This window comes from Larus michahellis, chromosome 15, assembly GCF_964199755.1.
Source record: "Larus michahellis chromosome 15, bLarMic1.1, whole genome shotgun sequence".
Taxonomy (NCBI): Eukaryota; Metazoa; Chordata; class Aves; order Charadriiformes; family Laridae; genus Larus; species Larus michahellis.
Genome location: NC_133910.1, coordinates 12241407 through 12380890, shown reverse-complemented (window position 1 = coordinate 12380890; position 139484 = coordinate 12241407). Strand labels below are relative to the sequence as shown.

Here is a 139484-nt window from a genome sequence, read left to right as displayed (position 1 = left end):
AAAGGAAAGCACGCACCCGCTTCCACGCCGGGATGTGAGCAAGCGGGAGCACAGGGATAGGTGTTATCCGGGAGCCCCGACAGGCACAGCCCTGCTCGGCCGCCCTCCCCGCTGTGCTGGGGGATCCGGAGCCCGGCACAGCCCTCCCCGCTCTGCCCTTTGGGAGGGGGCGAGTGGCAGGGCCGGGGGGTGCCAGCCGGGCCAGGGATGGATCAGGATCCACCCGGAGCTGTGGGTACCGGGGCAGGATCGCTGGAAATGCCACTGCCAGCAAAAGCGGCCGAGAGCCCACGTAGCGCAAGGCACCCATGCCGTTCGATGGCACACGCTGCAGGGGACGGGGGGGCTGGGTGGGCACGGAGTGGACACATGCCCCAGCACGAGCCCTTGCCCCTCTGCCAAACGGGGGTCTCCTGTTCCTCTGGCTCTCCAGGTTGTCATTCCTGATGCAACTCCCGATGTGGGGAGGCTGGACTGAGGGCTGGCCAGGGCTCTGCTCGGTGGCCCTCGGGCACAATGGCTGAGGGAGCTCTGAGCTCCCAGGTCAATACGAGGGAGCGTCCAGCCTCGGCTCGCAGGGAGCACGGGGAGGGACATGGGTGTCCTAAAAGCTTTGGTCCCTCTCGGCCAAGGCTGCCCAGAGAGGGAAAGCTGTCCCGTTTTGGGAAGGCCGCCGGGAATGCCTCTGCTTCTCCTGGCTAAGGGTGTTCAGGGCTGAGCGAGGTTCATGGTTTGCTGAATATGGGGGGGGGTTCCTTGAAGATGAAGGAAAACCAGGGCTGTGAAGCTGTGGCATGGTTTTAAACATGTTTTGCATTAGCTGGCACAACCCACGGCACCAGTATAGCATGACCCACTCCCCGTTGGGGTCTGACACCTTCCTCGGAAGCCGAAACAAGGCAGGAGGGTGCTGGACCCCACTCCCCGTGGTTGAGATGGAGTGTACGGGGAACATCGCCTCTTCCCCCATGAAGGCAAGTGCCTGGGCTCCCGGGGTGCAGGCTGCCGCCTCGCAGCCCCAGCGCCGCTCCTCAAGCTCCGACTTGCCTGCCATCAATACTGTTTGAACAAGCACATTCGCAGACGTAGCTCTAGGCCAAGTCGTGGGGCAGCCGGGAAGGAGCAGCCGCAGCCTGGCTCCAGACCCTTCTGCGGGAGGTCTGGATGGCGGGCGCGTGGGTGCCGATGGCATCGCCTGCCAGCCCCGGCGCTGCCCGAGGGCTTTCCTCCGCACCTGCGGCCACTTTGAACCCCAGCCACGGCCGAAAGGTGCCAGCAGTGTGGGCAGAAAGCGTGGGAGCGCTGGGGCTCCGCAGCGTTACTCCCATTTTTACGACCCCTCCTCATTCCTCGCTTTTGGGGGAGGTTGCGCATCCCGGCAGAGATGCACGTCCTCACCATTGGTGCATCCCGGGGTCCTCCAAGGGAAACACAGCTGCAATGCCAGGACGGTTCTTCTACCACCTTCCTCCCTCCTGCTTTCTATCTGGCTTCCCAGGCTGCAAGAAATCTGGGGAGGGTGCAGAGGGCGATGGCCCCGGGCAGGGGGGAGCAGCCCCTCCGGAGGCACCCACGCACGGCACCCAGCTTTCCTGCTGGGAAACCACCGCGACTGCGAGGGAGAGCGCAGGAGCCCCCGGGAGAGTGTGAAACGCGCTCCTCTGGAAAGAAAAAAAAAGGTAAAAAAAAAAAAAAAAAGGCAGACAGAAAAAAAGAAAAAAGGAAAAGGCTTCTGAAGCTTAGAGCTGGATATTTATACACTTGACATAAAGGATATTTCTGCATTGAAGTAATAAGCGTGACTCAGTAAACCAATGGGGAAAGGGTGTTCCCTTTGCAGCAAAACCTCAAAAGATCAAAGAATTCTTGAGCGGTTTAACATTTCGAATGTTAAGTGAATCGGGTTCCCTTCCCTCTCCCCTTCACCCCTGCCTTCAAGTTTTGAAAAATAAGTGGTTTGATTTTAGCTCGGAAAGGAGCGTTTCGGCAGAGCCGGGGGGAAGCGTGGCGCTGGCCGGTCGGGAGCGCGAAGGTCACGGGCACGTGTGTGCTCGGGTGTGCGGGACACGGCCACTCGCTCGCCGGACAACAGCCCTTCCTGGGATGGGGACATGCTGTGGCCTTGGGGCTTCCCGGACAGCCGAGCTCATGCTGGTTTATGGAAACTGGCTTTTCCATCACTGTCACCTTCCAGACCCACTCCTTCTCCAACCTCTGTCCTACCTGCCTGAGCACCTGCCAGCGTCACGCTGAAGAGAGGGACCGTCCCATTTTGGAACTGCAGCTTGCAGATGCCATGGTCCTGCAAATGATATTTTTTGTGTGCTCTGGCAGACCCTGCAGCCGTGCGTGGCCGCAGGACCAGGGTCCGGGCAGCCCTGGCTGCAGAGCCAGGCCACCGTGTCCCGGGAGGGGTGTCCGGGCACACCGAGCTGTGACACCCAGCTCCAACGCTCTGCACAGCAGGACGGGCTGGCTCCGGGCTTTAGGCGGAGCTGAGCATCACCATATTTCAGCAAGAAGCAAATCCGGATATTTTTGTGCGTACGCCCAGCAGTGGGGAGGTATCAGGGGCTGGTCCCTGTGCCCAGCCCGCGCCCAGCAGCAGGCACCGGGGCTGGCGTGGGGTGGGAACGCAGCATCGGGTATTCGCTGGGGAGGGATCGAGCCTTGTCGGCAGCCCTCAGACACATGTGTATTTCTGGGATCGATAGGCTGGAGTAATATATTGCACCGAGATAACAAATCACTTAGCTTATTGGGTCTTAATTAAGCCTCTTTTATCTCCATGACAGCCACACACCTGGGCTATGGCCCTGGCAAACCGTGGCCGTGGCCGAGCCGTGGGGACGCCGCGCCGGAGCCGGGGGATTGATGAGCTTCTGCTGGGTGGAATTACCTCATTGTGTTTGCAGCGCTCGGGGCCATCGATCTCCCGGCTCCCCTGTCCCTCCGTCCCAGCGCCCGCCGCTGCCCTCTCCCCCCTGCACCTCGTGGGCAGGGGCAGGGGACGGGGCAGGGGACCCCCCCGGTTGGGTTAGCCCAGGTGTGGGTAGACGAGCTGGGGGAAAACTGCCCCATTTGGCCTCCTGGGTAATAGATACAGTTGTTATAGTCCCTGACAGCGCGAAATGAAGACCTACATCACCATAATGTATTGTCAGGCTGCAAGCACGCTGCGGCCCTCGAGATGAATGAATGCAATATCTCTGCATACGAGGGGGAAGGAAGGGAAGGGGGTTTTGCCGCTGCCGACGGCCTCTAGGCTAGAAGGGAGAGCCGCCGCTTTGTGCGGCTGGAGAAGAAAAGGCATTTTTTATTCGTGATGCGGAGGTTGAGGGTGTCCGATCCCCGCGGAGCCTGTGACAGATACACTCCGTGAAGGGGAGCGCTTAACAAACGGCTGAAACGCTCCAGTGATGAGTTCATCCAGCAATGAAGTAATCCTGCCCCTGCGTCCCTGCCAGCTGAGGCAGCAGGGCAATTTACTGCTCTGGGGCTAGACGGACCAACGCTGATGTCGGCTCATGTAAACCAGGAACGGAGGGGAACCATCTGAGCCAAGGAGTCCCATTCGACTGGAAACGTGCGTACGCGACAAGAGGAATCCAGAGCACGTATTGAACTCAGTTCTTTGAAAGTAGGACAGTTTTTACTCGGAAGTGTGGCTGCTGGTGTACTGACTCGGAGTGAAATAATGAGAGCTGGGATTTGCAAGCGACTTAGAGCGGAGCAGCCAAGTCCTGCAGGACCCCTCTGTTCCTGCAGCACTCGCCCCTCTTCAGGTCGATGCTTAAATCCTTTTCCATCTCGGGCCGCTGCCAGGACTCGTCCAGCCTGGCAGGCACAGCGCAGCAAGAGCCAGCCCTTCGTCTCTCCTTCACACCCCGGCACCTGGGGCAGGCGCTTCCGACACCAGAAATGATGGGAAACTGGATAGATATTCCCAAGTTCAAGTCCCAGCGTGGCCACAGGCTCATTTTGTGACCACAGGTAAAAATCGCTTATGATTTCTCCCTTTGCCAGCGTATGAAATGGCAACGGCCGTATACATTTTCCATTCTTGCAAGGCGCTGAGCGGGGAGCGCGCTGCAGCGGGGCTGATGTTGCGTGTTTGCAAATAGTCATTTAAAACAAGAAAATAAAGTTCTGCGCCAGAAGACAAACAGCCCACAATTCATCTTAGTGTTAAACAAAGTCCAAAGTACTCATGTTACACAAAATCCAACCGAAGGGCAACACCCTTCTACTGTTCCTGAGTTTTCATGACTATTTACAGGTTTTTTGGATAAACATGAGAAAGGTGATATAGGAACGGCCAAATCCTGTAAGCTGGCGGTAAAACCTTCCTCTGCAGCTGGGGCGCATGGTGTTGTTATTAAAGCCATTCAGCAACGGGGGTCCTGCATGATGGACCCATTCGCGGTTGCTTCTGACCTTTTCATCTGGCAGGACAGGATTTCCCTCCACTCCGTGGCAGTTTGATTTTTGGGATGTGCTTGGCCTTTGGGCTTCCCCTTCCCCAAAACCTTCAGCCAGATCCCTGGGCTATAAGAGTTGCTCTGGGGGGCGGTGGGGTGGCAGCGTGTGATGGGAAGGGGCTGTGGAGGGGCAAAGCCCAGCCTGACCAGCTCAAAGGTCCCTTCCAACCCCAACCATTCCATGATTAGCCATTGATGCCCAAAGCAATGCCCTTTTGACCTGAACAGCATGGCAAGGTGTCTGCTACCTCCTCACGTAAATACTTTCTAGCCTCGTATTGTTAATAGCCACCTTTTGTTGTGGCATTGGGCACCAGGCACGTGGCCACCCCATGACTTTTGGCGTGTCCCTCTCTTCGCTACCAAACTCCCTGCTCTCCCCGAGCGCCGGCAGCGGCCGGAGGGACACAGCTCTGCTTTTTCTCCCGGCCTTTATTGTTGCTCTGAGATTTTTTTCCCCTGAAAGGTTAGGCCAGCCCTCGCGCTGGCGTTCGGAGCCCGTCTCCATCGCTGATATATGATGCCCTTGTAATCTCCAGTGACATAAATTTTGCTCCTGTTTGTCTCCCCATGTCATATCCTTCTTGTGCCGTGTCTGTTATTGTGTCTAGCATCGCGGTTGCGTTTCAGCATTTTCCGTTGTTTGTCTTCTTCACCTGAGGATGTCCATTATGGGATGTAACAGCTTTAATAGCTTATAAATGGGAGACTGGAGTTTTTACGCTTCGGGGAGCACCGCTCACGGCAGCCACCATTCAAGAGTGGCATTTGCCAGTGCTTAGTACCTAAGCTGGCTTCTTCCCTCCCAACTTCCCTGAAAGCCCAGGGACAAATAGCTCATGTGAAGCTGTCAGCCCTTACTGGAGGTCGGGTTTGTCCCTGCTGGGATTTGGAGCTGGTGTGAGTGGGCTGGAAGATGGGACGGAGCCTGGCGCGGCTGGGAGAGGATGGTGGCTCCTCTCTGCTCCCAGCGCCCGTGTTGGGATTGTCCCTGTCCCCGTCACTGATCAGCAGCCTTGAACCAGAGCTCGAGAGGTCCAGCGTCACCTCCCCAAACCCTGCCCTGCGCAGCGGGGTGCCTGGGGGCAGCGAGAGCCGAGGCTTGGCCTCTGGAAGCAATTGTTCGACTTTCCCTCATCAGCACCTCTTCCAGAGCAGAGCGCTCTGCGACCAGGATCTAATTAAGCGGCCTAATCTGAAGGAGGTACTACATCTCCATGGAAAACTGCTTCAGTTTGGCTTCTCTGAATAATAAACAAAGCACTTGGGCAGATGATAGGGCATTTAAGTGTTTACTCTTCAGAGCATTAAGTGCTAAATTTGTTTTTAGCTCCCTTATGAAAAGCCCTTGCAGAGTAAAAGCACACAAGGGTCTCAGTCATCCCTCGCAGCTTTCCTCCAAGCCTGCCGCGTCCAGCGGAGAGCCCGGCTCTGCAGCTGCCCCAGGGGGACGGCCAGAACCACCGATCATTAGTATCACAAGGAAACCACTGAGGTTCAATCTGCTGGCGAGGGGCAGGGGATAAACCAGAGCCAAGCCCCAGATCCACCCATTGGAGTTGCCGTTCCCGGAGCCAGCCCGGGCAGGGGGCTGTCTGCAGTTAGTCCAAACTAAGACGGGCATCCACTTCTTATTTTTCAACCAGTCCGTCAATCACTTAGTGTAATAAACTCCCTAAATGGAAAAGAGAGAGACAAAAAGCGAGCCAGAGCACAGAGCTCATTTCTCCTGCCTCCTCCTCCTCCTCCTCCTCGCTCTTTCGGCAACTTGGGCTTGGGATGCAGGACCCCAGCAGGATTCCTCCCGGGGGGTGCGGGAAGGGAGAAGTGGGAAGGGAGAAGTGGAAATGGAGAAAAAAAGGGTGCGGGGATGTCTGCTTTGCAATCGCGGGCGTCTAGAGGTTGTCCCACCCGGCGCGGGGCTGTGGTGGGGAGTACGGCTCACATCGGGCCACTGCCGGCTGCTTGGCCCAAGGACCACGGAAGGGAGGGCTTCGGGGCTGAACTCGCTGCTGGCGCTATAGAAATGGAGCACAAAAACAACAAAACAACTTTCCATTTCTAAAGCTTGAAGGAGTTTGCACCCCACCATGCCAGGACAAAGGGAGAATTAGCAGCCAGCAAAGAGAAAAACAACACAAAGCCACATCACAGCATCAAGAAGCCAAAAAGCCTTTTTTTCCCCCCCCCTTCTTAATGCGCGGGTACAGCTTAAACGCCTCTTGTTCTCGCTGCGGAGCCCGATGCGGTTCAGCTCTGCAGCACTTTGCATTCATCTGCGTGTGCCTGAGCTGAGCTCCCCTTGCTGCTGCTTCAGCTGTGATTTTTTAAACCAGTTTTGACACATCGGAACCGATGCAGGATGACTCAGAAGTTTTCAGACGGAGCTTTCTCCTTGCAGAAGGGGAAGGAGGGGGCGCACACATATTTAGCAGCAGCAGCCTCCTTTAAATCGACCTTTTTTCAGGAAGAATAGTAGGGTTTAGGCAAATTTGGGATGTGTCTGAACACGCTTCCCGTCCACATCACGGATTCAATTACAACACAACACAACACTTTGCAGATTTCTGTTAAATTTTAACTCGTTTCTCAGGGCTTGCGTGAACTTTGCCTGACATTTGGAAGCAGGCAACTTGTGTCATCAGGTTACGCTCACACTTATCTCTGCAAACATATCCTTGTACCCAGACCAGCACCAGCCCGGCCGCCTTTGCCGCGGATGGCATTAATTCAACCTGAAACGTGCTTTCCTCCGGCGTTAGGCTCCCGCCTGCTCGCGGAGCCATGTGGGTGGCCCTGTCCCCAGCCCGGCAAGCTCAGCAGCGTCAGTCGTGGTGGCCGTGGGCATGTGCGTGGGGTGGCCTGCATCCCAGCGTGGAGGGAACGGGGGCAGCAGATGGATGAGGGACAAGGCGCGTGGCCTTGCTGTGAGTTTTTGGTGAAGGGTGATGCTGGTGCCATGAGAAGGGAAAGACTTTGAGATGATCCTGTTTCCTCCCCAACCTCTAAATTGCAGGGATGCATCTGCAGCGAAGACAAGCGGGTGATGCCGGTGGCCCCAAACCACATCTCCCGGGGAATCCCACAGGTCCATGGCAGCAGGGGTGGAGAAGGGCCCCTCTCCGGTCCCCAAAGCCTGGCAGGGACAGTGTGGTCAGAGCTTTTGTCAGAGTTAGGTTGATGGTTGGACTAGATGATCTGAAAGGTCCCTTCCAACCCGGGCAATTCTATGATCCTATGACTCTTGCAGGACCATCCATCCATCCTAGTCATGCTCTGCTCTCCTCCATCGCATCGAGCCACGAAAACACAGTGCTGAACATCATCTTTAAGAAGCAGGTCCTCAAGATGGCTAAAAAATCAGGTCTGATCAAAGCCCAGCTTCTCTCCCGGTGCCAGGGGTCGGTGGGGGGAAGGGGGAAATATTAAAATCCCAAGATCAGTCAGTCGCTGGTTCTTACTTCAGCTGCAAAAAGTGACTGGCTCTGCTGATCAAAGGCCTCGCCACTGTTGTTTTAAAGGTGACATTAACATTTAAGGAGCTTTTGAAAGCCCTGGCTTGCAATAAAAAGCCAGACACCCGGTCACAGAGCAGCTCAAACGCAAGTTTAATGATAATGAAACAGCCTTTTGTTCTTAAACTCAAAGAAGAACCACGAACCTATTTATAGCGTTTATAATAAAGACTGCGAAGTCTTTTACACACAATCCAGCAAACCGATACCTGCAAGCCGTGGTGTTACCCAATGATCCCCAGAGGGTGCAGAGCAGGCTTTTGGGCATGCTCCTCTCCTCGGCTCGCAGGCATAACAGCCACGTCTCCTTCCGATGATGCCAGGCTTCGACCAGCACTGCGAGCACTGCACGGGTGCCTCCACCTGGTTGTGAGCCTGTGCCAAGCCATGCCGCTGGCCCGGGGCTTGTGACTGTGTCCCCAGCAGGGGTGGCATGGCATGGCTTGGCAAGGTACAGCTGGCACAGCAGGGCTTGGCATGGCATGGCTCAGCATGATATGGCATGGCATGGTTCAGAATGGCATGGCATGGCATGGCTCAACATGGCATGGCATGGCTCAGCATGGCATGGCATGGCATGGCTCAGCATGGTATGGCATGGCGTGGCTCAGAATGGCACGGCATGGCTCAGAATGGCGTGGCATGGCTCAGCATGGTATGGCATGGCGTGGCTCAGAATGGCGTGGCATGGCTCAACGTGGCATGGCATGGTTCAGAATGGCATGGCATGGCATGGCTCAGAATGGCGTGGCATGGCTCAACATGGCATGGCATGGCTCAGCATGGCATGGCATGGCATGGCTCAGAATGGTGTGGCATGGCTCAACATGGCATGGCATGGCTCAGCATGGCATGGCATGGCATGGCTCAGAATGGCGTGGCATGGCTCAACATGGCATGGCTCAGCATGGTATGGCATGGCATGGCTCAGCATGGCATGGCATGGGTCAGCATGGTATGGTGTGCTTCAGCATTACATGTCATGGCATGACTCAACATGGCATAGAATCATAGAATGTGTTGGGTTGGAAGGGACCTCTAAAGGCCACCTAGTCCAACCCCCTGCAGTGAGCAGGGACATCTGTAACTAGATCAGGTTGCTCAGAGCCTCATCCAGCCTGGCCTTGAATGTCTCCAGGGATGGGGCCTCAACATGGAGTGGTTCAACATGGCATGCTTTGGCACAGCATGGCACAGCCCTGCCGCTCATCCCATTCGGGACATGCACCAGTTGGAGCCTCCTGCACCAGGACAGCCGTATGTTAGTGCCTGGCTCACGTACGCCATCAGCACAGCAGGCACCAAACCTCTGTTTTACGGCAGCTGGAATCACCGCTTTTCGTCCTTCCTCCCTTGCTGCAGCCCCGTGTCTCTCCCTGCACCCACCAAAACTCACTCTGGACTTATCCCCGCTGCAAACACGGACCTGGGTGGTCAGGGTCCGCTCTGGGAGCCGGATCTCCAGCTCTCCGGATGCATTTTAGCAGCGTGGTGCAGCGAGGCGCGCAGGCAGTGCTGGGGGGCTCGCTGCGCACAACGATCAGCCTTCTCGCGGCACTTCGTTTATAAATAGCCTGGAAATGAGAGCTGGGTAGATAGGAGCCACGGCCGGGTAAGAAAATCCCCCTCTCCCCACACCGGTTCTGGCTGTATTGTGTCTCTCGCTGTAAAGCTCTTTGCTTTATGGCTCCCAGCCCTGCGCCGTCTGCTGTATTTTACCTTGCAGCTCCGGTAAAGGCAATTGCACGCGCATTCCTTATCACACGCAATTGGAAATATCAAGCAAATTCCCTTATTCTGCAAAGTCCCGGAGATCCTCTGCTCTACGTGTTTTTATGACAGTGTGTAACACCAAAGATCTTTTTTCGCTCCTCCCTGCCCTCCTGGATGTGGTGAATAGCACTGGCTACGGATCGCATGCATTCCCCGAGCACGGAAAGAGCCAGGGAGCGGAGCAGGAGGAGAAAAGGGAGGTTTCTTCATTTGGTTTCTCAAGGGCTTGGGCCTGGCAGGTCAGAAGCCCCAGCAGAAGAACACGCAGAGGATAAATATCCTGCAAGGTTGCTCCAAATCCCTCCTGCCCATGGCATTATCCAAGCGGGAATTCCCTCTCCTGCCTCTTGCAGCGGCGACCCAGGATTATTATTTCTGTTTTGCAGAGGGATGCGCAGGCGTCCCGCTCCCAGACCCTTCTCTGCTCCTCTGCCTCCCGCGCGCAGCCGAGAGCCGGGATGCTCTCGGAGCTGGGATGCTCTTGGAGTCAGGATGCTCTCGGAGCTGGGATGCTCTCGGAGCCAGGATACTCTTGGAGCTGGGATGCTCTTGGAGTCGGGATGCTCTTGGAGCTGGGGTGCTCTTGGAGCCGGGATGCTCTTGGAGCCGGGATGCTCTCAGCACAGCGGTCATTGTCTCACAGCCGGAGCGGGGAGCACAGATCTCCCCTTTGATTTCTGAGGGCATGGATATCCAAATAAATGAGCAATGGGAATGTGCGGGGGTGGGGGAGGCAGGCGATGGGAGAGCTGGCAGGCTGGAAGTGACCCAGACCCAGGGAACAGATGCAACTCATAACGTTAATGAGGGTTTTTTTTTTCTTTTCCCTCCCCAAAGGCACTGCACTCTTGAGAACGGGGGGCTTTCTATCCCATGGCAACACCAAGCAGGGAAAAAATGGGCCTGGCTTTTATTTCATTTTTTTGTCCTTTACAGGAATCGCAGGCAAACAAAAGCCCTGAACAGATTTATCATTTTTCTTTCTCCCCCACCCCCTCCTTTTCTTTCCTTTTATATTTTTTTAAAATAGGGTTAGAGCAAGATGGATGGTTCCCCAGGCCCAGGGAATGAGCAGATCGAGGCAACCCTGTCGTCTCTGGCATCCCATTAAGCCAAGCTCTGGGAGGAGGCCGCCGTAAGACTTATTAAATTTGCCCCAGCCCAGCCCCCGAACACGCAGGGCTGCCCTGGCTCGGCCACCTGAGTCCCACCTCGCCGTCCTTCCCGGTGCCACCACCGCTACCTCTGCCACATCCCCTGCCCCGGGGCCCCGATCCGGCCCCACTCTTGCCCCCCACATGAGCCCGGGATGTGCCTCCATCCGTTCTTGTCACCCGAGGCCGATCCGTCACCGGCGGGATGACAAGCTGTTGTATGGCTCTGTCAGCCCATTGCTGGCGTGGGCTGGGCCCCCTGCGGCAAAGCCAAGGGTCCCCCCCAGGGAGGGGGCTGGGGACAGCAGGGGGGGACACGGCCAGCCCCCGACCTGCCCCTGACCTGGGGGCTCCTGTGGCTGGAGAAATGGCAGCGAGGGAGAGGGAACAGAAAGGGAAAAAGGGTGAAAAACGGGGAAAAAAAAGGGATAAACAAATGATTTGAGCCCCATCGCATCCGCTGCTGGGGGGGCGGTTGGGGGCAGGCTCAGCAGAGGGCGGGCAGGGAGGATGCTGCCCCATCCCCGCCACCCGCCAGCACCGCGTTAGCACGGTTATTTCCACTTTAATACTTAACAAGGATTTAAAACCCTTCTGTAGTCAGAGTTTGTTCTCAGCGATAAATTTTGAATAGCTTATAAATTATGGACACAGCGCGGTGTCTCTGTCTGGGAGGAAGGGCCGGACCCGGCTTTGCCGTTACGGTGGTGTAAAGCTGGCGTGGCATCGCTGGCAGCGAATCTGGCCGGTCGGCGTTCCCGGGAGCCGGATCCATCCCGCCGTGCCTGGATATAACATTACCGTGACGATAGTATCATATCGCATAGCAAAGCACAGTCACGTCTGCTTCACACCTCCCGATAATAATCACCCGGGATGCAAAAATCACAGGGCAGAGTTACGGATGAGGAGAGAAATGCACATGATCTCTCTCTCCACATATGTGTGTATGTGTATATATAGAGACAGAGATATATGGATATATATAGCCACAAGCACATGCACTTGTATGCACAGGGAATATGCTCACGCTCAGGAGGAGAGGGGTCGGATTGCCCGTCTCCAGTGACAGTCATCCCCCCATGTCCCGGCTCCCGACAAAACGCATCCCTGCCATAACACCCTGGCATCGCGCAGGGGATTGCAAATTCTGGCTGAAATCCCTGCAAAAGGGGAGCTCCGGCTCCCACAGAAAAATCCTTGTTCCGCTCTTGGCTCCGGGGCCGGGAGGGGGGATCCACGCCGAGAAAAAACCCGGCTGGAAGAGATGATTTCATCCGCCCGGTGAGAGAAATAGCGAGCGTTTCTGAAAGCCACAGGGGTGTATGCAATGAGCCTTCCCTACTTTTTCCCTGGCACACCGTAGCAAGTCGGTAATTAGGTTAGAGCATCGCTCCAGCTTTATTTCAGTGCGCCGACGTCCAATAAACACGTATGAAGTTCGTATGTGTGCCTGAAGTATATAAAGGCTGTAGGAAAACGGCCAGTATTCACTACACTAATTCATAAAGCAGGTCATGCTGGTCTGGCCCTTTACCTCACTTGTTATTTCTATTTATTAGTAATATTGATGTTTCAACCAGGGATCAGGACCCTATCGAGCCAGCTTTAATATCAGAAAAGATTTAGCAGGAGAGAGGTCTGTAATGAAGCAACAATCCCAACGCCGAGCTCTTATGTACTGCAGCTCACAAACACTGTTATTATTTGTAATAATGTTTTATTTTGTATTTCGCTTCCGCGGCAAACCCAGCATCTCCGATTACCCTGGCTTGGCCACGTAAAACGCACCGCTGCTTGCCCATCGGCGGGTTATTAAAAAGCCTCGTCAGGACTGAAGACTAAACAGGTCTAAATGAACTTTAGGCTGACTTCTGGCATCCCGGGATGCATCAAGAAGAGTGTGGCCAGCAGATGGAGGGACGTCATCCTCCCCCTCTGCTCTGCCCTGGGGAGGCCGCATCTGGAGCGCTGTGTCCAGTTCATAGAATCATAGGGTCGGAAGGGCCCTCTGGAGATCACCTCGTCCAACCCCCGGCCAGAGCAGGGTCACCCAGAGCAGGCGGCACAGGAACGCGTCCAGGCGGGGTTGGGATGTCTCCAGAGACGGAGACTCCCCCACCTCTCTGGGCAGCCTGTGCCAGGGCTCTGCCACCCTCAGGGTAAAGAAGTTCCTCCCCATGTTGAGATGGAACTTCCCATGGTCAAGTTTGTGCCTGTTACCTCTTGACCCCCCTCAGCCGTCTTTTTTCCAGACTGAAGAGACCCAAATCCCTCATTCTGGGCTCCCCGGTTCCAGAAGGAGAAGGAACTGCTGGAGAGGGGACAGCAAAGGGCTACCAAGATGATGAGGGGACTGGGACATCTCTCTGATGAAGAAAGGCTGAGGGATTTGGGTCTTTTTAGTCTGGAGAAGAGAAGATTGAGGGGGGGTCTTATCAACACCTATAAATACTTAAAGGGTGGGTGTCAGGCTCTTGTCAGTGGTGCCCAGCGACAGGACAAGGGGTAACGGGCACAAACTTGACCATGGGAAGATCCATGGGTGGGACTAGATGGTCTCCAGAGGGCCCTTCCAACCCCGACATTCTGTGATTCTGGGATTCTGTGACTTTGTGGAGCCGCAGCGTTAGCGGGCCAGGTACCCAGCTGGTGTAATTAGGTGCTACGAGTTCTGCCAATTGCCCCTGGTGGGAGGTCTGGCAGGACAGGGACAGGGACAAGGACAGGGACAGGGACAGCCCATCATGCGTGTGGGGCTTGCTCTGCATGTGGGTGGGCTTCCACACCTTTTCCCACTTTTTTTCTCCCCAGGTTTTGATGCTTTTCTGCTTTCTGCTGAAGCCGCGGCACTCGATGGAGGAACTTGAGCAGCGCTGGATCAAATCGAGCGATAGGGTCAGACCCGCGCAGAATTTGGGAGCGCAAGGCGGGCAGCAGCCCGGTGCTGCAGGACTGTGCTGGTCCCTGCGCGTTCAGCGGCGTTGGAGGACGGATCCCTGCCTGGAGCAGGGCACGTGTGGCACCCCAGGGCCCGCACCCCGGGACCCGCACCCCGCTGGGTCTCGCTTTCCAGGCAGCGTAGGTATTTAGGCTGCATTAGGGAATGACCACACACTGTGAATGCCAAAACTAATTTTTTTAAATCAAAACCACTTGGGAGCTATACAAAGCCTAGAACCACATCTAAACCAGCTTCAAATTCATTGCCTGCTGAGACGCTGAGCGCGAGCCAGTCCTCAACCTTGAGTGATCCGTTTCAAGCCAAGATATACTTAACCAGGGTTCGTCTGGCAAAAAAGCCTGGAACTATTGATCCTTGAGAAAAAGCGGTCAAGGGAAATAAAACTGTCCTGGTTATTGTCTTACCACGTTCCCTACCACAACTGCAAAACTTTAGCAGCAGAAGGAAGGACAGGCCAGTCGCTGCTGCCTCGAGCGGGTCTCCCTCGGTTGTTGTTGATTTGGGTGCCCTAATTAGAGGAACTCCTGTCCCGCCAGGCAGGCGGATGGGTGGCATTACCTCTGGGGTTTAATTTTTGTAATTTCTTTAGGCTGATAATAATTCGTAGGGCATGGTGGACCAGAAACTGCATTTCTGTGACGCGCGCAACAGCGGGATCAAAAACTGCTTCGAGCAGCATCAAACCTCGGTGTTCCCAAAGAGCCAAGGGAAGACGTCACCTGCCTGAGCTTGGATCGGTCACATTTGCGGAGCAGAGCTGTGCCGGGGGGACACACAAACCCCCGCGGGTTCCCTGGGAACTGGGGTCAGCACAGGGGGCTGGGGGAGGAAACTAAGAGATTCCAAGGCACTTTGGGAAAAGAGTCTCTTGCAATCCCATCCTTGCTTGCTAAGCAAGACCTCAGGGGTCGGATCCCGCTCTCAGTGACGCTGCTGTAAAAGCCAAGTAAATCTGGGGGAATCAGCCAAGGTCACTTCAGGCTGGGAAGTGACGTCTGATTTCCCATCGCGTACATGGCAGCAGGATCTGCCCCCCCCCCCCTTCCTAAAGCTTCTCTTCATCCCCCCTTCTGCCATCTCTTTCGAAATGTTTATGTTGGATTGTCTCACGATTTACACTGGAAATCCGGGCAATGCGTCTCTCTTGTGGAAACGTGCAGTGTCAGCAGCTGCTGATCCGAAACCCCGGCCGCATCCTGGAAACCCCGGTGCCGAGAGAGGGAGGCACGAGCGCGGCGAAGGGGCCAGGCATCCCTCCTCCAAAGCAAAATTTGGCACCTTCAGGGAGCGTTACAGGACCGGGGCTGTGCAGGCAGGATGAGAGCGAGCCATGGCAGCGGGGCTCGTGCCGCTGGACCCGCTGGCAGCATCCCTGGCCATTGCATGGGCCGCGCAGCCGCCACCTCCCGTGTCTGCACCTTCTGTGTGCGCGACGGAGCCAAACGGGAATTTTCTGGTGGACTTTGTTTTCTGCAGGGAAATTCCAGTGAACTGAAATCGAAGATTTAGCAGAGAAACCCTCCTGCGCTCCTGAGGAGGAGGAGGAGAAGGGGAATCGCGCAGGGCCAGGGCTTGGGGCAGCGGGACAGAGCCAAGTTCAATTCCTTGCACCGAGCCAGGCAGGACAGGACCTCTTGTCTTGGGAACCATCCCAGTCTGAGTGTGACTCTGGGGTTTCCCACCTTTTCATGACAAATTCTGGTTTTTTACCAACACAGAAGAGGGGAAAAAAAAATCAGCAGTGCCCCCAGCCTCTCCCTTCGGCTGAGGTGAAGGGCGGCTGGCGTCCCCGAGCTGAGCCGAGCAGGGCTCATCGCCACCATCAAGGGGTGAATTCCTTACGCCTTGTGGCACTGATGGTGATTTTCCTGCGATAATGCAGGGGAGACGTTCCAAAGGCAGCTCCCCTGCTTGTTTGTGGGAATACATGAGTGTACCTTGAGACACTCGGCAGGGGTGGAAGCGGGGATGGACCAGAGCAGCCCCCAGAACGTCCCTCACCAGGATGGGGAGTACATCAGTATCTGGGACACCACGGGCAGGAGCCCCGGGGCGTCTCCGCACCACATCTCTGCAGCCATTTCCACGTCAGATCCCCTCGGCCGAGCCTGGCGGGGGGATGGAGCCTTTGTCCCCCGGCCGTGTGCTATTTACTGCTCGCTCTGCATCCTCACCACAGGGCACAGAGGCTGCGAGGCCATATGAGACCGTGGCGATGAACATCTAGCCTGACCTACTTACAGCCCGGGCCCTGGGACTTTCTGGAATTCATCCTCTTGGAAACACGACGTATAATTTTAGGGCAGTAGAAATCCGCGCTGGATGGGGATGTTGTCCCAGCCTCCGCTGGGTCCCTGACGCCAGAATTGCTTTGACTGCCTGGGAGCGCGCTTGCCACCGCATATCAATGCACAGGCTCCATTAACAGCTCAAATTGCCGCTGATATGCTTCTCATTATATTTCGAGCCTTACGCATCGTTATTTCATTTGCAAGACGGTATTTGTTTTCCCTTCCCTTAATTCACGTCCAAAAAAAAATATATCTCATTAGAACGCTGTTGCTCGTTGCAATTGGGAGCGAATCGCAGCTTAATCCAACCTGCCAGGGAAGCCAATCGCCCCATAAAAACCTCCTGGAAGTCTCCATGCAGGGGCAGGCGGAGGGGGGAGAATAAAAAGACATGGAATTAGGAGGTGCCGAGGCTCGTTTGAGAGGAGAAAAAGGGACCGTGGATGCTGACAGGATGGTAATGCAAATCTCCTCTTGAGCATCCAAAGAATCAACTAAATGGATTAACGTGAGGACAGAGAAGAAATTACTGTAGTTGTTTCCCTAATTTGATTCAATTTATTTTTATACGGCGTCTTTGTACAGAGCATCTCACAGCTGCTTCACCCAGAAGAGGAATAATAGAGAAACACCACTCTGGCAGAAGCGCTCGCCAGCACAGGCATCTCAGCGGGAGGACGGGATATGAGTGCTGGCCTTGAGGATTTGATTTTCCAAATCATCAGGAAATCACATGCCATTTTTTTTCTTTTTTTTTTGTTTTTCCAATTTCAATATTACTGATTTCCCTAGGTTTTCCTCAAACCATCTCCGTAATATACTGAGGCTGATTCTAATCTCACACTGCTTTTATAGCACTGTAACTCTGATCTCACACTGGTTTTACACTGGTGCAGTTCCACTTATTTCAACCGAGTAAATTCCTGATTTATGTTCTGTAAACGACAGCAGAAATAGGCCCATGGTGCTCCCTGGAGCAACGCCTGGCTCACATCACGCCGGGGTGAGGAAGAGGAAGATCAGGTCCCTTGCAATGTAAATGATGGAGAAAACTGCCATTAAATTACATTTAGACCCTTACTTTCAAATACACTTTGCTTTTTTTTTTTTTTTTATAAAAGGTACTGTATTGTCAAAGTTTCAAGTGCATGGGAGGAGATCAGCCAGGAGGAGAGGCCAGGAGATGTGGCTCTGGTATTAATGGCAGGTCGCAGCCCCCATTTCCCTCTAGTTTTTTGGGAAAAAGTCCATCTGCATCCCCTCCTCGCTCCGGTTTCTTTCGCCCATTTCTGCACAAACCGCTTCTCTCTTCCTGGGGCCCGGTTCTGCCTGATGCTTCGGGTAAAATAGAAATGTGTGCGTCCTGTTTGCTTTAAAATATTAAAATGTAATCCTGGGGAATGAAATCCCTGAAGACAGCGGTGTGACAGGGCAGCCTGCAGCACGGCCTTTCCCCCTCGTTAGTGCGCAGAGCCCTTATTGGAGCCGGAGATGAGAGCACAAGTGGGCTCCTCCGCAAAGACCCGCTAACGTAACTCTAATTAATTTACTTTTTAAGGCTACACACAAGGGAGCTGATCAATGCTTTGCCCTGCGGTCTGGCTTGTTTAGAGCATATATCATTTCCTTGATTTATTCTCTGTGATGTAAAAGAATGCGAGCAGCATCTCAATACCTGCCTCTGAGACTGCTGCCTTCCCCTCCACAGGGGCAGGCGCAGCATCCCGAATTAACTCCTCAGTGCTTTGTGCAACACCTGGTCCCCGTTAGGCCACTGCCATTAAAAGCAGCTCCCCTGGCTGCAGAGCAGTGATGCTGGATTGACACCAGTCACCACTGCTGGGGCTGATCCAGGCTCCTGGACCCCCTGCAGATGCCACCAGGTGAGACCAGGAATGCCACGTCCCAGGGATCCTGCCCAGCTGGGCTCTCCACCCAGGCAAGTCTCACCCTCACTTGGCTGCGCTAACAGAGGAAAAGCAGGGGGTGTTGGAATTAATGGCTGTGATTTGTCGTGGACTGGAGGGGTTTTTCCCTCCCATTTGCTCTTGGAAAAAGTTTGGACAGACACAGGGGGAGGTGAAGGCAGGCTGGCAGCCAGGAGGGAAGGGGACCTTTGCTTCTTTGGAAGTGGTCTTTGCTCAGATGTGGGTCTGGTTTTGCAGACGAGGGTCCCTCACCTCCCGCCAGCCCCTGTGCTGTGCCCTAAGGAGCCTTTTGCTGCAGTGCAAAGCCACCAGCCTTTTGTGGAGGTGTGTGATGGCCAAACAGCAAACAACTCGGGGTCAGTGGTGTCCCCCACAGCTCTCGCAGCTTTTCTGTGTTCTAGCCCAGGTGGGCCCTTGCTGGTGTACCTGGCGGGTCAAAGATGCATTTACCTCCAGTCATCCTCCCCCTGCTGTGAACTGGTGCAGGGAAGGCAGTGATGCTCCGCTCCTCCAGCAGACCCCCAGCTGGGACAGGCTTTGGGCACAGAAGCCCAGTAGAGGGAAGAGGATCCAGGTGCCCCAACTCCCACCTCTGGGAGCCAGATCCCCGCTTGGGAAGCCTAGCAAGCGTAAATCAGTGTAGCTGTATTGTTTTTATAGGGCTGTGCTGATTTATACCTGCTGAGGACTCTTTGCCATTGCAGAGGAGGAACCATCTTGCCTGGTCTGCTGGATAAACACCTCACCTCCATGCCCAGCATGGCACCAGCTTCTCCTTTGAGCCCCTCTCCTGCTGCTCCTTGCCCTCCTGCTCCGTACAGACGGAGGAAGCAGTGGCACACACAGCTCCCGAGCAGCCTCGCTGGCAGCCCCAGGGCTCTGCGGGGACCCCTCGCCCTCCCCAGCCAGCTCCGGGAGGATGAGATGCCACAACCTGACATCAGCAGGATAAAATATGGCCCTGGCAGTAATCCGATAGAACCTGATGGTAATTTGGGGTGGGGGAGGAGGCATTGAAAAAAGGAGGCATTGAAAGTACACTTCCTTTCAGTGCGTTGCTGGGAAGACCATTAGGAAAACCACTAGATTATTTTTCACATTCTTCAGTGCAAAACTACTGCATTTTATGACCACTATCAATAACAGCTATCATATTACTAATGCTACAGTTGCCACATATATAATATTTAAATCACATTTGCGGCTGACAGAGACCTATGGATATTCTCGATCCCAACAGGCTATTACAGTTCGTATCATGTCTGTCATATAAATATTATGAATCATTTCCCACTATCTTTATGGGGGCTACATTGACATCGTCAAAAAAGCTCTGGGTGCTGCCGGATACTGCATATTTATATACACCTTATGTATATGTATGTGAATGGAGGGAGATTTATACAACAATCATTGGTAATAAATGCCTATGATAAAGCATATTATCTTCACACTTCATTTGCAAAATGTTTTGTATGCGGGGACTCGGAGAAAGGCGAGCAGAGGAGGCTCCGTGAAGTGACTGGGTCGCATCCTCGGGCTCTGGTGGAAATCGGGGGGCTTCTCTGCCGCGGGGCTGACCAGCAGCAGTTGAGGCACAAAGCCCTCCCAGCAGGGTGGGACGAGCTTCGGCCGCTGGCCGGGCGCTGCGGGGGTCAGTGGGCTGCTGGCTCGCACCAGGTGAGGGTTTGGCTGGTGTCCCGCTCGCCGGATGGGTGACGCTCCCTGCGCTTCCCCCAAAGAGCTGTAAATCTCATAGTTCATGCGCCGCATTTCATCTTCCATCCGTTAATGCTTTCCTTGCTGGCTTCCTTGGCAGTCAAGCCCTGGTCTGGGTGATGAGATGAAATAAAGAGATCTCCGGGTGTTATACAAGGCAGAACTAGACTTTCCATTCACAGAGACTTCTTGCAAAGCTGTTAATTAAACCCCTGTCCCTGCGAACCAGGTGAGACATGTTAAACCCAATCCACCAGCAAAGCACAAGAGAGGAAGAAACCTCCCCTCGGATTATTCAGGATCCAGACACGAGCCCAGGTGCCCTGAGACCTCTTCCCCCAAACCTGTTTTAACTGCTTTTACGCTTTATTGAGGTTTGCTCCATATGCAGAGACAGACAAGAGCAAATGTAACTTTATGGCTTGGAAGTTCGGAGGTCTCTAATAAGCATTTAATGTCCAGTTCTGGCGCAGTGGAAAGCACTGCGCAGTACTTCTGACTGTGCAATGCCTTATTTTATCTGAGCAGCCCCCAAAAGAGGGGAGAATGCAGTGTCTCTGCCTATCCTTGGCGTGGGAACGTGGCTCTCCAGCTCCGGCACATCAAATAAATCATGTGCATTTCACTTCATAAACAAACATCATCAGCCTGTTAAATGCTGCTGGGAAAGAAACAAAGCAATTTGAATCTCCAGCACTTAGAGAAATGTCTTGTCCTTTAGAGCTTTTGCTGGTTCGCGTGTGGAATGCCTCTCCGAGGAGCGGGGACCCACCCTCTGCAGCCGTTTGGGTTTGCAAGAACGGTTTGGATGTGTCTGACAGATGCTGAGAGGTCCTGGCAAGACTCTGCTGACTTGTGTGCTTGGGGACTACCTCCACCTCCAGACCCCAGGGCCTCTGACCCGCCCCCCAAAATCCTGCCGTGTCTCTTACCTGTCAGGGAACCTGGCTGACACTGGGCAGAAAAGCAACACGTGAGCTCCTCTCGCCCCTGAGGACAAGAGGTAGGTCGTGTCCCAAAGACCTACAGTCCAGATACCCCAGGCAGAAAGTTCCACAGTGCGTGGACATTTCAGCAGCCTCTAAGTCTCCTGGGGGAGGTGGGTAACACAGATCCTGGCCCTACGGCATCCAAAGGGTTCAAGGTCCTGGAACCTGCAGCGACTTTGCGGGTAGCGGGTCGCTGGAGTTGAGGACAAGCCTGGCGAAGTCCCACAAAGTCTGCGTGAGCAGAAGGTGTCTTCCTCCGTCTGTATTTGGCTTTCAGCTCGCATGCAGCCGGACTGTCCAAGTCACACGTGGCCTTCTTGAGGAGGGACTCTGTGGCCATGAGCCCCAGGCCGGTGGCTACAACCACCCTTGCCCCTACCTCAGGGTAGCTCTGGCCACCCGTGGCAGCCCTTGCCCCTGGCTGTGCTGGGCGAGATGGAGCCCAGACATGGCCCGTGAGCTTCTCCTGTTCTTTCTCACTTAGACTTTGTATTTATTCTTTCTTTAATCTGTAATAAAATGCAGTCAGGGAGGGAAATAGATGGGGTTTTTTTTCTAACTGTGCAGGAGGGCATGAAACAGTAGGAGAAGCACAGCAGGTTTTGCTTTTGTCCCATCAGATAATTCTGGGTTATGGACGAGATAAGCTGGAATCACTTAGGAAAAACAAAAGCTCTGATTTCCAAATCCCCTTAGTGGGCCCAGGTGCTCGGTTCTGGATGCAGTCTCAGGTCTCAGCCCCCCGAAATAACTCAGTGCCCACCTCCTGCTGCTGCCCACGCGCACCTACATCCCTTTGCCCCAAATGTGGAGGCAACAGAGGGAGTGTGGGGATGGAGGGAGAAGCCTTTGCCTACCTGACTTTGATCTGTGAATGAACATAGTATCTCCCTCTCTGTCAAATTTGGCCAGAATTGAGTGATGGGATTTGAAGCTGTTGAAATGAGGCCAGGCAGACCCAAAATCACCTCATCGCATGCGCCTGCCTTCCGTAGGATCCCGGGCTAAAGGGTATTTGCATTACCCAAGGGCAGGGAGAACAAGAGCCGCTCACAGACTCACAAGACGGCTCTCCCAGACAGCGTAGGACCTTCAAGCGTCCCTGCAGCAAGCAGATGTACAAGCCAATGACCTGCAAAAATTATCTTAACGTCCCCCCATCACCCCCCATGATGATTTAAGTCCTTAGCTAGGAAGTGCAAAGCTGAAGTTGAGCACAGCATTAGGCAGCCTGGTAGGGCTTATTAAATTAATAGTGCATTAAAGAATTGAGGGGAGGCGGGTAAGGAGGGGGGGGAGGGAAAGGGAAAGAGAAGGTTTGTAACATCACAGAAATATCCTTGCTACCTTCTGGCATCTTCAAGAGACTGGAAATGTGGGACTGCATCCAGCTGTCTTCTCTGGGGCAAAATTCCTCTGGCTTCTGTGGGAGGTTTTACCCAAATAAGGACTGCAGGATCAGACCTGTTATTGTCACTGCAATTAACATTTAGATCCACATCTAACACGAACTGTTACAGGCTGGTTAGGGAGAAATTTAATTTGCTCTAAACAGCTTGATGGGAGAGGAGCGTGAAATGCCCTAGTTATGGTAATTTCATGTGTTAGAGTCTACAAAGGTGGATTTTCAGCCGTGGGTCTAATAACCCTGATATCTGCTGCAGGCATCCACCTAAGCGTGCTTTGGGATCCTGAGGTTTGGGGCCAGATCCTGTGCTCGGTGGTGGGGTAAAGCCATCGACACCGCGTGCAGGCTGCCTGATCACCGTGGACATGCCCAACGCCGTGAAGACCCACGCTCATCTTGGGCCGTTCCAGCACCCGTGACCCAAATGGCGTTTGTGTGGTCCAGGCCGGCAAGAGCCCGGATCCGTCCCAGCGAGGCACGGAGGAGCGTTGCCCCCAGATGGGTTTTCCCTTATCAGACACAAAGATGAGCTTTAGTTTATCAGGAAACTGATTTCCACCTTTTTGCTGTCGGGGTTTGTATGCAGGTATCCGTGAGATCCGTGATTTTTGCCCCGCCGACCCACTCTTAGAGGCTTTGGACCTGCTTTTTCTAACAACCTCCAACTTTTTTTATATCCCTATATATTTCCTTTTTTCCCTTTTCTCCCAGGAGTTAATGCAACTCAGCCATAAAAACTGACTTAGAGATGAAACTTGGCATTTAAGGTCCCAGCCCGGGAGCAAATGAAGTTACCAGTTATAAACACACACCAAAATCTGTTTGGACATGCTGAAATTACAGGAGCAGAGGATAAAAAGGATCCAAGATGTTTTATTTTGTTTTAACTTCTGCAGCTCTCCGCGTGTCAGTTTGCAGCCGCTTGCCTGACGCAAGATGGGTCCTCTTGGTGGGTTTTTTGTTATAATTAAAGCTGATGAATGTCAATGCATTGCGGGGGGGTCCCGAGCTGGTCCGCACCAGGCTCCTGCGGGGTTGCCAGCTGTGTACCCCCCATCTAACCGCTCGCGTGTGGGTCTGCCCAGAAGGAAAGGCAGGGTCTATCCCTGGCACAGAAGAGCAGGCAAGAGTTTTAAGTAAGAGAAATCAGGTCTCAGGGCCTTTCCGGGGCCTCTCCCGCGTGGCTTGACTTACTACAGTGACAGGTATGAGACAGACCGATAAGTGCACGCAGGTGATAGACAGGGATATGGCACTGAAAGATAGATAAGAGGCTTTGTTTTTATAGGAGGAGGTGCTAGATTGCTAATATTTATGACATGAGAGGCTTTGCCAATTAAAGAATAAATCATGGCAGATAAGAGGCTCGGAAGCGCTCCACGGCTGGATCCGCCACACAGCGAGATGATGGTTGGCGGCAGCAGCGCGCCCATGTGTGTGTCGTAAAGCGGGATGGTGGTGGGTGCCCTGGCTCTCCCACCTACCCCCCGATTTCCCCCACCCCCGCTTGCTTCAGGAGAGCCGGGCTCCGCGTTGGCAGTTCCCCATGCCAGCAGAAACCCCCAGCACTTGTCCCCGGTGTCATCTCAGGCTTCCCGCGTGACCCCGTCGCTCCCCACTGCACGCGAGCAGCTGGAGCCGTGGCCTGAACCTGTTTGTTATGCACGTTACGGCCATCAGGAGCGAGGGTCGATATGATGTTTAATATGCTTCATGCATAGTAGCGTCGCTTTGGTCCATCAAGTCACTAATACAGGTTCTTACAAGGCTGAGTGTCATTTATTAAGTCGGGGCGGGGGGGGAAGGGGAAGCCTCCAGCGGTGCTGGGGGGTCGGTACCCGCAGCGCCGAGGCGGTGGGACCTCGCAGACGAACGGCACAGGCACAGAGAGTTATTTGTGGCGCCTCGTTTTATGGGGAAACGAAATAAATCGCGCTTTGAAGGCCGGCCGCCGGGTGACGCACCGCGGGGACGGCGCTGGGGGTCTCTCCCCGAGCCCTGGGGTCAGCTGAGATCGCGCAGCATCCCTCCCAGAGCCACCCCCCCGCCGCCACCGCAGCGCTCCGCACCCCGCGGTGGTTTTCTTTCTTTTTTTTTTTTTTTTTTAGTAACCCTTTTTCCCCATCGCTTTAAAAAAAAAAAAACAAAAAAAAACAAACCCACACCACACACCCCGGCACCCGTCGGGGCGGGCGGCGGCGGGGCGGGCGCGGGGCGGGCGCTGGGCGGGGGGCGGGCGGTCGCTGCGGGGCGGGCGCGGCGCTCGCTCCCCCCTGCGCGGGCCCCGCCGCGGAGCCCAGCGCGCCCCGCGCAGCCCCGCCGCCGGCGGAGTTACGGAGCCGGGAGTTTGCCACAACTCCGCGGCCTCCTCTGCGGGGCCGCCGGTGCGGGGCCGCAGCCTTCCCCGCCTCCTCCCTCTCCTCCTCCTCCTCTTCTTCCTCCGCCCCTTGGGCTTTTTTTTTTTTCCTCCTTTTTTTTTTTTTTTTTTTCCTCCCCCCTCCCTCTCCCCCTTTCGCTTTGATTTCGCTCTCCTCCTCCCCTCTGCGCGCCCTGTGCCTGTGTGTTTTTTCGCCGCCGATCTCCACCAAGCCCCTTGGCATGAGTTAAGCACCAGCTATGGACACCAAACACTTCCTGCCACTGGGTGAGTTTTGTTCCGAAAAAGATTCTCCATTCCTGCGGCGGGGCGAGGGGGGGGGTGGTGGTGGTGGTGGGTATGTGTGTGCGTGCGCGTTAAATAAAATAAAATAAGCGCCCGACCTACCCCCTCCTCCGCTTCTCTACCCGGTCTGGGGGGGGGATGCGCTGCGCCCCTTCCCCGGAGCGGGGGGGGGACACACAACTTGGTGTCAGCGCCGGGCGGGCCTGCCCCGTGGCCCCCGCTCCGGCCGCCTGATTGTAGTTAATTATTTTTCGGTTTGTTGTGTGTTGTTTTTTATTTTTTTTTCTTTGGGGGTTTTTTTTTTTTGGGTTTTTTTTTTTTTTTTTTTTAGTGTGTTTTCTTTCCGCGAGGCGCCGGGTGGCGGCGGGCCCCGGGCGGGCGGCGCAAGCGGTATTTTCAAACGGGGCAGCGGGCACCGGGGCTCGGCCGGGAGAGCCCCCTCCCCGCCCGGGGCTGGTTCTGCAGGAGGGCTCGGCAGCTCGCAGCCTTTGCTCCCCCCCTCCCCCCTTGCTTTTCTTTCTCGGTTTCTTTTTTTATTATTATTATTATTATTTTTTCCCCTTTCCTCCCTTTTCTCCCTCCCCACCAGCATCTGGGGCGCGCAGGCGGGCGGGGGGAGGTGGTCGCCCGCGGGGACCCCCGTCCTGCACCCACACTGGCCCCTCTGCTCGCATCTTCCCTCGCTGGCAGCTCCCAGAAGCCGGCACGCTTGGGACCCTCCTGCTTTTTTTTTTTTTTTGCTTGTTTCTTTTTCCTTTCCCCTCTTTTTAGTTACGTTTTAAAACCTATTTCCAGCTGGAGTTTGCCATGGTTTCGGTGACTGAGTCAAGTCCTGGCTTGTAAGGGCGAATGCCTCCTTACGTCTGGGTTTCAGGAGAAGTGATATTGCAGAGCTCAGTGTTTAGGGTGGGGGGAAGAAAAGTTTTAGCGAAGTAGCCCGGCGCCAAGTCCCGGCGAGGGGGAAGAAGGACGAATCCTGCCCTCTCCGCCACTGCTCAGCATGGCGGCCCGTGGGCTCGCAGCCTCCGGCCGAGCAAGCCCACGGCCAGTGAGAACATCCACTCCGGCTTCCCTGGGCTTTAAATCTGCGCTCAGCCTCTGCTGGTGTGTTTTGTTTCTTTTTTGTTCTTTTTTTTTTTTTCCTTTTTTTTTTGTTTTGTTTGTTTTTGTTTAAGAATTGCAATTTTAGTTGTTCCTTTCTAAGAGCGGAATAAATATAAACGCCATCACAAGGTCCCTGGCCAGCCCTGCCCCTTGGGAGGGTTTCCAGGACTGCTGTGGTTCGGGTCTGGGGGGAGACCTGGCAGGGAGAGCCTGGCCCCCGCGGGCTGGCAGGTCTTCAGCTGGCATCTGCTTTGCCCCCAAAATCACGGTTTTACGGTGCCCCTGGTTGATTCGCTGTGAGGTGGGAAACACCGCTGGGTTGACTTGCCCGGAGTTGCTGCTCGGGCTAAAAGCATCTCGCCTGCGGTGTCCCCCGGGAGCGGGTCCTCCTGCCGAAGTCAAACCCGCTCCTTTGGGGTGGGTGAAACGCAGAATGCACCCACCGAAGCAGAAAGTGCCTGTCTCTTGCACACAAAAGTGGCTTAATCTCAGGGGTGGCTGCTGTGAGATTTACGTTTCCTTTGATGGTCTGACGGAAAACAGTCCAAACCTCTGTTGATACGGGCAGGATCAGGCCCCTACGTATATACTTGCGTTTTCTTTCAGACCTGAGCTCCCCTGTTACACCGTAGATGCTAAATAATACGTGGTGTTATTAGTCATGTTGACTTTGATGGGGGAGGAGAGGGAGAGCGTGTGTCACCTTGCTGCTGGCTCGGGGAAGGATTTTCACACTGGCGCAAGTGAAAAACAACTGATTTATCTGCTCATTTATAAACGTATGTGCGTGTGTATGGCGGGGAGAGGGTGGGTCTTTGCAGGAGCATCCAGAGGGAAAACAAGGCGGGCACCCCGGCACAGTGATGCTGGGGGGGGGGCGGGTTATAACGTCGCATGGGAGAAAATTCAGCTGCCCGCGGGAGCTGTTTTTGGTGCGTGATCTGGGTTTGTGTCTGCTGCAGAAGTGACTCCTAAACTTTATCCACCGCCTTTGGTCACCGGTTATTGGAGAAATCAGCTTTGGTCGTAAGGGCGGTGGGTTCTGCAGGGGTTCTGCAGGGTTCGGAGGGGGAGATGCTGGTCCCGCTCTGAGCACGGGAGGCAGGTTGAGCCCGAAAGTGTGTGAGCAGTTTGTGAGAGCGAGGGGAGCCCCGAGGAGAGCGAGCAGAGACCTTCCCAGCGAGACCAGAGCGGAGCTGGTGGGGCCAGGGGGCCTCGATGCTCTTTGGAAGTGGAATGGTCCAAAACCCGCCAGGTCCCGACTTTGCAGAGTGCCAGGGTGTTTTGCCAACCCCATCTCATGTCGTGGTTGGGAGCTGGCCTTTGCAAGCCGAGGGGAAAAAAATAGCCAAGCTTGTGGAGTTTGTTTCCTTGCACACGAGTATGGGCCTGAGCCGGAGAACAGGAGCAACCGGGGGTCGAAATCAGGCTCCGTCACTGTGTGGCCCCGCCAGAATCTCATCTCAGTTTGGCCTCAAAAGGATAACCCGGTGGAGGTTCCTGGCCAAGTCCTGCCCGTGGTGAGACTCAGATAACTCCGCTGATGTCATGGGTGGAAGCGTGGCCAGCGCTGGGCACTTTTAATAGTAGTATCTCATTTTTCCTGCTGGTCTCGGGAGCTGCTGGCAGATGCCAGGCAGAGGCTTCCCACGAGGACGGCACGTCCCTGGGCATCTCCCGGGCTGGATGCCGTTGCCCTGTGGCTCCGTTTGCTGTCCCGCTCCCTGGACAACCTGCAGCGTGATCCCAGGGTTTGTGGGCAGCGGGGACACTGCACGGCACGGGTACCGCCACAGCCCGGGGTCACCTCGGGTCCAGCAGATGCTGCTTTAGAAGCCGTCTGGGGCTACAGATCTCCCTTTACTAGGTTTTGAATGATCGGGGATGTCTTGCTTTTGTTCCTCCTGGGGGGCTGTGCTGTGCCGAGTCTCCAGGAGGAGGAAAATCAAGAAAAAGGACGTCATGCAAGAGCTTGTGAGGCTGGGGGGACCCACATCTCCGGCCTGGTGGGGTGCATGTGCCGAGGTCAGGCTTTGCCCGGGGCCAGGCTGGGGTCTGACGTGCAAACCAAGGAGCTTGGATCTTTGGGTAGCTGCTTGCTCCCAAGGCTCTGACCATTGAAATCCTTTTATTGCGTCGTTTTCTTCTTTGCCCGTTCCCCTCGGAAGGTGGTAGCTCCTGGGGAGCTAAAGAGAGATGTTGAGCTCGGGGATCCTTTCCTTGAGGCACAGCCTCATGGCCGGGGGGGGGGAAGAAACAGTTAATGGATGTCCGAGGCTGGTGCTTCCCTCCCGGAGGTCAGTTCACCGGGTTGCAACCTCTGCGAGTCCGTCTTCCCACCCGCGCGGCCGTGCCAGGGGTGGCTGCAGCTGCTCAGGATGCGGGGTGAGAACTGGCCGTGCAGGGGAACGCCTCCGAGAAAAACAGCAAAACAACCCCCCCACCCCGTGACCGGCTTTTGGGGGGGGGACAGCCCGGGGCGTGGGGGCTGCTTGGGGTGGAAGAGAGCATGGGAGTGTGAGCATCTTCATCCTGCGTCAAAACCCGAGGCAGACTGGTGGGAGCCCCCATCTGGGTTGACATCTCATCACGTTCCTCAATTCTCCTTCTTTTAGCTTCAGAAATTTACAGCTGGTAGGGAAATCCGTAGGGAGGAAAAACTTCGGAAGGCGCCGAAAGTGTCACGGCTTGTCCCAGCATCCCTGCGAGGAAGGAGGAATCCTCTGCCCCACTTCTGGGAGATGCTGGCCGGCTCCGTGGGGCTGCCGGTGCCGCACCAGAGAGGAGCCTTGTAGGAGCAAGAAATAAAGTATAAATAAAGTATAAAATAAAGTATAGTCGTGTCCTGGTCCCTCTTGCCGAAGCGTAGTGTAGGGCTCAGCCTCTCCCAGTTGACATATGCAAAACAAGCTGGGAAGGAATTTTTGCCTTTTTCAGAATCTGGGCTGTGACAGTTAAATAAATCCTCTGAGGGTCCCTGAGTTTACTCCGCGTCGTCCTGCTGTGTTGGAGAGAGCGTTTGTGTTTCTCGTATTTAGGGCATTTTATTTATTTAAAAGAGAGCGGGGGAGAAAGCCACAGAATTTTAGTTATTCATCGCAAATATTATTATTGGCACTTTGCTCCTGTTGGAAAAAAAATAAAAATCAAGGGGGGAATCAAAACATTTCGCTGGAAAATACACCCTGGCTTCGTCCCACCCACATCTTGAAGGCAAAAATAAATATTTATTAAGAAACGGGTTAAAAACCTTTTTGTTGGAGTATTGTTTTCTGGGAGCAGGGGTGCATTGCCATATGCCAGAGCCCTGCCACCCGGCTGAATCTTTGATTTTTTTTTTTTTTGATTTTTTTTTTCCCCCCCCAGGATGGTTAAGAAAACAAACAAACAGCGGAGCTGCGGGCTTGGGCTTTGGGATGCTCTTTGGTCCTGCCCCTTGCACAAGGTGCTGGTTCCTACAAGCGTCGCGGCGCCTTTCGGGGGGGACCGTGTGTGAGCAGGGTATTCCCCCGAGGCTCTCGCCTGCCTGAAATCACGGAATCGTTCTTGCTATAAATATCCCGCGACCCCGCTGCGGGAGGCGGTGGCCCTTGGTGAGGGGCTGAACCGTATGGGTGATGGTGATGGAGCGGGGATGTCGAGGGGGTCCTTGTCCCCCAGCCAGGGTCCTCTCTGCTGAGTGGGGCTGCCAGTGGTAACCAAAGCTGGGGACACCTCAAATCACTGCTGGGTATTGCAGGGACCTTCCCTGGGATCTTGGTAACCTAATTGGGCTCTAATTAATCCTCCTCTTTGGCTCCGATCCCCGCCGTGTCTCCCAGCGTCACCTCCCTGCGTCGGCGAAGGAGCTGGGTCTCTCCTCCCTCCGGCCCGTGATGGGAAGGGATGCTCAGAGAGCGATGGGGAGGGATGCTGGGCAGAAGGATGGGAAGGGATGCTCGGAGAGCGATGGGGAGGGATGCTGGGCAGAAGGATGAGGAGGGATGCTCGGAGAGCGATGGGGAGGGATGCTGGGCAGAGGGATGGGGAGGGATGCTCAGAGAGCGATGGGGAGGGATGCTCGGAGAGCGATGGGGAGGGATGCTGGGCAGAAGGATGAGGAGGGATGCTTGGAGAGCAGTGCGAAGGGGCGCAGGGCAGAAGGATGAGGAGGGATGCTGGGCAGAGCAGTGCGAAGGGATGCTCGGAGAGCAGTGCGAAGGGATGCTGGGCAGAGCCAGCATGCCGCTGGTGCAGGATCCAACCTGGCAGTTCCATAATTGCTTCCAAAAAGGCCCAGGTGGGCTCTCAAAGTCAGTCTAGCTACAAAGCAATAGGGGAGGCAGCCTGGGTGGTTTTATTTTAATTGATTTTGTCAGGAGTTGCTGTATTTTATTACATTTAAAGACTAGACTCTGGAATAACTTTGAACGTTTGACACACACACAAAAAGCAGCTTTCTGACATTTTCCTCTTTGCTTGTCTTTTATTTCATTTCTCCCCTCTCCTCCTCCTCCTCCTCAAAGGAAAGCGTGTGCCTGGAGGGAGGGCAGAGGAGGAGGGAGGAGTGGTTGTGTCTCTCCAAAGGCTGCTCCAACATCAAGGCAGCGCAAAGCAGACGAAATAATATTGCAAATAAGGATTTAAAAAACCCTACAGAAGGATCCCCACACATGCCAGCCAGCTCAAACTGCGAGAAGATTTTTCAGACAGAAGCAATTTAGCCTGGGAAAAATGCTCTATTGTTGAAATGGAAACTGGCTGTGAGAACTTGCCTTTTCTGACGACGTTTTGCTTAGAAAAAGCAAAGCAAAGTCAGGGAAACAACCTGAGTTTTTTTATTTAGAGAAGACAGAGAATTTCAAAATGGAGGGTGTTTTCTGAGATAAACCGGGAACAATTCCCTCGGAAGAAAGGGAAGGAAGGGTTCAAATTAAGCCCAAATGCAGCTCCCCTCCTTTGAAATTTTGTTTAACATGGAGTTAAAAAATAATCCTGTTCAAACAGACCACTCGCAAGCATAAAATGCTGGTTGTTGGTGTGTTTGTTTTTTTTCTCTTTTATTGTGATCTACAATAAAAGTTTCAAGGTTGCACCTTGGGGCTGTAATCCTGATGGCAGCCCTGTTTGTGCCAGCTCCTGCCCATCAGGAAGGGACGGATTCCGGCCTTGAAAACTCCTGATCTTGCCCGGATGAGACGGATCCAGGGTGGGGAAACTGAGGCAGGCGGGTGCGTCTGAGCGGCGGCGAAGCTGGGAACGGGGCCCGGAGCGAGGGCGTGGGGATGGTTGTGAAACCTCGGCTGGGATGGCGGCTTCCAGCCCCGCTGAGCAGATCCGGCTGGGATCGGAGCTCCCCAGGGCTCCCGGGGGGCTTTGGAGGGTCCCAGCTCCGGGTAGCCAAAACACCCCAAACCAACCCCAAGCTGCTTTTTGGCCTGGGAGCAAAGAAAAACTCCCAGATGGGGGTTTGCGTGCAAGCCAGGTGCTCCCAAACCAGACAGCGAGGAAGAAACACCCTAAATGTTGGTTTTATTAAGCATCAGGAGCAGCGCTCGCATCCCCGTTCTGCCCTAGGGGAGGGGGTGCCTCTCGCCGTGGGCATTGCTCCTTTGGAACCCTGGGGAATTTGGGTTTTTTTTAGGTCAATCTCTCGGTTTCGGTGCACGGAGGTTGGTGTGGCGTGTTTGGGGTTGGGTCTTGTCTCAGCCGTCACCCTTTGCCCGCATTGTCTCGGCTGCGAGATCACTGCCGAGCGGAGAGATAAAAGGTGCGATACTGGTATTTGCGACCAATAAAATGGTAATGGCATTCCCATCTGGTTGTTACTTTGCATGGTCTCCTCTTTTGTGGAGTTTTGGCTTTCTTCGGCTTTTATAGACTTTAAAAAAATAAAAAAATCAGGGGTGGGGGAGCTGAGGGAGCCCGGAGCCCCCCCGAGGTTTACAGCCCCGCAGCTCACGGAGCAAACCCTTTGTGCCGGGGCTGCCGGGAGCGGATTAGGGAGGGATGCCCCGTCTAGTTTCAGCTGGCTCTGCAGCGCTGGGCGCGAAGGCCAGAAACATTTGATTGTTGTTTTTCCATTTTTGGCCGAGGAGTAAGTGCTGGAAAGTTGGGGGTTTTTTTGGGTCTGTTGTGTTTTTTTTGTTTTTTTTTCCCCCCCACTGTGAACTCTGTGGGCTGCTGCGAGACAATTTTGTTGTGGGCAGCGCGTCTCCTACGTGCCCATTACGGAGCGGCGGTGAGGCAACGGCAGGGGTGAAGCAAGAGTGGAAGGAGAAGCGCGGGAGAGGGGGATGCGCTTCCAGCCGAGATCCGCCCGGAGATGCGGAGGTGACGAGGCGGGGAGACGGGCTTGGCACGTGGGATGCCACGGAGGAGGCTCGGTGCCAGCGGCTGGGATGGTGAGCGATGGCAGAGGCACGCAGGGGCGTAGAGAGGAGCGGGGTCAGGGAGAGGCAGGAGCAGACCCGGCGGCGTTGCATCGAGCCAGGGAAGCTCTTTTGGCTGCCCCCGGCAGGACGAGGGATGGGCGAGAGCATCTTGCCAGCGCCGTGGCTTCCCTTGGGAGCAACGGCTTCTCCCTGAGGACCCACGTGCTGGTTGTGGCTCTTGCAAAAGGGGGGAAAAAAGAAAGAGAAACCCTCTTTTCCCACCGGCCATCCTTGCCAGACCGTGCTGAACCACCCATCTCTTTTTGCTGCCCCGTTTTTGTCAGATGAGTGAGTTTATCAGGCCGGGGAAGCTGTGGGCTCTGCCCCGTGCGGAGGAGCTGTGGCCACTAACGCCAGCGAGCAGGGCCCGACCGGTGGCAGATAACGGCGTATCGGCGGCAGGTTGTGCCGGAGATGCTCATCCGCGCCGTGGCGGGGGGATGCGTGGCCCCGTCTTGCCTTGCATCGGTGCTGGGGCTGCTTCTGGACCCCCCCGACACCCTACTGCTGCCCTGCCCCACACCCCTGCGGCCTCTAGGCGTTCAGGGGTGTGGGGTGAAAGCTGGGGGTCCCTGCGAGGGCACCCGAACCCTCCAAAGGACCGGGGAACTTCAGCAAGTTGGAAACCGCCGTCTGGGAGCTCGGCACCTGCGGGGCCAGCCCTCCCTTTTGACCTGCGCTTGTTCCCAGTGTGGCTTTCAATTGATCATAAAAATCCAGCGTGATTCACGGCGCTTCTGCCCTCCAGCCCGCCGGGCGGCGGCTCCCCGCCTTCGCTTAGCGTGAGAGAGCAAATTGCCCTCCAGTCCATCCTCCTCATTCCTAATGGGGAGCCGCTGCTTTATGGGTCTGGTTTCCACCCCCCCCTCCTTCCCCGTGCACTCCTTAAATTATAATATGTTAGAGATGGTGGCGTAGCATTTTAATTTAATTTTCTCTCTCTCTCTTTTTTTTTTATTTTTTTTTTTTTAATTTTATTTCATTTATTAAGAAAACCGGTTTCGATGCAAGGTCCCCAACGTCGGGGTGGCGAGGGAGGGAGGTGCAGCTCCATCCCGGCGCAGACCCCGTGTGCGTGCGTGTGCGTGTGGCTCACAGACAGTGAAATTGCACCCTAGAGTTATAAAGCAATTGTCTAGCTCAGCAGCAGAATGAGCATGAAATGGTGCAGAAAGCAACTAAATAAAATTGGGTAAGGCAGATGCATGAAAATAATGACATCTCTATACCGGCGTCAGGCGCGCTTGCTCTCTCTCGCACCACGCAGATAAACTTTTATAACAGACTTTGCATTTATTTTCCCAGGAAACTCTTTGGAAATGGAGATATTAGTGTGCAGTGAGCCCCCGCATCCCCTCTCCCATGTTTCTGGGGCCATCGTGCCGTGTCTTGCTGCTGCTATCCTCCCTCGTCACTCGCCCTGTCCCTCTTTTCCTTTTTTTTTTGTTTTCAGAGCAGGATTTTTATGCTCAGCCAAACACCAAAACGATAACCTTTGCAACTTCATTTCCCCTCGGCTGCGGCAGCCATGCCGGGCTGGGGGACTGCTGGAGGCGGGTGGCTCTCCGGGGTGACCTGCCACGTCCCGTCCAAATCGGACCAAGAGATGCTTTGCTCTCACTTTGGAGTTTTCTCTTTTTTTGCCCTCCCTGGATGGTGGCAGCTGTAAGGGTGGATCCATGTGGGCTTTAGGACGTGAGAGCAGGGGTGGAAAACCAGGCTTGGTGCACTGGCTGTGTCCCTGCATCCCTCCTCCCAGGGGGTGGCCGATGGCACCAGGGCCACCCGCTTCCACCCTCCCTATTTATCCAGATGCACAGGTTGAAAATGCCCCAAATTGGGGCCTGAAGAATTGACTTTAGCTGCGATTCCTCCCCGGACACCCGCCGCGGTGCTTCCCTTGGGCTCCGTGCCACTGTCCCTGCCCCGGAGCCTTTGGCCTCAGCTGAGGCACGTTCCCGTGTCCGCTCCCGGGAAGCCGGTTTCCCGACATGGTTTGATGTTTTGCTCCTTTTGCACCAGGTTCTCCGTGAGACTGGGAATAAGCTGCTAATCCTCCCACCCAACAGGTGACATTAAGGCTGTCCCCATCACCCTCATGCCCTCCTGCCTCCAAAGGGGTCACTGGCCACCGCTCCACATGCCCATGGTGCTGGGGATGCCCTTTCTCCATGGGGTGCTGCCCGCTGCATCCCAGCCGGAGTGGCTCATCCCGGGAATGGGGAGCGGGTGGCAGTAGTCGGGCTCCCCCAGCCCTGTGCCTCCTCAGCTGCCCTGTTCAGAGGCCTCAGGGCTGAGCTGGTCGTGGATCCTTTCCCTCTCTGCAAGGAAAATCCAAGGAAAATGCAAAGGAGTCCATCCTTTGCGCTGCCGGGCTTGCTGTGCCCGAGCCTGGGGCTTCACCACCCAGCGCCTTTGCAGCAAAACCTCCATCTCGGATTTTCCTTTGCTGGGATGTCTCCCTGGGGTCCCAGATTAGCCGCTCCAGTGCTTTGCCGCCTGCCTCCCCATCACGCGTGGACCAGCGCGGATCCCACGGGTGGCTGGGAGCCGTGTTTTGGCTGCACAGCCCCAAAGCGCAGCGCGGCCCTGAGCCCAGCGGTGGGACGTGTGCGCGTCCCCCTCCTCGCTGCATGCAAAAACCCGGCGCCCCCGGAGAGAGGCAGAGGAGGAGGAGGCTTCGTCGCAGAGATTTCTCCGGCTCCGGGCAGACGGATGCCGAGGTCCTGCCAGCATTTTTGCTGGTGCGGAGCCACAGCCTGGGAGTGGAGAGCAGGGAAGTGCAGGCATGCAAAAATCAGTGTGAAGGCATAAATCAGGCCGAGAGTGAAAGGTTAAAGAAATCCAGAGGAAGCGGAGTGATGTACGTGATAGAAAGAGGTTTCCTGTACCTACGCAGGCCACCCAGGCTCCCTTCCTGCCAGCGTAAACCTGCGAGAGCAGAAACTTTCTGCACCCCTAAGCAAATTGTGGTCTGCTGGATGGGCACCTTGTGAGCAAGTTAATACTTTGTGCTTTACAGGATGCTCTCCCCAAGCCTCTGGGGTGGTATTTCTAGGATGCCCGGGCAGCACCGCAGCCATTGGACCCCGCGGCGGGGAGCGGGAGCGTTGCTTGGGAAGGGCAGGGCGCTATGGTCCATGTTGGAAGCTGTGCTGCCGTGGTGCAGCCTTAAATTCCCCATACCTCTTCCCTGCCATCCTCCCCGGGCTGGTTTTCTGCAGGGGAGCTGTGCCGGCCGGCTGCCCCCGCGTCAGGGATCGGACACCAGAGGTGGCTCTGGGAAGAGTTAAGGCCCCTGGGACAATTACCTGCAGGCCCCCCATGATCCCTGCCAGAGATAGCCTGGCCCCAGGCCAGCTGATACCTATTGTTTGCGAAGGTCGGAGACTTTATCTAAACAGTAGCTCAGAGCCGGGGCTTGCTGGGAGCGGGAATCCCAGATGCGCTGGGGGGGCTCTCTGACCTGGGGTGGGGTGCTGGGGGGGCGCTGATGCTGTGCGGGGACTTGCTCCTGAGATGCGTAGCACTGCGAATTACACCCCGCCGGCTGCTTTATAAGGTTGGGAGACACAGATTTGGTTCATTAAGGGGTTTTGCCTGTGGCTCGAGTTGTATTTTGGTAGCGGTTCTACCGTACCCGGCACCCCCCGCGCTGTGCCTTGGAGCTTGGTGCAGCTCTGCCTCGGGGTTTCACCCTTCTCTGGGGGGGAAAAAGCCAGCAGTTCCCTTATGGTAAGTCTCTCCCTCTTCGTGCCTCACCTGTGGGGCAGGTTTAGGCTGTGGAAATCGGAGGCCATCGGTCACGGCGGGGTTTGTTTAGCTCGGGCACTCGGTTTTCTCAGCTTTGTTGTTTTTCCTCCTGGGTTGCGATTGCCGAGGGGTGTTCGGCACCGCTCCCCGCGGGCACCCAGGTGCTCTGCTCGGCCGGGTGTCATGCCATGGCAGCCACGGGCGGGCGCGGAAAACCACGTCTGGCTTCTCCAGCGAGGTTTCACAGCCTCTAGGTGTGTGCAGGCAATGTTGCGGGGCAGGGATTTCTTGCAGCAAGCCCTGGGTGGCAGATAACAGCCGGTGCCCATCTAAAGCCCTCCCCTATGCAAGTGGGGAGGTTCCACCTCTCCCTCTGCCTTCCCAAAACCCAGCGGCAGCGCGAGGGATGCCGGGCTGATCCAGGTATCCTCCCAGATCTCTTTCTTGGAGCGGTGGCATTTGTACCCGGGCGCTGCCCTGGCTGCCGTAAGGTGTAGCCCACCCTGGGACCGCAGCCTGGTGATGCTCAGCAGCACCCTGGGGGCCACAGCCGGTGTTGGGGGAGCCCAAAATCTCTTATCGGAGATTCACAAGCAAGCAAGCCCCAGGATACGGCCTGGGAAGCAGTGGCACGGAGGGCAAAGCTCATCCTGGCTCATCCCCGAGAGCGGCGGGATGCTCCCAGTCCTGCCCGAAACGTGGGGACCCCACTGGGAGGGAGGATGTAGAAGTGCCTGCGCTGGGTCGGGGTGCGGGTTGGGGTCCTCGCTGCCCGTGCCGCGTGGGAAGGGGGGGAGCACGGGGCCGGCGGTGCGTGCCGGGCGCGGGGAGGTGCCCGTGGGGCAGGAGCAGCCGGTCCTGCCAGTTCTCCCCGGCGCAGGGCCGGGCGCTGGGAAGTCCCCCGAGCCGACGTCGAGGCCGGGCTGAGGGCTGATCCCGGGTCCCTCTCTGCCACCGGTTCCCCGGGTGGCCTTGTGCAAGTCACTCCCATCTGGGCATCCCTTGACTCCCAGCGGGGTGACGGGGTAACGCTCTTCCTTGGCTGGTCCTGGTTGTAAAATCTTGGGAAGCAGAGACTCTGCGCTGGGGAAAGCACCCAGCGAGCTTGGCCCTGGCTGGGAATAAAAGCTTGCGTTGCATGGGAAGGGAAGGCGAAGCCAGTGTGCTCCCTAATTGAACGCATCTTTACAAATTAATAAGGTAGAAGTGACTCTACTGAGAAAAAAAAAAATAAATCCAACCCAGTGCGTTGGCCTGCCCCTCTAATTGTCAGTGTGGAAATCATGGGCACATGAGGACTTGCAAGCGAATGATTAAATCCGCAGCCTTATTTCAAAAGCAGAGGAAATGAGCCTCCCAGTGCTGCCCAGCACCATGCCAGGGCTGGGGGTCGTGGGCAGCCCATGGGCAGAGGAGCCTTTGCCGGGGGGATTTGGCTGGCGCGGACTCCGCGAGCACCGGCGGGACCAGCAGCTCGGCATCGATTTCATCGAACGGGTTCAAGATCGCGTCAGCTTAACTAAGGACCGAGACTGACCCGCGGTGATTTGCTGGCTTTATTATTTAAAGACGATGTTGTGGCTGGGCTGGGCGCGAGGGAGCTTGTCGTTCCCATCTCTGCGTGGTGGGGTGGCTTGGTACAGCACTGACGCCTTTTCCAAATTTTCACCGTATGTTTTGCTGTAAATAGGTAAAATCCTGAACGTACCTTGTTTAGGAGAAAGACTTTACATCCCAGCTCTTGGCCCTGTCAGTAGCTGCAGAAGAAGAATGTTCTAAGGATCTATTCATCATTGCAATTATTTTATTAAGAGTACACCGTGTGCTTGGGGGCTGGAAGAGTTGGAGCTTTGGGATGTTTTCAGCATTATAAATACTGGTTGGTTACATCACCCAGCTTTTAAAAAATGGTATGTGTAGTCCTGGTGAAAGAGGGTTTGCAGACAACCTTGGAGAGGAGAGCTGGGTGGCTATTCCCAGCAGGGAGAGCAGCATGGCTCCTGCTCCTGCGTCTCCCTCGGGGCCAACGGGGAGAGAAATATCTGGGCTCTGCTTGGGGGGAATTTGTGCCTGGGTGCCCGTTATGGGCTGGATATGGGTGAAACGGGCTCCGGGTGGGCAGCTGAAATGTTATCCCGGGAGGTGGGTTGTCTCCTCTGGCAGAAACGTGGAGCCTGTAGCACATCACTGCTCCCGGCTCTGCAAACGCTCCGGATAACCTCATGCTGCCAAACCCCAAAATGCTGCTCCGAGGCCTGTTCTGCAGTTTTCTGTCCCGTCTGGGGACAGGTGGGGGTTGCCCGCCTTGGTGTCACCCTGTGCTGCTGCGGCGGTGGCGGAGCAGCCGGTGGCGGGTCCCGCGGCGGGCTGGCACCTCCGTGTGCCTTATCGCGGCCGCGCGCCGGGGCTAAAGTCCACCATGGGAAAATGCCCGGTGGACTTTTAACTGGAGTCCTCCGGTGAGCCCAGCTTAGAAACTTTTAACTGTTTCATGGCGATTTCTGCTGGAAAACAAAGAGAAGAACGGGGGAGAGGGCGGGGGGTCAGGTCCCTCATCTCCCTGGGGTGGCGATGGGGACCGTGCCGGCTGGTTGCTGGGGTCGTCACTGCCCGTGTCCACCCCGCCGCTGGCTCTGCTGTCATACCCAGCCGTGCCGTGTAGTATGGGCCCCCCAAAATCTAGCGGTGGGCATGTAGAGGCTGCACCAGGGTCACCGGACTGTCCTCCCTGGGACACATCCCAGCGTGCCTCCCTGCCCTCCTCCCTGCGCTCGCCCTCCCGCTGCGCCGCCTGAAAAGATGAACCCTGTTTGCCGGGGAGGAGGTGGGCATCGCATCCATATCAATGGGCAGCTGCATCTGAATGTTGAAAAGAGACTTTGCTGCTTTTTTTTGCTGGCCCATATCTGGTTTTACCTCCTATTTCAGGCACCTGGGTGCCTGGAGGGGTTTATTTCAGCATCTTCGTCCTTATTCCTCTTGCCCTTTCCCTTGCCTTATTTTTTTTTTTTTTTTTTTAGTATTTCTTTTTCTGCAAGTTGTGAGTCTTGTTTGCTCTGGGTGGGTCTGCGGGCCACGAGCGGGTCCCTGTTGCCAGCCCAGGGCTTGAGCGGTGCCTGTGCCGGGGAAAAGCAGGGGCTTTCCCTGTGACTCTGTCAAAACTGAACCGCCACCCTCCCTGCGTCACGGGGCCATCGATCCGTCCGCCGCGGGGACAGGGACAGGGCGCGCTCCCCCGAAGGTGGTGTGTGTGTGTGTGTGTGTGGAAATTCCTGTAAGAAGGGGCAAAAATGCGGGATTTGTGGCCGTTGGGATGGGCTCAGCGTGGGACGGCATCGCTGGCCGTCCCCGCAGGCAGAGCTTTGCAGGGCAGCGGGAGAGCTGCCCGCGTGCCACGAGCTGTGCCCTCGGTGGAAGTCATTCCCGGGTGAGAAATCCCCGCTGTGGAAGCCTTTATTACCGGGCAGAGCTAGGTTTGTTTTGTTTATCATCCATTTACTTGGCTTTGGAGGGATGCCCAGATTTCTCCAATTTTGTGTGTGTGTGTATGTGTGATTTATTAGGATTCAGGGCTTTTTTTTTTTTTTTTTTTTTTTTCTTCTCTTTCTGGTTTAATTTCACTTCCTCAAACTGACAGGCCGTTTGAACAAACTTCTTTTGGATGATTTCCTCTATAGTTTTAAAGGGACACCTAAAAATAAAGGGAAAATGTTGCAGCATGGTTGGCAATTAAAAAAACCACCCGGTCTGTCGCTCTGACAAACCTCAGCCCTGATTTTGATAACGGAGAGAGCTCCGAGGGTGGAAGAAAACCAACATGATTTCACTTTTGGGTACTTAGAGCCTTTTGACAGCGTTTCAGGGATCACTGGCTTTACTTGTTTCGCTGTAGAGCTGATGGTGCCGCGATCCCGCGCGCATTTAGGCATGTTCTTCGCTTTCCGCATGCGAGCGGTCCATTAAAATAGCTGTGCGTGTCTAAAGCTTTGCCAGCTCCAAGCTTTGGTTTCCTCTCTTTGGCTTGATCTGTTCCGCAGCAGTCAGGAAGGGAGGGGGGGGGAAAGTAATATATCCATTTAAGAAACACTGGAAAATGTAATTGCAGCCTCCGGAGACTGGGGAGCAGGTAGGCGAGGGCAGAGCACCTGTAGCTGCCTGGAGCTGGGTTTGCTGCTTTTGTTCTGCCGGGTTGGTTTTTTTTTTTTTTTTTTTTTTTTTTTAACAAGCTGGGATGTCGCAAGGGCACCGGGGCTTTCGAAATAACGCCAGACGGGTTCTGGCCTGGGCGTTCTCCGGGGCTCGGCGCCGGGCGCGTTGCCGGCGATGGAGCCCGTGGCGCCGGGCGGCGGTGGGGAGCCCCCGCGGTGTCGGGGCGATGCTGGGGTGCAGGCAGGGACCTGGGGAGCCGCTCTCTCCGCGGCCTGTCGGCAGGGAGATTGAGATGAGGGAAAACTTCCTTTTCCCCCTGTCCAAGCTATAAAAGCATGAAAGAGAGAGAGAGAAAGATTTCCCCCAGGGATCGGCAGTGATAAAAAGCCTCTCTCTTGAAAAGCAATGAGAGAAAAGAAGTGTGTCTAATCCTGCTGGAGAAGAAAGGGAGAACATCCCTCTGCTGCGAGCCGTGCGGGGACTGCAGGGACCCCGGCGTGGACGCAGCGACCCGGACGGATCCTGCCTGGTGCTGGCGGGTGACGAGGAAGGGCCAGATCCTCTGTGCAGGACCAGAGATGCTTTTTCTTGCATGGGACGCTGAGGGGTGGGCTTGGAGGAGCTCCCGGGAGCCAGCTGGGGGGTCCCTGCAGGGCTGGGGGGGGGCTGGCTGTGCTGGGATGCAGGGTGCTGGCGGCACTGTGGGGCTCGGGGGGGCTGGGGAGGTGGTGCTGGCTCTGTTGCCATCCCCACGTTGCTCAATCCTTGCCCCCCGGCGGGGGAGAGACAAGCACAGATTTTCTTTCCCCTTTTGCCCTTGGCCGCGGGGCTGGGGGAGGCTGGAAAGGGGAGATGCAGCCCCGAGCGAGGAGGGATGCTTGTCGCCAGGGCGAGTAGCCAAGGGGCTACCGCAGCCCTTGGTCACTTTTTCCCGGTGGTGCAGGGGTGTGCAGCTGGCTTGGCCGCGTCCGCAGCTGTCTTTCCTCTCCTGGTACAACCATGTCACCATTTCCTCGGTGACAACCTGCAGCGTCCGAGCACAAGAGCTGCTCCATCCCCCCGTCGGCGGTGGGGCGGCGGCAGCTCGGCCGCTGGTCCCAGGCTGGCAAAGTCCGAGCTGAGGCCGCCCGGTTGTCTTTATTACTGTTGTGGTTGATGATTTATTTCGTGCAGCATCCGCCCTGTCTCATGACTTGATTAAAAAAATAAAGCAAACAGCAGCGCAGCGTGGCTGCTGCGAGCCGGGGGTGGGGTGTCCCTTCCCCGAGCCCCCATGGGGTTCCCAGCCCATGCCTGAGCTGTGCGGGCCGGGGACGGGCAGCAGGGCTGTTCTGGCGGGGGGTTAGCAGAAACACGTGCTGGGGATGGTCGGGCATTGGGGTGAGAGACCTCCGCACGCCGGGTCGCGCGCACCCCAGCGAGGCAAGGGGCAACTTTCTTGCTCCTGGGGACCCCCCGCCCCCCCCCATCAGTGGGGTTGGGCATCGTCTCGTAGGCTGTAGAGATTCCTCTGCTTGTGAACAGTCATCCGTGTCTCCTTGAACCGAACAATGATAATCCACAGCCAAGGAAAGTCCTCATTATACTGGGATTAATGAGTTTATGTTTAAAAAAAAAAAAACCAACAAACACAAAACATCAAAAAAAACCCCAAACCGCCACCCCGCAAAGGGATACCCTTCAGGACGAAACGGGTGACGGGGTGCTGGCCCCGCTGCTGCTTCGGTGCCCGGGGAGGAAAAATAAAGCCGACATCAGGGTGTATTTGCCAGCTGCGCAGCCTGGTAGGCGGCGGGGTGGGCTGCATCCCGGGGATGCGTGCCAGGCTCTCCCAGCAGCCTCGCCTCGGGATGTGCTCAGGATTTTGGAGACACCGTCAGCGTTTTGCTGTGGGGGACGCGTTCTGCGCTGGCCGGCGGGCGAGCACGCAGCATCCTCGTGTGTGCCGGGTGCCTCTGAGGCATTCCACGGTGCCTGTCGTGTTGCGGTGTCACCTACCGCCCGTCTGCTCCTCTTGGTAACAGCGGGAAACTGGGGCTGAGATTTTTAAAAGATCATCCCGGGATGTTAGAGCTGACGGCTTCGGTGCCGGGAGTTTCTGCCCTGGCCCTCGGGGAGGGCTTTGGCAGAGCCCACCGCCCTCCGCTTGGATACGGAGGGAGCGAGTGACTCACGAACCCCTCGGAGGGAAAGAGGAGCAGGAAACTAGCTCACGGCTCTTGTGAAAGAGAGAAGCCGGCTTGATACCTATAATTAAAGCGGGTGTCAAGGAATGAAGTGCAAATTCCTCCGTGGGCATCTCACCGGGAGGGAGAGCAGCACCTGCCAGCTGACCCCAAAGCGGCAGCTCCTCCCCGCTGCGGAGGGGCTGAGTCTGCGAGGACCAGGCATGACCCCCCGATCCCATCCCTCCTGACTGCAACAAGGTGATGTGGATGGCGAGGCCACCCGTGTCCTGTCCCTGTCCCATCCCCATCCCCTTCATGCTCCAGCTAGCGTGAAGGGACCGGCTGTGGGAACGGTGCCCAGCGGGAATGGTGGATCTGCCCTGGGCAAAAATCTCCTGGGGAGCACCTGGGGGTTGTTGGGGTCTTGGGGGGAGCCTGGGCGCAGAGCTGGGGAGAGGCGGCGGGGCGGGGAGGGGTTTGGGGTGCCGGCTTTGGGAATTGCAGGCGAGCAAGGGCAGGACGTGGAAGCAGCATCCGTGATGGTGTGGTGGCTTTAGGGTGAGACCCGGCTCCTCAGAGGGGCTGGAGGAGACACTTGGAGACGTGTCCCACTGGGGTGCCCGCAGCACTGTCTCTGTGTCACCTCCAGGGCTGGTGTTGCCCCCCAGCACCCCTCCGAGGGAAACTGAGGCACGGGGGTAATGGCATGTGTGTGTTCTACATGAGTGCTGAGCACATGCCTGGTGGCTCCTGGCTCTTGCACGGTCCCTTCTTCTCCAGCCGCTCCTACCTGCGAGCCCCGGGCAGGCAGCCAGCGGGGCGGGGGGGTGTCCCTTGGCTGTCCCCCGCCTCAGTCCCTGCCGCTGCGAGCGCCTTTCCCAGCAAGTGTCAAATCTGCTGAGCAGACGGAAAAAAAAAAAGAAAGAAAAAAAAACAAAAACCAAAAAACAAACCACCCAACCCAATAATGCGAGGAAGAAATGCTGGTGTGTCCTGGGTGGATTAGTCGAGACTCCTCGCTGGATTCCTCCGAAGGGAGGTGCTCGCGCTGGAAGCCGGCCACCAGCCGGGCCTGCCGCATTTTTCCTGGATTCTCTTACCATTTGGGGACTGAACTTTTGTCTGAAAAAAAAAAAAGTAAAAAAAAATAAATGTATTTTTAACTTGGTTGTGTCTAAAGCTCGTCTCGGCTTTGGGCTGTGCCCGGCTTTCTCCTGGCCCAGCGTGCGCTGAGGTGGATGCGCTGGGAGGTGAGGGCCAGATCCTGCATCCTGGGACCGGGAGGAGGAAGCGAGAGAAGGAAACATCGTTCTGATGCAAAAAAAAAAAAAAAAAGCTAGTTCCAGAGGTTTCCTCCCGCTTGGCCCCATTGCCTGACATACATAGCCAGAGTATGGAGCAACAGCACTGGTATGTCGGGACCAAAGCAGCAGCGATGGAGACATCGGCGAGAAAATCTGGTGTTAAGAGAGAGGAAATAGAGGAAAGGGGATAAATATCGGAGAAAGGCTTGTAGCCCCCATCACGCAGGACTGACGGACCCAGATAAACGATTGCCTTGGAAACAGCCATTGAAGTGTGTGATGTTTCTGTCTCCAGGTGCTCGTTTCCCTCCCAGCTGCGGAGCCGTCGCCGGGCACCGGCACCGCTGGGCTCCGTGTGCCCCTGGGCTGGCTACCGGCGCGCTGCCTGGGGAGCCGGAGCCCGGCTCGGCCTGGCCGAGTGATCCCGCGGGATGACACTGAGCCCACAGCTCCGCAGGGCAGGGATGAGGCCGGCGAGGTGCTGCTGCGGCTCCTTTGTTTATTGTAGGGTTGCCAGACGCGGTGCAGCTCTGCGGGGCTGCGAGCGCGCTTCCCCTGCTTGGGGACGGAGCTTGCCCAAGCCAGCGGGACAATCCGGGCTATGTTTTCATAATTAAAACAAATAAAACAAACCCATACGCGGCGTTATTTACAATACGCGCTCGGGAAGAGTCGAGCTGAATATTGTTTCCTCGCCGAGTTTTTCCCCTTTGTCGCTCACACGCGGGTTTGTTGTTGTTGGCTGCTCCCGAGGCCGCGGTCTCGTGTGCCGGGTTGCTGGTGGCCCACAGCGGGATGCCCGGGAAGCCGGCGTGGGGTGGCCGGTGCTGGGCTCTGACCGCTGGGCTAGCGTGGGTTTTGCTTGGTAGCCTGTGCGGGTTTGTTCCTGGAAAGCTGGTGGAGGAGGGCAGCTGTGCAGGGCAGTGGCCGCGGGGTGCTTTTGCGAAGTGAAGAGATGCTGCTGCTTGTGGGACTGGCCGTGGGTGAAATAAAAGGCTGGGGTTTCCTACAGAGGGCCCCCAGGTGATTTTCCAGCAGAGACCAGCATCACTCGCAGTTCGTTGCCCGCGGCATCCGTCCCCGAAGGGACCGCACCGCGGTCCAGCAGCATCACTCCCGCGCGGGGTCTGGGACCTGCAAGTGCCGCAGCATCTGGCAGGATGGGCAGGCGTTGTGGTTTCTTTGGGGGGCAGCTCTGGCCCCCGGCTCCCACCCAGGGCTTTGAGCAAACATTGCCCTGAGGAAGGAGAGGGGAGACGCGGGGGATGCGGCTGCAGCAGTTGGGTGCTGCGTCGACTGGGCAGAGTCACTGCGGTCCTAGGTGATGCTGGATGCTCTCCCCGGACGGGACATCACTTATTTGGGAGGGGATATGACCGTGGGTGTATGCACACAAGGAGAGGGCATGGATGTCTGCGCTCACCCTGTTGGCAGGTTTTCACCCTGCTGCTTTCTGGCCGGCACCAGCCCGGCTGGGGATGCTGCGGGGAGGGATGCGTGCGGGGTGCGGTGTCACGCAGGGGGAAGGTGCGCTCCTCCCCTCGCGCCGAGCTGTGTGCAGACGCGTTCCTATGGGAAGCATATGGCAGGGAATCCAGTGCCAGATGGGTGTTTGCTTCCGTTTCCCTGGCCCCCGGTGACCCGTGCAGCTCCTGCACTGTCAGCCGGGCAGCGCTCAGTGGTGTGGCCGGACCCCCATGGGGACAGCCCCGAAGCCTCCCCTGGGAGCACGGCATGGGGGCGACGGGCAGGGGGCCGGTGGCACGGCTTGCCAGCCTTGTGCAGCTGTGCAGAAACACCTTGCAGAGCACCGGCAGCGCCGCTCGGGCACCAGTGCAGCGAGCTGTGCAAGGGCTCTGCGCGCACCCAGCCGGCTGAGCGCACCCACCCCCGCCTAGCGGGGCATGGCTTAAAGCTGGGCTTAGGAGGTCAAAATCTAGCCAATGAGTTAATGGCAATTAATTAACTCCAGGGCACTTTACAAATATTAAACCAATTGTTTTGCTGCGAGCGAGGTCCATACAATTACCCCACCGTGCAGACTGAGGCGCTGAGCTGTGGCGCAGCCGTGCACCCGCAGTGGGGGTGCCTTAGCATCAGGGCTGCGACTGAAGCCGGGGGCTGGTTCTGCTCCTGTTGACGTGGTGAACAGTCACCCGGGGTTTCGGGCAAGGCGAGGTCAGATCCCATCGAAGGCTCCTATCCGCTCTTCTGGGGACGCAAACTGCACCCCGCGGGCTTTGGAGCCTGAGCATCTCTTTGCCTGCTCCGTCCCCGTGTGCGTTGTAGGGGGAGGCAGCCGTAGCCGTGATGCTCTCTGTAACCACCGCCTGCGCGATCTCCTGTCTGGTGGCTTTTTGCTGTGGTCCCCAGAAGCAGCAGCAGCGTCTGAGCAGCGTCTGCGGTTGTGCAGAGGGTCCCTCCGAGGGCTCGGGCTCCTCGCCGGCTGCGGGGAGGTGGGCAGCAGGGTTTGTGCAGGAACAGCTATTTTTAAATCCCTCCGGGCAGAACGCTTTGTCCCTCATGCGCTTGCTGTTTGTTTGTTTGTTTATTTACTTAATTTGGTGGCCTGAGAAGTTTGTAGAAATGCTGCAAAAGGCAACTAATTTTGTCGGCTGTTTGGGGAGGGAAGGGATTAAATCTCAGAGGCCCATTGTGCGAGCGGAGCTAATTTTAGGCCTCTGATCTTAAAATAGAAGAAAGGAAAGAAAAAAAAGTAATAATTAGGCGTTTTCCCCGGGGCCAAGGGAAAACAGTTTGCCGGCATGGGCTGACCACCTGTGAGGTGGCCCCAAGGAAGAGACGCGGCTGCTGCTGGCCAAAGTCAACACGGGAGGTGGCCAGGGCTGCGCCGGGCTGGCCACGGCCACCGCCGGGGAAGGGCACAGTGGAGAGCGGTGTAGGGACAAGGCGAGGATTGGTCTAGTGGCTGCAGGGACAGGGGGGTGGCTGCGGTGCTTGGCTGCACTGGGTACGGGCTGGGGACCGATGGGGACCTGTGGCCATGCCGAGCGAGTGGCTCGTTGCCACGACCCACCCTGATGGCTTAGGGCTGGTCCAGCTCCTGCTGGGGACGGTTCCTGGCCAGCCAGGTGGGGCTCGTGTTCGCAGACCCTCGTGGCCGTGACAGCGTGCGCAGGGGTGACCCCGGCTCTGTCTCAGCATCCTTCCCCCTCGACGTTAAAAAAGGCAGAGGGGAAGTGTCCCCGCGATGGGCCGGCTCCACGGAGGCTGGATCCCATTTTGTGGCGGGGCTAGGCATCCTGTGAGCAAATATTCTGGCTATATTAAAATGCTTGGGATTTTCTAGCGAATTGAAGCTCTCCGAGCAGTGCCAAGAACAATTCAGCAGCCTCCAAAAACAGCTTTCCCTGAGGATTATTTGTTCCTCTTGCCAGAAGGATTGATGAGAACTGGTAGATTCAGGTGACTCAGCCCAGCGTGACCTGACGGTCTCGTCCCGGGTGGGCTGGCCGCTCGCTCCCGCTGCCGAGTGGGGACCAAGCCGTGCCGTGCCGTGCCGTGGGGTCCCTGCTCCCCGTGGCAGCTCCGGGATGGAGCTCGGCGGAGGCTGACAGCTTGCGGGGCATCTCGAAAACATCCCGCGAGCTCCTCACCCCTCCGTGGGCTCCTTTCTCCCTTCTCCCCGGGAAAACTCTTGCAAAGGTGTTGACGCGCTCGGGGGATGCTTGGCGTGCGGGCTCAGGAGGAGCAGCCTGCGGTCAGCTCGGTCCCCCCGCCGAGCACCCACCAAACCCTCCTGCTGCTGCCAGAGCCTCTCCTCACCTGCCTGGCTCGGAGGGGATGGAAACCTGCTCCTGAGGACAGAGCGGGAATAATTCTGGCTGTTACCTTAATAACAAACCCAGGGAACGCTGCGAGCTGCCTTTGAAACCGCCAGAAGTAGCAAAAATGCGAGGCATGTGTTTAGGCAGAGCTTCAGTCTCCGGGTGTTTTTGGAGGGGGGGGGCGGCGGGAAATATACACAAGGCTGTTTTCTTTTGGTTAAAACCTCTTTTGTGATCCCCTCCTTTTGGATAGCTCGCAAACTTTCAACAGCTCACGCCGTAGGTGGATGTTTGTGCTTGGAGATGTTTTTCCATGTGCTTCCCATAGCTCTGCTGGCAGGTTTTGGGATGGAAGAGAGAGGTAGGCTGCTTTAATATCGTATGATAATATGAAATTAGCTCCGCTTGACATAAACTGAGACACCCCGGCACTCTTAGGGCTGGGTAGGGCTTGCTGGGGGTTTCTGGCCTCCGTCCCCTCTGCGCAGGGCGGGCGCCGGAGCCCGTGTCTCTCTGTGCCTGCACGGCTATTTTCTCCCCTAATCCTTTGCCTGCAGAGGGTGAATTCCAACTCGCGGTGGGAATTTAGGTCAAAGGTGCTTTTAGTTCAGAGAAATATGATCAAATTAGGGCCTTTTGTGTTTGCTTGTGTGTTTTTGTTTTTTTTTTTTTCCCAAAGGGACTTGCGTAGGCAGGGCTGCAAGAAGAGCTTGGCAGATAGATGGTCAGATCCTGAGCATCCTTAAATCAGGACAGCGCTGCCTTTGCTGGCGGCAGGGCTGGGATTTCAGCTGGAAAGGTCAGAATTGGTCCAGAGTTGGTCCTCAGCTGGGGATGCGTTTTTGGCCCTGCCTGGACGGGAGAGGTGTGGGTGCAGCCAGCAGAGCCCCCAGCCCACGGCATCCCCTGCGAGTCCCCCCGGGGGGGGTTGGCTCAGGGACTTCCCTGGCCTGGGGGTTGGAGGGATTAAAATCTTATCCCTTGAGAAAAGAGACTGCATCCCGCTGGTTGGGAGCTGGGAGGTTTCCACCTCGGTCCTGGGGAACGGGGGCAGTTTGTTCCTGCTCTTCCATTGCCCCAGCTCTCCCGGGAAGCGCTGGCGGGGTGCTCCCCCTCCCAGTGTCACCCATGCTCCAGGTGGGATCCCATGGGAGCTTCCTCTGATCCTGCTTGTACTGTGGCTGCCCTTTGGGTCAGGACGGGCTTGGCGAGGCGCCGACCGTACAGAGGGTGCTGAGCCCTTTGCGGGATGGATGCGCCAGCCCAAAGGCACCGTCTCCCGCAGCGGGAGTCAGCGGCTGGGGAGCAGAGAGAGAGGGATGGATGCCCGATCGCCTTTACGCTGATTCAGTGAACCGGCCATTACCGTCATTCCCAGCCATCGTGGGCTTCTGGGCCCCTCTGCAGCGGCTCCGTCGCCGCACTTGAGGCAGCATCGCGCTGGCTGCGCTCTCGGCCGGCAGAAACAGCCGCCAGCGGAGAGGAGGCGCAGGGAAATCCGGCCTTCCGCTAGCGGCAGGCGTGAGGAGCGGCGGGGAGGACAGTAATTAGGTTTGTGGTTAAGCGCCTCATCCGCTGGGACCTCTTCGCTGAGAAGAGAACGCTGTACTTGTGCCAAAAATCAGCCGTCGCGATGCCGGGGCGTTAATCTGCTCCGGTCCGTCTCTGCGGGATGGGAGCATCCCGCAGCCGTGGTCCTCCCTGCAGCCCGGGGGGAGGATGCTCAGGATGTGTCCCTTTGAAAGCATTGGGGCTGAGCCGACAGAGCGGAGAGGAAAACATCTCCCTGCAGCTCAGACCTCTGGGATGGCTAATAATAATCTCCCCTGGGCTGCCGGGAGCGTTCATTCATGAATATGTGCAAAGTGCCTTCAGGTTTCGCAGGCAGGCACCGCGCGCGTGGGCTCGCTCCAGGGGACTCCAGCCACCGCCCGCTCGGTGGCCGTGGCCCGTGGGGACGGCACCCACTGAGTCACGGGGGGCTGAGCCTGGTGGGGCTGCGGTGGCCACGGAGAAGCTCTGCCTGGGCCGCGCTGGGCTCTGGCGGTGCTGGATCCCGTTGCCATCCTCCGTGAACTGCGCGCAGAGCTCGCCTGTGGGCGAGAGCGGGGGAAGAAGGGGCAGGTGGATGGCAGGTTCTCGCTGTAAATAGCCTAAAAAAGAAGCTTTTATGAAGAAATACATTAGTTGTCGTCTGCTGTCTTAGCCAAGCTGCTGCAGCCTCTCAAAAACTGTTTGTTTTCATCCCTGACATTAATGTGAGGTCTAAAATAAGAGCTGCAATTTCCAGACACTTTTGCTATTAGTGATAGGCAGGAGTTAACCATTCAAGCTTAAATTAATTGTGCTGTGGTGTGTTTTTTTGTTGTTTTTTTTTTTTTATTGATGCATAATGTATGATGAGAAAAAGTGAAAAAATAATTAAAGTCTGAAGAGCGCTGCATGGATTCATTCATTATGAAATCTGGGTCAGCAGCCGGAGAAGGAAAACAAGGAGGGGGGTGCTGCTGGAGTGGAAAAACAGGACTTCAGAAGTGCTGCAGGCATCGGAGGAATTCACGAAAGGCCCTTTTCAGGCAGCCTGGGAAATCCGAAGTTGCATGGCGGCTGCCCCCCGAGGAGGAGCGTGCCTCCCCGGGACGTGGCGGGGCGAGCGGGGCTCCGCACCTCGCTTGCGAGGGGATTCCCTCGCCCGTCTCCGCTCCTGGGTTCTCTTTCAGACGTGGGGTGGGGGCAGGAGCTGCCGTGCTGAGCTAGCAGATCTGTGCCGAGGTGACGGAGGGGAGAGACTGGAGAGGCGGAAAGGGCCGTGCTGGGTGTTCGCGAAGCTGGGCTTCAACAACAGTGTGTTTCCAAAAGGCTCTGCCTGCTGCCAGCATCCCTGTGCTGCCAGCCTCATTCATGAGCATCCCTGTGCCACGAGCATCCCTGTGCCACCAGCATCCCGATACCATGAGCATCCCTGTGCCGCCAGCATCCCTGTGCCACCAGCATCCCGATACCATGAGCATCCCTGTGCCGCCAGCATCCCTGTGCTGCCAGCATCCCGATACCATGAGCATCCCTGTGCCGCCAGCATCCCTGTGCCGCCAGCATCCCGATACCATGAGCATTCCCATGCTGCCAGCATCCCGATACCATGAGCATTCCCATGCTGCCAGCATCCCTGTGCCGCCAGCATCCCGATACCATGAGCATCCCTGTGCTGCCAGCATCCCTGTGCCACCAGCATCCCGATACCATGAGCATCCCTGTGCTGCCAGCATCCCTGTGCCACCAGCATCCCGATACCATGAGCATCCCTGTGCCGCCAGCATCCCTGTGCCACCAGCATCCCGATACCATGAGCATTCCCATGCTGCCAGCATCCCGATACCATGAGCATCCCTGTGAGACGAGCATCCCTGTGCCGCCAGCATTCTGATACCATGAGCATCCCTGTGCCACCAGCATCCCTGTGCCACGAGCATCCCCGTGCCACGGACTGGTGCACCTTGGAGCTTTGGGCTCCTGGTGCACTGAGCGCCTGGCAGGAGGGCTAGCGAACAGGGAGCCGGGCTTTGTGGACAGGCAGAAATGAGACCGTGGCCGTGGCCAGCTGGGTCTGTGGCTCACTGGACCATGGCAAGGGGCAGGCAGCTCGCAGGCACCCTGCCTGCGCTAACCAGCCGTGCACGCACCCAGAAACCCCTGTTTTTACGCAGCAGCATGCATGTTTCCAAGCAGTAGAGTTTGGAGCGTTGCAGCGATGGGTTTGCAGCATCGGATGCCGTGGAGGTGGTGGGGAGGCGCGGGCTCCGCTCGCCCGCCGGGGCTGCTGCCGGCCCTCCTGCGCGGCCACCGGCAAAGTCGCTCGGTTTTGGGTCCTTGTCCAGGACACAGCTAATTGACTTGCAAAGAGTGTGGTTGAAACTTGGAGTCTTCCCCGTTGGCAGGAAGCATGGAGGTTTCAAACCATGCTTTTGTCCTGATTTAGGAGAAAAATATAGTACTTTTGGAATTTAATCACAAAATGGAAATTCCTCTCCTTCCTCTTGCTCCGTCCACAGGAAATACGGTCCAAATTGATCAGACTTTGCACACAATCGGCATTCATCCTTGGGAAATACTTCCATCATAGGAGCATTCATCCTTGAGAAATAATTTTCAGACCCAGTCAGATTAAGTGCTCTTCAGAGCAAGGACTCTCCATCCCAGTCCGCAGCAGAATGGAGACGTGATCCCGGTGGGAGCTTTTGGGCTTCCCCTTCAAGCAAATATTAATTCTAGCAGCGACAGGAGAACTTCCCTCCTGTTTTACCCCACTAAACAGCCACATAAGCGTCGAGGCGTGCGCCACAAACCCAGATTCGTGCACGCTCCCGGGGAAGCCCTCCGGTCTCGCTCGCGTACACGCACATTTTTATCTTTCTCCGAAGATACATTTCCTGCTCTCTCACAGATCTACTTGCATCATGTGGAGACCATAAATAAATTGATGTTGAATTTAGATGCTTGTGTTGTAGCAGCGAGGATGATATAATCTTGCGCGCAGCAGACATGGCAGAATGGGATGGGTTTAAGGATGGATATAAATGTGTATTGATTGCCTGGCTGCTGTGGTGCATACGGATCTGCTTTTCCCCTCCCAATGAACTTCCCGGGGGCAGATCCAGCTTCCTGCGAGGGCTGTGGAGGTCGGACGAGTGGGAAATTTGTCCCTGCGGAGCAGAGCAGGGGGTTGGAGCTGGGGGGGCTGTGGGGGGCAGGTGTCCCTCCAGGCTCCGGATCAGTGGGGCTGCATTGGTGCGTCCAGGGATGCAGCGTGCCGGGGGCTGCCGCCGTTCCCCTTTGTGGTCCTCCTTCCCCGGGCAGTGGCATCGCTGGCTGTCACACTTTCTCTTGAGATATCTGGTTTCCCTCCCGCAAAGGCTGGCCTGATTTATTTCCAGGCGATGCAAAAGGGATGCTTTGGGGTGGGGAGTGCTGGGAAGAAACGGTTAAACCGGAGATGCCGGGATGTTTTCCCACACGGTGAATGGCAGGGGGGAACACAGAACACGTATTGAATCGGAGGGAAGTAATAACGCTTCTAATTTTCCTGTGTGATTTAATAAAAATGTAAATTGACTTCGGGTGGATGACTCACTATGGAGGGTGGTGTCGATCAAGATTAATTGGTGGCTGTGCAAAACCAGTTGGGCTTTGTTCCTTCCCCTCTAAGGCAACTGGAATGGCTCCGCGGTGATGGCGAGGCGGTAGCCCGGCCCCGGGGCTACCAGATCCCCCTGCCAGATAGCCACGAGCCCCTCGGCCTGTTTGGCCCCAGCGTTTTGGGGCAGGGCGCAGGGGGATGTCGGGTGGGCGATGCCTTGTGGCTTTACCCGGTGTCGGTGGATGTCTCCCGGCGGGACCCCAAGCCCCGAGAGTGGGGTGCTGGCGGGGTGCCAGGTCTCTGCCCAGGACTTGCTGCGGCAGGAGCTTGGGGCAGGATTTGGCCCCGTAGCAGGAGGATCTTCCATCCGCCCGCTCCTGCACAAAAGCGTGCCAGGACGCTGCACTCTGACCCGGGTTCAGCTCTGGACACTAATGGATTACAAATAACAATAATAAATTACAGGAGATGGGATAATCTACCTACTGTAATGTTGTATTACCATGACTGTTAGTTATATATTAATGTATAATTGTATTACGTTAGCTACATATGCATAAACCTCATGCTTCAGGGCCTCAGCCAGCCTTTAACTCTCTGTGGTTCACAAAGAAAACTTCAGCCGGGGCTGGTTATCCCACGCAGCACCGCTGGCATCGACGGTGCCCTCTGCCAAGGCATCTCCCCTGTGTTTGCCGCCTGGTGCTGCCGACGAGACGAGAGCATCGCTGCTGCCTCGCGCCCCAGCCCTCCCGCGGGTACCTGCATCCCCATCTCCCCGGAACGCCGGTGGAGAGATGCGGTCCTGAGAGCAGGAGCAGGGATGCGAGGGGCGCGGCGCATACGGGGTCTGTACATCTTGTAACGGCAGGTCAGGGAGAAGGGGGGAATTAAGCCCCCTGCAGCCCACTTTCATCCCTGGCCCTGTTTTGCTTCAGCTTCACACCTGAGCGGCGCGAGGGGGGGCTGCGGCGTGCGGTGCCGTGATTGCTCCCCAGCAGATACTTGGCGTGACCAAGACCCAGTTCTGTCGAAAGTAATGAAGTGCGAGCCCTTCCCTTCAGTTATTTTTAATGCTCTGAACCCTGCGAACGGTTCTGCTCAGGCTCGGGTAAATCCGAGCGAGCTGCCTTTTGTTTGCAGAGCCTCCCCCGGCGCCGCCGGATTGCTCCTCTCGGGGCAAATTACTCGTTCGGCTGGATGGACTCCGCTGTGTTTGGTTTTGGGCTCTCCCCAGTCTGATTGGCGTGGGTGCAGATGCTTTCCCCAGTGGTGTGACTGGGATTGAGGGTCTGGGGGTGCGGATCGGAGCCCCTGCTGGGGACGATGCGCGGGGCAGCCGAGGAGGATGGGCTGGGGGCTCTGTCCCTGCCCTGCCAGGGGACAGCCTGGCTTTTAACAGCTTGCTCTGCTTTTTCTGGGGACATCGATGTCCTCTTCACCGGTCTTGCCCTCTGCCGAGTGGCGCCTGTGGGCTTCCAGCCTGACGGGTGGGCAGTGCGGCATTCCCTCCCCATCCCGGCACAGCCTTCCTCGCCATCCTGCCTTTCATTCTTGATCCCTTTCTCCTCTCTTCTCCCGAGAGCGCGAGAAGCAGAGGCAGGAAACGCAGCCCGCTGCCAGATGGCTAGAAATGTAGCATCTGTAATACTTTATCAGAAGAAATTACAGCCGAATCTCTCTCCCTGATTAAACAGCCTGTCCAGATCCTCTGCGAGCCAGCTGGACAGTCTCACCCTCTCACGACAGGCGGGGAAGTGACCGGAGCTGGGGACACGGGGCGGAGGGATGCTTGGAAGGGGAAGGAATTGGATCGAACCCTCCTGCAGTGGGATGTGCATCCCTTGGGCGTGCTGTCGCCTCCCTGGGCACGTCCTGCCTGGTGCCAGCTCCTGTCCTTCCCTTTCCCATGGGTGTCCATGGGGTATGGAAGCCAGCGCCCCTCCCTCAGAGAAGGAGGAGCGGAGGAGCTGCCGTTTCCCCTTTCTTGTTGGTTTTCCAAATCTTTTCGCCTTTAAAAAACTCTACAGAGTGATGCCAAGCCGCCCTGCGGGCTGATGACATTTTGCTTTTGGAAGTTGTTGTTGTGCAAAGGTAGAGCGGGGCGGGGGGAAGGGGGCACGGTCGACACCCCCGGCTGGGTGCAGCATCACCCCCGCGGCCTCCCAGCTCTCCTCGACCCGTGGCCAGGGATGCTGCAAAAACTGCCTGCAAAAAGGAGACAGGCAGCGAGGTTTGGCAAGAAGGGAAACTGAGGCAGGGTGTCGGGCTGTCTCGAAGATCTGAAAGGTCATCTGAAAAAGCTAGCGAGAGGCAGATCCAGAGTTTAAGCCTCTGAGCAACCTGTCCTCTGGCTCACCCTGCCCTCGCGCTTGTGCTGAGCGCGGGGGCCAAAGCGCGGTGCTACCGGTTTCAATGGACTTGGCGTACGGACGACTTTTCTATGAGTTCACTCTGTCTGGCTGGCGAAACGCAGGCGTGGACTAATGCCACTAATTTCCACTAATGCTGGTGGAAAAATCTCTTGCTGGCATGAGCGGGGACCGGTTTCCCAGGCTGCTGCGTGCAGGGGGGCGAGCGGCTGTGTGGGGCCGGGGAGAGGGGGGACATGCTGCCTTCGAGAGGAATGCGCATCCAGGCGTACGAAACCGTTTGCTTCCCTGATTTGCTGTCCCAGTACTTGAAGTGGTGACCGGATTTTTTTTTCCTAAACAGAAACCAGGAGGAATCGGCGCTCTTAAATGCGTGGCATTAGCTGTAGGCTGTAGGAGGTTTGTGTATGAAGCACCTTAAATAGCGGGAGAGAGTTGTTGAGCGTCTGCGTGTGAGAGGGAAGGATTTGGCACCTGAACGTGGCCTGACACGGGATGCTTTTGGCCGGCACTGCATCCCCGTGCCGCATCCCCGTGTCGCGTCCCCGTGCCGCATCCCTGTGCCACATCCCTGTGCCACATCCCCATAGGGACCGAGCCAGCTCATGGTAATCCCCGGCCATGCTCAGCCCTGGTCATCCCTCTGCCCTTGGAAGGGGAGAAATGCCTGTCCTAAGAAAGGCACCAAAAAAGCATACTTTTCCCCTCAAACCCAGCGGGGTTTAGCCAAAGGGATGCAGGCGGAGCAGTGATTTGAGTGGGGCTTGGGGTCTCCCGGGGCTCGGTGCAGCCCCAGGGTCTCGGGAAGGGTTGTGGCCACGGGGTCCTGCGTGGAGGAGGATGGAGAAGCAGCTTCCCTGGGTGGTGAAGCCTTCCTCCCGCAGCATCCTCGCGGGGAGCTGGGCCGGAGGAGGGGAACCATACACCTGGAGAAACATTATCCCTTTCCTTGCCCGTAAATATTTCACGAGCAGATTAAAAATTTAAGCCAAAATGAGCCCTGCCGTCAGAAGAAACGGGCTCGGTTTCAAGTTCTGTTTAAGTATTTTTCTTTATAATGTAGCTGTGTCAATTAGAAAATGACATTGCTATTTAAAATGCTGTTCCGTAGCCCTCTTTAATTAAGGCAGCGATATAATACCAATCTGCTCTCATTAATGAATTTTTAACAATCAAAATGAGAGCTGAATGACGCACAGTTGGATTTGCAGCGCGGGTGTTTTCTCCCGGTGCCTCCGAACGGCGGAGTTAAAGGAGCAGCGGCTGGTGTGGGAGGAAGGCTGCTCTTCCTCGGGTGGCCTCGGCAGCGGGCCGAGCCGCTGGAGAAGCATCTCAGATGCCGCGTGGTGGGTGTTGAAGGGCTTCAGCCCTCCACTGGCATCGGAGGGCTGTCCTAGAGGGAGAAGGTCCTTCTAAAGCCGATGGGGGGCTTTGTGGGAGCGCCATGAAAAAGCAAAGACGCACGCTGAAGTCTTGCAGGAGCTTGGTCACAGTTTATTCCTCGTGTCCCCCCCCTGCCCAGCAGTAACGCGGCTGAAACGAGGGATGCCAACAGGGCTGGGAGCCCAGTGGCCACCTCAGGGGCTGCATCTCAACAGGCTGAGAGAGCTGGGGGGGTTCAGCCTGGAGAAGAGAAGGCTCCGGGGAGACCTTCCAGCCCCTTCCAGTCCCTCAAGGGGCTCCAGGAAAGCTGGGGAGGGACTCTGGAGCAGGGAGGGGAGCAATAGGATGAGGGGTGATGGCTTTAAACTGAAAGAGGGGAGATTTAGTAAGAAATTGTTTGCTGTGAGGGCGGTGAGCCCCTGGCCCAGGGTGCCCAGAGAAGCTGTGGCTGCCCCATCCCTGGAGGGGTTCAAGGCCAGGTTGGACGGGGCTTGGAGCAACCTGGGCTGGTGGGAGGTGTCCCTGCCCAGGGCAGGGGTGGCACTGGATGGGCTTTAGGTCCCTTACACCCCAAACCGTTCAATGATTCTATGATCCGTGGCGGTGAAGCGCGTCTTCGCTGCCCCGACTCGCCTGGCATCCTTGGAGCATCCGCTGGCCCACTTTCCCCCGGAGATCCAACAATGTCACTGTTTTGCTGCAGCAGCAAAGCGGCGATGCAGTGCCAGAGTGCGTGGCTTTCTGACCCAAAATAAATACCTAATTGCAGCCTTCTTTCCCGCAAAGCCTTTATTTTTTTTATTTTTTTTTGTGTGTGTGTGTGTGTGTTTTGACAAGGCAGGGCAGATTAAAAGATGCTCCCGCACCGTGGCTCGTGCTAATTGTCTCCCATTGTTTGAGCAGGAAGCCTTTTTCCGCGGCGGTTATTATCTGTGATTGCTGGAGGAGCTCTCTCTCCCCTCTGGTTCTTCCTTCAAGGAGGCAAAACAAAACCAGGAATTTCTTTGAATAATAAAAAAATTAGCCAGGCGTGAAAAGCTTAAGTGCAATCATTTCCGTGGCGTGTTTTGATTCAAGTTGATACGATTTTTTTGCTCTCTTATCCTTCCTCCCCCTTTCCTCTTTGGCGTCCACTCTTTGCTCTGTCGTTTCCCTGATGAATTTGGGATTTTCAGGGAAACATGCGCGTCGAGGGAGCAACATCCCTGCTGGACCTGCTGTCGGAGCAGGGTGGCCGCAGGCTGGAGAGCATCATCTGTCCCCTGCTCCAGCCTGGTGGCTGAGCGGATTCAGCCCTGGATGGGCTGCGGTGCAGGTGCCGTGGGGGAATTCTGCAATTCCCTTCCTTCTCCCGGTGTCGCCCTGCTTGCCGGGACCAGGGATGGTGGCAGTGCTGTCCCAGGGGTCTGGTGATGCTGGTGAGGAGGACATGGACCCGACTGCCCAGCCTCAGGCTCCCGGCTGAGCCACACGACGGGCAAAGTTTGCTTTATCTTAGTGGCAAAAGTTTTGCTTTAGAATAGTTTAATGTTGAGCTGAAATGACCAGACCGGAGGGCCTGGGCCCCCCCCCCGCACCACCCTCGCCTGCGAGAGAGCGGGGTGAGCGGGTTGAGGTTTCCTGGCTGGGTTTTTGTTGCCATAGGGAAGAGAATCGAAGCCTGGAAACCATCTTGTGGGTGAAGGGAGGAAGTGTTAATGTCTAGGAAAACAAGAGAGAAAATAGCAGCGGCAGCGGCACGCCGGCGTCCAAGCCCCGGCGCGAGGCGGTGCAAATCCTCCCGGCAGATGGGAAAGGCCAACGGGGTCGTGTTGGCCTTTCCTGGCATATGTGTGCCCCGGGCTACTGGCCAGTGGCCACGGCCCCAGGGAGCGGGGCAACCATCCCCAGAGCTCCGGCTCCATTCCCTTCTTGCAGGGCTGGGAGGGAGAAGAATATATTCATAGCGAAAAACAAGAAAAAAAGAAAAAAGGAACTATATTCTCTGATGATTTCAAGAGGAGGAGAGAGAAGCAAAGGCGGCTTTGAGCTTTTGCCCAGGAATAGCCAGAGATCTGCTGGGAGGCTTACGTCCCACTGTCGATAATTTTGGAGCTGAATCATCTGCATTTTTGCTGCTCCTGAGACAGCGTCAGGAATAAGCATCCCCAGGGTGTCAGAGGCACATTTTTGTGTGTTGACAATGGACCCGATTAAGAAAAACATCCCAAATGACATCTAACGCCGACATGCTTGAAGTCTGGACTCTTGTTGCTCATCTCTCATTCAGACACCTCTCAGGGATGTGCGTGGCCGTGCTTGTTTTTGCAGAGAGACGGAGGGATGAGTTAGAGGAGCCTGTTCCCCCTCGCTCACCTCCGTGCAAACACGCTGTGGTCTCCGTGCCTGGCCGGGGCAGGCGGTGGCACTGACAGGCTCTGGTGTGGGGACATGTCCATGAGCCGGGCAGAGCTGCAGGGTGGTTTCCCCCCTTTTTTAGGGTCCCCCCTTTTTCGGGGTCCCGTGAGCTCGTGCTGCTGGGTACCGCAGGGGAATCGGCTGCTCCTGGGGCCGCGTGTGCCTGGAGCCCAGGGGTTGACCTGTCCTCTTGGCTGGAGCATCGCCCTGTATCACCCCAAATGGCGGGACATTTGGTGTCCACGCTCCACCTTTCACCTCCCACCACGGGGTCTTGTGGGATGCAGCAGCGTGGGGGGATGATGTGCGTCAGCATCGGTTGGAGCCAGCCCTGTGCACGCTCTGGACCGTGGGATGATTAAAACTGATATGCAAATTGCCGAGGGAGGGGAGATGGAGCAGTGGGGTGGTGCCGTCTCGGGGGGTCTGCTTCACTAGGGTGGCCCCGATGATGCTGGGGCTGTCGGGGGGCCGGGGAGGGCTCAAGTGGGTGCTGACCCAGGTTCAGCTCAGCGCGTGGAGCAGCTGGAGCGTGCGGCCGGCTGCATCGCCAGCCCCTCCGGCCACCGGCAGCCCTGCTCAGGTGTCCGGCCGGTTTGACCCCAAGCCAGCGCAGGGAGGGGTCAGGCGGCGGTCGCCCGAACCGTGGCCTCGCAGGGACGGTACCCCCGTGACCCCCTGCAGCCCCCGCCGCGGTGAGGGGCAGGTGTCCCCAGCCGGGGCTTTCCCCGCGGCGGCCGTTTGGAAGCAGCCATCAGAGCCGGTTAATGTAAGCTTGTGCACAAGCCAGCCCCGATACTCGGGGTGCCGGGGTCCGACCTGCCCGGCGGCACCCATCGCTGAGCACCTGCCTGCAGACGGGGCAGCACGGCGACGGCTTAACCCGTGCTTCGCCGGGCGGTGATGCCGGGCACCGCGGCTGCTGGATGCGTGCTTCGGGGACGGCGAAGCCCTGCGAGCGCTTCGTGACTCATTGCTTGCATAAAAGACGCAGGCGGAGGAGAGGGGGCACGGCCGCGCCGCTCCTCGGGGAGCTGAGCTGGGTCAAGGCTGGCTGGCGCTGCAAAAAGCAGAGCCCTGGCTGCTCCCCAAGAGGCGGGGGGGAACAGACTGCTCCGAGGAGAGAAATGCCTTTTGTCACCCAGCCCAGTATCAGACATTCGCTGTAGGGCCTCCTCTGTCGCATCGGGCGCTTCCGAAGCGTCTCCGCAGTCTCTTATCGCTCCTGACCGGCTGCGTGCGGCTGTGGGACCGGGAGCCTCTGAGCGTGCTGCTCCGGGATGCGGGGAAGGGAGTGAAAATTAAATCAGGGGGAACCGTGAGAGCAAAACTTAGTTCTTAAGGGAACCCTGGAGGGATGCTCCCGGGGCCCTCCTGCCTCGCAGGGGCTCTGCAGCAGGGAAGCAGGACTGGTGTCCCCAAGGTGCCACTGCCACCACCAGCCCTCCTGAGCGGGCGGCAAACCCGCTGCTTTGTCACCTGTTTGTAAGGTGGGCTGCCAGCCCATTTCCCGCGTCGCAGGACGCTCCAGCTCATCGCTGGGATCGTTGCGGGGCTCGCAGCGGGGCGTGGGAACTTGCAGTGTCGGGGATTTCGGGTGGCTGCGGCGGTGCTGGGGGGACCGAGGCAGCGCTCCCCGACTGAGCCGGCAGAAACACCCGCCCCATCTGTGTGCCCCACACCGATGTGTTGTCTCCTTCGGTCCCCTGTGATGGGAAGACAACAAATTTCCGATCTGGAAAGTCCCTTCTTTCCCTCTCACGCTTACTTACTGTCACTGCAGCTCTCGCCCTGCAAGCGGCAGTGGCACTTGGGGATCTTGGAAGGGTGTCCTTCCAAGATCCATGGGTGTTCCTTCCACCCCTTGCTGGGTGGAGGAACAAGGAGGAGCCGTGTCCTGCTGGTCTCCATCCTCCCACCCTGCCCCGGGGCAGGTGGGGCTGTCCCTTGGTGCAGCCGCCCCGGCTGCCATCGTCCTGCACCGACACTCCAGCTCCCCCTCCGTCCTCTTGCACCTGCTCCCCTCCCGGCCAACAAGTATAATTAACGTACTAATTAGGGTGTCTGCACCACGTCCTTGGGAAGGCGGCTTGGCTCCTCGGCGCTAATGGAGCCGCTGTCACAACAAACGCGGCGGCACACGTGCTGCCCGTGCAACCGAGCCCGGATGGTCACTGCGGGCCTTCAGCCAGGCAGGACCAGTGTCCCCAGCACACTCCTGTGTGCCCCGTCGTGTGGGGGTTGCTCCTGGCAGCATCCCCTGTCCTTGTCCCCTGCATCCGCAGGGGGACGGAGCAGGGCCGGTGCTGTGTCCCTGCATGGTCCCGACTGCAGCCCACCCAGCAGGGCACGCACCACGCTCCTGCCTTCACCCCGTGGCCGTGGGTAGAGCTGTGTTAAGGGGTAGATTTTAATATATTTTATATTATTTAATAGATTTTAATAGTAAATTTTCTGGTAAGTGGTGCTCGGGAAGGTCAGGCACGGTTTGTGAAGTCTGGCTGGAGTCGGTGAATAGTTTGGTCTCCCAAAAGAGGACTGCAGTATCCTTAATACTTCTCCCTTTTCTGATCAACCTTCCCCTTCAAAATACCATTTTCCTTGTAAAAATAGACCCGCGCTGGCCAAACAGCCCCCAGATGAGAGACGCCGCTTGCTTTGAGCTGGGAAGAAGCGCTGCAGCTGGACAACAAAAACATTTTTCCTGCTTCTTTGGGCGGTTGAAAAACCTGGAGGTTTGGGGCTTCGCTTTAACCCCTTCGTTTCCATGTGCTCGCTTTTCCTGGCTGGGAAGCGAGGACGGAGCTCCGGGAAGCACCGGGCAGGGTTGCCGTTGCCATACACGATGCCGTTTGCCTGCACGGCTCTTTCTCTGCCTGAGCAGCGCCTTCCTGCGTTGTCACGAAACAGAAGACAGGATAATTAAATTGCCCTTTTCCCAGCGAAATGTGGCCGTCTCCAGGGCCGCGGCGGGCCGGGCTGTGGCCCGTTGCCAGTCGCACATGCCTCGCTGCTGATGGAAGGTGTGAAAAGCGCCGGGGAGGAGACCGGGGTGGCGATTAGGGGGTGGTTTATGTGAACATTTGTCATCCCTCGGAAGGAGAGGCACCAGCAGGCTGCGGGTGCCGATGGTGGCGGTGCCACGGAGGGGTCTCGCGTGCCCCCGTCGGTAATTCCCATCCTTTAAGCTGCTCGAGAGCAGCAGGGGCTGCTGGCGGGCTCTGGGTGCGGATAATTGAGATATTCTTGTCGTTAAGCCTCTCAAGTGTTGCAGGTCTTAAAAAAGGCCCCGGCTGTCGGGTCCGTCCGCTGCCGGCTCGGAGCGGGCTGGGGCCGTCGGGGCATTGTCGGGGCTGTCGTGACGTTATTGGGGCTGGGGGCAGTGGGGCTGGCCGAGCCGCGGCTTCCCCCCGGCAGCGAGAGGAGGCTGAGGAAGAGCTGCCCATGGGTGTGTGGCGCGGCCGGGCGCAGCTTCGGCGGCTGGAAAACAGGGAAACACTGCCGACATCGCGGGGGATCCAGCCCACGGGGGCTGTCACCGCGTCCCGTGGGTGCCTGGCTCTCCCGCCAGCCCTGCTCCCCTTCTGGGGCGGCGCGGCGCTCCCTCCCTGGTGCAGGATAGGGCTAATTAATGAACCAAGCTCATGGCAACCTCATGTAATGGCAGAATGTATTGATGCTCTTTGTCACCCGTCCTCATCTGCTTTCTCCTTTCCTCCTCCAACCTCTGCCACCCCAGGCCCTCAGATCCGTCAGTGTTATTGCATTGCCTTCAGCTATAACCCTGCTAGTTGACTTCCAAGAGCTGGCTCTCCCCGGCCGTTGTCACCCCTTCGCTCCCCTCCCCTGAAATATTAACGCCACAAATCACAAGCGACAGCCGCTCGGCTGGAGCCCCCGTCGCTCGCGCGCCGGCCGGGAGGAGGTGTCGGAGCAGGGATGGGGACACGCCGTGGGTTTGTGCTTCTCCTCAGGGGCTGCGTTTTGCTCCCAGGTCAGAGCGGAGAGGGCGAACCCCCCCGATTTAAGGATGGGGAAGCGGAGGGGTAGAGCATCAAGGATGGCGCATACTGTGCCCAGCGTGCCCGGGATGCAGGATCATTCCCGTCCCTTCTTGTGTCCCACCCCTGTCCCCCTGGATGTGTGGTGTTCCTCTCCCCCATCCAGCCAGGTTGAGCTTGGCCATGGCTTCTCCTTCTCTGCAAACCCCGTGGCTGCCGTGTGAGCCTCAAGTCGTGGAGCCAGGCTGTGAAGGAGTTGTGTCCCCCTGGGAACACGTGTACATCCCGGTCTTCTGCCGCATGGGACGCTGATGGAGCCCGGTGGGGAAGCGGGGTGATGAATTTCCATTATTCCTCTTGTTCGGTAGACGATGGGGTCGCTCACGTGAGGACGAGCCAGGGACAGCAGATGGAAAGGAGATTACGGGCGGCTTTTTTGCGTGCGTGCGTGCGTGCACACGGCCAGGGTCACGGACTGCAAGGTGTGGGTGAGCATCGCACCCTCTCCTTGCAGAGTGCGGACAGAAACAAATGGGAAAGCGGAGGGGAGAGGTGCCCACGGCGCTGGCCTGTCCCCAGCCAGTCAAGAGCTGAGGGACGTGTCCCCTCTCCCTGGGCTCTGCAGCGCTGGGATGGCTGTGGTTTTGCAGTGGGGGGAAAGGGCAGTGCTGTCACGGGGGTCGGTCTCCAGCAATTGATTTTCAGCCCTGGTGGGGGGTCCCTCTGTGCCTCAGTTTCCCCCAGCGGTGAAACAGGAATGGGATGGCTGTGGCTGGCTGGAAGGGTGGCTACCCGTGCTGGGCGCATCCCCATGCACTGAATCATCCCGAATTATATCCCGCTGTGGCGAACAGCATCCCTGTTCCTCCAGTGATACTGGGAGCTCGCCAGAGCCCCAGGCTTTCCCCAGAGGGAGGTGGGAGAACAGGAGCCGACCAACCTCTTTGGCTTTCATGGTGGGAATGACAGCAGGGAAGGGGAGTGGTGGGACACGGAGGTACTGGCAGCACTGTGCAGGGTAAATAAGGATGTATTTGCTTTTCTCTCGTGGTCCCCCAGTGATGCATTTACAAGGTTCATTTGTGCGTGGAGAGGGCTCTGCCCCAGCCGACCCCCAGGACAGCCTTTGGGAGGGGATGCCGCGGCGCGGGCAGGGCTGCCGGGGCGGGCACACGTCAGTCGCTGCTGCCCGCGGGGAGGCCGGTGCCGCCGCCGGAGACGACCTTCCCTCTCCGCTGACCTTCATGCCCATCAGCGTCAGCTTTGCTGCCGTTTGACATCCCGGGATGCTGGCGGTGGCAGTGGCTGGGGTGCCGGCATTCCCGCGGGAGGCTGCTGGGGTGCGGGGAGCTCATCCAGCCTGGGGGAGGTTTCCCGGGCAGAGCCGGAGGGAGGTGGTGTGGGTGCGCTCGGGTGTGTAATTCAAGGACTTCGGCTCGCTAACAGAGGTTAAAAGGGGAGCGGCGTGATCCTTGGGGAAAATCATTAATGGTAACCTCTGCCGGTGGTGCTGCTCATTAGCCTTCCCCTCGCCCACCCACCCGCTCCCCCACGCAGAGGGGGAAAATCATGGTGGGGGAGAAGGGGAAGGTGGGAGGGGACGGGGGGGAGCAATCGCTGCTGTGGGGGTGGCTCTGCTGGAGCTGCCCCCTGAGGAGCAGCCGTTCCCCGTGGCAGGTCCCTTAAGGACATATAGATTTAACCGGTGTGGAAAATCCGTTCATGTTGGGCGTCCCCGGAGCAGCTGGGGAGGTCTCGGCGGTGGGTGCTGCTGGCCGCGGGGATGGGGAGCAGGGTGCTGGGTCTGGGCAGGGTGTCAGGGGGAAGGTCCCTGCATGCACGGGGTGGGACGGGCAGGGGTGGCCGGCAGGAGCTGCTCCCTCTCCCCGGGCTCCTTCCCGGTGGCTCCCCGCAGACTCGGCTCCCCTCTCCAAATGGCTCCCGGGAGACGTTTTGGTGTTACCGACTACCGTGAAAGCTGCAGCCCCTGCGTGGTCACCAAGGGGACATTTTGGGAGACGACGGGAGGATTTGCCTTCTTCAGCCTATTCCATCTTGACTTTCTGCCGTGACGGGCATCGCCTGGGGGGAGCACTGCAGAAACGCCCGTCCTCTTGGAGAACGCAGGAGAGCCCTCAGCCATCGCCCAGGCATCACCGCAGGAGTTTTTTGACGGGAGTATCTCTTTTCATCTGGAAGGATCCCAAAGCGTCCCTTGAGCTGAAGTGTGCCCCAGCTTCTTCATGGTCCCTTGAGCCATCCCATTCCTGCAGATGCCTAAGGAATTTAACAATGCCGTAAGGAAATAGGTACCAAAACAACGCCGAGGTCTCCCCAGTGCTGCACCCAAGGTGTCTGGCATGGTCATGCCTTCCCGCACACTGCCTGGAGCGACATCCCCTTTTTTTGGGAAACATTTAATTCCCAGCCGCCTCACCGATGGATGCCTGGATTACAAATGGCCATCAGCCCGTTTGGGGTACCCCAGTTTCCTTGGGCTGCCAACGTGGAGGCATTTGCCTGTGGTTGTTCTTCTCTTGGGCCTGCTCCAAAGCCTGTCGACGGCCCTGGAAGCCGCTCTCAGATGGCTCCGTCTGAGAAAAGAAAGTGTTGAAATACCACAGGAAACGCTGGTTTTTCGTGATATCTGCCTCAGCCAGAAATGGGGAAAAAAACACAGATTTTTGGGTAAAAAGGCCAGTTTTCTCCTCCTCCTCTTCTCTCTGAAGTTCATTTCACCCATGAACCAGCCAGAGTTTGGGCACAAAATGGGCACGAGTGGCCCCGAGGGAGTGGCTCGGCATGGCCACGGGTGTCACCATGCCCTGGCACCGGCACCCGCCTTGGGGCACGGGAGGAAAACGGGATGAGTTTCCTTTTACCAGCTGAAACCTTGGCTTGGGCGCCTGTGTGTGGGCTGCAGCAACCCCGGCGGGTCCCCAGGTGTCATGGTGGCACAAAGAGGCAGATTTTGGCTAGTGGGGACCCGGTGCACCCTGGAGCACCCCGGAGGGATGCGCGCGGTGGCCATCCCGGTGGACATGGCACCTTGGGGTGCACCGGGGGCCCCCAGCTTGTTCCCTTCAGCCAGGGCTCTGTTTTGCAAAACCGACTGTGATTCCGGGTTTTTTTTTTGCCGCAAGCACCGATATCCTGGGGCACGGCTGCCTTGGGAGGCAAATTTCCTGACTTCGGCCTCGTCTCTGGCGTCGGGTTCTTTTTTTCGCGCACAGCAAACATCCATTTTAACCCACTGCAAGTCCATTATCGCCAGTTTAACTGGCCTCCCGTCAGGACCAGCTGTGCAAATACGCGGGCAGCGGAGGGAGCAGCTCTGTGCTGCAGATCCCTGCGGAGCGGTGGCCGTGCCGGTGCTCCGGGCTTCTGCTCGGTGGCTTCCCAAGGTGTGCTGGGGACTCTTACCCCCTTCCCCAGGGCACCCCGAATAGGTCCGCATCTTGTTCTACCAAAGATGAATGTATGTCATGTTACGCAATGTGTGTGCATGGATAGAATATAGATATTTATATCCGTTGCATAATAGATGTGCAGTGATAGGCTGGGTGGCCTGTGCCCCGTTTTTTGGGTGACAGGGTGGTGGAGGACCATAAAGCCACTTGCTGGCATGACCTGGTGGGCTCCTGCTGGTGAGCCCAGCGCTGGTCCTTGCCCTGCGGTGAGGTTTGGGATGGCCACTGCCCTGCTGGTGGGGCTAGGGGAGCTGGAGTAGTCGGACAGGGTGGGCTCGCTCAAGGGGACGGTTGTGTTGTCCCAGGTTGCCCAGCGGATACGGGATGTCATACAATTATAGAGAAGTTTGGTTGGAAGGGACCTTTAGAGTCCATCTAGTTCAACCCCCTGCCATCAGCAGGGACATCTTTAACTGGATCAGGTTGCTCAGAGCCCCGTCCAACCTGGCCATGAATGTTTCCAGGGATGAGGCATCTCCCACCTCTGTGGGCAACTTGGGCCGGTGTTTCACCACGTGCCCACTTCTTGAGCCTGTCCAGATCTCTCTGGATGGTGTCCCGTCCGTCAGCCGTGTCACCTCACCACTCAGCTTGGTGTCATCCAGGATGTCTGTCTGGCAGTTGGGGGTTTGCTGAAGTGGTGTACCCCGTTGCCCTCTGCTCCCCACCCGCCCTCCCCGGTGGTGTGTGAGGATTCCTGTGGCGACCCCCCCATTGCTCCCTCCCTCCCTTGGTGAAGCAGAACCCGCTCCAAAAACCATGTTAGAGTGGTACCCGCAGGTCCTCGCTGAGCATCCCAGGGGCTGCGAGAGGGCCACGCGAAGGGGTGGCACCTATAGTACCCTACGCAGCGTGGTTCCTATAGCACCCTGGCACCGCGGTGTCACCCTGGCCAGGGAGCTGCAGAGGGGTGGCAGCAGATGGGTGCCCATCTATGCCCAGCGTGGGGCAGGGACTTCTCCCTGCTGCTTTTGGCCTCATCTCCTCCGTTGCTCGCCATCTTCAGCGCCGCTCGGGGAGGCAGAGGTGACAAGGGCAGACAGGCAGGGACGAGGGGCAGCGGCCGCCCCGCTCCCCTGGCGGGTGCTGCGAAGGGTACCCGGCGAGGGGGCCCAGGCCTCCCCCTTCCACAAGGAGGAAAAAATAATAATCTCCAAGCCAAGAAACTCGGAGCTGCTGGGAAGCGTATTTATCACGGTGAAGAAAAAGGCTCTGTTCCCTGCCTCTCCGCAGCGGCTGTTTATCACACACACAAGGGTATGGAGAAAATGTTCCATTTGTTGGGTACAGCCGTCAACCCACACAGCGTATAAATTAAGGGCTTTTACATGCAGGGTTCCCGAAATAAAACACACACACACACACACACACACACACACACACACACAAAAGAGAGAGGAGTTTTGTGTCGGCCCCGGCGCGCTGCCTCTCCCGGGCTGTCCCTGCGCCCCGGCCCCGGCCGGCGCTGGCTCCCGTTCAGGAATTCCACATTATCTCCGACCGTTTCCAGCTTCCTCAGCAGGGAACAGCTCTGCTTCTGTCTTCCTGCAGCCACATCTGGAAAGTGTTACGCCAGGGTGTCAGCCGTCAGAGCCGGGCGGCTGGCATGTGCTGCTCCCCCCTGCCTGCTCTCCTGCCTGCCCTGCCTGCTCGCCACCCTCACAGCTGCCTTCCCCGGAGGGCTGCGGGGCTGAGTTTTATCTGCCTTCCCTTTTTTTTGGGAAGTCTGGGGGAGCTTTCGTAGCTGCTGTGGGGATGGCGGGGAGAGATGGCTCCGGGGAACCCCGCCATGGGTTGGTCTCCGCAGGCAGGGATGCTCTGATGTGGTCCTCAGCTCTGCTGCCTGCTGGGAGGCAGCGGGGAGGGATGCGATGTAAATCCTCCTCTTTGTGCACTTTGCAGGGACTCCCCGCCGGCTCAGGGGAGTTTTTGGCTCCTGGCCCTGTTTCTGGGCTGGCAAAACCTGCATCCCTGGGCTGCAGCACGGTAGGGATGCGGTGCTCCATCTGCTAAACGCTGGGAGTTAGAGGGAAGCTCCAGGGGCTGAAACCTGTGTGATTCCCCGGTGCTGCTGGGAGGTGTTCGGAGAGGTGCTCCCAGTGCCGAGAGCCGTGACTTGTAATGCCTGTGGGTTTATCTCACTGGGATTTCTTCATACGTAAGGGCATAAAGGCATTTGGCTGTCAGCATCTCAGCCCCTCAGGGAAAATCCCCGCTGCGTGTGGGAGCACACGGAGATGCTCAGCCGGACAATTGCAGCAGGGGAGATGAAAGCAAAAGAGCTCCCTGCAGCATCCCGGAATTTTTGGGTTCCCTCCTTGGTTGCAGCGTATTCCTTGTGGTACCCTGGTCCTGCAGGTGTGATGGGGACACTGCGCAGAGGGAAGGAGCTTTGGAGAAAGCAAGCGGTTCGGGGACTGATGCGCCCTTCGGAGCAAAGGACGTGGGGAAAGCTGGTGTCTTGTTTTTCGAGCAGGGGTAATGACAGTGACCTGGAAGCAGGCGTGCGTGCCTTAACGATCGGTGTGTGCAGTACACGCCAGGGTCTTGAGCAGGGAGGGAGGGTGGAAGTGGTTAAATGTGCCCAAACTTATCATCAAGGGGAATCAGAGAGGCTTCCCTGCAGTTGACTTTTGGCTTTTTTTTTCTTTTTGCTTTTCTTTTTTTTTTTTTTTGCTCTTGCTTTTAAACTGGCAGGCCTACCATTGTGGGATTTTAAAACTAAAGAGAAAAAAAAAAAAAAAAGAGAATAGAAAAAGAAAACAGGCCTTGGTTTTATAGACCCTACAGATGCATCCGGCACCAAACTGATCCCAGATGCAGCTCCACTGTCAATAGTGTTACACGAGGGATCAATCGCCTTCATTGTTTTATGTGGCCTCTACAGCATCATCAGCTAATTAAAGCTAATGGGTCCCAGAACAGCACTGACAGCATCTGATCCTATCAGCCGGCGCAGCCGTTTCAGCTTGACGGGCCACTCCGGAGCCGGATCCCGCACTCCAGACCCTGGCGAAAGCCTGTATTGACTTGGGGGATCAGGCTACAGATCAATGGGAGCTGTTGTTAAACAAACATTGCCGGATTAATGTCAGCTCCGCAGGGGGAGGAGGTCGATGGCTGCTAATTCGAAAGGGGTGGGAGGGAGGAAGGGGACGCGGTGACAGCGGTGACAAGGGACGGAGAAGGGGAAGCCGGGCTGTTAAAACGTTCCCCGTGTCTGCGGGAATCTCGGATTTATCATCACCCTGGGTGGGAGGTTGTGCTGGAGAGGAGCTCAGCAGCATCCCCGAGGTGCCTAAATCCCTTTGCTTGTGCCTCAAGGGAGGGGAGGTGGCCTTGGGCTGTCCCCAGAGGGGACAGGGGCTCCTGCGCCCTTTCTGCACGCTGACCTTGGCATGAGCATCTCTCCCAGCGTGGCGGAGCACTAAATCTGTGGTTTGTGCTTTCCCTTTCCTTGTGGCTCCCGTTGTCCGTCAGCTGGGGATGCCCAGGGATGCAGGTTGGGAATGTTTCCATTCCTGCAGTCGAACTGCCCTGTGCTGCAGCACGTCTGTTTGGGACTCTCATCTCTTTTTCCGTCTTTTTTCCCCTCATTTCTGTGTTGCTGGGGTGAGATGTGATGGGGAGGGCGGCTGGCAAGCCTGTCACGTGGTCCCGTACCGCCACGGAGCAGGCAGGATGAAGAAACTCTCTTTTCAAGAGTATTTTTTAAATCTGTCCTGCCATTGCTCCGGGCTGAGCTGTCACCGCAGGTGGCTCTTGCTTTTTGTTCGGTTGCGGCATCGGGCAGCGCGTTGCTGGGCCGGTGAATGGCTTCTTCCCCGTCGAGCTGCTGCTCGCCCGTGCCGACACGGGGCTGGCTCCCTGCTCCCAGCCATGGCGGGGGCACGTCCCCCACGGCATCGGGCAGGAAACCTGGGTCAGGAGCAGCAAGGGAACCCCGGAGTCCCAGTCCTCCTGTTGAATGGCCGTCCCCATACCCACTTGGCAACTGAATGGGCAAATACAGCCCCATTGGTCTAACCAGCGACCTTGGGCTCTGCCCAGAGCCTTGATGAGAATCAAATGCCCTAAAATTAATTTTCCTCCACCTGTCCCGGTGAGGTGGAACCCGGCTGGGGGGAATCCTCAGGGTGTTGCAGTCTGGTGGTGTCTCTCCGGCTCCCTTTGCAGCCCCGACCCCAGTGGCACTGGGAGGCCGCGTCCATCCCGGTGAAAGGGAGAACCAGGGGAGAGGGGCAGGCTCCCAACACATCCCTGCCACATAAACAAGGTGCTCATTAAATCTTGCAGCTTTTATACGAATTCCAGGGTTTTTTCCTTGGGCTGGAGCCACCCGCAGCGTGCACCCTGCCCTCCCTCACCTCTCCCTTTGGCTCTCTCCGGCTTAAGTTTTTCTTGCTTTGGCGCCGGGTGAACTGGATGCCCCAGTACTGGGAGTCCTTCCCTCCAAGGAGCTTTGCCCAGAGGATGCGGAGGGCACCCAGAATCTCTGGATTTGGTGCAAAGCACAAAGGAGACGATATTACCCAGAAAGTCTTTATTCCACACCTGCAGTAGCTGGGCTGGGGAGGGTCTGTCCTGCGGGACTGGCCCCTGACTTTGGACTTTCCGTTCCCTTCTATCTAAGACTTTACAGAGAGAAGAAGCCCGAGGAAAGCTCCCTCCCACCATGACTTTTTCATCCATCCCCACCCCTGCATCCGCTTGCTCTGAGATGTCTCTTAACCAGGCTGCTCCCGCTGAGGTTAGTGGGAAGATTTGAGGAGTTATTTGAATGCCAGGCTCAAAGGAGGCGGCAGGAGCGCTGCCGGAGCAGCCACCAGCTGACATCTGGGCGCTCAGCAGAGCTCTGGTGTCAGCGCAGCTGAAAGCGGAGGAGGTGGGAAGCCCCAGACACCTGCAATTTGGTTAATAAATATTTATTTGGAGGTGACAAACACTCTTCGGGATAAAGCCAAGTTAGCGGAAAAAGGATTGCGAGGGAGTGACAGGGTGTGCTTTTTTTTGAGGCTTTGCCGTGGGGATGTTGAAACGAGCAGCTGATGACCCGAGGGATGTCGAAATCCGCGTTCATTTCCCGGTGTGGGCTGCGTGACATCAGGGGACGCAGGCAGATGTCACCCCCTTGGCGAGCGAGCGCCCGGCACGAGGCACCCTCGTCCTGCGGGGGCTGCGGTGATTCGGCTGGGGGCTCTCACGGGTAAGATGCAACGTTGGGGGGGGGGGTTAGGAGCCAGGGAGGATGCAGCAACCCCAGGGTCGGGGTCAGGTCTTCATGATGAAAAGACTCAAGATTAGTTGTTCTGCTCAAAAGGAGAAGTGAAGGAGGGGAGCCAGGCTGGGACGGGAGGTGTAGTGCTGACGGGTGCTGTCACCTCGCTGTCTCAGGGCTCCCGTGGGTGATTTCATGGTGCTTGGAGCGGGGACAAGGCGGATGCCCCGGGCACTAACTCCACCTGCCCGCTGCAAAGCCGGCCTGCTCCTCCTGGGGAAATGCGAAAAGCTGCTTCCGTTTCTCCCCTGGTCCCTCTGTGTGTGATTCGGGGAGGGGAAACTTCCTATATTGGGACTTGGGGGACTTTTTGGGACTTTATATCAGATCAACATCCAGCAGGGCTTGACTGGGCACCGGGGCTGCCGTGTGCTGTGGGCAGCGGGGCTGAGCCCGTCTCCTGGGGATCTGCTAAACTCTCCCTGCTCCGAGGCGGGCTCGGCTCGCCCTTGGTGCCCGGCTCTTCCACCGCTCTCCCCTTCCCCTGAGCGAGCTGACACGTAACCGTGATTGCCATCGTCGCAATTAAAGCCCACTAGAGACGAGGGGCGGCGTGGGTCGCTGCCGGGCTGCAGGGGGCCCTGCGTTTGTGCCAGGGCGGGCTGGGGGCTGGGGGCCGTGACATCCATCCCTGCCCTGGAGCCGCTGCTGCTGAGCCCCGTCGTGCAAACGTGCCCGCGGCTCCTCCAGCTGCAGAGAGCGAGAGGACGAGCCGTGCAGCACCCTGCCGGTGACTCCGTATCTTCTGGCTTCCGAGGAAGCGGCTGCTGGAGATGCTGGTGTGCGTGGGCAGCGGGGCAGTGCCCGGGACACATCCTGCAGCGGCTCAGCCCCGCGGGAGCTCAGAGCAGGAGCCCGGGATACGGCTGGGTTGTGGGCACCAAACGCGCTCGGTTCCTTGCGTGGCATGTGTTCTTGCAGCACATGGGGACATGGGGACAGTGTGCTGCTCCTGAGCAGCTCTGGCTTGGGGCGGACACAAGCACCGAGGATGTTTGGTCTTGGTTTTGCTCGTGCAGGGAGGTTTCTTGCAGAGACCTTCCCCGGGGTGGTAGCCCTCGCTTCGCTGGTGTGCAGGGGCTGCCCTTTTTGAGTTGAAGGTTTGACACAAGCCCTCCCAGATGCTCCTGGCTCTGTGGGCCCTCGTGTCCCATGCTGCCATGGAGGGAGGAACCAACCAGATCAGGCTCTGAGCAACCTGATCTAGTGGGAGGTGTCCCTGCCCAGGGCAGGGGGTTGGAACTAGATGATCTTTAAGGTCCCTTCCAACCCAACCCATTCCATGATTCTATGATTCTGTGATCTCTGCCCCACCGCCGCTGGCTCGTCTTTGCTGTGGTGACACGTGGAAATGGGTTCAGCGAAATCAAACTTCAGGAAACCTCCGTGTCCCGGTGTCGGAGGAGGTTTTACCCCCCCAGGAGCAGCGTAGCTCATGCAGGGAGAGAAGCCGTCGGGCCACATATGAGCAGGCACAGAGGGGCTGTCCTGCTGCTCCGCCGTCCCCTCTCCTCCCGTGGGGACAGGGGGTGGCGGTGGCAGCGGCGGAGGGGGAGGGAGCCCGCGACCTACGAGATTAATAATAGAAACGCTGGCATCCGTTTTAGATTAGCGAGAGAAAGCTCAGTACCCATCTCGCCCAGCATGTAACTTTAATGCCGAGATAATGAGCAATGATATTTATTTGTAAAAGATCTGGAGATATCGCTGCCCGGGGAGCAGCCAGGAGCTGTCAGAGCCGGCTCCGTCCCCGTGGCGGCTGCTCCGAGCTGTAACCCAAGTGCTCTCCTCCGACCGGCTCACTTTTCATGCTCCAGCTCCGTTCACCGAGCAGGGCACGTGGTCCGACTCGCAGCCCTAGCTAAGATTTGCTGAGGCTGCTCGTGATTTGGGCCGTCAGGGTGAGGAGATGTCTGTCTTGCAGGATGGGCTGGGAACATCCCCCAGCACCTGCAGGTCGAGCTGCTGGGATGAGGTTTAAAGGCATCTCCCATCTCTGAGCCTTCCTCCCCGCCGTCCCCTCTCCCAGCCGCCTGGCTGTCACTGCTGGAGCATCCCAACCCCGGGGAGGGCTGGCAGGAAGGATGTGGGGTGCGAGGAGGAGCTGGCACGGCATCAGCCGAGCTGGCGAGGGGATGGCGCCGGCTGAGATTTTGGGGCCGTTTCAGAAAGTTTGGGGGCAGGAATTTTTTCCTGGTGGCAGGACTTGCCTCTTCCTGGAGGGGTCCAGGACAGACGTTTGGGGCAGTGCCAGCCCGTGGTCTGGGGAAGGAGTTGGGACTTGCGGGCATCTGGGCTCCTCCAGACCCCCTGTTTTGGGGACAGGGCTGCTCCTGCCCCCCTTTCCCTCCCTGGGGTGGTCCGAGAGGGCTGAGGGATGCGCACGCCGCCGTGCCCAGCCGGCTGTTGTGTAACCGGACAGGAGACAGGCTTAGGCTGTATTTGGCAGGTGGGTGTCCCTTCCTTATTAAGCCATCCCCTGGGTAATTACTGGGTTAAGGCCTGATGAGATAATGCTTCATTATTTTTGTGCTATTGGGGGATTAGGAGCAGTGGGATTTCTCAAAGGTTTTATCTCCGCTGAGGTCTTTGGGCGGCGAGGCACGTTTGCAGGCGGGTAAGAGGAACCTGGGCTCTGCCAGCCCCCTGGCACCGCTTGCCTTCCCGGGGGCAGGTGTGTGCTGGAGCCGGGGGGGCAGTGGGTGCGGGTGCAGCGTCTCCGGGCGAGGGGGACCCCGGCACGGGGGGGATGCTCATCGCCGGGGCTCTGCCACGAGGGATGTCCTTTTGATGCTGTTGCAGCCCCATTCATCACCGCGTCCCCGCGTCGGGCCGCGCGCCAGCGGGAGGGAGGAGGTGACACTTACAAATAAACAGGGAGGTGGGTGGTGTGCGCCGAGGCAGGGAGCGGAGGGCGTCCCGGGGAGGCGGGGGGCTTCTCCCATGATTTATGGCCGAGACGAGGTGGAGCTATCAGCACGGCCTTTGGAAGCTGTTTACTAACAGCGTCGTCTCCGGGCTGTTGACGCCGGTGTGGGATGCTCGCGGGGTTTCCAAGGGAAAGCGTCCCCTGTGCGTCGCTCCTGCGACACCACCACTGCTCGCACCCTTCCCAGGAGCCCGGCCGGGGACAGCGTCGGGCTGCTGATGGGACCCCTCTTTGAGAGTCCTGGAGATGCTCTTACGAAGGAGTTTGGGTTGCTGGATGCCGGAATAGAGTAAAATGCACTTAATGAAAGAGGCCTGGCTCGGCGGGGGCTCCCCTCCTCCCTGCCACCCCTGCGCAGCCAGCCCTGGAGCCGGAGGGATGGAGCTGGCACCGGAGCGGGGAAGCAGGCAGGGCTGGACGCGGGCCAGGCTGCGCACTTGATCCAAACACAGCTGGAGCTGATCTGATGAAGTGAGAGGTTAAGAAGAGAGCATCTGTTATCTAAAGGGGACACACAGTGGGAAACTGTAAGCTCTTTATTCCCCCCACCCCACCCCCTCTGTTCAGTGCATCATCCCTGACTTTATTTCTTTGATTTATTAAGGAAGCCTGCGCTTCCGGGGCTGTAATTAAGTGCCACTGTGTGAGCTTTTGATAGTGAGTGAATGATATAATGGCTTGCACATTCGCCGTCTGCTCAAGTGCTTTAGGATCGAGATAACATGAGGAGGGATTTCTCCTGCCCACCGGGGAACCGCAGCGGAGCCAGGGCTGAGTCACGGCGGGGTTTAGCCGAGCGTGGTGGTGTCCGACGGAGGAAGCGGGGAAGGATGCGGGAGCCACTCAGCGCTGCGGTGGAATCGTCATGGAATCATAGAATGGTTTGGGTTGGGAGGGACCCTAAAGATCATTAGTGCCACCCCCCTGCCCTGGGCAGGGACACCTCCCACCAGCCCAGGTTGCTCCAAGCCCCGTCCAACCTGGCCTTGAACCCCTCCAGGGATGGGGCAGCCACAGCTTCTCTGGGCACCCTGGGCCAGGGGCTCACCGCCCTCACAGCAAACAATTTCTTCCTAATATTGTGGTTCGGGAGGGTACCCATGACCCAGGCTGAGAAAGGAGTTCGCATCCTCTTGCAAGAGACCATCAAAACATCTTTCCAGGCTGCTGGAGACTAACGGGTGTCAACCCTCCCAGATGCCCTGGCTCCCGCCCAGCCTCGGGTGGTCTGGAGATGGAGAGGGGACCACAGCCCCCTCGAGGCTCCTGGCTGTTCCGCGGTCCCATCCCTGCCCTGGGGTGTTTTTAGGGTAGAGCGAGCTCGAGCATCCACACCCTCGCAGAACGGTTGGTGTTAGCATCCGGCAGCATCCTGCCCCACGCGCAGGTTTCCCTCGGCGGCTGGAGGCGTCTGCCGGCACCGTGCTGGTGTGGGGCCAGGGGCTAGGGCGGCGGGGGGGGGACAGGACGGGGTGGGGGCTGCCCGGCAGCATCTCCTGCTGCCTCCGCCAGCTGCTGGAAAGGGGCCAGCGCTCGCAGCCGCGCGCAGCTGGAGATGCCGCGAGGATTTCGCCGGAGCTGTGTCACCCCGTGCACCCTCCTGCGATTCCTTGCACGCCGCCTCCGCCCCGGCGAGGTTTTGCCCTGCGTCTCGCGGCAGAAGCAAAGGCTCCCAGGCAGGGGTGGCATTTCTAGGCAGATGGGCAGGGTATTATTGTAATGCCAAGGAAAAGGTCTTCTCCTCTAAACCAGCGGCCTCGGGCAAGCGCTCCGGTTTGCATTCCCACTGGGCACCTCCCTGTGCCACGCTCCGGGGTCTCTGGCGCTGCTGGCAGCCCTGTCCCTGTGGTGTCCCACGCTGGGACCTGGCGGCCACTGCTGGTGTCTCTGGCTTTCCCCCAGTGCTCGATTCTGCCCTTGGTCCCTGGGACGGCTGCTGAGCCTCCCTGTGTGCCCCAGCAGCGCTGCTGCGACACCCTGTTCACCCACGCCTGGTTTTTTAGGCAGAAACAAATTCCTTTTTACTGTAAGGACCATTTTTTGATACATAAACCAGGATTATTTTAGTGGCTTGGCCAACGGCCACAGGAGGAGTGAGCTGAGGGTCCGGAGCAGCGTTTCAGCTGTGGGCACATCCACTCCGGCTGTGGGGGTGGCAGGAGGAGGAGGAAGGGGTAAGGGAAAAAACCCTACATGTAAATAAACTTAAAAATAAAAAGCGTCAGAGATTATTTGCCGCTTAATGAACTAAAATGTCCAGCCTCCCACTGAGCGGCAATGTTGTTTATAAGCTACAGAAAGGGCTTTATTTTAATGGGCAGTAAATCTCATTCATCCCCAGCCCTGGCAGTCGGGAGCGTGCGGGATGAATAGGCTGGCGCTGGACGCTCCTGCGCTCCTCGCTCCTGCGCTCCCTCTGGCCACCTTCTCCGCTGGGTATTTTTTCCCCCCTTGCCCACATTTGCCGTTTTCCTCCCTTCCTCTTCTCCTTCCTAATCCTCTCCGCCGGGCCGACAGCGGGGTTATCTGGCCAGGAAGAAAGAAGGAATCTGTCCCTGCGCCTCGGCATGTCACATCCGCTCGGTTTTGTTTATTCACTTGAAAATTCCTCCCCCCCTCCTCCCTTCCCCACCATTCTGTCTCTGGGTGGCAGCTGGAGAGTGGCCCGAGATAATCACAGCCTTATTTTTTATTTATTCCTCTTAAATAAAGCCTCCTGTAGCCCGCGGGCAGGTTTTGTCTGGTTGCCCCCATCCTGCTCCTGTGCTCCTTGCTCTGCGAACGGGGCGTGAGAGTGATGGTGATGGGAGCGGGACCCCGCTGCTGCAGGCAGAGATCCCCAGGATGCCTCTCGCAGGGGACACGGGGGCTCCTGTGCAGGGACAGTCCCTCCAAGCGATTACAGGTGCAAAATACCTATGTCTATTCGGTCTCGGGCAGAGAGTCGTGGAAAATAAATATATGGTCTGAGCGTCTGTGGAAGTGAAAACACCTGAGCTGGGGTTGAGGTGCTTGGGAGGGGTTTCGCTGCTTTGGGTTGAAAGGGTCGGTGACGAGTTGTTCTGAGCTAAAAAGAGATTTGGGGCTGGTCAGGCCTCGCGTGACACAGCTGTTGGCGGGTGAGTGCGTTGCAGAGATTTGAGCTGGGGGCTCTCGAGCCACCGGGAAGCATTGGGAGCTGGTACCCGCCACAGGAGAGGGACCATGGTCAGGTCAGGTGGGAATTGCGGATGCGCCTGATTTTCCTCCTGGACAAATGAGGCACCTCAAAAACTTCTGACCGTCATTCACAGGGTGACGTACTCCTAGGGCGAGAAAGAAAATAGTAAGTTATCTATTCCTGTTTGAGCTTAATATCCATAATCTACCATTAATCAAACTAGGACTATAAGATCCTTACTTAGGCCTAATCAGTGCATAATGGATTATCTACAGGAACTAATAAAAGGTAATTATCTATGCTTTGCAAGTTCCAATTACTGTACTTATATGATCAATTAATTCTTGTAACAGTTTCACAGGTGCAATTTGTGCGACAACATTACGCTGACTCCAGGCGGAGGCTCAGCGCCTGCCTGGCAGAGCTGCTGCCGGCAGCAGGGATGCTGGCAGGAACGGTGGTTGGGATGCCGGCAGCGGTGATGGCAGGGATGCTGGCACGGATGCAGGCAGGGGTGATGGCAGGGGCGATGGCAGGGATGCCGTCAGGGATGCGGGGCGGTGCAGGGGGCAGCGGGGATGCCACCCTGCCGGCACAACCGCCCCAGTGCCTCCTGAGCTCTCCCAGATGCTGCAACTGGAAGAACCACCACCATGCAAGGAGCAGCAAGGGGCTGGTGTTCGCAGGCTTTCAGCCGTGCTCCTGTGGTCCTGTCCCCAGCAAAAGCACTTCTGCCCGGCGCTGTTTCCCTCTCTGAAGAAGACGGAGTGTGGGTTTGGCAGCCCGTCCATCACTGTGCATCCCAGGGGACGTTGTCCCTGTCTCAGCATCACCCCGGGGAGCCCTGCTGCTCCCTTCCCATGCCCCAGCCCGGCCGGCACAGCAAGCAAAGCCCCGTGCAAAGGCAGCTGGTTCCAGTCATCTCCTTCTCCCGCCCGTCCTCGCGTCCCTCTCGCTGGCTTGCAGAGTCATCGGAGGGTCTTAAAGGAGGAGGAAATATTTCAGCAATGTCTGTGCAGTTTTAGGGATGGCTTAAAATTACAATAAATTTGAGACACTTTACATGTCCACTTGGGGCCCAGCATTGTTATGGTAATTTGAAGCAGATTGAGTCAGCGCTTGTGGCAAATGGCAGATCTAAGGGCTCTAGCAGGAACCCGGGGATGGAGGAGGAGAGGTGGTGGGGAGAGAAGGAAAACACCATTTCTGCCATGCCAGTTGGAGCTACGGAGCCAAATCCTCCCAGGCCAACCCTGGACACCTCTTTGCAATGGTGCAGCCCTGACTCACGGCTCGGCCTGCGGTTCTTCCTTCTCTTTTTGGGGATTTTTTTAATCTTCTGGAGCTCGGTAATCCAGGGTCACCTTCCGGTGCCCCCGTGTCAGAGTACATTTTGGGGGCAGCTTTTCGCTTGGACCTGGGATCCTAGAGCCAGGTCCTGCCCCTGAGGTGGCCGTACTGGGACGTGGGATGTGTCAGCTCTTCCCTGCCGGCGGGGTTTGGGTGGTGAGCCAACCCCTCCTTCCGAGGGCGCATCCACAGCCCTTGGGAGGCCAGGACCAAGGGTGTTTGGGGAACGTATTTGATGGGTCGAATTAAGTTCTCTCAAGCTCTTCCTTGGCATGGTGAGGTTGGGCAGAGGTTTGGTAGCGGGAACCGCAGTCCTTGCCTGTGCCCTAGCAGTGTGAGCCGCCGGCGGGTCGGGCTGGTGGAGGGAGCAGAGCTGTGCCTCCGGAGAGGATGGGACACTCAGTCGCCGTCCTTGCTCTTACCTGGCTTCTTCTCGATGCAAAAATGGGAGAGGAAAGGATAAAGAGGACTAGGGCTGGGTGGGATGACGGCTTTCTCCTTGGGGACCCTGGGGCTTAAAAACATCTCTGAGTCAGGAGCATCGCACAGACCAGAGACCCAGAAAGGACCACTTGGAACAGCTTGGTTTGATTTCAGCCTTTGCAGAGAGTTTCATGTCACTGCAAAGGAGCAGAAACAAGAATTTGTTTCAATACAAAACGTGTTTTTTAAAAAAAACTGTTGACATGGGATCTTTTGAGAATTTCCATTGTTATTTCCTCCCTTGCCCCCAAACATGAAATTAATTCATCTGTTTAAGTCCTTTTTCTGGGAAGAGTCTTGGTTTCGTTGACATTTTTGGTTAACAGGGGAAAAAGCAAACCCACACGAAAAAAAATAAAATAGAAAAAGCAATGCCCCCCCAAGCCCTTCTACTTAAAAAAAGAAACTCCCCTCCCGGCTCTCCCAGTGACCGTGATACAACCGGTGCTTTGTTCCCAGCACGGCTGATGTTGTTCCCAGCTTGCTCCGAGCTGCTCCGTCAGCCCGGGAGCCGGAGGGGAAGGGGCTGTGTCCCCCTCTCTGCTGTTCCATGAGCTCTGGGACGCGGTGGCATCGGCCGTGCAAGAGGGGTGTTTGCTGGAGGTGAGGCATCTCCGCGCGGTGGCCGCAGCTGCCCGGCGTGGTGCGAGCGCTGCGTTTCGGTGGGTTCAGGCGTGGCAGCGGCTTTGCTGAGTCCAGGGACGGGGAGGTGGGCACGGGCAGGCGATGCTTTGCGTCTCCGTCACCTGCAGGGGAACACTGAGGCACGCAGGCAACTGAAATATCAGACCTGAGGGCACGAAGTGATGCTAAGGACAGGAACCATCTCAAAGTGCCGCCCGGGCGCCCCAGCGCATCCCCCTCCTCGCCATCGCTGCGTGCCTGCCCCCCGGCAGGATCTTCCTCGTCCTCATGCTGTCCTTCTGCACTGATCCCCAGCGGCCTGCGCTTCCCTGCGCCCGGCAGCCACCGCTCGGCTCCTGGCCTCATCCACCGCTGCCTTGGGTTTTGTTTTTCCAAGTCCTGGCCACCGCGTCCAGCCCCGCCAGCGCTCCGCGGGGAGGACGGGCTCTGCGTGCTGCTGAGAGATGCTGCCACACGCAGCCCTCGCAGCGCCTGACCACAGCACCCAGCCACTTCCAGAGCCGCTTCTTTCTTCTTCTTTCCTTTCTTTTGTTTCTGTTTCTCTTTTTTTTTTTTTTTTTATTTTTTTCTTTTCCCAAGCAAGCCACCACAGGCTCCTCCAAACATTCCCCCGAAGATTATTCTCCCACTTGTCTGCAACGCATTTGCAATGCTGACACTCCTGTTGCCCCATCCCAACCTTCCGCATCTGCTTTCTTTTCTTGGCTCGGCTCCTGGATTGTATGGACCAAGTCTGGGCATGCCAATTCCTATTCAATACAGTTTTCATACCTTTGATTCCACCTTTCCCCTGGCAGCCCGGGCTGGGATCCCGGAGGCCGTGCCGACATGACTCACGGATGTGCTGGCCTGGAGCACAGCTGCCAGGTTTGCTGGAGAGCGGTGGGTTTTGGATCTCATCACCCACCCTCTGGCTGATTTACACCTTTCTGGGACAGCTTGTTTGGCGCTAAACTCCAAAACTACCTTGATGGCGAGGTAGCAGGGTCAGGCGGGTGATGCTGGTCAGGGGGCTCAGGCTCCCGATGTGGGTGCTGGGGTCACCCATGGGTTCCTGGGTGCCGGAGGGCAGGGGTGCCATGTCCCAGCCTGGCTGGCTGGCTGTGACACCCATGGAGCTGTAGGACCCCCAGATACAGTGCTGGGTAGGCAGTCGCAGTGAGTAGAGTTGGTGCATTCATGTCATCAGATAATGATCAGCATTAATTAATCTAATGCTTCAGATGGCACTAATCATAGGTCTTGTTTGATAAAAAACCCCAATCAACCTTATTTGATAGGATTTGCGGAGTGTGGTCTCGTGGGGTCGATGACTGCAGCGGGTGTAGAGTAAGACCAATACAGAGCACATTCAGAAATGCCGCCCCTGGTGACGTAGAATCGCTGCTAAACTGCTGCTTGGCACTGGGAAAAGACCAATAACTGTTTGTCCGGATTATGAAGCGTGCGGTTTGGCAAAGCCCGGCTTAGCAAGGGTCGAATGCAGATAGACACATGTTAACGGACCGTCTTTGCATTTGTTTGCTCGCTTTGTTTTAATTTGAAACTCAAGCCTCTTCCCGGTGGTTAGGCCCTCCCAGCTCAGCACGTTTGAGCAGAGAGAAGTTGCTCAAGGAAGAGAAAGGATGCTGGACGCGGCGTAAAGTGAGAGCAACCGCGCTTACCACAAACGCTTCCCGACCTCTCGTAACAAAACCATCGGCCCTTTTTGCTCGCTTCTCTCCATTCGGCCCCTTTTCCAGTGCTTATTTTCTAAGCCAACATCGCGAGTTTTATTACTACTGCTTATTATTTAAATAGCGCCAGAGGTGTACGCAGCGCTTTACAAACACAGGGGAAGAAAAGGCCCTCACTCAGAGGAGTTTTTATTATAATTTAGATGGTTGTAGTAGAAGTAATTAAGGCTGAGAGGGGGCAGACAGCACTGCAGACCGCTGTCAGAGCAGAAGGACTGGCTTTGAGCGCGGTCCTCATGCCATCTTCCAGCTGGGACTGGGGATGCTGATCTTTAGCAAGGTGGGTGATAGGAGAAGCATCGGCTCTGCCACACTAGGTTAAGCCATTGCTGCCTTGGATACAGCTCTTCTGACAACGGGGAGATCGCAGGGCTTCAAAAAGGGAAGGGAAAAACAATCAAGGACTTGTGCCACCCGGTAATGCGCTGACCCAGTTGTGCACTGCTGTGTAAGGGGAGAGAAATTCCTTCCTGACCCTCGTACTCATCAGCCCATGCCCTGAAGCATGAGATTTGATTTTCTTTATCTGGCTTTCCATAATTGCAGATGTCGTGTTTGGTACTCCCCGTATCCCACCCACTCGGAAACAACATCCGCTGCATTTAACCCAATGGACCTTCTCCTCTGGGAATTCGATCCTGACTCTTTTCTGGGAAATGCCTGGAAGGAGGGAAGGAGGCCCAGTCCCATCAACCTCCCCAGCACGTGGGGTTTTTCCCCTGGTACGTGGTGGTTGCTGGTTGCTCAGATGGGGAGGACAAGTGTCCTCCCACACCGTGGCACGTTCTCCCCATTGCCAGGGACAGGCTTTATTCCAACCTGCCTAAAATATTTGGAGTTTGATTTGTATGTAGACACTAGTGAGAGTCGCTTAGGAGTTGTTGTTGCCCCCTCTATTCACTGGACCCCAAGGAGGGGAGCATGGCAAAGCCAGGACTAAGTCCTGCTGCTCGTTTTTCCTTTGACGAGAAGGCTCTTGAGGATGCACGAGCAGCTCAAGGCTTGGAGGGGGCCCCATGGGGAGCAGGAGGGGGTCCCCATGCCCTGTTGAGGATAACGTCTCCATTGAGCATGGCTGGGGCTGCGTGGGCAGCAGTTGCAGCCATGGCTTGGGTGGCTTCTGCTGCCTGTGGTGGGCTGAGGAACCGGGGGCTTGCTGGGAGATGCAGCCATGGGGTGTTTCCTCTCTTTGGCATCGGTTTCTCTGGGGCCTTGCTGCCCCTGAAGAAGGGCAGAACGTTGCTGGCGCGGGGTCTGCTGGCCAGGAGGGACAGCTGGGCCAGGGAGGTCCCTGTGAGCCCCAGGGTGGTGGATGGACACATGGCTGGCTTGGTTTGCTGACCCTGTGGGTGCCTGTTGGAGGTTGGATGCTCACCGGTGCTGGCAGGAAAACCTTAGATGTGCGCCCTGGGCTGCGTGGGGGTGCAGCTCACCTCCACACCAGCGGTTTGGTGTAAGAGTAACGGGTGGAAAGTCCATTTTTTTCCCCCAACCTCTCTACTGCCAGCAGCGAGCATCACTCGGATCATCTGCCTTTCTGCTCCAGCCGTTTTGGGTTGAGAAAGGAATGGGAAGGTGCTGCAAAACCCAGCGTAGCCCGAATGGACCCTCATTGAGGTGCTGCCTGCTCCTCAGCCCGGTCCTGCCCAGCGCCCGGGGGCTCTGCCGGGGCCCCGCGAGCGGGGAGCGAGTCGGCAGAGCCCGTCCTGAAAGAGTTAAAGGCTCTCGCCCCTTCCAGCCTGGGGAAGTGGAATTAGTCACGGCCTTCAAGAGAAGTGCTGGCCAGGTTATAAAAATGACAAACGAGCACAAATCAATAATGAAGTTAGTGTTTTCTGGGAATGCCAGACACGAACGGAAAAGTACATCAAGATGGGTGGTGGGCGCCGTGATGTATAGGATGAGCTGCCCCACGCACGCCTCCCTCCACCGACCCGGGCAAGGTGGCACCGTCCCCTTCTGCTCTCCATCGTGTTTGACTCTCCCCTGGCACCGTTGCTGCCGCGGGAAGCCGGGATGGCTCTGCAGGCCGGCAATTCCCTGGGATTTTCGGTGCCTTTTGGAGCAGAGCTCGCGCGATGCCGGCTGCCGCTGGATGCTCGTTCGGCGCGAGGCACCGAGGAGGCGGCTCCGGGATATGGGAGGTCGGGGATTGCAAACGGTGCCCCGGGGAAGTTGAACGTTTGATTAATCTTCAGGACACGGGGCAGCCTTTCCACAGCACTGAGGTGGCGTTGGAGGCCACGTTTCCTTTTCCAAAGGGAGTCGGGCATGTCTGGAAAGGAAACAGCCTTCTAATTAGATGGCTTGAAAATCTTTACCGTCGCTCGTTACAAATACATTAATCAGCCCATATTGAAAGAACTGCCCTGCAAAAATGACATTATTATTATTATTTATTGTTTAGATATGAATGAGTTTAATCCCTTCGGAGCCCGGGCCATGTTCAGAAAGTGACCCAACATCCCAGTGCTGCTTCTTGTCCCCAGTGTCACCTGGCTCCTGGGACGTCTTGGGGATTTTCAGCAGCGCTTTAAAATGGGCAGCTTGAAAATGTCAGAGGGAGGGGGAAATTGTGTCGTCCCAGGGGTGTAAACAGGAGGAGGTGGGAGTGAGGGGGCTGAGACCTGGCAGGGGTGGAGGAGCGGAGGCTGCGGTGGAGTTGGGGTGCGTGGCGCTGGGTGCCGGCGCGCGGGAGGGGACGATGGCTTCGGCAGAGCAGTGCCGCGCTTGCACAACGTTTCAGGGTTGGTGGCTTTCCCAGGGTATTAGCACATTTCTGTAATTAATATAAACTTCCTTAATCGGCCTTCCAAATGTCCTGGATTCCGGTTGACCTCTGGGTGCCTGGGCTGGGCGTCCCGCTCTCTCTTTTCCAAAGCGGTTTCTCGGGGGCGATGCCTGGTGCCTGGAGCACCGTCACCAGCCTGGCCCTGTCCCCGCGCCGTCCCGCCTCCCTGCCGGCCACCGACGCTGTGCAGGGCCCGAAGGGCGGGTGTGAAACCGCAGATATCGATTGGTCGCGGTTCCTCCCCGCCTGCAGTGGTCTGGGGGATGCCAGCAGGTCCTGGGAGTGCTGGAGGACCCGTTCGTGCCGCGTCTCAGTGGGACCAAGGATGCAGGCACTTTTTTCACTGCCCTTAGCGTTTGCTTGGGCAGTGTGCCATCTTTGCACACGTGCAAGCTTCAGATGCCACCTTATACACGTCAGCCACGTTCTGTCATGGCGAGTAACCCTCCAGACCTTGAGGAGAGCTTGCTTTCGGAGAGCAAGTGCAAGGGGTTAATGGAGGCTGAGGGTGATGGATACCTGGGAAGAGCTCATCAGGGAGAATCACATTCCTTTGAGGAAATCGATAATCTGGGATGCTTATGCTGCTCATTTTCAAGGCGTTGGCTTCATCATCACTTCATCACTGCTTTCCAACTGGAAATAATGGTGCTGGTGTGGGCAAGCTTGCTCTTCCTCCCCGCCCTTGGTTGACCTTACGGAGTAGGTAAGGTCTTACCGAGCTTCAGGCCATCTCTACACAATGCTGCAGGATGGTGAAGCCAGAGCACGATCCAGAGCGGACCCAAAGCAGAAGCTCTAACTCCAAACGCCCCAAGAACTCAGAAAACTTAAAAAAAACCAGCCAGAGCAAACCAACCCCATCCCCTGGGGCATGTCTCGGCATGCTGCGGCGTGTCCGTGGGCGCCGGCAGAACCGGGCTCTTGCTGTGACCGCGGCTCCATCGCTGCCAGAGCCGCACCGGTGCGACGGTGCAAGGCAATCTTCCTGCCTTGGGTCCTTGCCAGCGCCGAGAGCTGTGCCCCACGTCCCCAAGCATGCGGTGGCACGGATCCAGCCCCTACACTAATGAGATGGCTTCGAATAAGAGTTAATCATTTGCCAGACAAATACTGCCGGGGTGTATCTGAATTCCTTTGCTCCTATAGACACGCTGTCGTGTACTAGATTGCCGTGCTCTCGCCCAAAGCTGCTACACCAAATGTTTTGCAACAAAAACCCCAAACCACATGAAAGTACTCAAGTTTCGTATTTCATTATAACCCCAAATTCAGGTTTGCCAAGAGTTTCAGTAGTTTTATGAACCTTTCCCGTGAACCTTCAGCGAAGGCTGTAGCTTAACCTGGGTTTGATGAAAACCCAGGTGTGACTCAGTCACTTTGGAGCAACTTTGGAGGTTTGTGCAAACGTGGAATTCGAAGGCTTTTGAGAGGATGGAAGAAAGGAACCCAAAAGCACGTCAGAGCTGGTGACGGTGTTTGCAGGGAGCCCTGCGCATATTTGGGGCCAAGCTGTAATTCCTTGGACACCCTGGACCTGGAAGACAGGCACCCGTGCTGCCGGGCTGGCACGCTGGGTGATGCTCTCGGTGATGCTTTGAACCCGCTTGGCAGCATCACCACCAAACCAGCCCTGATGGTTGGGTCGGTGCCGGTGCTCTGAGCATCGCAGCTCCCAGGGCCAAGCTGTGGTCCTCGCGGTGGCATCTCCCGGCATCTGCCACCACTGGAGCCACTTTGCTTTGGAGCGGTGGTGGGTGAGCCCAGGCTTCGCTCTTGGCGTTGCTTTAGGAATAACTCTACGAAGGTCAGCGGCGTGCTAGAAAAGTCCCGAGCCAAAAAATAAAAGGCGGGTGCCGTGCAGGGTGGGGATGGGGCTCCTTCCGAACCGCGCCTGGCGCACACCGAGTCCTGCCTCTGGATGATGTGTATTATTATATCCACACGCGGATTGCTTTTTCGGCAGCGCCGTCTTTCCTTTCTCCAGCAATTTCCTGAAATAACGTTAGGGAAATGTGAAAATCTTGAACTTTTGAACCTCCCCGGAGGACGGCGTTCAGGGGGGTGGCGGCAGGAGGAAGGGACGCCCACCTTCTGCCTGCCGTTTATTTTGGCTACAGGGCCCTGGGATGGGGAGGAGGGGGCTCGCCAGCCCCCCGGCCGGCCGAGGAGCTGGATCAGCACTGCCCCTTATTAATTAATGGCTTTCTCGTCAGTGGGTCACGGAGGCGAGGAAGCCAGAGGAAGTTTTCTTTTGCTCGCAGATGCCGGGGAGAGGGGGAGTGCCTGGGCTGGGTGGCGAGGGCAGGGGGTGACATGCGGGTGTGATGGATGGGGACTCGGGTTTTCGGCCGGGCTCTGGACGCGGGCAGCTCGCGCCAGTGAGGAAGAGAGAGGGGAAGGGGGATATGCTGTGCCTGGAAAGTACTTTTCCCTCTGATGAACTTCAGAGGCGTATAAATCACTGCCAGGCTGCAGCTGCGAAGCATGTGACGCTGGCAAATTAATGGTCCTTCGGAAAACGCCGGCCATCGCACTCCCCTCTCGCCTCTTAAAGGCGCAGCCGGTGGCCGGGCCAGCCCCAGGCGTGGGAACGGGGGGGGTCAGGGCCGGGCTGGGGGAGCCTCGTGTGCCCACCAGCCCCCGGGTAAGCTGGGGCTGTCTGTGCCTGCGGCGGGGAGCCGGCACGAGGGGCTCCTGCAATGCTCTCTGTGGTGCAAAGCGCTCCGTGGTGCAACACAAGCCGTGGTACAAAGCTCTCCATGGTTCACAGCTCTCCGTGGTGCAGAGCTTTCCATCGTGCAAAGCTCTCTGGTGCAGAGCTTTCCATCGTGCAAAGCTCTCCGCAGTACAAAGCTCTCCGTGGCGCAGCACTCTCCGTGGTTGGCTCCTGCTCTGATACTCGTGGTCCCTTGTACAAACAGGACCAAGATGCTCCTGGGGATGTTATTTTTTCCAGGGTGCCTTGGGTGCAGGGTGGGTGCCTGGTGGGAGCTCCCGGTCTGTGTGTGGTGGTGCCTCTGCTGCGCTCTCGCCCACCTGGGCTTTTTTGCACGGCAGTTGCTGGGGGAGGATGGAGACAACGGGGGATGATCCAGGGCACACCAAAACCTTATGGTGACTGGGGTGTTGAATTTGCAGTTGAGATGGACATCACACCTGGTGCAGCGAGTCGTCAAGATGCGGGGCATCTTTCTCACAGTGGCATCGAGAAGCCACCACATGCCGGGCTGGGTGTCCGTGCTCGCGAGGCACAGCCGTCCCGTGCAAACCTCACAGGCAAACTGCTGCAGGGCCGGGGGCAGTCGGAGGCTCCCTGGCTCACCCAGGGCCATCTGGGCCACCACCCGAGTCCCAGCCCATCACACCATCTTGTTCCTCTTCCTCACGGTTGCTCTTAAAAGCAGCGGCGGAAGAGGAGGGGAATCCATCGCTGCACCTTATGCCCAGCGCTGCTGGTATGCAGGAGCGGGAGGGAGCCGAGCCACCAGCAGAACAGTTAAAAATTACTAGATACTTCCCTAATATAATTAGGTTTCCATGCAAGCAATAGCCTTAATTGCCAGAGGGCCATGGGGCAGTGGGGAGGGGAGCCAGGCTGCTGCTCCGGCCGGCGTTTCGCAGCCCGGCACAGCGATGCTCCGCTCAGGCTGGACCGAGAACCTCGCAGGGAGACGTCCCCAGTGAAGCCCGAGGCAGGATTTGGCCAAAGCTGAGCAAAAAATAAATAAAAGCGTTTTGCAAACGTGGTAGGGCTGGTTAGGGAACTCAGCAGGACCGATGTCAGCCCCCTCGGATGGATTTGCTGGGAGATGGGCTCGGAGACTACCCGGATATGCTGCAATTTAAATCACTGTTTATTTTCTAACTCCTCTTGGAACAGGGAAAGTCAGGCAGGCAGGGAAAAAAGCCCCGAACAGAGCCCACTCTGTGATTTACGTAGTAAAGGAGATAAGTGGGGATTTAAAGAGAAGGGAATATATAATTGAGACGAACGTGTAATATGAGCACGGATCCAAACAGAAGAGATTGTAATCAGAAGTGTTAGGAGAAGCTGAGGTTTATTAATGAAATGTCTCATCTATTTGTCAGCTGAAGAGGAACAGCCTTTCCCCAGCAGTCGGAGGTGGAGGGGGTGGACGCGGGGATTGCGCTCGGCGTTCCCGCTGCCGTCGCGGAGACCGAGCCTGCCATCTTCCTGCCCAGGGGGATGATGCTCGGGCCCAAAATCACAGGCTGGGTTAGAGGGAAAAAGAAGTATATAGTTTTTAGGAAGCTGGGTGTTTTCCTCGTTTTCCTTGCCGTAGTCTGCTGTAGAAGTCGGGAGCTGGCAGAGCGCTGCATCGGGCTGATAACCGCTCAAGGACGGGCTCATTGGAGCCTTCCTCAAAGCCCCTCTCCTCCTCTCTGCTCCTCCACCCAGCTCTGCCCCCGGGCGCAGTCGCTTGCAGCCTGCTCCGGGAAGGCACGGCGGATACTCGGCAGCTGGGAGCGAATGCGCCTGCGGCCTCGGGAGCAGCCTCAGCTGCTGGGTTCAACTGTGTGTCTGGCCACGGGTCCGTGCGGGGCTTTCCCACGTCTCTGACCCGCTCGTGGGGGTGAAGTGCTGCCGTCCAGCTCGTTTCTCACCCTGGTACTCACTACGTCTTCCTCACTGCTCTCCCCGAGACCAGTGCTTGCCTGCCCTGCAGTCCGCCTCCGTGCTCCTCGCCTGGCTACAGCCAGGTGGCAATGCCCAGGCACCTCTGGGAACCGCGGCTGGCCCTGTGCTGGTGGCCGTGCTGGCTCACGGAGCCGTGGTGTTGGCTTGGACAGCCCTACTTGTGTAGACTGGAGGCTGCCGTCTGGTGCAGGCACGTCTAAGCTGGCTTTGGAGGAGGCGTTGGTAGCTGTGTGGAGAGCATGGAGCGCACAGCGCACCGCGTTAGTCTCGCTGGTGTTTCACTAGCCACATGGCTGGGAATTTAGCTGGTTTGGTGGGTCTGCTGCCGGGGTGGTGTATGGCATGCAGCGTGGCTCACCATGCGCCTGTTCTCGGGGTGACACCATGAGAGATGCACACCAGAGCATGGTGCGCAGGCAGGCACCCTATTTCATCCTCCACTTGCTCACTTTTAGCCCTGCTTGTTGTCATTGGGGCATCTTCATCCGTTGGGGTCCCTCGGGCACGAGGACGATGCCGGTGGTGTCCGAGGGGTTAACCCGGGGCCGTACGCAGCTCTGGCGGGGAAAGGCTCTGGCTGTACATGAAGTGAGCATTTTTGTAAGGGTCCTTCCCCTTCCCAGGCCCTGGCAGTTATCTGTGGGCTGACAAAATGCCTGGAACGCGGAGACCCGCTGGACATTGACCTGGCCGTGCCGAGCGCAATTAGCTGAGGCTATCTGATTGGACTTGGTGCAACCTAATTAGCTTTGGATTTGAACCAGAAACTCAAACGCAAAGGCGGCTTGCCGGCAGAACGTCCTTTGCTGCAGCCTGCCTGAGGAAGTGGGGAAAGGCTTTCCCGAGCTGCTTCTCTGCCCCGGGAAAGGGCGAGCAACCCACGGACCCTGCCTGCCCATCCCTCCAGCCCCATGGCTGGTGTTGAGGGGGCTTAAACCTTCCCTCCTGCCCAGTGTCTGTTACTGAACCCAGGGAGGGTCATGTAAGACCAGAGGCAGCTTCTTTCTCTTGACAAATGATGCGTGCTGTCTAGTTTCCAGAGGGAACTTGCTTTTATTGAAGGTGACCCGGCTCTGGCAGCTGCCTTCCCTATCTTGTCAGGCGCCTTCCTGCAGCACGTAGGCACCGCGTTCTCAGGCTCCTTCTCCTGGACCTCCAGCTGCGGCGCACAAAGTGGGTGGTTTGTCCTCAAGGCAACCAGCTCATTCTGGAGCGTGCTCCAGTCATCGGTGGAGAAGTGGAGAAGGAGCCATGATGGGAAGGGATGTCTGCTTTGGGACCCCAGGGTCCTTTGCTCAGCTGGGTTTCCAGCTTTGTGTGCTCTGTGAGTGTTAAAACACAAAAGTGCTGGTGGGAAGGGACCTCCAGGTGTCTGTTGACCAACCTACTGGTCAGCATGGGCCCGGAGGTGGGCATTTCTCCGTGGAGACTTGGAAAATGGTGTTTCCATGGGCTGCCCTTGCACAGCTCCCAGCAGTGAAGCCCTCTGGAGGGATGGCTCATCCCACTGGGATGCTCATGAGATGTCTCCTGACCAGGTGACAGCTCATGCCCAAGCCAGGCCTGCTGGGTCTCACCTGGGAGATGGGAAGACCCATGTGGCCTTGCAGTCACCTGCTGTGGTCCAGCATCCCCTAAGAAGAACTGCTATAACCGGTTTTCTGGAAAACCAGTTAGCAGTGTTGCCTTTTGCTGGTCATGGTGCAGCTGGTGGCAGTGCCGCTCGGGGTGTTGGGATGCCAGCTGCACGCTGGCGGCAAACACCAGCGCCAGCCACGTTGGATCAGTTAAAGCCCATTATGCCAAGTGAATGACTGTAATTATCTCAAATCTGGATTAATGCACACCCACAGCACCGTAATACAATCCGTCTGGCCAGTGGTTTGTAGGCCGTTGTTCCTGGAAGCCAGACGCAGAAGGGGATCTGCAAAACACGGCCGTATCCTGCCCCTCTCACCTCCTAGTGCTGTCTCAGACCCCGAGGATGGAGCTTATCCCGTGGACGGATCCTCCGCACGCAGTTAGGACCTTTAAAGCGTTGTGGGCTGGTGGTTGCTCTCAACACTGACTGCTGGTGGGAGCAGAAGAGCAACTGGGAAGCATGGAGGAGGTGCCTTCACTCCTGCCAGCGCCTCCGGTCAATCCCTGTAGTTGTCAAAACCAGGGTAGATGGAGCATTTTCCCCACCATCCCGGGGCTCTGTGCCTCTAGGACCCATCAGCGAGGGGGGAACAAGGGTTTTAGCCCCCAGGGAGAGCCACCGGGCTGTTCTTGCTCCTGGATTTGGGTGATCCGGGTTTGCCGGCGGCCCGGCACGTGCCACGTGTGCAGCTCATTACCGCGAGGTCCTGGGGGAGCTTCGACGTGAGACGAAACTTCTCCTCTTTCTGCTAGAGCCGAGCCTAATGCTTTCGCGCTCCCCTTGTGTCTCGCTGGATCCTGCTTGGTTTTTCATAGCTCAGAGCGTAGCACCCCCTCAAGGGCAATTAGATCACTTCCAATTTGCCCGTAAGCCCATAAAACTGCAATTGAATGTAATTAAAAGGCCATAATGAGTTTCAGCAACCTGCGGGACCACTGCGCTTTTGCTCTCACCGTGCTCCTTTCGGAGAAGGGGATGGGGGTCTGGGCGGCTGCGAAGGTCAGCGTTCGCAGGGAGGATGAGGAGCTCCGAGCAGAGCTCCCCGGTTCCCGGGATGGGCTGACGTGGGGAAGCACCCAGGTGCCACCACTGCCATGTGCCCATCGGGGAGGGCTGAAGGGACCCCCAGGTGCAGCCTTCCGTCTGTGCAGAACAGAGGGAGCATCTTCCCTTCTGTTGGCATCTTCTGCTGCTGTTTTGACTTCACCCATGCTCTTTGGAGGCTGGAGGGGTGCCAGCAAGTAGAAGACCCTTCTCGGCATGGCCTGGTTTGCTCCTGGCTGCGCTTGGGGAAGGTTAGTGGCAGGGGGCGATGGCAGCGATGGGGGCTCAGCCCTTGTGCTTTGTCAATGATGTCTGGGTGCCCCAAACCTCCCTTTTTGGGGGTGCATGGAGACACCCCAGAAGACGGAGAGGTGGCAACCCCAAGCAGGGTTTGATCAGGGAGCTCCCGATGCCACCGTGTTTGGGGCAGCGAGCTGGGCCGGGGGCAACTGCCCCCATCCAGCTGGCCAAAAAACCCCCGGGGCTTGGAGGTGCCAGCGAGCCCCCGACTTTGGGCTGCTTTGAACTGCGGTGGCACGAGCTCAGAAGAGCCGCGGCGTCGAGTCCTTCAGCTGACGTCTCCCCGGCCCCGCCGCCAGCCCAGGAGCCCTGGCAGCGGCGCCTACACTGCACCTATTATTGCCGGTCCCTGCCGCGGGTTCCCAGCCAGTAAATTAGGGGCAGTGGCTGAGCCGCTGACAGCAGAACAGAGCGCATTGTGAGAGCAAGGACAGCGCCGGCCCTTGAGGGATGAAATCGGAGCCTGTAATTTCTCAGGGCTGTTGTGACATCTTTGCACAAGCGTGTGATTGAGTCACATTTGCTTTATCAGCAGAATCCTTGTTTGCCTGGGTGCACCCTCCCCCTCCACCCACCCGCTGCCCCCCCCCCCCCGCCCCAGCTTTGCCTTTCCATTTGCCTTTCCCTCCTCTCCAAGGGGCTCCTCGCGCTTTCCGTATGTCCCCTTCTCCCACCTCCTGCTTTTGCCTTCTCCCCCCGCCGCCCCAACTCCTGCCTGGGGGGGGGGGGGCTCGGCGCCTGCTCCGTGTGTTTGGGAGGTGCAGACCGAAAAAACATGGGTGGGGGGTTCCTCCGTGGGGTTGGCGGGGCAGGAAGCCGGCAGTGCTGGCGTGCCACCGGCACGGCGCGGTGGCCGGAGGAAGAGGCGTTCGCAAGCGTTTCCTCCGGTGACACGGCGGCTGGCGGGGAGAGCGGCTTCTGGAAAATTCCTCTTTTTGCGTCCTTCCCCCTCGGAGACGGGAATAGCCCCTGCAGGCTTCCGGCTCTGCCAGTGGCTCCGGGCTCAGGGCTGAGCTTTTACAGGGCTCTCGGAAGGGTGGGATGGGGTTTTTTTAAGGCAAAAAAAAAAAAAAAAAGACAAAATGAGCCCCCGTGCTGGAGCTGAGCGTGCTCGGTCAGCCCCGCTGTGGGGTCTGTGCCTCTCCAGCACACACATCTCCGCAGTGGGGCTGCTCCCCCCGTCCATGCTGACTCTGAAGCATCAGGCAGAAACATCCTGGGTTTTGGTGTGGGTCCTGTGGTGGGGGGTCACCAGACCTCTGGGCTTCGCGGCTGGAGCAAGCTACTGGGGGGGGGGGTTAGGGGTGGATGTTTCGCAAAGGGGACCCTGGGGGGCTTTGAGCCAGGCTGCCAGAAATGGGGAACATCGGTGAGCCCGTGGTCACCCACGCAGGTTGCCCGGGGAGAGACCCCCAAACGCCACCCAGCGTGTCCACAGCTGCGACCGCATGGTCGTCTTTGGCGCTGGAGAGGTCTAACGTTACCTGCAAAGCTGCATCCAGAGGAGAAAACAAAATAGGACGGAGAGGGAGAACGGGCGTTGGAGCGGGAGGTGAGAAATCGTGTGGCTTTGGGGTTTTAGTTTGGTCAAAGTGAAACCTGGCGGGAGGAGGAACCCACACGGAGCAGAGAGCAGCCAAAAATGAGTTTCTCACCGTCCCCAAGCGGCTCGAGCCACCGTGGCGTCACCTGGCACTTCTCGGGGGAAAGTGTCGAGCGCGGCTGAAGAAACTCTCCCAAACTTGGGAGCAGGTTCCCAAAAAGAACCCGCACGTGGTGATTTTTAAATGCCCGCAGAAAGACACGTTTCTGTGCGCTGTCCCCTGGGCAGACTTTGGGGGGGTCTGAGAGGGACGTTTCTCGGGTTTGTGTCGTACTCGAGTCCAGAAATGTGAAAAGAAAAAAACAATTCAAGTTACTTGCTGGTGAAATCAGCTACTGGGCGCTAACGCGTTTGACGGCACCCCGGTCCAGTGCTCCTGCACCCTTTCTCCTACAGCTGTGGCAGCAATGCTGAGAAGGGCTGTATGGATAACGTACAGGCTGTATGGATAACGCCTGTTCCCAGGGACGCCTCTGCCATGTGCCATGTGCCTGGTGTCCGGGTGGTTTAAGGGGCTCGATCGCCTCTCCTCGCTGGGCAAAGAGCTATAAATGCAGTTTAACGTGCTTGGGCCACGAGGTGATGCTTGTCTCTTGGACCCACAGGTGGTTTTCTGGGATAACAGCCACGCTGCACCGTGCAGGTCGGCTCCATGAGTTTGCCCACGTCGGGCACCGTCAGCTCCGCGACAGCAGCCAGTGCTGGAAGGGGAAGGGGCCGTTCTTGCTCCATCCCCGCTTCAGTTTTCAGCTCTGCTGGTGTAAACTGAGAGCAAACTTACTCAAGGTTCTAGGCCAGGGGCTGTTTAAATTCATCCGCTGCGAGCGCGCTCTCTGTTTTTGATCAGGGACAAAAGTGAGGACCTGACCTCTTGTGGTCACGATATTCCCAAGGCAGTTTTCAAGTGAAAACGGTGGTGAAACCCTGGTGTCCTGCCCAGGTTTGCTGCCTGCGTCCCGCTCCGGAGGTGGGCGCAGGTTCTTTGCCACCGGTGCGGTGCTGGGTGCCCTGGGGAGGGCGAGAGGAGGGGAGGTGGGAAACCTCCGTCACTTGAGGTTCCTTGGATGGGAAGCACGCGAGGAGATTTCTGTAGTACTTTTGAGGAATGAGAGCAAAGGGAGAGTGATTTTCACTACCAAGTTTATTTAGGGAAACCCAGCACCCGCAGAGGCACCGAAAGAAGGAACAGTGCTCTGGGTACGCTGCGTTTACATGCGGATTCACGTGCATTTTGGGGTGTCAAGAGTTTTGAACGTGGTCAACACCAAAGTGCCACTCCAGAGCAGAGGAGAAGGACGTTTCCGAGAGCCTGATCTCAGCTGCTGGTCCCGATCCCCTCCCACCGCGGCCCCACAGCCCTAACGCGGAGGCCTGACTTAAGGAAGGGAGTGGCAACCCAAATTTAGAATTTCCTGCTGTTTAATACCCAGAATTGATCTGCGTTCTGATTAAGGAGGAAGAGGTGCTGAGAAAAAAAAAAAAAGGGGGTTAAAAAAAAAAAAAAAGCGGAAGCCGGGGGCGTGCGAGCGGGTTTCCAAATCTCGGCTGGCGTCAGGGCTGGGTGCGTGGGGTGCTGGCACCGTGACGGCTCCCCGGGGCCGTGGGTGCCCGCAGACCCCTCCGGTCCCGCTCGGATGGGCTGTTCGGTGTCACCCCGGGGTGCAACAACGCTCCTGGGCTGCAGAAAAGCCCATTTGTGCCTTGAGATAACGCTTTTTTTTTTTTTTTTTTTTTTTTTTTTTTTTTGACTTCCCCTCTCTCAGAAGCGGACTGCCGAGCCACCGAGCTGCTGAGTAAACTCCCTGGATATGCGAGAAAAGGTTTTCCAGCAGAGCTAGGTCACTGTAGTTTTACTGGCAAAGCCTCTTAAGCATAAATGAAGATTATGCTGGTGGAAGCTTATGCTGGTACAGTTTATTCTGGTACAAATGAGCTATCCTGGGAAAAAAAAGCACTTCTGCGCTGTTGTAATTGTTTCTGCTCTGGGACGTTTTGTGGTCTAGAAATGTTAAAATCACAGCCCCTTCTTGATATTGCTGCGTCGGCAAAAGCTGTTATTAGCTGTCAGACGTCCCCTGGCCGAGCAGCAGCGCTTGAGGAGTCCCGTGCGCTGGGGTGATAAAAATGCAACAGGAAAATATTGCGAGGGCTGGTGGCGTGGTCAGATGCTTTCAGCAACCGCAGCTCCCAGGGGGTCTGACCTGCCGCATCCAGACAGGGATGTCTGCCGGTCCAAACTGGAAGTTTCTGCCGTTGGCCCCAAGAATGCCAAAGGGGATGGAAAACAGCAGTGAAGCTGCCCAGGGACTTTCGGTACTTGTCCGCGCTCATCTGAGTGCCTAACGCAGCTGGATGAGAATGAGGACTAATGCTTTATAAAGATGTTTTCTTCCCTTATTGAAAATTAATAATAGTAAAAAAGCGCTGTCTGTCATGGAGCCGGGAGGGGGAAAAAAAGAAATACGGAGAAGGTTGATTGAGCAGTGGAGATGCTAGCCTGGGTCTCGCAATAGCCAGGATCTATTCCCAGCTTTGGCTCCAATTTCCTGCGTGACCTTGGTGAAGGTCACGTAAGCCTGTGTCCTACTTGTGCCGTCCGCGTCTGCTGCCTCCACGGGGACATTGCTCTCCCTGTGCCTCGGTTTCCCCACCCGTGAAGCAGGGACAGTGGCATCCAAAAGAGATCTTGCAAAGACAGGGATGTGCTGAGGGAAAGGGCGGCGAGGAGCGCCGTGCCGGAAAAACAAGACTCCTTATCGCTCTTTATCTCGAGGCCAGATCAAAACCCGCCGGCTCTCGGTCTCGGCGCGATGGTTTCGGATGCAGCGTGTTCCTCTGCCGCCGAGGAGGGCTGGAAGCACGCACATGGCTCCACGCAGCCGCACGGCTCCGTCGCTGGAGGTGGACCATGCAGCCCTAAATGTCATATTCTTCGGGAAAAATTCCCACCCAAATTTCGTGGCTGGCGGGTTCGGAGTTTAGAGAGAGAAAAAAGAGCTGCTTTGCAAATTCTTTGGCTGCCGAAGAGCTCTCGCTTCCGATCTCCCAACTGCCATGGGGCATCTTGTAAGATATATAGAGGTCGTTGTGTTCAAACAAAGGACGCACAGAGAAAATAGCTGCAATTTATGGGTGCGGCGAGAGGGGAAATGCTTCGAGAACTTTTTTTTAAATTATTTTTTTATTTTTTTTTATTTAGAAACAGGCACAGAGTTTATTTTGGTCAAGAGATAATCACACACAACAGCTTTAAATGGCAAAACTACACAAGGAAAAGGAATAGTCCCACATGGCTTGAACTGAAAAACGCGTTTGGGAGGATACCTCCCCTGTTTGCTGCAGTCCAAGTGGTATCCATCAGTGTGGGGGTTTATTTGTTTTTATTAAGGATATTTCCTCAATCTGGGTATTTTTTCCTTTTTGAATTTATTTTTTTCTAGCACTCCTTTAGCTTTAAAGGCCCTATGGGATGCTTGTGATGAATGGGGAGGGCGGACTTCTCACGTCCAGCTCTGGATCCCTGTGTCTCCTCCTCGGGTCGTTATTTTCCCCAAATGCCTCTTCCTGCTGGGAGAATTCCCCCTTGAGCTGGGGGCTGGCAGCACCTGCGCTGAGTCGCCTCAGGTGGACTCTTGATGTTGCTAAAGGGAAAAAAAACACAAACCCTTCTCTGTATTTGCCGGTCGTTTGGAGGGAAACGTGTCCCAGTGCTGCTGCTCTTACAACCAGGTTTTGGGCTGCGGAGGAGGGAGAGTTTGGATGAGGAGTGGAAACACCCCAGTGTCCAAGGGATTGCTTCGAGTCATGATGCTCCGAAGGAGTTCAGGTCTGGTTCACATTTCAGAGTGCTTGGCCAAGGGTTTTGGGTGAAAACACGCCCAAATGTGTCCGTGCCCGCACGCACTTCTCCCCGACGGGCCTGTTCGATGCGAGGTCAGTCCTGTTCTCGCCTCCTTTCCTCTTTGTTGTTGTTGCCTGAATTATTTTCTCCAGACCGGCCCTACCACACACACCCAGTTCCTCGCTGGGTGCGGGGGACGGCGTCTGCGGGGACGGCAAAGCGCGTAAACAGGCTGGGTGAGGGGAGCCGGCTCGGAGACGCGGGATGCCCAGGGACTGGGAGCTCCCGTGGTACCCGGGGGACGGGTATTTTGGGAGAGGTGCCGGCCCCCCACGCGCTTTGCTTTCTGATGTGCTTGAGTAGTCACCAGCCGGTCACCAGGAGCGACCTCTCCTGCCTTAAACATTCAGGATCTTTTAAAAGGAAAGGACTGCGCTTCGCTGCCTTCCCTTTACCGGCAGGTCAAGTGCTTGTTTCCCCTGGCCAAGGGATCCAGCGCATCCTTGGAAGGTCTCCATCCATCGCCTTGGCTAACGGGGGTTTCTGCGGCTCTTTCAGACCAGGGCTGGCTGGGAAACACAGGAATGAGCTCCTGCCTTTCCCCTGGGACCCAGGATGGTGGTGGGGGCACAGTCTGCATCCCGCCTCCCTGGAGCACATCGCAGCCCCCGTCCCCGCTCCTCTTCCCAGATGTTTAAAGACACCAAAAAGCAGAGAGCCGGGAGCATGGTCCCGCTGCGCTAAACGCCGGGAGCAGAGCCTGAAGCCTCGAGGAATTTCCCGGGGGTTCCTGTTGTGCCGCCCGCGCGTCACTCAGCCGTGGGTGACGTGGTGGCCGGTGGTTGTTTTATATCAACATCCTGCGAGAGCCGGTCCGAGGCCAGCCCCCCGGGGACAGGGATGCTCACCCCCGCCATGGCCACAGAGATGCCTGCCAGGGCCAGTGGTGCCGGCACACGGGCTCGTTTCGGCGTGGACGGTGGCACCTGGCTGGAGCGCAGGGTCTGGGCACGTGTCCCCTCTGCCTGTCCCAGATGGGACAGGACACCCGTGCAGAGGGAGCTGGCAGCATCCCAGCACTGGAGACTAATCCCCATTTTTGCATCCAAACCCTCCTCCGCCCCCTGCCCCGGGGATCCCGCTTCTGGCTCTTGTCTGGGAGTTTAAGGAATTATCCTTGCAGGGAGCGAGCCTTTTCCGTGGAGTGTGTAATCCTGTTATGCCTACAGCGGGGAAGAGCCATTCGGAGCATGCTGGGGATGGCTCTGCTACAGGGGGGGACATGCCGTGGGGGGGTCTGGGTGCCAGGACAGCACGGCTGCCCGTGGCCATGGCTCTGTGCAGGGAAGCCCTTGGGGGTCTCTGTGCCCCACCAGCCCCCTTGCGAGGCCGGGACAGGGCTGAATGCACAGAGGCTGGAAGGAAGGTGCCGGGTTAGGAGGTGTGACCACGTGGGTGGCAAGATGGTGGGTGCAGCGGTGGGATGCTGGGTGCTGCGATGGGACTCTGGGTGCAGCAGTGGGATGTTGGGTGCAGTAATGGGATGCTGGGTGCTGCGATGGGACTCTGGGTGCTGTGATGGGACTCTGGGTGCAGCGGTGGGATGCTGGGTGCAGTAATGGATGCTGGGTGCTGCGATGGGACTCTGGGTGCAGCGGTGGGATGCTGGGTGCAGCGGTGGGATGCTTTGCAAGAGGAGCATCACTGCCTTGCTGGGCTTTTGCTTCCCTGTTCTGGGTTTTCCCTGCCGGGATCAGTGGTCTCCAGGGAAGACTGATGGGGCTGGACTTGCCGTGGGTTCAGCCAGGTGACTGAAGACAGTATTTCGCAGAATTTAGTTAACTTTGGGGCCTGCAGCCGAAAGCAGTGGCTCCCAGATTCCCCTGTGAACAGCCCCTGGCCAAGTGTCTGTGCTGGTGCCTCCCCCGCTCTGAGCCTGTGTTTGCTGGTGTGAACCAGGGGGGTCCTGGTGGGTGTTGGGGTGATGCCGGGGGGCCCCTGCCCGTGCTGCCCATCTGCGCCTGCCGCCTTCCTGCAGCTCCTCCTCGCAGCCCGTCCCGGGGGCCACGAGCCAGCCCCTTCCTCGCGCGGGATTGTTTTGCAAGCAGCGTGACAGGATGAGGAGGAAATGTGCCAGGAATGGCTCCGTGGCCCCTCTCGGGAGAATCGGAGTCTATTTTTAACCCCCCTTTCCCGCTCACCCCCCCCCGGCTCCTCCCGCTCCCCTGGGACTGCGGAGCTGCTGGGGCGCAGGCAGACACAGCCTGCGGAAAGCCGCCCCCCGGCTCCCCGGGGCATGTTCCTCCTCGCCGACACACGCAGGCTTCCCCGTCGCACGCTGGTGTACCTGGACGGACACACAAACCACACGTGCAATGCACAGACACGCTCTAGCCCCCCGACCGCCCCCCCCCTGCCCCCCGCCGCCGCTCTCTGCGCTCCCCACGCTTGGCCTGGCCCGGCGATGCTGTGATAAATCCGAATTCTCCTGTCGCGCGGAGGGCGTCTGTCCGCTCCCATGCTGGGGCTGCTGCCCGTGCATCAGCTGGAGCAGCGCCGCCGCCTCTGCGGCAGAGCTTAAATCCGGGGTCGAGCGGGCGAGCGGGATGGAGGGGGACAGTGACAACTGTCTCTCGAGGTGGAAGCGCGCTCAGCGCCTGTCTTAACGCCTGCGTGGGTACTCCAGCAGAAGGTGGTTTTGAAAGACGGGAGGATGCACTGGGCGTTTTGGGGGCAGGTTGAAAAGCAGCCCCTCGGCAGGGCGAGGAGCCGGGGGCTGCTGCTGCTCAGGGCTTGCTGCGGCCGTGTGTCAGAGCCCGTCCTGGACTGGAGACTCAGCCCCGTTTCTCTCTCTCCTCTCTTACAGATTTCTCCAACCAAGTCAATTCCACGTCCCTGAACTCTCCCACGAGCCGGGGGCCCATGGCCACCCCATCCCTCCACCCGTCCATCGGGCCGGGCATCGGCTCCTCGCTGGGCTCCCCGGGCCAGCTCCACTCGCCCATCAGCACCCTGAGCTCGCCCATCAATGGCATGGGACCTCCATTCTCCGTCATCAGCTCCCCCATGGGCCCACACTCGATGTCCGTCCCCTCCACCCCCAGCCTGGGGTTCGGCACCAGCAGCCCGCAGGTAAGGGGAAGGTGGTGGGGACGTTGCTGCTGCCTGTTTCGCTGGGGAGAAGCCACCTCCGTGGGTTCCCAACCCAGACCCGGCTCTGCAACACAGGCGGGCACCCAAGGGTGGCAAAAAGCAGAAGCCCAAGGGGGAAACCAAGCCAGAGGCATCCTGCTCCTCTGGCCAGAGCTGGGTGGCTGCAGCTGCCTTTGGGGCTGCCCTGGGTGGGCTACGAGGGACCAGCTACAGCCGTCCACCACCTCCCATCGCTCGCCCCTTCCAGTCCTGCCCTGCCAGTCCCCAGGCTGGGGGTGGGAGGGGAGCAGTGACTACCCCTGCGTCACCCAGGGGCTGGCGTAGCTCTGGCAGGGGCTGGAGCCAACCCTGGGACTGTCTGCGCCCCGTGCTTCTCACCCAAACGGTCCCGTCCCTTCCCTGGGACCCGTCACATCCCGGCGGTCCCCATGGCAGGCACCGAGGGGCTCCCCTGCCCATTGCCCCTTTCTCCTGGTGGGTGAAGGACTGGCGTTCGCTGGCTGAAGATTATGTAAAAAAGCTCCAACTACAGAGAGATAAGCTCTTTTTAAAAATAGCAAGATCGGGGCGCGCTGGCCAGCCCCTGCCACCTGTTGCTGGCTGCTCGCAGGGTATATGTTTAGTAAAAGGGCAGATTAAGGAATTGGCTACCACCTGCCACTCGCTGCAGGGTTTATTTATTCCCGGCCCTCTCAGGGAGTCAAGCACCTGCCAGCACCTTTATTTTTAAATATTGGCCTGATTTATTTCCAGAGATAACAGGTCTTTTTAGCCGGGGCTGGGGAGGGCTGCGCTGTGCCGGGTCCTGTCCCCAGCAACCCCCAGGCAGCTTCCCCAGGACTCAGCATCCCTGTGCTGGCCGGAGAGGTGCCAGCTTTATTTGCCTTTTGATGGGCTTCTCCCATGCAGGATCTGGCCTGTGACCCTCATAGATGTGCGGGGACCTGCACCCCACAGCTCGGTCCGGCTGGGTCCCTCTCCCCTGGGAGATGAGTGGGGTGGACATGCCACCACCCGTCCCATGGCCAAGGGAAGGGGAACTGAAACAAGCCCTTGGGAGCAGACGTCCAGAGCAGAATTAGCTGCGAGAGCGCCGAAATGGTGGGGAAGGAGGGATGTGAAGCAACGCAGGGGTGAGCCGCAAGCCGGGGAGGGAACGGGGAAGGGGCGATGCACCCCCAGCATCAATGATAAGGCGCGGTTTGCTTTAGGGACCCACGAGCCAGAGGAACCGAAAATAAAATGCAGCCACAGGGCAGAAAGGGGAATTGAGAGCGTGGTCAGATGGTGCCGGGGTGCGAGCTGGCAGCGCGGCGGCTCCAGCCCTCTCGGCGCGGTGCAAGCGCCCGTCCTTTGCTCGGGGACTTGTCTTAAGTGGTTTTCCTAGAGGTGACAGTTAGGAGCTCTTCAGCCTAATGGCTCCTGCCATCTGTTCCCTGTCTGGGCGCATTAGGTCCCCGTCCCTGTCCCCGTCCCTGCAGCGGGCAGAGGCGCCTACCTGGGCCCGCGGAGGAGCACGGGAGGAGGAGGAGGAGGGTGCGGGCAGGCAGCAGGGCCGATGCTCGGAGGGGAGCACAGCCCCCCGTGCCGCTGCACCGGTCGGCGAAGCGCCGGGGGTAATGAGGCGTGCGGCCCCCGTCGCCGGGCGGGGATGGCACTGATGGAAGGTGGTTTGAATCAGATGGCAGATGCCACTTGCCATCAGGCCATGCCTCGTCGCCTCTGGAAAGCCATCAGAGCAGAAGGGCACGGGATGCGTGAGGTGCGGTGGGTCCCGCAGGGTGGGTCCCCCCCACCGTGGCTCCTGCTGGCACGGGGATGGGAAGGAGCCGTCAGACTCCCAAAATCTGGGGTGCTTTCCCTTTCCCGTTAGGTCCAGCGGAGGCGAGGAGCCAGCAGCCCTTGGTGCCAGCGCCGAAGGATGCTCAAAGTGCTCCTGGCGCCCTCCCTCCAGCATTTTGCGCTCTCTGGGACCTCACACAGCTTCCAAACACAGCCCCAAAATCCAGGCACGAGGCAGGGTGTCCCAGCACCCAGGGACCCCCCAGATCCCCTCGGGGAGGGGATGCTGGTGCCGAGCTGGGCAGGGCGTAAGGTGTGTGGCGCAGGAGCCGGCTGAAAGCAGGGGTAGTTTATGGTGGTGAGCAAAGTCCCAGCCGGACGGGGAGGCTGGGCCCAGCAGCTCTGCTGCTTACTGGGATTTAACACAGATTTAAACCCTCTTACCTAAAGATTCTGGGAAAACAGAAGGGGAAAAAAAAAAAAAAAAAAGCAGGATTTTCAGTAAGAGCTGGAAGGGAGGGACTTTCCCCGCGGTTCGCAGGGCTGTGCCGTGCCAGCAGCCGCCCCAGGCATTGCTGGCAGCAGCTCGGGGCGCCCGGGGGCACGCGGGGAGAGATCAGACGCAGGATTAGGCTTTTCCAGAGCTGCTCTCTGCCTTTGCACAATGCTCTTTGTAAGGGTGCCTGGGGGACCGCAGGAGGGGTCGATGTTTTTGGATGGGAGGAGGAGTAAAGCTCTGCATGCCACAAGGGACAGGATTCGGTCCCCGGTGCAATGAACTGCAGAGAGAAGGGAGAGGAGCCGAGGGGTCCCGGCATCACCGGGGAAGCACAGCACCAGTTCCTCCCTTGTCCCCGCTCGCTGAGCCGGGGTTGTCCTGCCCGGAGCAGAAGTGCTGTGCCAAGGCGGGGGCTGCTGCCTCCCCCCTGCCTCCTCCCTGCCTGCACGTGCTGCCGGTTTCGCTCGGCGGCCACCACCGGGGAAGGGACGGCGCGGGGCAGGCGCCGGGGCGGTGTGGGAACCCCGGGGGTGCACGTGGTGCCTCCGCTGAGGTTTCGGGCTGGCGCTGCAAGAGGAACCCATGACTTCCCCCAGCCCAGCCCGCGGCTGACTCAGCTCCCACCGGGGCGTCCCGCTGATGCACGGGGGGGGCTGCGGAAGGCGGTGGGCCCCCCCCCACCCGCCTGGGCTGGCGCAGGGGCAGGGTGAAGCGCTTCGCCCATCTCGCTCTGCCCATCGTCCCCCCCAGATGCTCCTGGGGGGCCGTTTGGGTGGACTCTGTGGGCTGCTGGGGCTGGGGGATGTGATGGCGAAAGGCTTATCTTCAGCAGGCAGCTGATGGCCTCTGCCCTCGCTCCCACGTGGCAGCGGCTGGTGACGCAGCGTGACACGAGCCGTGGCCACCAGCTGTACCTGGGAGATGGCTCCGCTTCAAGAAAGCGTGCCGGGAGGAATTGCTGGAGCCGGTGACCCCGAAGCCGGGGCGGGCTGTGCTGCTGCAGTGCCGGCAGCCCCTGCTCGCAGGGTAGCACAGAGAGGGGCTCTGTGCCCGGGGGCATCCCAAAGAGATGCTCCTGCCCGGGGACCCGCTCGTCCCTCCCCTCTCTGCCCTGTCGTAGCGTAACCGAACAGCAGCTAAAGCCCAGGAGCGTGTTCCTTGGCGGCACCGGGTCCCGGCTGCCTTTGATTCATCAGCTGGCACAGGCAGGGCGGGAGAGGAAGGCAGATCCATCCCATTTCTCCAGGGTGGGTTTACCTTGCTCTGTTCTGAGGTTATTAGTCATCCGCCTGCCAAATATTCCCCACCAGCCTGGAGACTTTAAAGCCAGAGGAGCGGCTGCGCTGCTCTAATTGACAGATCACAAGCCCTGGGACTTCCCTGAATTAATTCGTGACAAGTGCAATTGCTGAGTATCTCTATTAGGGTAGGGAAACACAACAAACCAAAGCACAAATCCTGCGTGTCTAACCTGGATTTAGAAGTTGGCAGGGATGGAGGCTCTGTGACAGTCGCTGGCGGGCTGGTCCCCGGGAGGACAGCCGCAGCCGTCCTGGCCAGCGCTGCATCCTGAGCTGACCGAGCCTGGCTCCCCCATCCAGCCCCAGACCCCCTTGAACCTGCCCTGGGCTGGGCAGGGTTGCCGTGAGCTCATCTCCCGTATCAAGATGAATTGGTCTTACATCTCCGTGCCTCAGTTTCTCTGTACGTGGGGGTATCACAGCCCTGCCCTGCTGCACAGGGCAATGTGGGAATCAGCGCAGGAATCCTTCACTCAATACCAGTGCCGTAGGGCCACGCCAGCACCCAGTTTCCACCCGATTCTCTGCTTTCTTCACCAGCTGTTGGGGACCGAGCTCACCGGGGAGGGAAGGAGAGGTGTGTGGAGAGGCTGCCGCCAGGCTGGAAGTTGCAGAGAAGTGTCTGACCCAAGCCAGCTCTGGAAAGCCAGGCCCCGTTGCATCTGGGATCTATTTATTTGCTGTGAAGCTTTCCTTTGGAGAGATAATGCTAAAAGGATATCCATAAATTGCAGAGCTAAAAGCGGGAGTGTCCTGGCCTTCATCATTGCTCCCAGCCAGCAGCTCTCCCACGAACCATCCCTGCAAATCATCTGCCCTGCGCTGCAGCCCGCGGCGGCGTGAAGCCGTGGTGGCTTTGCGAGTGCCTGGCCATGGGGGCTGTGCCATGGCTGTGCCGGGGCTGTGCCATGGGCAGGGGTCTGGCAACGCAGGAGGAACTCGCTTTCCTCTCACATCATGCAGGAGCATCCCCCGTGGGGCGGGTGGTGTCAGCCCTGCGCGGCTCCTGGTGGTGCACGGGGGACCGGCCGTGTCCCCGCTCCTTCCACCCCGGTGCCAGCAGTGAGACCCGGTGGCATCCTGCTGCCAGCTCAGAGCCGCACCGGCTTTTACGCCAGCGTAGCAGATGAGCCCTTGTGCCTTTGGTCTCTGGAAACATGTGCCCAAATCCTCCAGCTTTGTGGGTGGGTGTTTTACGCGGTGCGTGTCCCCATTGGAAGCGTGTCCCCTGCTTGAAATGCCACCTTGCCTGGCCCTCCTGCCCCATGTCCAAGTGCATGGGCAAGCCCTGCTGCGGAGCTGGCTCAGCCCCGCAACGTGGTGATCACTGCGCTTCTGTCTCGGCAGCTCAACTCGCCCATGAACCCCGTCAGCAGCTCAGAGGACATTAAGCCACCCCTGGGGCTCAACGGAGTCCTCAAAGTGCCAGCACATCCCTCAGGAACGATGGCCTCCTTCACCAAGCACATATGTGCCATCTGCGGGGACAGATCTTCAGGTAAGGCTGGTGCCTGCCCCGGGAGGGGCTCACAGCGGCGTGTGGGTGCCCTGGGAGAGCGTGGCCAGGGTTTGCCTGGCTCCCCGGCTCCCTGCAGCACAGCGGCCGCAGCGGGGGATGCTCCATCAGGAGAGGAGCCACCCATGCCCTCAGAGGAGGGGACAAAAAGTCCCTTATTGACCGGCCTCCCCCAAGCCCCTCTGGTCGGGGGCAGGCTCTGACCCGAGCCAGGAGACCCCGGGTCTCTGCGTAGCGGTGGTGTTACATCCTCGGCCCTGAGCACCGCAGCCCGGCTGATGACAAGGCATTAGTGACTGTCCCTCTCTCTCCCCATCCTTTCATCTGTAGTGGTCTTGTCACATAGCGCCAGATAGAGAGATGTGCTTCACATAGAGCCTCTCCACTCGTGGGAGGTAAAGATGTGCTAATTCCCTTTATTCTTATGCCGTTTTAAAAGCTTTCTGCTCCCTAAGTGCTCTGGTCACCTAGTTTGTGAGGTCCTTGGGGGTGTCCCCTGTGCCTGTGGGGCTCCAGGGCTGGAAGAGGAGGGTGGGCGCGTGGTGCAGGGCTGGGGTGCGTGTCTGGCGTGGGGAGTCACGGGGGGACACGGGGAGGCACCCGTGTTTCACTGCCGTGCTGCCTCTCCCGTGATGTATGGTTAAGAAATGGCGAGGGCTTTTCCTGGATATAAGGCAGGTTGTAGCCCATGGAGAGCATCCTGATTTTATGGAGGTCAAGTCAAGGCGAAGCCACTGCTCTTCAGCTCCTGCTCACGGCTCCGAGAAACCTCTGCTTCCCGCGGACACGGCTGGGGGAGATGCTGGGAAGAGGACACTGGTGGGTCCTTTTAACCCGGGTCCCGTCCCTCTCTAGGTAAACATTACGGGGTTTACAGCTGCGAGGGCTGCAAAGGCTTCTTCAAGCGCACGGTGCGGAAGGACCTCACCTACACCTGCCGTGACAACAAGGACTGCTTGATCGACAAGCGCCAGCGCAACCGCTGCCAGTACTGCCGCTATCAGAAGTGTCTTGCGATGGGGATGAAGCGAGAAGGTAAGGCAGGGGGAGCCTGGCCCCAGCACCCATGGGTGCTGCAGGTACGCGTCCTTCGTTAGGAGGCTCCGGCAGGCTCCTGTTGGCAACGTGGCAGCACCGGAGCCAGCACGAGCCTCGCCAAGGGCTGCCTGCGCCAGGGCACCAAAAATGCACAGCTCTCATTTATGTCGCTTATTATATTATATTGCTTTTGCGCCACAGCCGTGGCCTCCAAAACAGCGGTAAGTCCCCGAGTGGTGCCCAGACGGATGATGGATGGTTGCGTGAGCAGGGGGCGATGAAAGCAGCAGTGCTCGCGAGGTCGTTTGCAGGCTGGGAACTTGCACTCCCGTTTTTGCAGCGGCTGCCATGCGTTGGGCGCAGCGATGGCAAATACCGAGAGCTCTTCCCTTCCCCTGCAGAGCCCCGTCAAACAGAGGTACGAAAGCTGTCGGGGCTGAGTGCGTTTTGGGTGACAAATGCTGCCACCTGGCTTGGCCCTTCTTTCTCCGTGCCCCGCGGGGTGCCGCGTCCTGGAGAACTGGCGCTAATTAGGGGACATTGGCAGGACAGGGATGATGTTTAGCCTGCTGGTTCCTAATTACTGTGCTGCCGGGGAGGTGAGGGGCTCCTGCGCGAGTCTGCATGCTGTTTGTGCGCACCTGGCTCAGGATGGGCAGGGAAACAGGGAATGAACATCCTTCTCATCGGAGTCCACTGCTCGGGCATCAGCTCTAAGCACCAGCTGCTCTACGCCAGTAGCATTCCCTAGCAGTAGGAATAATGGATTTTTTTTCTCCTTGGGAGGAATAAGGAAATTCAGTCTCGTAAAAAGATATCCCTCCCCTTACTGGAATTTAAATTTAGGATCTAAAACTCCCTGGCAGTCCCTCTTTTAAATGCGTTTTTTAAATGCGGACGGCGTCTGTTTTAAACTGCTGGCAGAACAGGCTTTTACCAGACGTGATGTGAAAATGACCCGGTGGTGCTGCTCGGCTCTCTGCCTCCTTCTCCCCTTACATCTTCAGAGCCACACTTGCCCCCCCCGTGACTGGCCAATAAACCCATCCCGCCGCCGAGCCGCTGGGGTTGCTGCGAGCATCGCTCCAGCCCGGGTCTCTTTGAAGAGCACTTAGTCTTGTCTGGAGCAGTGATTAAATAGGGCAGCGCCGGAGCTGCGCCGAGCGTTGGGCAGACCCTGCCACGCTCGATTTATGGGGTTACCTAAGGCCCCCCGACACGCAGAGTCTTCCAGTGTCAAAGCCCGTCTCTGCTGGAGGTGTGGGGGGATTGCAGCAGGCTGGGAGGCACCCAGGGGACCTCCCTGGCCCTGCAGAGCTTAACCCTTCGGTGCTCGGAAGCGAAGCCTTCTGGCCCAAGCGAGGACGGGTGGCACAGGAGGCAGCGGCTCTGCCAGGGGTGGCTGTGGGCAGAAACCTGCTTGGAGAGAGCACGCGCTTGGAGGGAGTGGAAGAGCTGATAACGCGTCGCTTTTGGTAGAAACGCGGTGCACAGCTGGAGCCTCCAAGGAACACCACTGGGCAGAGCTTGGGATGCTCATGGCCCCTTCCCCACGCTCGGTCAAAGCGATACACGTGTGATAGAGGGTTTCTCTGTGACAAAGAAAAGCTGCTCCTTGGGAGCCACCACCACGGAGCGGTTGCAAAGCCTCCCAGCTCCTCACCCTCTGCCCTTTCCTCGCTCCTGTCTGTCTTGTCCTGTTCGCGTGGGAAAGAGAAAACCTTTAGTCTTAAGTGGAGAGACTGAGACGTTCAGAACGTGCCTCTAAAGCGGAGCGTGGTGCAGGCACGGTGCGAGGGGCTGGCGTTGCCCTGGCTGTTTTGCAGGTGGGCAGAGCCGTGGAGTGGGCTGGATCCCGTGGGAGATGTGTGACAGGAGGAGGAAATAGAGGGAGGAAGGTCTAATCTCCAGCCCTGGGAGACTCAGGTGACTAAAAAGAAGCCAAGAAGCCTCCTGTGTGTTCAGCAGCAGCACTTGCTTCTCAGGGGAGAAGTGCAGGTGTAGGTAGATATGGAGCATCCCATTACTCTGGCATCGCCTCCGGAGCCTTGCACCGGCAGCTGGAGACCTGCTTTCCTTTCAGACCCCTGGAACATCTCAGCCAACGTCTGTAGGGAAGGGAACATCAGCAGTAATGCTTTAACTCTGTAGCCTGCACTGACATCCTGTGATCGGGTACCTGCTTCATGCCTGCCGTTAACGGTGATTGCCTGGGCAGCGCCGCTAAAATTATAGGTCCATTAATTAATTTCTAAATGGTGGTGGAATTCCCCAGGGAGGGCGTACAGTATGAGGGCTCTATTAATTCATCTTGATTAACATTATCACAACGAATACCAAATGAATTCATAACGATCAGCCAATTATTTAAAAGTGTGACAGATGGGATCTTCGTAACTCTGGAAGTGCACTCAGGCGGAGCTGGCTCATCTTCTGATGCTGGTGTTGCATGAGGAGAGCTTCAGAGAAGGGCAGAAAGCTGGTGCATCGGCAGTCAGTAGATGTTCGGGGTATAATCCCCGTGCAGGGAAAGCTGGAATAACTCCCCCGGTCCCCCGATGAAGCTCTCTTTTGTTATAACCTAAGAATTCACAGTGTCTCGTGGCAGGTTTGGAGATGTCCTAGTGTTGTCTTAGACCTGAAAGTGAGAAGCTGGATCTCCCTAAGCTTTGATTTTGAGCAGCTCTTGAGTTTCACATGCGCTACCCACCTGATTTGTCAAAAAAAAAAGGTTTCCTTCCCGTTTCATCCATCCCAGGTCACTGGGGCTGCCCATCCACTTTGCCAGCCAGGAGCCTTGTCCTTGGCCTTACACTGGTCCCGCTGCCTCCACACCACCTCTGTTTTGGGGAGCAGTTTTGGGCTAAATCCTGCATTGCTAATTCCTTTTGCCTAAATACTCACAACGTAGCTGGCCTTTTATCCTCTGGTGTGAACTGTTGTGTCTTTTAAGTAACGGAGGCGGGGTAATGGGCCTCGTTTCCCTACAAAATATCTTGCTCTGGAGACCTAATTTATAGCTGCATAAAGGCATAGCAGATTCCTGCTGTGGAGGTGTCTCTCCTGCAGCCCAAAGGTATTTGTATGTCGTGGAAGTACAGTAAAACCCTCTAAACTGAGTATGATAGCTCTGGTGAGAGTAAGGCAGGCTGCGTGGTGGTAGGCAGTGCTGCGACCTGCAGAGTGATGCTGGGAAGAGGGGTGAGGGTCATGTTCGTACCCACAAAAGGGTACGAAGGGTACAAGAAAGGGTCTCTTACATAGCTTAGAAGTTGACTTAAAGGACTAAAATCAATGGGACCTCTTGGGCAGCTGATGGAGCTCTGGAAGGGTTTGATCCCGACACGTGGAGGGTCTCCAGGTGAACATGCCAAGAGCAGACTCGGAGGGATGGACCTTGACCACATGCCCTTGACCACATGCCTTGACCACGAGCCTGGCCAGGGCAGACGAGACGGTGTACCCACAAAGGAGGGAGGCAGGGGCGGCTGTGGGGTACTGCTGGAAGGACGGGGCATTGCTGCGGGGCTGCGAGGCTTTGCTTTTGCCGTCAGGTCTCGGGGATCTTGGCTTGAAGGGGTGAAAGCCTGCAGAAGCCAAGGATTCCTTCTGGTGTCCAAGGCCAGGCTGGATGGGGCTTGGAGCAACCTGGGCTGGTGGGAGGTGTCCCTGCCCAGGGGCTTTAAGGTCCCTCCCAACCCGAACCATTCTGTGATTCTACGGTGCATGCATCTCTTCTTGCTGCTCCCTCTTAAAAACATTTAAGATAGATACTGGAGCCCGTGTTCAGGCTGAATGAGCCTCGTGGACTCGGAGGTATCGCAGCTACAATAAACAAGCAACTGGGAGCATTTTTCCCCTATGAATTACTGCCAGCTGTGTGAGGCTTTGGTTTTTGTACTCTGTCTCCCACTAAATACCGGATAGTCAACAAAATTAAGATTACCATCAGGGATCTTGACTAATGCAGGGATTATTATTATTGTGGGGGTGGCTGTTTGCATCCAGAAGCATAACTCTCTCTGCTTGATCTGTTACTCATTAGGGTCTAAGGTGTCTGTGTATCGGCAGCCTTATGTTTTAAAGGGAAAAAGTGGAAACTGCCTTTGCGTTAGGGAGGCAGAGGTCTTGTTGAAGAGGTGGGAGTAAACGCGGAGGGTCTTGGGATAAAGGCGTCTTGCATGCGATGCCATTGGCCAGGGTTAACTTCAGAGGTGAAGCGGGTCATCGCAGACTACAAACACCCTGGACCCGCGTTGCAGCGTGTCGCTGTCTCGTGTGACGAGGTCCCGGCCCCACCATTGCTGGCAACGCCGCCGGATCGCACAGCGAGCAGGAAATACCAGCGAGGAGCCCTTTCTCATGCTCCCGCCGGCCGCCCTTGGACGGCTCACAGGGAGCAGCCGTTGGGAACCGGCGCAGCCTGGCCCCGCTCCGTCTCCTGCCTCTCCTTTCCCCAGTGCTGCCTCCGGACACGAGCAGCTCCTCGCATGGGCCAGACTGTCTCCGTTGGACCTGCTGGGCTGCCCAGTTTGTTAACTGGGGGCTACCACTTGTGGAGCTGAAGCCTGCAGCGGAGCACTGATGGCGGCGTTTGATGCTGGCCGGGTAAAATGGATGTTGCATCTGCGCTGGAGAAGCTTGTAGCCCATCTGGAGACCAGAATTCTGTCCTCCCCTAGCGACTGCAGCTCAAGCTGCATAACTGACCCCCAAGATGGTTTCTAAATCCAGGTGCAGGTACCGTAACGGCGGTGGCCTGGGTATCGTGCGGCTGCAGCTTGCCTCCATCAGCTGCCATGACATGATCCAGAGTCATGCTCTGAGGATGCAGGACATCTTCTGTCCAGTTGTGTGCCTGATCTCTGACTTCAGGACTTCACTAAACTTCACAGGCTGAGATAATTCTTCCTCTTCCCCTGTGTTTGTGCGTTGGTTTTCCCCCTCTCGCTCGCACTGCCGTCGTGCTGAGGGATTTAACCTCAGAGGGGTTGGACTTGCAGCATTGCAGGGAGCTCGGAGACACGTCTCTGGGGAGCTGCTCAGATAAATCACTTAGTGCAGAGGGACTGAAGTTTCCCCGTGTTTTAACCCAGAGTGACTTGGAGCTGAGCTCTTGCACTTAACCCAGCAGTCGCTGAGCTGTGCCTCATCCCCCTTCCATGGCTCTGCATCCCCCAGGGCCATCCCAGCTCCTGGAGCATCCCTCGGGACCAAGAGGAGTCTGGGGAGAAAGAGCAGAAATTCAGGTCTCCAACTCGCTATCCAAGTGAATGCAAAAGCAGGCAAGTAGCCATACCCCAGCGAAGGGGCAGAGTTCAAGAGCATGGTTATTCTTAGTAATAATTTTGGAATGGAAAATGTCTTTCAGCTTAATGAGCTTGTTTCTTATATCCTTTTAAAGTGCTGCTCTTTAAACCAGCTGGTTAAATGATGCTGGGTTTGTTTTCTGTTTTTAAGGATACTCTTAGGTTGAGAAAGAGGGTTTGGTTTATGGTTTTCTCTCATTGCTTTAGCAATGTTGCTGTTTGCTTGTACTTCGCAGTGTCCGGCTTTTGAGAGGGAAGAGAGCTAGTGATTTTTGCTGCTGTTTTCCAGAGCCATTCCCCATGTGGACTGACTGCATGCAGAGGTTTCAATCCGCTTTTTAACACTCCATTTCACTGGAGTTACATTTTTTTTATCATCACGGCGGTATTTTGCCTATCTTAAAAAAGGCAGTATTCTACTGAAAATGCTGGAGAAAGCACCATCGCTTAATTATTGCATCTCGGCTTTTGAGGTTGTTTGCAGTAGTAGAAAGCTGCATCTTTGGGAAAAAAAGGAGGCACACAAAAGCAAAGCAGAAGAAACACTGTCTGATGTAGTTTCCTCAGCTATCGTGGCATTTGCGGTATAAACAGGTACCTCAGGCGTAAGCGCTTCAAGATGCTGATGATACACAGCTAAGATGTAGCATCATAAAAAGGCAGCAGAGCCTAATAAATTCCACTGCTAGCGAAACGGAAATCCCCAATAACCCTCCAACCCAGCACTTCATAAGTACAGCAGCCACCCACTCGTAGGCTAAGAGGAGACTGATCAGGTTTGGGTCTTGGAGGCCACCAGAGCCTCTGGGCTCTCCAGCAGGAGGGAGCTGTGCCCCGGTGATGCAGGGGCACGTCCCCAAAATAGGTCCAGTCTGGAAAGCATCATCATCCCTGTTTACTCTGCGGATCCCTGCATCTGTTGGGGAATGGCGAGAAGCAAAGGGAGTGAAGGTGGGAGAGGATCAGAGCATGCTAAGAACAGGAGAGCCAAAGCCAAAAAATACATCTTCTGTTCGCCCATGGCTTTCACGCTGCCCAAGAACCGGGCTGAGCATTGGTGCCAGGCTCCTCGTCCCCAGCGCTGGATTGCAGAGAAAACCCCATTCAGTCCATTTTTGGTGGGAGTGAATTATCCTTCCCCCTCCTCCCCCATGAAAAGAAACAAACCCCAGCCAGTCATCCGCGCTATTGTTCCTGGAAGGATGGATTTTCCTCTCGGAAACAAGCGCTCATCTGTATTAGCGCTGGGTAAGTGGTAATTAAGAGCCGCCGTCGCCTCCAGCTCTCTCCGAGCAAGCAAACAAGGCTGCGATGCTCCAACCCACGGAGGTCTCAGAAAAGCCTCTGCCTCGGTGGAAAATCCTGTCCCTTTTGTGCCTCTTCCTCCCCTCGTTAACATTCCTCCAGCACAACAGCCCAGTGCCAGCCCAGCGTGGCAGCCCGTGGCCGGTGGCCAGTGGCCATGCCACAGCATGGGGGACCCGGCTGCGAGCGCCCGCCTTGCATCTAGGACCAGGCTTTCAAAACAGAGCATGCACTTGACAGGGTTTTTTGAAAAAAAATCTAATTAGTCTGCAGATCACAGCATCAGGTTTCTCTCCACAAGCCCAAGGCTTAAAAAGGAAAGAAAACTTTAGCCAGAGGATTGGGATTCAGGGATATTCACGTGGCTCAGAGAGCGGGGACTTCGCGACGTTTATCACGCGGCTTGCGATCAAGTGGCAGGCGTTGGGGACACTGCAGTGTGTTCTCTGGTGTCCTCCAGGTCCTCCCCAGAGCCTCAGCGAGCAGCTGGTTCTTCTCCAGCAGCTGCAAAGTTCATTACCCAACCGCAGCCACCCACCCTGCTTGGTTTGGGCACCTGAGCTGGGTTGGTGCTCACTTTGCTCCAGCCCACTTATGCAGCCATCAGATGGTGCACCACGAGCAAAGGCAAGGCGTCCAGTGTTGATGTGCGCACCAGCAGAGGAAGGATCTGGCATTTTTGCACATCAGCCCTCGGAGCCAGGCAGGTGAAACTCATCTGCAGTCCACGGGATGAGACATTTTGGTTCTTAAACAGAGAGAGGTCACCGAGAAGTGGTCTTCACACAGGGCTCCGTATTTTACTGTACCACGGCCTGGGGACGTGCAGATGGGCTGGAGAAGCTTGAGATGAAAAATGACAGCAACCGGCCTTAGGCGAGTACAGGCCAAATCAAGCAGAATGACACGAGAGCCTCTTCATCAGGTGCCATGGAAAGCACAGGCTTCTGTCCTTGGCTGGGCTGAGACGTAGCTGGAGGAGGTGGGGCCGCCTCTCCGAGCTCTTTCACTACAGCATGTTTTTTTTTCTCCTCAAGTGGATTGCAAGGTTTAAATGCTTCCCTTACGTTAAGAAAATCAGACTAGAAAACCTCTCAACCGTACGAGTCTCCTTGAAGGAAAATGAAAGCGTTGGCAGAGCCATCAACACGGAGGAGAGCGTGCGGAAGCTCATCTCTGCAAACACGGGGCGGCAGACAGGGCTGGGGGAGCGACAGCTTGGGACCGCTTTGCCTCGCAGGAGGGTGTCTCCTGGGTTGCAGCAAGCAGTATGCCGGGCTCGCCTCCTGCCTTTAGGATGAATAGACCCGCACCGTTGATCAAATGCTGTGCCACCCTCACGATGAGAAAAATCAGCGTCGTTGGGAACAGCACGGTCCTAAGAGTGGATCTCCACTGACTGCCTGCTGAGCGGTGAGGTGGAGGGATGAGGACGTGGCTCCTCTCCATGGCTTCCCCGCATCCGCCCCAGACAAGCCCCAGACGAGCCCGTCTGCCGAGGCAGTGATTGAGCGCGATGGGAGTCGGGAGGGTCACGCTGGTCTCGCAGAGCCCTTCCCTCCTGCCGGTGAGCGGCAGCGCAGCCCGCAGCAGCGGGGACGCGTTCGCCAGCCCCTCACCTCATTGTCACCGTCTTATTGCAGTGAGAGCCCGACAGCCCAGCTGAGGCTTGCAAAGGTCCTTGTAGGTCACGCTGTCAAGTGCCTTGTTATCGCAGGCGCTCTGTAGTTTAATCCTCTTCCCGAGGTCCTCTGGAAGAGAAGCTGGGTGTCTCCTGACCCACCCAGCCACGCGGGAGGGCGCAGAGCAGAGGGGGCATCGATGACGAGCCAGAGAAGGGAGCCAGCAGCAGGACCAGCGCCTTGCTCCCGTGTCCTTGCTAATCCTGTGAAGCATCAGGTGTGAGGCAGGAGGGAGAAGCATCTTGTGGCCTCTCCGGAGTTGAAAATACTTGGTTTTTTTCTTAAATATACATTGATTGTGCCACAAGGGAGAATTTGGGTTGGAGGAACCAGTCGCAGAACCCCTCAGTATTCTTGTCTTTAGCCTGTGAGTTTACAACTTGCAGGAAAGGAAGAGAAAAACCCAGCAGAAGCAAGAAGGACCAAATGATATAATGATCTCTGTTTCTAAATTTTACTGTGTTACAGGGATGGAGCACCATCCATCCCGGCCCACAAGACTGCTGGGAAGCCAAGAAGAACAAGGTATTCCCGTTTCAATATTACCAGACAAGCTGCCATGCAGCTAACGTGTTTGTATTTCTCTTTTTTAAAGGACAAATAAAAAGCAAAGCCAGAAAGAAACCCAGATCCCAAACCAAATCCATTTGAAAAATGGTTTTGGGTCATCTCCACCATGGTTTATTTGACTAATCTCCAGTGGGAGTGGACTTCAGAGATAAGGACCGAGGTCTGTATGGTGAGGGGTCTCCTCACTGGTGGAAATTTTCCTTCACACAAGCATCCCATATTGCATGATTTAGAAATATAAAGCAAAACTGTTTTGCTTGAATACTTGCTCCTTCTTTCCTTCCCCCTGCCCCACCTGCTGTTTTTTGCTACATCTCAAGAAACACAGCCCCCATTCTTTTCTGAAACGGCGATCTGTCCCACGGCATCTCTGCGGAGAAGGAGATGTCAGGTCCTTGTCAGGTCCCCAGCAGGTCTGGGGAAATACTGATTGCAGTAAATTGCAGATATCCACCACTGGGTTTGTGCCAGCGGAGATCAGAGACAGGGAGGACTTTGCGAAGAAGCTGTGTGACTGGCTGCTCTTAGACACTTGCGCCTCGGATGTCCTCTCAGTTCTGCGGAGCTTCTGAAGCACAGGCTGCAAGGATGGCTGCGTCTGCAGGGGAGCCCAAGTCTTGGAACCCACAGAGTACAAGAGTCTGGAATGTGTCTGCAAATCCCTGCGCCTTCCAGAGGAACGCGTAGAGTTTGCCACCCCTAGAGCTGTACGATGCTTCATGGTGAATCTGAACTAGGAAAGTGGAAACTCTAGGTCTGAGACAAATTCAGCCTCTGGATCCTGAAGAGGGACTTTGGGGGTCCCACACCGGGAGGAGCGAGGTGACAGTAAGATGCTGATCAGAGGGAGTTCATGTGTACCCCAGGGCCAGGCACAACTGTTGCAGGAATGAACCCGTTGCTCACAGGAAGGATGAAGCTGTTCCCACGTCATTCCTCGAGCTGCCTGCAGGGAGGGAAAATAACATCTACAACCAAGTCTAACATCTAGAGGAGTCACTGCCTCGCAGGCGTCCCCGAAAGCTACATCCAACAGCCAGGGCTGGGCCGGTGTCCTGCTTCATTCCCAAGCGAGGAGCAGGTCGGGTTCATACACACCTGGAAACGCGGGTCCTGCAGCAAACAGCAGCCGAACTTCGGGTGGTAGTCACCTCATCCTGCAGATGCACACGTCCATGAAGACCTGTACATGAAGCTGCTTCTTAGGGGGAAGGGAGGATATCGGCGTCTCTGAGCTCAGCGTTTGGAAACGCGCACTGCCTTCCTGCAGCCCAGGGAGCCAGGGATGGGAGGTGGATGGAGGTCATCCAAGCTGCGGGTGGGGAGGGATTGCAGAGTGATGCCAGGCTTGTCCTGGCTTTGGAGGGGACTGTCTGGTCTTGGAAACATGGAGACAGGGACGAGAGATGGATGGAGGTCATCCAAACCGTGGAGGGGATTGCAGAGTGACGCTGTCTGGTCTTGGAAACATGGGGGGGAGCGGGTAGCAGAGCAGGTAACACTCTGCCTGGCAAGGGCTTGGTTTGTCTTTGGAGCTGGCATCCTGAGTGCGAATACGCCATCTGCTCTGCCTGGTGTGTCGTTGCTGCCGGCAGCCAGCTGGGCAGGGGCGAGGGTCGGGGTTTTGCGTGGGGCTGAGCAGGCTGGGATGATTCCGCTGACCGGCTCCGCAGCGAGCAGCAGCACCAACTTTCTGGTGTAGCAGCTCAAAGCGCAGATCAATAGGAATAACTTCTCCATCTGTCCCTTCCACCTATTGTTTATATCCGCTAAATTCAGCCTAATCACTAGCAAACGCTGTCCCGATGACCTGTAGGGTTCACTCTGCAATAACCCTTCAGGTGTGTCTGATTCTTCACCTCCAAGAATGTGGCTGTTGGTTTTGATTGGCTTGAGATTTGCAGATTTAAGGCTTTAAGTAGCCACTGTCTCCCCAGACCTCAGCGACGCTTTCCGACAAATCCCAGTGTCCAACCAAGTCACTGGCGGCTGAGCAAGAGGATGTAGTTTTTGAACTAAAACCCCTTCCCGGCGGTGGAGGTGGTTGATCTCCGAGCAAGGAACCACGCTTTGCACCTTTATCCTTGAGACCTGCTGTGACTGTGCCTCAGGTCTTTGGCATTTAAGTCATTTTAAAAAATCCCATTTGTTGAGGGTTTGCCTTTCTCTTAGGATTTTCTGTTATTTAGTAGGTGTTTTATCTCTTCTAATGCGCCCAAAGGAGTGTTGGTGCATCTGTGCTGTTGAGGAAGGGTTGGCATTAAGCAAAAATTTCTAGCCTTTTGATGATTGAGAAAACAGGAGTGTGGGGTGCGGGGGGGTGGGGTGGGAGAAATCTGAGCAGGATTTTATGTTGGCCTGAAAAAGCGAAGAGAAGAATCCGTGCCAGACGAGAGCCAGATGGACAAAAGCCACGACACAAATCCGAGCTCCGGCAGCAGCCGCTCACCTGGCTCCGGCAGCCCAAGCAGAAAACGCTGCCTGGGCCTCGGGAGCCTCTGCAGCCCATAAAACTTAAGAGCAGCTTGCAAAAAAAAAAATAACCTCTTGCTTTTTTTTTTTTTTGCATAACAGCTTTCACATGGAAGGAGCCTGATGTGCAGCAAGCGGCGGCTGCAGGAGCAGGGGGGCGGGAGACGAGCAATGGAAACCAGCCCCAGGCCTTCGCGTGGTGGGGTGGAGCTGGGTTAATGGGATCAACGTCCATATAGGACTCTTGCAGCATGTGTCTTAATTTCCGGGTTTTTTAAGAAATAAGTTTTATATTGTAGGTTTTATTTTTGCGCTTGGCACGGAGCTGGTCCCACTGATTGCCTGAAAAGCCTTATTGTGTTACGGACAGCTCTGATTTCCTTCGAGCAATCCCTGTGCCCCTGCTGCTTTCTCTTAACATCACATAACCCGCTTCAAATTCAGCAGAGAGGTAAAGTGTTAGGATAAATGTCAATAAATAGCGGGCTTTTTACATTACTGAATGCCTCATTCAGTCCCCAGCAAAGAGCTGGACGCGTTCGGGGAGTTGTCTCTCATGACCAGGGATGGAGACTCCAGTTGCTTGGGCTGTTCTCGGCTAGACTGGGCTAAAACGCACTGTGGGAAGCAATGGTGCGTGGAAAAGTGTGTGATTTAGGATATGTAACGTGATGATGGAGATAGAGATAGTTACTGGTGTAACTGTCTGCATAAAGCTACTTTCCAGGTTTAGGGAAAGCGTGTGTGCCGGTTTCAAAGGGAGATCATTAATAATAATGTTATTAGCATCTAATAAGCGTCTTTCATCTCTGCGCTGTTCAGACATTAACTCATCAGCATGTGACGTGCTTCTGGCTAGATCACTCCTACCACGCAGGATTTGGGACAGGTCTCTCCTGTCTGTTCAGGAGTTGCCCGGAGACAAAGACGGGATGGTGGTTTGCATGGAGCCCCTGCGGCAGATCCCGGCCCCCGGCTCCTGTCCCACGGTAGCACCATCCTGCCGCGGAGCCTCGCGGCAGCCCTCGGCATGACTGCCGGCCCAGGCAACTAGACGCATGACATGACCTCCACGGGAATGCAGCACTAACAGGCTTAGAAGATGGTTGAACTCTGGACTCACGCTTCAAACGATTTCTCTTTTCTTTAGGATTCCTTTATACTATCACGTCACCCATCTGTTTCCCTCTCCCGTGGTGACTCGCCGTGTTGCTTCTTGTGCTTTTCATCATTTGTCTTTAACCTTTTTGCTTCCAGGGCTTCTCCCTCTGCAGAAGGGGGAGTTTCCCAGCAGAGGCCAGGTCTGAGCGGGAGCCTCCCTCCCCGTGCTCCCACGGGAGCAGACATGGAGCAGTTCTCCCAGGCCAGGGCTGCTCGGCAGCTTCCCTAAACCTCGCACCCCCTTGGACTATCCAAGCCCACTGATCACACTGCTGGAAAGGTCAGGTGGGAGAACCCACATCAGATGTCTGTGTGATCCTACAGGTCTGAGGATGCTTTAGGTTTTCATGGCTAAGTAACACCCGTGGCTCCATGGAGCGTCGGGGTCCCAGCTCAGCCCGTGACACCATGGCCAGGAGCTCTAGACTGACACTGTCCCTTCTCTGTCCACTTCCAGCCGTCCAGGAGGAGAGGCAGCGGGGGAAGGACCGCAACGAGAACGAGGTGGAATCAACAAGTAGCGCCAACGAGGACATGCCCGTGGAAAAGATCTTGGAAGCTGAACTCGCGGTGGAGCCAAAGACAGAGACGTACATTGAAGCGAATATGGGCTTGACGCCGAGCTCGGTAAGGGACCTCTCTCCTTGGCCCCGTCACGGGCACTCGGGACAGAAGGGGTGGCTTGTGGGGCCTCAGGACTGACCTAGCACGAATACAGCCTAGGTCAGAGAGGGGTTATCTTATGGGAAAAGAAGTAATTAGCGCTCAGAAATGCAAGTTCTTAGCTCTGCTGTAGGTGCCATATGTGGGGTTAGATGAAAGCACGAGGGAAGCAAACCCCTCTGCCCCTGCGCAGCCACCAGCACCGGTACGTGTCTGTCCCACAGCTGTAACGAAGGAACAGATACTGTAAGGTGTAATTAGAAGGGCTCACAGAGAAGATTTTGTTTTAGTTAACAGCCCTTCGTGCTAAAAGGCAGGAAGACACCGCGTGCTCTGAAGAGTTCAGAGTCCAACGGAGCCAATAAACAGAGCTGTGTGGCTGAAGTGCAAAGAGATAAGAGCTGTAAAATTGGGGTGCGACCTTTCAGGTGCAGAATGATACAGCTGCTGGGCTCTGAGCAGAGAAAACCTCGAGCAGTTTGCTTTCAAGGTCCTTTCTCGTTCAGAAGCTTGCATTGTAACTGGGGCTGGTCGAAACACGTGGCCGCCAACAGGACCTCGTGTAAACAAGAGGTGGCTGACAGGGAAATGGGAAAGGAGTGAGAAGCTGTGATGAGGGAAACTGTCTTGGTGCCTTTCCTAAGAGATTCCCTTATCAGCAGGTTTTAGCCTTGCTTAGAGAAAGCCTCCGGTGGGAGAACCCACCTGTCCTCTGAAATTCTGTTTCTAGGATAGACCCTACGCCAAACCCTCATGAAGAGCCCTATTGCAGAGAAAGTGTTTGCTGCCCAGCCTAGGCAGCATTTAGGATGCGGTCCCCATTCCTCCATAGACCCTCTTCCCATGAAAGTCATGGGAATAGGGAACAGGACTGCGGTCGAGGCAACTAATACAGCAGTAGGGTCAGGAGTGGCGCTAATTACCCCCATCCCGGGTGCACCGGGGAAGCCCTGGGATGCTGTGGCACTGGGAAGTCTCAAAGCAAAGAGAGGGAGAGGAAGAAAAATAAACTGCCGTGCCCCGTTGTGTGTGTGCTTTTGGGGCCAGGGTCGGCTGCACGTGTTTCATTTCCCATTTGCCTTTCGGCGATGCCTTCTGTGTTTGCAGGAGGGGACACCACTGCTGCCAGGCGTCACCCCGGGCGTCAGAGGGTATAAGCGAGCCCAAGACCCTGCTAGCTGTTGCCAGGCTTGCTGCTGGCGTGGCAGCATCTCCTGGCTGCCTAGCAGTCCTTCGGGGGGGCACAGAGGTGCAGCTGGGGCTGGCTCACCCAGGAGAGCAGGAACGCCGCAATATCCCTCTGCATCTCCTGTCGCTCTGTGCTAGGTGTCGGTGAGGCTGAGATGATGAAATGCAGCTATTTCTGGGAAGTGGAAGGTCTCTGCAGTATTTATTTTCTGCTACAATAATACTTTATCTCTTTCTTCATATGAGGCTGGAGGATTGAGCAGGGAATACCTTATCTGGGAGGGCTTGACAAGAGATCTGAGAGTCAGGCTGCTCCTTGTAGGAGTCTTAAGTCTTGACTGCCTCTATGGGATGCTCTTTTTGGCCTTTACCTACAAGGATGCTATATGGCTGGCTTGCTAAGTGAGGCTTTTTGGTGCAGCAGGCTTCCTGCTAAGGACAGAGACAATTTGCCCCATCCCTGGAGGTGTCCAAGACCATGTTGGACGGGGCTTTGAGCAACCTGGTCTAGTGGAAGGTGTCCCTGCCCAGGGCAGGGGGCTGGAACTAGATGATCTTTAAGGTCCCTTCCAACCCAAACCATTCTGTGATTCCTAAGGGAAACTCTCCAGAAGCAGCTCCAGGGCCATGGGGCTCCCCTGTATTTGATGGCCCAGTTGCACCCTGCAGTCAGTGATGCCTCCAGCCAGAGGGTCCCATCGCCAGGAAGATTCAAGGGGCTTTTTTGGAGGAGGCAGCTCAGCCGTGGTTAGCGTGGGGCTTGGAGAAGCTGTGACGGCTATCAGGATTAAAAATACTTCAGGGGAGTTGTAGCCAGCATTGTGCTGACTTGAAAACAAACCCCAGAGAGCCGAGCTGAAATAAATGGCTTCGTCTGGCACTGCGTCTCCTCAGTCTCTTGTAGCAAATTGAAAGCTGGTTCCTGCATAATTCAACACGCATTACTGTGAACAAGGATGTGTGTTGCATCTAAATAGAAGCAGGAGGCTTGTTGAAATGCCCTATTATTGTCAAGCGGCTTCTGTCGATGAGGTGACATTTGTAGCAGGTTTAGCAGATGTATGAGATCAGCAGCTCCCGGTGACGAGGCCACCGGATGAGGCGAGGGAAGACGGAGGAGCTGCCCTCCTCCCAGCCCTCCCCAGAGAGCCCCTGGGATGGAAAGGCAGACAAATTTAGTCCCTAATAGACACGGGGTAAAATGCAAGCTGCTTCCCGTTAGCCGGCTACGTTGGGTCCTTTTATTTGCGCCCCTGCACCTTAGTCCATCTGCACCGAACGCTGCCGGGGAGCTCCAGCGCTTGCGAGGGCAACGTTTCCACCAGGCTGGAGGTGGTGGGATGCTGTGGGAGTTAACACCCTCCTCTCCCAGATGCTCTCGTGTCTGTGACTGTCACCTTGTGCCACGGTCCCCTGGCTGCTCTGAGAGCAGAGATCCCAACCCTGGATGAGGGGGGTCCCTGTGGTGGCGCTGGCACTGATTTCTTCCTCCTGGGACAGTGTGGCACCCAACTGTGCGGCTTCAGCACAGTCTTCGGAGCTGGTAAAAGGGGAGGGCAGGGTGGCTGCAGCCTGCGATCTGTCCCAGCAGCCCTGGTGTCTAACCGCATTGTTGCTGGTTAAGGGTGCTGCTCCAAGTACGTGACTGGGGAGGGGACCCATGTCTCCATCCTGACACCTGGATTGACACCAGGGAGGATGGGGTGCGTTCATGGTTTGAAGCTGTAATGGTGAAAGGGGAGAGCAGTGGGGCGTGATCCTTGTGGGTGTCACGGACAGGACGGGGAAGGACGCTGAGCCAGGCTGAAAGCGGCTAAGACAGAGAGGGATGTTCCCTTGCAAATCTACTCCCTGCCTTGGGTGGTAGGAGGGTGCCAAGACTAGCATGTCATGACCATCACTAAAACAGCTACTTGAAGTAATGGCACCAGTGAGCCCCTGATAACTGCTCTTCAGCCACTGCAAATAGCTGCTAATTGCGATGGTTGCCTGACGTCAGATCGTGGCAAAGGGCATAAACCCTTCGGGAGGTTCTCACAAGCTGTGAATGAGCACGGCTGCAGGATTCCTCCACGCTGTGTGTCCCAGGAAGCCCCCAGACCCTGTGTGGTCCCTCTCCCTTGGGAGCTGGGGGGACTGGCCGAACGCCCCTGGCAGGTACCTGTCCCCAGGCAGTACGATGGGGCATGAGGATGGGTTTGCCTCTGCCCCCCGTCCCCGGCAGCCGTGAAGCTGGGCTCCTGCAGCGTAAGCACCACCTCGGATGGGCTCCTGGCCACTGAAAGGCAAAGCCTGTAACTGAGAGGTGTTATCCCCATTAGCTCTTAATTGGCCTTTGAGAGGCTGGTTTCAAGTCACCATTTTCTGGAAGATGTCTCCAAGCTCCGGTTTTCCAGAAGGATCAGGTGCCCGCGTGTCCTTTCATTCTGTCACACTCCGGCACCGTGCCCTTGCTATTTACTGCAGGGGGGGATTTGCTTACCCTGCACGGGGAGGGTTTCTAGCACCGCTTGGCAGATCCCCTCCTGGAGACAGGCAGGTCCCTTTCAGCCGGCAGGGATGATACTTTTAGCCGCCTTTCAAGCAACGGTGATTAAGTTCTGCCAGGAAGCACCGTGGTGGTTCCAGGAACTGCCATCTGAGGTGTAATTAAAGGCTGGGCCCCTCGCTGAGGCTTTTTACGAAGCACGGAAGGCTGGGTACAGCTTGTGCTGCCTGCAGAGCAGCGGCGATGCAGCCTGGGCTGGGAGACCTGGAGCCCATCTTGCTGCATCAGGGCGAGTCCTAGAGACGGTGACAACCTGCCCAGAAGCAACCCCTGATGAAAGCTTTGGCAAAAACACCTAACTTTCCTAAAATACCCCTGTCATGGGGCTGTGCAGGCACCTGTTGCTTCATGGGTCAGGTTCTGCTGGAGGATGGGGTCTCCCGTAAGTCATGTCCCGCTCCGGGGCACGCAGGGCTCCATCCCCATCCCACCCGTGGGATCCAGGATGCCTGGATTCTCCACCTGGCTGCTCCAGCTACTGACCACGCTCGTATGACTTGGTGATGTTCCTCTAGCCAAGGGTGTCCCTTCTCACCCTTCCTGCAAATGCCTCTGAATGCTGATGTTCCCCATGTTTCCAGTGAAGCACTCGACCCTGCAGAGCTCCTCCTCACACCCAGTTTAGGGTCTTCCTGTTGTCCAGAGGAAATCCCATCTTTTCTCCCACTTCCAGGGAAAAGCCCAGTCCCTGCTCATCTCCCCTTCCCCAGGGAAGAGCCCCAGCTCCCTCGGAGCGAGACTCCCCTGCCCTCGCACCCCTCAGGGACCTGCTGGAGATGGGCAGAGCAAGGAGGGGAAAATCCCCGCAACGATGCTCCCGGCTCCTCAGCTGCGCTGCTGAACGCCAGCCCATGCCCATCCATCTCTGCACGCAACAGGTGAAAATACTTTGAAGGCGGGCGCCCTTGAGCTTGCCAGATGCTGGTTATTTTAAGCCTGGAGAAGGGGGAGACATTGGCCACTGAGGCACAGAGATTGCATTTGCTGCCAGGGGACGGCAGAGGGGACGGGGCAGGGGTCCGGGGTGTGGCTCCGGGGGGCAGGAGTGAGACTCAGCAGCGTGGTCCTCATCTGCCCAGCCTGGGAGAGGGGGTTGCAACCAGCTTGCGGTGAGGAATGGCCTTGTCTTGGCTGAAACTGAGACTTGCCAGAGGGAGAGGAGGTGCTGGTGGTCGTGTCTGCTCTGCCTCGGCCGCGCTGAGTTCCCTCCCCTTCCCCCTGCGATCCGGGGATGAAGTAAACACTCCTCCTCCGATTTGGAAACTGCTCTTTTAAGGACATGGAAGAAAAATAATCATACAATCAAAGCTGCTAGATATCAGCAGGGATTACAGTGGGATGTGTGGAGGGGCTCATATATCCCTGTCCAGAGAGGTAAACCCTTTAGACACACTCGCACTCGTGAGGTCTGTCTTCGCTGGGGTTAGACAGTCTCTTCCAGTTCCTAATCACAAGCCCACTTGAGCTGTTAGCAGTTCCTTTAAACAGGGATTTGGTGTGTTTAGGCTGACTGTCCTCCTTGAGAGCAGATGGTTTTTGTTACTGGATAATATTTCAAAGGGAAGGGTTTTTCTCTTTTTTTCCTGTAATGCCCCCTCTGGAGCTGGTTTATCGAGCTGGGAGATGCTGGCACGGGGAGCGTGCGTGCTGCACGGGTGCGGGAGCCTCCTGGGCTGGAGATCGTCTGGTTCATCAGTCAGTGTGATGGATATTGGGTCTCAACACTCCTGGTTCCTGTTGTAGGAGCTTGCTAAAAACTACGTAAAACCATGTGGTGGAGAAGCCAAGTCACCTCCTTTCCCTGTGTCTGATAACGTCCACTTTTGGGGTGCTCCTGACTTTGGTGTCTTTCCCTACAAGCCCCTTCAGCTGCTTCTCCAGCCTCTCTTCTTCCCCGTGCTCTGCCTTCTCCAAACCTTTCAATCTCCCTTTTCTTGGCAGCCCAATGACCCGGTGACGAACATATGCCAGGCAGCAGACAAACAGCTCTTCACCCTGGTGGAGTGGGCCAAGAGGATCCCCCACTTCTCCGAGCTGCCCCTGGACGACCAGGTCATCTTGCTCCGAGCAGGTGAGTGGGAACCATCCCCGCACGGGCTCCGCCACGGGGCCGTAGGAGCGCCACATCTCAACGGTGACAAGTATTACACTTAGATTTAGGTCCCGGCGACTTGAAAGCCGTTAACTGATTCTGAGTAATAGCCTCTGATAATTCAATTGCTAAATAGGATTTAAAAAGCCCCAAGGGATGTGTTGCTGAATGTGATCCAAAATGTTGCACCAGCTGCCAATCAGCTGAAAAATGGCCCGGCTTCGTCGCTGATGAGCTCAGAGATGTGCACGGGGTGATTTAAACCGAAGGAGCTACGCGCTGCCTTCCTCCCAGGCTTGAGACTTGAAAGGACCAAGTGGGCTTGGGACTCCACGAAATTTCATCAAACTGAAATGTTTGATCATAATTAAAACCAGAAAGGGGAGAAGAATATATCGCCCTCCCTCTCCCACCCACCAAGATGAAAATAAAATTCTCCGGGCTTATTTTAAATTTCCTTGGCTGGCAGGGGGTCTGGAGGAACGAAGGCTTTGGGAGGTGAAAAGCAGTTAGCTGTGACAAGGATCTTCTTCCATCGCCTAAATTCAAGCCCCTACTGCCGGCAGGTTACGCACAAAGACCAGGGAGGGCAAGAAATTAAGAGCAGAGCTCGACGAGGGTGCATTTTAGGCATGAAGCTCTTTGCATAGCTCCAGTCATCAGATAAGTGATTAAAAAGGCTTTGGCTTGACGCAGCGGAGAGTTTTGCTCCCTTAAACAAAGAGGGAAGGCAAGTTGTCAGTGGGACAGATGAAGTGGCTTGAATGATAAACTTCAGGGTGAAACCTTGACGGCTGGCGGTGGCACACAGCTCTCCGCTTGGCAATGAGAGACACAGACCTTGGCTACTCGAAGTAGTCAAGGAAATTCAGAAGGGAGCGATGGAGGAGTCCGGTGCAGAGCAGGGGCGCAGCCTCAGAGCAGGGCGAGCTGGTGGGCTACCTGGAGCAAACCAGCCCGGCAGCCAAACCCAAGCAAGCCAAGGACTCTGAAGTTCCTGGTAGTTTTGAAGTTTCTCTTTTTTCCCCAAAATGCACTTTTTTAGGGAATTCAAGAGGGGAAAAACCTGCAGGGGTGCTTGCTCTTCTTTCTGCACTCTTCTGGCTTTGGGTTAATGGCCTCTGTAGGCAAGACACTGCTGATCCACCTTGATGGCAGCGTTCCTCGCTTCTTACTGTGGAGAGTGTGTGCCCTAAAATAAATGTCCATGAAATTGTGCAGGAAAGTGCTTGAAGAACCAAGTGCAAAATATTCGTTTCAACACAAAATGTAGAACTTGCGCAGTCCAAGGTCTGTCCAGGTTGTTTCATGAGAAGGGGCTTCAAGGCTCCAGAGAAGCACGATGATGGGATTGGTGTTTTCCCCTTCCCACCACACAAACACGAGCTGTCATTCTGTTTAATGAGGCTGACTGTAGCCCAAATGTGTGAATCTTAATACTGTCTGCAATTTTTTATTGACTATCAACCAGTGTAACTTCGTACCTTGGCCCTACATACAAATACCCAATCCCTCTTGCAACCTCGCTGAAATCCTTGACCTCAGTGGTTTCTGGGCGATTAAGTCACACCATTTACTGGTGTAGGTTTTCTACTCTTCTTATATTACTGAAAGGAGATTTTTATAGTCACATTTCATCTAGTGGTTACAGCAATAGCCTGGGAATGGAGAATTTGGGGGTTTTATTCTTGCTGCAGACTTGGCCAAGTCCCATGCCCTCCCTGGTTGGCTCCTTCTAGCCCTTCGGTGAAGGTACTCGTCTGATTTTTCTATGGATTTGAGTATCGCCAGAGCTGGCTGACGGCCCTCTCTGGAAAATACAAAAAGTGTATTTTTGAAGAGGGTCTCTAGAGCCTCTTGTGAGAGTGGATGAGCAGGGGAAGCATCTCTATAGAAATCTTTGAGGGCTTTCTGCAAATATCGCAGGGAAGAACTGGATTCAGACAAAAAGCTGCCTTTTTCTTTTGTGCAATGGAAACAAACCCCACAACAACAGTTCAAGGTTTTCCTTGCTCTTTAGAAGAAGGCTAATGCAAGCTGAACTGAAGACTTTCTGACCTAATGTTCTCTCCTTTGTGCTGGTGCTTGTTATGACCAGCTCGAGCTGGCATCCTGGAGGCGACACGCTGTGGGGCAGGAGGAAAGGGGGCTGCAGACCCCATCGCATCACAGTTTTTGTGGTGGCTCTAACCCCATGGCCAGGCCGAGCACCCGGAGCGGCTCCGATGGGCTCCCTGCTCCGAGCGTCTCTGTCAGGGCCTCAGATAACCTCCCCCAAGTCTTTTAACCAGTGGCTCTATCTATTATTGAGTGAGGAGAGTGGTCTGCTGAGAACAGCTGCCCATGAAATATTTAAGTATTAAAATTTAGCTAAGAGCGTCAGTCAGGTTCAGTCATGCATCCTCGGAGGCAAAATTAAGTGGAGCACACGTCTTTGGAGGAGCGGTGCTGGATGGGCCGGCAGTAGCTTTCCTCTAATCCTGAATCATTTAAAAATCTTCCTTCTCTGAGCTTTTTGGAGAAGGAAAACCCAGCCTTTTAAGCCTGTTTTCCCTGGGTTTTCTTGTTTCCGAGCTTGCTGTGGCTGAGATGGGAATAACCTGCTGTTTTCTCTGTGTCGAGGCCAGGCTGGCAGGGGATGCTGAGCACTACATCTCTGCAGCTGCACTTCATTTTATAGGGCTGGTGGGGAAACTTGGTAGTGAGATGGATTAACACGATGGTCACTGCGCTGCCAGGTGCCTTCTCTACCCCAGAGGAGCCAAAGCATCTCCGGAGCCTGCAGCCACCTTGTTTGATGAGAAAGGAGTCGCAAGAGTCAAAGAAATCTGCTCTGCTTCTCCAGAGGTTGGGCTGAAATGCAAAAGTCTTCGGGTAGACTTGTTTGATCTCTAACTCGGATTTGCTGCCTGTGGTTATACCTAATTTTTTCTGTTTGCCTCTTCATCTTCTCCGCTCTTTGGAGATGCTCTAGTGAAAGCACCAGGTAGAAATAGGTTCCCCATTTCAGCTGAAAGATCCCAGCTCTAAATGGGAATAATTCAGCTGAAGGATGCTGGTTAATCCAGTGCTCCCTAGCTGGAATAAGCCCAGCACAGATGTTGGTGGCACCCCGCAGCCTCACCACTTCCATGTATTTGGACTCGATGATCTGAAAGGTTCCTTCCAACCTCAACCATTCCATTCTTGGCAAGCCGGAGGCTGGACTCGGCACCGCTGGGGCTGTGCAGAGCCGCCGCTGAGGGGTCTTGGGTGATGGCCAAGAGTCAGGGCAGAGCTGTGAAAGCTGGTGCCACGGAGGGATGTTGCAGACCAGCTCTGGTTTCTGTTAGTTGGAGCTTCATGGAGGGGCTGCGTGTGGAGATGCTGGGGGTCTGCGTGTGACGGCTGGTGGGAGGCACCCACGGCACCTTTCTGTGGGTCTGGCTCTGGGAGGTCCCCTTCGGCCATGGAGCAGGGTTCCTGCAGGCTCCTGGTGCAGTCCCACATCTTCTCCTGCGTCCTCCTTGGGTTTCAGAGTGTTGCAATCCCTCTGCGAGTGCCAGGCCTCGCCCAGTAAATAGCCAAATAAATGTTCCCGTGATTGGGGTGGAAACATCCTGTAGCCACTTAGGAAAGAGTGAACTTTATTCCTTGTCAACATTTCTAATGGCACAACCCATCTCTGCAACAGTAGGTAAACACAGCACACGCGGACCTTGTATTTATTCCAGTCAGTGAGAAAAGACGTGTTTCTGTGGCAGGAGGAGAGGAGGTGAAGGATATTGTTGTGTTGTTTTTCCAGCCTGGGAAAGAAAAATAAAATCAAATATCCTGACGTTTCTGGACCCTGCCAGGAAGGGCTGCATTCTGGACACCAGAAAATTTTCAGGTTGGGTAAATCAATCTTTTCAGGCTGGGTAAATCAATCAGATAAGCGTGAGACACCCCAGGGTTGCAGAAGACCCATCTTGTCTTATTGAAGATGCCTCTCCTGGTTCAAAGTCACCTACGTTTCCACCCTTCAAAGTTTACAGCATTTCTTCTGCTTATGGGTTTGAACTCGCGTTCTTCTTCTTATGGGTTTGAATTCTTGAACGCAGGTGGCAGCAGATTTAGGAATTTATCGACATGTTAGATTAGGAAGGGGAGCAGGACGGCGGGGAGGGAGGTCGCATCTCCCTTCCCTTCCCTTCCCCATTTGTAACCAGCCCAAACTGCTCCGGCGGTGTCGGGGCTCAGAGGATGTGCTTTCCAGTCTCCTGAAGTAGCATGTCCAGTAACTAATCAAAAGCTGATTTCCAAGCAGCTATGGAAAGCTGTTACGGGAGCAGTCAGGGACGTGGGACATCCCTGGGGAGAGGCAGTCCCTTCCAATATTTATACGGCAGAAGCCACAAACCTGCCAGCAAGAGTTTTCACGGTCCCGATTTACACAGCTGAAAAATGGTGAATGAACTTTTGTGCCCTGTTAAGGCCTGAAAATGAGCCCAATTAGCTGATACAAAGCGTTAATAGGTCTTTAGCTGCTCAGAGGCAGGCAGCGTAAGGTCAGAGAGGGAAGGCAGGGCTCCACACCCACTCGCAGGCTCAGGGCGAGAGGAGCAGGGCAGAGCGCTGTTTGCTCTGGTGCCTGCAAGGTTTATAGAGGAAACTGCTTCCCTTATTAGCGTTATATTTTTAGTGCGTTTGTTCCTTAATGGTTTTTTCCTTCCCTGACATCCAAGAAAGGGGTGGCTCCCCCTCCCTTCCCACGTCCAGCCATGTTACTCCAGCAAAGCTGGTTCTTGGGCAGTTTCCTCCTCTCTTTTTAGCGCCATTGGGGAGGGGACGTTGATGGTTCTCAAACCCACTGAGGACCTTGTGGCTCTAACCTACGGCCTTGGTTGTTTTCTCCTCCCCAGGGTGGAATGAGCTCCTAATCGCCTCCTTCTCCCACCGCTCCATAGCCGTGAAAGACGGGATCCTCTTAGCCACCGGGCTCCACGTGCACCGGAACAGCGCGCACAGTGCTGGCGTCGGGGCCATCTTCGACAGGTGGGCAGAGGGAGGGATGGATGGATGGGTGGATGGATGGACGGATGGACGGATGGGTGGACAATGGGGAACACATCTCAGGCCACCTTGCCTGGACATCCCCCTCTCTGTCTCCGTTCCTCGCGGTGCACCTCCTCGAGGGGCCGGATGGAGATGCGTTGGCACATGGGCTCATGGAGGAGCTCAGGCTGAAGCGTGTCCATCCCACAGCGTGCGTGGAAACCTCGTGGTCCTTGCTGCAGGCAACAACATTAAATCCCTCCTCTTAAACCTGCAGAAACCAACAGGCCGAAATAGTCGGCGGGAGAAGGCTGCCCAGTGCGAATCAAAGCCTCCTTCATGGGGTCCAGATGCCTTCTAATGTTACGAGGAGGCCACTCCTTTGTTTCTTTTCATCTTTAATTGGACCAAGACGTGATTTTATTTTCGCAATGAAAAAGCACCAAAAATACCCAGCAGGTTCCACATGCGTATCCCGAGGGCTCTTTAATCTTGTGCTTTGGGAAAGTGTTGTAAAGCCAGACTTCCAGCGTGTTTGACCCACAGTGTGGCTCCAGACGCTGCTTAAATGGTCTGCTCGAGACTCATCTTGAGGCGACTTAGTGGAAACCACATCACCTTTGCTGCTTTGCTTTGCAAGGAAATTGTTCTTGGGACCTGGGTGACATCATTTGTTTCCTGTGAGGTCATAAGTGCAAGATCATGACTTCACTGCAGGATCTAACAGGAAAAACTGGGCAATCAGTGGAAAATATTTCAAGACCGACACCTGCAGTAAGAGCAAAGGGAGTAATAAAAATTACCGGCAGAGGAAATTGCTTTTAGATACCTGTTGGGGTTTTTTTTTATATTATTATTTTTTTATTTTTAGGCAGCTTTCTCAGGTGCCAAAGCCTTGCAGTGAATGCACGAAGCCAGTTTTTATGGTCCCTGTTGTATCTCACAGGAACTATTGATGTTCCTAATGAGCTATTTTTGATACAGGAGGAAAATGAGGGCATATCCTCCACTGGTATAAGCGAGCACTATCCCATGACTTCATTGACCGTGCTCCGGAGGAGCTCACTCTGGGTCTGACACCTGGGTGTTTTTTTCATTTCTTTTTAACGCTGACGCCTGTGATTTCTGTGTCCTTTGCAGAGTACTGACAGAACTCGTGTCAAAAATGCGGGACATGCAGATGGACAAGACAGAGCTAGGCTGCCTGCGAGCCATTGTCCTCTTCAACCCCGGTACATGCCATTACCTTCTCTCCTGTCCTCTCCTGGCTCATGCTGCGTCCTTTTGGCTCCGTTTCTTACCTATAAAGCTCCATTGCAAATAACCGAGGGCACCCAACTCCCGAGGACAGGGCAAGAAGGAAGAGAGGCAAGAAGGAAAGTCAAATTAAGTGCTGCAGGTGCATCTGCCACCTTACAAGCGTGTCCTTTGCAGGTCAGGGATGGATCTGGATCCATGCCCAGGGTTGCTCTCCAGGCCTCCCATTCCAAGGGGTGTTTTCCCCTTTGCAGCAGGCAGCATGGTTTCATGGCCCAAAACATTCTCCGTGCAGGGCCCAGCCTTGGCCGGGACTCGGCTGTGATCATCCGAGGAGATGGCAAATGCTGCTTTTGGAGCTGACTCCTGCTCACGGGCTGAGTTCTCAGCTGAGCCTGGGGGGCTTTGGCTTGATCAACGTTACACAATTCTCTGATTTCCAGTTTTACAGCGACTCTGTTCTGGTGCTTGAGGGAGTTGTCCCTGAATAGGAGCAAAAATTAATCTATATATCCTTTAAGACAGAGGTATGGGTTAGAGCAAAGTTAGAGCATGGACATTATTGCCCTCTGTTTCCTGATCTCAACATCCAAGGGCTTTTATTGACTGCGTTCCTGGAAAAGCCCTCTGCAGAGCCTGCAGAGGGTGAAAGGCATGAAACGTGCTCATAAAATACACAAGAACTTCATTTTTTGTCCGCAGCTTGCTTAGTTTTACAGACTCCAGGAGGCTGCTGACTTTTTCCCCCTCTGTCCCCAGCTGCCCAAGGGAAGAAGGTGGTTGAGTGCCGGGGGTTCGGAGAGCAAAGCCCCGCTGCCGCAGGCGATGGGCTGCCAGCCTGCAGATACCTCTGCAGCTCTGTTGGAGGGGGGGTTCCCTAAATTCTGGAGTGGGTCAGTCCAGAGTAAAAGCAGATGGCAGCCGAGGGCAGGCCTCCACATCTGCGGCCACCCCTTCCCCTCCCTGCCCTCCCAGGAGCCTGGTTTGTGCCCAAGCACGGCTCTTTCCCTGGCCTTTCCCACCGAAGGGGCCAGGGAATTTCAGCAGGGTTTATTGCTGTTTCTTGGGTTTGTTTTTCTGCTCGACTTCTTTTTTTTTTTTTTCTTTTTTTTTTTTTATCCCCCCCCCCTTGTAATCACCAGTAATTTATTGTCTGTAATTTGGGATTAGCCGTATATGGTAAAAGAAGGGGAATCTGGAGAGGTTCCCGCGGCGCTGGTGCTTTGGGATATCGATTGCTTGACTGTCCCTTTCACCCTACTAAAAACAGATCCTCGCCGCGTCGCGGGGGACCTGCCAGAGCGGGGGCTTTTTGTTTGGCCCTGCCACAGGGCTTCGTGCCGGAAGGAGAAATCCCACAAGCCCAGGACTTGAGGGGGACATAAACCCTTTCCATGAGGGTCTGTGACCGCTGGAACGAGCCAAAACGGTTGAGGTTGGGGTATAAGATGGAATAAAACAGGTCTGTAGTTACAGGGCAAACCTGTCAGGGCTCGAAGGCTCCCCGGGAGGTGTTAGGTACTGCCCAAATTCCGGGGGTTCGCACCCTGTATCCACACTTGGCCTTGGTCTGGTGGTGCTGGGAGGGATGGAGGGGGCTGAGGGGATGAACAGGGGGGTCTTTGCCTGCCTGCAGACCCTGGAGGTTTTTTGGCTGATGGTCCTTTCATTGCCTTTCAGACTCGAAAGGTCTCTCCAACCCGGCTGAGGTGGAGGCGTTACGGGAGAAGGTGTACGCGTCGCTAGAGGCGTACTGCAAACACAAATACCCCGACCAGCCCGGGAGGTGAGTTGCTGGCTGTGTCCTCTCCTCCTGCAGCCTCCCACCCCCGCAAATCCCCCTGCAAAGGGTGCTGCAGACGGTGCTATGGGTGCTACAGCCCACGATGGGGTCCGAGTGCCGTCCTTGAGGTCGCTGCAGCTTGTGGGTGCTGGGTCCCTTCCATTTAGGGCTCTCTGTTCCCGTGTCTTCTGGGAGCGAACAGTTGCCTGCAAAGTAAAACCACTCGTTTCTACCTGCGTCAGCTCTGAACGTCCTTAGAAAAGCCCCCTGTGAAGTGCAGAGTGGTCTTTATTCCCACAGCAGTACATGCAGCGCAGCCAGGACAAGGTCGGGCAGTACCGGCGGTGCCGAGACCTGAGGAGCCCCGGCTCCTGCGGCCGCAGTGGTGGGATGAGCACATGGGGGAAGGGGTATCGTTTCCCTTTTGGCAACCACGGAGAGCAAACCACAGCGAAAATAAGCCGCACACGGAGTTAATTTCAGTGGCAGATGAGCATCATTGCTGGGAAGTGAAAGCCTCAATTGATGCTCTTCTCTCCCCTCCCCACCTCCCCCGGTCCAGCTGGGAATGGGAGGGGGAATTAGGAATGCTTTCCTGGACCGCTCTGGAGCTGAGTGGGCGCATTTTCCCAGTTACAGCCTGAAGTTGGCAACTGCCAGTTAAGTTACTGACAGTCATTTGAGAAACCAAGCAAAGCGCTGGAAACTGCTGGTGGTGCGTATCGCTGCTGAGGCGTGAATATTGGGAAAAACAGCCCAGGCCACTGGGATTTGCGTCTCACCTGCATTCCCGGTCTTGCGTGTGTGGATGGTTAAAAAAAAAAAAAAAAGGATGCTCTTAGAGCAATGAATGCAGTGGGCAGATCACACCCTCAGAAGCAATATTGGGCGTTTTTCCCCCCTTTGGGTACCAGTGTGCTGGCAGATGAAAAAAGATGTTGTAAAGGGGCTTCTTGGATGTTCATGGTTGGCTTGTGGCGTGGAGAGTTAGGATGAAGGTACCGTTGGGTATGTTTGACTTTGCGGTGAGGAGGGAAGTGAGGGATGCGCAGAGCAGGGGTGGTTACCTCTCCTCCCCAGGGTGGTTTGTTTGGACCCCAGCCTCCAAAAACCGTTATTCAATTGGCGTTCCTAAGCAAATCCAGACCCGGAGCCTGGGCTGTGGCTGTCCTAGTGTTTCAGAGGAGCTCTGCTCCCCTTGGGGCTCACAACGAGCAGCCAGCCATACCTGGCACAGGGAGAGCTGCCTTGGGAATGCTGCCCAGCAGCTCTCCTGGGTTATTCCCGTGGTGGGATGAACTCTTTGCTTCGCACAGGCATCCAGCGTCCGCAGCCGAGTCGTGCTGCCCTCGCGTGCCGCTGCCGCAGGCTGGGATGGGGCTGGGCAGGGGGCTGGCGTGGGGACAGCCCCGCTCTTCATCGACCACAGCACCACGAAGCCGCTGTGCATGACTGAGCAAAGTCGCTGAGCCACCAGAAACATCAGTTCCCCAGGGCTCCACCTCAATGATCAGCGATGTGTAAGGGAGCGTTTTAGGTCCGGTAGCTGCACCGGAGGCGCTGGAGTTTGATCTCTCACTGGCTTTGAATGACATTGGGCTGAGGACCTCCTTGTGTGATCCTCACACCCTCCTTTGGTGACCTTAAAGGTTTTTGCATGCTTAGGGCTGTCCCGAGAGCCGTGACTGGGCATTGCTGACCTTGCTGCATCTCTTGCATGGCGCAGGACAGTGGTGGAATAAGCCCAGGTGGCTCGGGAGGGTTAACTCGTGGGCCGGGAGTCCAGAATTGCACAAGAGCTAAACAAAGCTCTCAAGAGCTCTCTCCATCCTCCTGGTCTCATGGCACAATGCGATCACCATCTGGGGCTGGAAACAAGTTCTTCCTGTGGTTGTTGAGCAAACGCCTGGTCGAGCCCGTGGCGGGCGCCCTCCCCTGCGCGGGGCTGTGGCGAGCGCTTGGCTTCAGCTGCCCTTCGGTGCCGTGACTTCAGCCCAGTCCCCGGCCAGCGAGAGCTCGTGAGCACCATGTAAACACCAAAAGGGAACTTCTCCGCGGCAGCGAGTCGGAGGGAGGCATTCCTAGGAAAAACCCAGCCGTGCTCCCCGTGCCCCAGCCCCTGCTCCTCGGCGGGGCGGGCACGGTGCGTACGTGACACCGAGCAGCCGCGGGGAATCGGGGCTATTTTCTGGCCCCCCCCGCCCCCCCCGCCTCTTTCCCTGCCTCCAGCCGCAGCGCTGGCACGTTGTGCTGCGGGCTGGTTATCTCACAGTTAAACGTATCCGAGGGCTGGAGCCATCATCTGGTTTGGTTTAAAGTGAAACTTCCTGAATGGGATGGTAGGACTGATTTGTTTTTCCTGGCTCTGCTCCCACCCTTCTCGCCAGCTCAGCAGAAAAAAAAAATAAAAAAAAAAAAATATAGAGAGAGAAGTGTGCATGCATGTATAATATCTGTGTGCTTGTGCATGTCTCTCTCTATGTGTGGGTTTTCTAGAGTCCCCTTCTTCCCGGGCTGGTTCCGGCCTTTGCTTATGTTCAAGCCCTGATTGTGCAGCAGTTAAAACAAATAAATGCACTCCCGGCTATTAAAGGGCCTTTTCCCCGTTGTGAGAGCGGGGAGGTGGCATTCCGCAGCGCCTGGGGTTGCTGCCTGCACCCCCGGGACACGGGCAGGAAGGTTGGGGACACCCCGGGTGGCGTCCCGGGATGCTCAGGAGCACCCTGGAAGGAGCCGTTGGCTTTCTCCCAGCTCCGCAGCCTCCTGCCGCCCTCGCAGCCCAACACAGCAGCCTTTCCCCAGCATGGCCGGCCCTTGGGCTCGTCTCCTTCGTCCCAGTCGGCTCCTGCAGCGCTGTCGGCTCTCCCCAGCCCCCCTGGCTCTCCCCTGCCCGCCTGCGCAGCCCTCCTGCCTGTCGGCTCTTGCCGGCATCGAGGGTGCGACCTGACAAGCGTCGGAGAAAGGGCTTTTGTTTGGCTGGGGCTTGTCGGAGCCCCGCGCTGGGGCAGGGAGAAGGGGAGCACCCTGTGTCCTGGCTGATTTGCCGCTCTCCTTCCAGCTTTTGCGTCAAAGCCCTTGTCTCCTTCCATTGGCTTCACCCCCGAGGTGCCTCCAGCCCGGCTGTCAGCTGGGTTTCTGCCGCGCCAGCAGCCCCCGGGGCTCGGCAGCCTGAGCGATGGGAGCGATGGTTGGCGGAGCTGCCTGGGAAGTGCATGGAGCCTTGAGGGAAGGGGCATCGCTGAGCCAAGTGCCAGCTAACCCCACTCAGCATCTGCGCTGCCCCCTGCCCGGCTGCTTGCCCTTTTCCCTGAGCGAAGATCAAGCTGCTGAAGCCGCTTGTGCCGCTGCCTGGGACAGGGCTGGCCCCGCGGTGCCTCCTCACCATGGCTGCGGTGCGGGGACCCCGCCAGCGTCTCGGGGTGCTCGCTGTACGGTATCACACACAACGCGACACGGATGCCCGGAGCCAGTGGTGCACCCCAGTGCAGGGATGGCCTTCCATTTCTTATCTTGCTCTTCCAGCTCAGCTATCAGCAGATGTTTGTTGGGAATTGCCACCGTGGCTGCCTGATCTTCAAGGCTGGGGACATAATTAATGATTTCTCTGCACAGCTCTGGGTGTAGCCCCATGCTTTTGCTAGCAAAATATGTTGCGTTTGACTCCTGAGCAGGAGCGGCCACAGAAGCTGTGGGGGTCAGGGCAGAAGCAGGGCTGTGGTGGGATGTCTGACCGTGTCATGTCTCCTACCCCCAGGTTCGCAAAGCTCCTGCTCCGTCTCCCAGCCCTCCGGTCCATCGGCCTGAAATGCCTGGAGCACCTCTTCTTCTTCAAGCTAATAGGCGACACGCCGATCGACACCTTCTTGATGGAAATGCTGGAAGCGCCCCATCAAATGACTTAGAGAACTGCTGCTGGGTCAGTCCCTCGCCCGGCCGGGGTCTCGTGGGGCCCCTTCCTCCGCTTTCCTCCGCCGCCGCCCCAGCCCGTCCCTCCCTCCTCTCCCCAGCGCTGGAGGCACCGTCTGACCCGGGGCGAGCCCCTGCCGTCCTCGCCTCCTCGTTGCCTTCACCCTTGTCCGTTTTGCTGTCACTGCTGCGTCTCAAGACCTGCTCGCTGGTTCCCTGCGCTAGATGTAGAGAAGTGGGAGCGGAGAGAGCTTGCCACCTGCCGCCCCGGCTCGCACACCTGTCCTGGCCCCCCTGCCGTGCCATGAGTTTCGGGATGAGCCGCCGGACGAGCTTGGCATCACCCCACGTGCGTGATTTCCACAGGGCAGGAGCGGGGCCGGGGCCAGTCCCAGCCCTTGGGGCAGCGGGGTTTGGACAAGCCGAAGGGAGTGGTTGAACTCACCGGATTGCAGCTGGCTATTTTCAGGGGATGGAGTTTTTGAAAAAGAGAAGAGAAGAAAGAAAAAAAAAAAAAGGAAAAAAAAAAAAAGAATTCTATTTTTGGTTCCTAACTATTATTAGTAGTCTCGGTAGTTACTTCGCGGAGGGAGAGGCGGGCTGGAGAGGCGGCCCGGCCCATGCCCCACAAATGAGTCACCCGTGGCTGCGCAGAGCCTTCTCCTTTCAATGAAAAGCAGAGGATTTGGGATCGAGCTTTGTCCCCCCCTTCAAATAACGAGGCAGCCGGTGGCATGGGGGGGCCGGGGTGCCCTCTCTTCCTCTGTGCAGAGGGTCCTGCTGGCGGCAGCACCTGAAAAATCCCCTCTTGCCATCCTGGAGAGCAGCCGGGCATCGCCGCTCTTCCCAAAGATGCCTCTGCGCTCGGTGCGGAGCTGCCCACGCGGACAGGAGCCGGCTGGAGCGCTTGCTTTAAGGCTGCCAGGGACTCAACGTCATCCATCCCCAAGCTCCTGGGGTCTTGCCGGACCCCTGCCCTCAGCCCTGTGCCCAGCAACCCGGCCTGGCCCCACTGGCGAGGCTGGGTCCCGCCGGTCCTGCCAGACCCACACTTTATTTCGAGGGCTGTGGCGTTGGAGCGGCGGGAGATGTCGTGCTGCCAATGGCTCCTTCTCAGTTTTGTGGTCCTGACCTGGTTCGGTAAGGTTGGAGGGGCATTTCCAGCTGGTGGGGTGGGCTTGGCGAAACACCCGCTCCGTGCCTGTATTGCGGGTTCGCAGCAGCCCTGGGTACCGCAGGATTGTCCCCATGGCCACCAGCGCCCGAGCCCTAACCTCGCGCGGGGGGTTCGGCTCGCCCAAGAGGCTGCTCCTGTTGATTCAGCAGCTGCCGTGCAAAACACTGCAAGGCAACAATTAGTGGGAGTGCTTGGCCGGGCTGGTAATTGGGGCTGTTAATTAGTGGTGAAGCAAGAAGAGGGCTCCCCCTCCCCTGAATGTCCTCCATTGGGCAGGGATG

General features: G+C 56.7%; 1 protein-coding gene across 1 annotated transcript; it reads left to right on the top strand.

The window, feature by feature from the left end:
* Positions 1–24465: 24465 nt before the first annotated feature.
* RXRA (retinoid X receptor alpha) lies at positions 24466–138595 on the top strand. The gene is made up of 10 exons (XM_074608543.1): positions 24466–24867; positions 100653–100918; positions 105869–106019; positions 106893–107072; positions 120031–120200; positions 125914–126043; positions 130948–131080; positions 132221–132312; positions 134018–134123; positions 137875–138595. Exons 1-10 carry the CDS (start codon positions 24840–24842, stop codon positions 138020–138022), a joined length of 1404 nt encoding a protein of 467 aa, XP_074464644.1. The 5' UTR covers positions 24466–24839; the 3' UTR covers positions 138023–138595.
* Positions 138596–139484: the final 889 nt, after the last annotated feature.

Coding starts and splice junctions, on each gene's coding strand:
- RXRA (XM_074608543.1), top strand. CDS start 24,840: ATGGACACCAAACACTTCCTGCCACTGG. Junction 106,020..106,892: donor CTGCGGGGACAGATCTTCAG/GTAAGGCTGGTG, acceptor GTCCCTCTCTAG/GTAAACATTACGGGGTTTAC. Junction 132,313..134,017: donor CATTGTCCTCTTCAACCCCG/GTACATGCCATT, acceptor ATTGCCTTTCAG/ACTCGAAAGGTCTCTCCAAC.